General features: G+C 37.9%; 2 protein-coding genes and 1 pseudogene across 4 annotated transcripts; all 3 read right to left on the reverse strand.

The window, feature by feature from the left end:
• Positions 1-1,726: 1,726 nt before the first annotated feature.
• Positions 1,727-100,670, reverse strand: LOC306887870 (transcription initiation factor TFIID subunit 2-like). The gene is made up of 26 exons (XM_079445873.1): positions 100,409-100,670; positions 100,261-100,305; positions 99,769-99,929; positions 99,211-99,329; positions 97,324-97,465; positions 95,209-95,440; positions 77,877-78,061; positions 73,227-73,340; positions 70,208-70,307; positions 69,993-70,078; positions 69,756-69,891; positions 63,848-64,002; positions 62,914-63,028; positions 62,640-62,749; positions 59,812-59,877; positions 56,494-56,746; positions 54,238-54,378; positions 42,741-42,851; positions 42,354-42,547; positions 35,780-35,919; positions 27,659-27,728; positions 14,697-14,806; positions 11,437-11,633; positions 4,325-4,483; positions 3,793-3,895; positions 1,727-3,636 (listed from the first exon to the last, which is right to left on the reverse strand). The coding sequence occupies exons 1-26, from the start codon at positions 100,421-100,423 to the stop codon at positions 3,359-3,361; spliced, it is 3,537 nt and encodes a 1,178-aa protein (XP_079301999.1). The 5' UTR covers positions 100,424-100,670; the 3' UTR covers positions 1,727-3,358.
• Positions 83,190-95,138, reverse strand: LOC306887874 (E3 SUMO-protein ligase ZBED1-like). Of its 2 annotated transcripts, XR_013785701.1 has the most exons (4): positions 93,633-95,138; positions 92,738-93,357; positions 92,147-92,595; positions 83,190-83,293 (listed from the first exon to the last, which is right to left on the reverse strand). XR_013785701.1 is itself a non-coding variant. In XM_079445878.1 (3 exons), exons 1-3 carry the CDS (start codon positions 94,102-94,104, stop codon positions 92,284-92,286), a joined length of 1,404 nt encoding a protein of 467 aa, XP_079302004.1. In that variant the 5' UTR covers positions 94,105-95,138; the 3' UTR covers positions 91,595-92,283. The 2 variants fall into 2 exon arrangements, 1 of the variants encoding a protein (XP_079302004.1); XM_079445878.1 differs by lacking the exon at positions 83,190-83,293 and having other exon boundaries at positions 91,595-92,595.
• A 20,946-nt stretch (positions 100,671-121,616) lies between the features above and the next one.
• On the reverse strand, positions 121,617-122,566 carry LOC306887784 (C-C chemokine receptor type 5-like; annotated as a pseudogene). Its single transcript has one exon. The product of its transcript is annotated as a C-C chemokine receptor type 5-like (transcript).
• Between the last annotated feature and the right edge of the window lie 9,411 nt (positions 122,567-131,977).

A 131,977-nucleotide genomic window follows, 5' to 3' on the forward strand; every position in this document is an offset into this window, starting at 1 on the left:
TAAGGTGTTTACTGAATTTCACCTTTTAATATCTGCGTTTTACTACATTGTTACTTGATGCAATTTGCGTAAAAATAACTGACGGTAAAAGATAGCTTTACTGATTATAATTCAGTTTTTTTGAGATTGCGTAAACTCGCGCTAGACCAAAGTCAGTCATAATGTTCTTTGACAGTGTAAATGTGCTTTGTACGGAAGTTCTAAGCGGCCATGCATTATTATAATTTTTCTGTCTTGTTTTCTCGTGATCACGGCTTAATATACGAAATTTAACGAAAGTTGTTTTGTGGTTATCTGGACATAACGAAAGTTATTTGATCTCAACCTAAAAACCGTTTTCTCACAACGTAATTGTAGCTATCGTGAGAAAATCAGGGTCGCTATATTGTCTTCGACGATAAAGTTGCAGACCCGACAGCCTCTTTCTCAAGTGTCCAACACTTATGTGTAAGTCGTCAATCACTGACAGACACTAGCTAAAATGACCGAGTATGAATATGCATGACAAGTATTCTATCATGGATCAATGTAGTCGGTCACACACACAACACCTTCAATATTTGGGATGGCACTTATACCATGTTTTTATTTTTATTATTTCAGTTTGAGCGAGTCCCTGATCAAAGTAAAAGCGAATACGATCATGAGCATTTTCTCATGCCGAATACACTGAGAAAATTAAGTCGTGATAATGACAAAACAACTTTCGTTATGTCGAGATCACGAGAAAATTAAGTCGTGATAACGACAAAACAACTTTCGTTATGTCGCGTATTAACGTTTCGTTAAGTCGCGATCACGAGAAAACAAGACAGAAAAATTATAATAATGCATGGCCACTTAGAACTTCCGTAGCTTTGCTTGCATTGCTTTTTTTTCTCTTTTTATTGAGTACAAGATCTGAGTACAACAATATCCTTAATTAGTATACAAAAAAGAATCTGGTATGGAAGGCTCAACACAATAATAATAAAATAAAATCATAATAAAATCTAAAAACATGAAACAAAAACAAGAACGAAAAGAAAATAATAATAAAAATATAAATAAAATATAATACAAACAAATTAAACAGTTTTACTGCCTTTGGATTTTTCATTTTACTAAGAGCATCTGAAAAGTATTTTAGATCATTTTAAAACACAATAAACAAGGGAAAAGATTTAAAATACCTAATCCGTGAACATCCTCCTTCATAGCGTCATCAAACTTCGCCTTTGTTATTGTTTTGAAAATGTGACCTCTAGCGGCGAAAAACTTACATATTATCCTTTAATTCACCTTTAAATCCACCGAAATTAATCTCAGTATTTTAATTTAAGCGCTGCAAGCCATGCATACAGGACATGCCAGGTTTTCTGGTATGCAAAAGGGATTCCTAGCTTATTGCCGTTACTATGGCAGCAAACAACAGCACAGCTTAACCCTCCGCACATTTTTATATTTAGTTATATTTAAAAAGTTTCAATTCAGTCGATCTTTTTTTTTACCCCGTTTTAACATGAATCTCTATGGAGACCTGTCGGGCAAGATGGCGGATAGCAGCATAATATCCGCGTTCTAATTGGTCAGAACGCCTGTCAATCAAAATCTTTGCGAAAAGGGAAGGGGGGGGGGGGGGGGGGGGGTTGCGGTGGGCGAAGGAGCCGTTTTTTTAATTTCTCTACTTTCACTTAAAAAAAACAAAAAATAAAAAAAACGGATGATACATGGATTGTTTAACAGTAAGATTTCTTTATTGGTTTTCAGACTAGCAGTGCCAGTTGTCTGTTTGGATTTGGATTTGGCAATGTTTTTTTTGGGACCAAAATTGGTAAAACCTTCAGTTATATGCCTGCTGTGTTGCAGTTAGGTCAGAAAAAAATGTAAACATTTGAAATGGAAAATAGTAGTTAATAATAGTAGTAAAACTAAGTCATAATTGTGTCTAGGACCCCAAACAATCATACAGATGGAAGTCAAGATATAGTGTGTACATCTGAGTTATCCATACTAATGTGTTTTCACAAACATTACGAAACTCCACAAAGAACCAAAAAGTGGTAACTGATTTTTGTACAGAGACCACTAATACACAAAACTTAATCACAATGAAAAGGCAGAAATAACATTTTGGCTATCTAGGAAAATAGGTCCGTATTATATTTTGGCTTTTGTTCTTAAAGTAATTGTACACCTAAAATGAAAATTGTAACACCCTCAAGTCTGCATGAGTTTCTTTCTTCTGTTGAACACAAAAGAAAATATTTTGAAGGATGTCGGTAACCAAACTGGACCTCCCATTGACTTCTATAGATTGGTATTTTTTTCAATACTATGGAAATCAGTGGGGACCCATAACTGTTTGGTGATGAATATTTTCTCAAATATCTTGTGTTCAACAGAAGAAACTGATACAGGTTTAGCACAACTTGAGGGCAAGTAAATGACAACAGAATATCCATTTTTGGATTAACTATCCCTTTAATAACAGGGTACTCAATGTGCTTGGCAAACACTCATTACAATAAGCTTACAGCAAACAATACCATGTCCATTCGATCATCTATATTTGTTTTCTGGTATTCACTAGGCAGATTGCCCCATACCACAAACATACATGTGTGCAAGCATGATCATCTGAGAAATAATGAACAATGACATTTTTGCCTATTCATCTCAATTGAGTTCTAGTTTGGAAACTGAAGATCAAACTCATAAACATACACTGGGAAAAAAGTTTCATTGTAAAAAAAACAATGATAAAAAGATTAATTTCTTTATGGATTTATGCAAACAAAGCATCAGTGAAAAGAACTTCCTAGCAAAATTTCTACAATGGAGACAACTAACGCAAAAAGTGAAGTAGGTAAAAATGATTTATTGCTCAAATTAGTATATTTTCAAAGGAACAGTAATGTTACGTTTTTGAAAAAGTACCATATACTATACTATAGTTGTTCAACTGACCCTTCACAATTTAAAAGTTGCAAATGAAGCACCTATTTAAAAGATTGCTCAAGCCAAGTTGGCCATAGAGCCCACAGTGTGAAATGTTCCCTCATTAAAGTACTTACAGAATGTTGGAAATTATCTTGAGATTCAGTGGCAGAAAGCAACCCCAGTGGTCGAGGATGGTGAAAGTATGTTAATCTGTGTGTGTTTGCTGTTAAGAGGCCACAAAACAGGCAGCTTTACGTGTGGTCAGATGATATTGCAGAACAATCCTCTTCTTCTTGTGAACTGTACAAACACTTTCCTGCCTTTACAGCACTGAATAATTTGCACAACCATAAACAGAACAAAAACATCAGAAATGCTTAAAACAATGTGTATTTTAAATGTTAGTTCAGACTACTTTTGCTGGCTGATACCATTATCAGTCAGACAGAGATGGAGAACGAATGGAGAGGCCACTGGCAGGGCTGTTACTAAAGGCGTGAGAGTCTCTATCTTTATCTTTACTCTCGTGCTTGTGTTTGTGTTTATGTTTGTGTTTGTGCTTCTTCTTCTTCTTCTTGTGCTCATGATGATGATGGTGGTGGTGGTGGTGGTGGTGATCTCCATGTTTAGAGGATGTGCTCTCTTTGCTCAGTGTGGGCATGGGTGTTCCTGGCATGGACAATATGGCTTGCTCCACTGAAGATGGTTCTTTACCTGTACAAATTAGAGAGAAAATTGAAGCAATGCCCTGATGTCTATCAACAGAGATAAGACTTTTATCCAGATGTATGTGGATTTTTTTTTCTGTTTCTGCTATGTGATTGATAGTGTGTGTAGAAATTTGTGAATTTTGCAGTATTTGTGTTATGCCTGGAGTTGAGGGTCTCTCCAACATGTTCAGGTGGTGGTAGATGAACGCCTGGCTGTCATGAACTGTGTCCATATCAATATCTTCCTCCTCCTGGGTGGGAAACTGACAGAAGTTAAAAAACATTACAGTACAACACAACATTATAAGATGAAGTCATTTTCTCCAATCGGTGGAGATTATATAACTACACAGTGAATTGTGGTCTTTAGAAAATTTGGCACATAATACACATTTCAAATTTTTAGGGCTTTTTTTTTTTTTACAGAACCGTAACATCTAATTATAACCACGTTATAGAATATTTATATCTATTGATGAATTTAAAACACCGTAAAGAATGTGGAGGAGTATGCGATTGGTTTTTGTAAAAGACCTCTATATTTAATATGCGTTCTAAGTTGTATCTTAATTATGAGATTTGTAAGGCAGCTACTGCTACTGTAAAACCAGGTCTCTCTCTTGTAAAAGAGATCACTGATCTCAATGGGACTATCTAGTAGAAAGGTAAAATACATAAAGCCAATTGCTCACTTTGCTTTTAACAGATGCTTTAGCACTAGGCTCCTCTTGCATAACTTGTCCGGGTTCAGGGGATGAACCTAATGGAGTCTCTGCCTTCCTCTTTAAACCCTGTGGGGCCATGGCCACACCACTCAATGCTGGCTCCATAACAACATGGTCCTCCTCCAGCTGAGAATGATTAATGAGAAAAAAATCATTAAAATTATGTTTAACAAGCAGTTAACCTTTTTTTGTTTTTATTCCAGTGCTTGCAGGGAGTAGTACTGTATTAATCTTTAAGCATTATGGTATGAGTTTCTGTTAAACCAGATAACACCATGAATTAAATTCAATAATTTGAATTTAACATATTTGCATTTAATCAAAAATGGCCAAGCTTACGCAGCATAGTGTGTATAGCTGTGTCCAAAACCATTAGCAATAGCCTTGCGGCTATTTAGCCCAGTCAGTCAGTGACTGTCTGTGAGACAGCATTTTTTTATTTTTTATTTTTTTTTATTTAAAACACCTTCTTAAAGAAAGTGGTTACGTATTAAACAGCAAATAGCTAACTGGATTCAGACTTGTAGTATTTCAGTGACTGGGAAATTTACTAAGTTTGACTATTTATCACTTTTCACCTGTCATGAAATGCATAGAATTGAAACCACTTCAATTCATTTTAGCTGTTTTTTGTTGTTGTTTACCTTTAACTTGCACTAGCCTACTCCTTCATTTGTGGTCATATAAGATGAAGACATTATTCAAAATATTTATTTTATTTGTGTACATTCACAATAAAAAACAAAACATACTTTTGTGAAAAAGGAAAACTGCCACTTTCTCAAGAGTGCATCACAAAAATGAACCGAAATTCTGCATATAGGCTCCTAATTGTTGCAGTTGTTTTTCTTTCGTTTTGTTAATTCATTAATTATTTAGAAAAATATATTTTGCATATGGGCCTGTTTCTTTTATATATAATAGCTTATGTTTTTCTCCGTTCGCAGAAGCACTGCAGGTGCGTGAATCCTCACGGTCATGTTGTTTATGCTGTTTTTTGTGATTATAAAATGAATCCCTGGAAAACAAATTTAGGTATTTGTAATGGGTCAAGCCACCTATCAATTTAAATTAAATTTAATTGTAATTTAACAATCTTGTCGGTTAACGGTTAATATGGCTTAACGACAGCCGGTCGAAATAAAATAACTGGAATGAACTTTCCTATTTCCTATAAACGTTAATCAGAAAAATGATAATATACAACTGCGTAACTGTTTATGATCATTGCTTGATTATCAACAGTGGCCTATCTATCTAGTCTATAACAAAGTGCAAAAAACAAAAACAAAAAAAACTCATGATGCTTAATAAAAAGTATGTAGGCCTATACAATTTAATATAGGCTTTTTTATTTTTTTTTGGTTTCAAATGGATGAAGAACAGCTAGCCTAGCCTATAATTTACGCAATAGGATAAATTATGTATGGAAACAGCTCAAGGGCAGCATTTTTTTGTTGCGATACACCAAAACTTATGCGACAAATAATTTTTTTAGGGATGACGTCATGACGCACACCATTTTATTGGTAAAAGGCCAGTTGGATGGAAACAGGCTGTAGACAGCAAATTTTGCAAAGTTTTTTTTAACGCATTTCTCTTTGTCGATAACAAAACAAGCGCAAAATCTAGATGGAAACTTAGTTTATAACTGGTTTTGTTGTCTCGGGTCATATTTCACATTTAATGATCTACAAGAAATTGAACATCCGACATGCCGGACGAGAGCCAACGGGTGGAACACACCAAACAAACCAACCCGACAGACGCTCGTCGACACATGGAGAATTCTGATTGGATGTTCAGTTTAGAGAACGAGTCAGTGCTTGAGAATTAAAGGGAAAGTGATGAAAACAAGTAAATCAAGGCAGCACAGACAGAGGTATGTTCTAATAATAATAATAATAATAATAATTTTTATTTATATAGCGCCTTTCCAGTGCTCAAGGACACTTCACAATGTAAATTTAACAAAGAAGAGACAATACAAGTAAGCATAGATGGATAACAATAAGTATAGATACAGTAAAGAAGCATTATATGGACAGGGCAACATTCAGATAAAGAGTCAAGCATAACAAAAATACAAATACAAAGCAGAGCAGACTGAAGCGACAAAGCATGAAAAGAACAAGTTCATTAGACAAAGCATGGTGTCAGTAATCAAAGGTATAGCATTCAGAAAACAAATGAGTTTTGAGTAGTGATTTAAATTCTGAGATATTGTTAATACAGCAAAGTGAGCGAGGGAGAGAATTCCAGAGTTTGGGTGCAATAATACTGAATGATCTGCCCCCCATTGAAGAAAGGCGGTGCCGAGGGACAACGAGAAGGCCAGAGTCAGAGGAACGTAGTGAACGAGTCGGGGTATAGGGGACAAGCAAATTACACAGATAAGGGGGAGCTAAGCCATGCAAGGATTTAAAAGCGAGCAGGAGAATTTTTTATTTAATACGGTAGGCAACTGGGAGCCAGTGGAGATCATACAAAATTGCAGGTAAACCAATGAAGAGGGCATTACAGTAATCAAGGCGTGTTGAAACAAATGCATGGATAACCGATTCAGCATCTATGGTACTGAGGAAAGGACAGAGTTGGGCAATGCGGCGTAAATGAAAGAATGCAGATTTAGTGATGAAGTTAATATGAGACTGAAAGGAGAGTGTGGAGTCAAAGATTACACCAAAATATTTTACAATACTGGAAAATTTGATGGGAGAGCCTGCAATCTCACAGGTGAAATTGGTAGAAACGCTGCTGGTAAGTGTAGGAGTTCCAATAAAAATGATCTCAGTTTTGTTTGTGTTAAATTGCAAATCTTAATCTTTCACACAAGCAGAGATTTTATCAATTTGAGCAGGTAGAGCAGGTGTACAGATAGAGTAAAGTTGAATGTCATCAGCGTAAAAATGATAACTAAGACCATGACGTTGTAAAATCTGACCAAGTGGTATTATGTAAATTGTGAATAATAAAGGGCCAAGAACAGACCCCTGGGGAACACCTCGCTTCAGGGGGACAGCGGGCGATCGAAAATCCTTAACGGAAATGTAGAATTGTCTGTCAGAGAGATAGGAAAGAAACCAGGAAAGAGCAGTACCAGAGATACCCAGATCAGAGAGACGAGTAATAAGTAATTAATGGGAAACGGTATCGAAGGCAGAACTGAGGTCGAGTAACAGAAGTATAGACAGAGAACCAGAGTCACCAGAAAGCAGTAGATCATTCACTACCTTTACAAGTGCAGTTTCAGTACTATGGAGTGGGCGAAAACCAGATTGAAAAGGATCAAAGAGATTATTTTCAACTAGAAAAGACTGGAGTTGGGCAGCAACAGTGCTTTCCAGTAGTTTAGCTATGAAGGGTAAATTTGAATAGGACGGTAATTAGATAAAATCGAGGGGTCAAGGTTGGGCCTCTTAAGAACAGGGGTAACAACAGCAGTTTTGAGTGGTAGAGGAAATGAAGCAGAGGTAAGTGATGCATTGATAAGGTGAGAGATGGGTGCAGAGATGGCAGAATGGCAAAGTTTCAGGAGAGAAGTTGGAGCAGGATCAAGGTGACAGGATGAAGAGCTGGATTTCAAGATTAGCTTAGAGACAGAGTATGGGGACGTTAAAGAAAAACAAGACAGAGACTGACTAGATAGATTTAATGGATAGCTGAGCTCAGTATCAGTAGGGAAACATTGGTGAACAGCAACTGTCTTTTCAAGCAAATAATCCAGGAATGAACAGCAGAGCTCATTGGAAGCTAGGTCATCCTGAGATGGGGGGTTAGTAAGCTTATTTATTGTACTAAATAATGCTTTCGGCCTGTTACTTGATTTATTAATTGTGGCAGAGACATAACTAGAGCGAGCTAAAATGAGAGCAGATTTATATGATTTGAGATGATCAAGAAAAGCCAAATAATGAACAGTAAGACCGTTTTTTCTGTAAAGACGCTCAAGCCGTCTACCAGTAGCCTTAAGAATACGAAGCTCAGGGGTATACCAAGGAGAAGAGTGGGTGGAAGGGACATTTCTGGTCTTAGTAGGAGCATGCTTCTGTAAGATTTCGGAGATTATGGAGTGATAATTAGATAATATCACGGCTGGAGAAGAAATATCAATAACATCAGAAAGGTTTGAAGAAACAATAGAAGTACAGAATGATGCTGTATCAATAGCTTTCAGATTGCGGTATGAAATAACAGTCTTAGGGCATTTTGTATGCATAGGCAGATTTAAACTAAAATCAAGAAGTTTGTGGTCAGAGATACCAGTGTCAAAAGAAGAGATGGACGTGATATCCACCCTTGATGTACAAATCAGATCAAGGATATGACCATGAGTATGGGTAGGAAAATGAACATGCTGAGTCAGATTAAAACATTCAAAGACAGACAGTAATTGGTTAGTGTTAGAGCAAACAGTATGAACATGAATATTGAAGTCACCAAGCAGAAGAATGGGAAATGACACTGAGCATGCAAGGGTTAACAGTTCACTAAGTTCAGAAAAAAAGTTGGACAAGGCTTTAGGAGGACGGTAGAGCAGAATAATTATGAGACATTCAGCCTTCAAAACCATATATTCAAATGAATTGGTATTATGAAAGTCAAGATGTTTGAGTCGGAGATTGTCCCGATAGATGACAGCAAGACCACCCCCTTTGCCATGCAGTCGAGGTCGGGACAGATACTTATATCCATCAGGTGCGAGTAGATTTAACTGCAGAAAATCAACCGGAACTTGCCAAGTTTCAGTGAGAAGAAAAATGTCAAGCTTATTGTCAATAATAATTTCATTGAGATAAGGGACTTTGTCCGATAATGATCGACAGTTCAAAAGCGCAAAATGACGATGCAGGGAATTCAGATAAGCAGTACAATGCTGGGCGTCAGTGAGAAGAATTAGAGAGCGATGTATAGTAGAGCCTGCAGGCAATTTTTTGGACACGGATGACAGTCTATGATTAGTCCAGATGCACGGAAGTGGTAACTCACCCATCAGAAGAGCAGAACGTGGTGAATACGTTAACAAGGTAGAGGGCTCGCAGCAGCCCGGTGGCAAACTCACAGACAGCCAGAGTTTGATAGTGACAGTCCAGTTCAAAAATAATAAAAATAATAATCTAAATAAAGCTGGAGGAGAACATGTAACACAAACATGCAAACAGTCCAGGTACGAAGCGGCAGCACAGACGTGCACAGCGTTCTCGACCCGGAAACGGAAGTTCAAAAAAAAGTTCCTAATGTTACGTGATCTTACCCAAGCGTTCCTATAAGCGAATATTTTCATAACAACATGAGCTGCTTACAATTAAGAAAGTTAACAACATAACTGATAAAATGGTAAGCAAGCACTGCTTTATGTTTTTTTATGTATGTCTGTTTTATTTATGTATCTTTTTTATGTAACTGCATATATCCCATACATCCTTGTTTTGCTTTCTCCTTTTAAATGACGACTATTGAAAGTGAAAGTGACGTGGCCAAGTGAACTGCCTTCTTGATCATGGTGTCTCCCCTGCCAGATAAGTAATATATATACACTATATATACTATTGATAGCTGCTAATATAGACTGCTAAGTCCTCTCACGCAGGAGCAGAACAGATGTGTTAGTTTGCAGTCGGCTGTAGTCCGGTGTGTTCAAGTGCAGATTTTGGTCCAGACGCTGCCACCTGAGGTGACAAACACCGTCGACTTTTGTTGCCGCTAGTTCTTTGAAGTCGGCTTGGTGTGTCCTGGCCTTTACCTTACACATGTTTCACCTCAGTAGCAGCATAAGTGCTTTGCAATAGAGGGCTGCATTGGGTTTGGGACCCGACGCAAATCTCGCGGGAGCGGGCGGTTTTACCTTTGCTGCGGGCGGGAATGGGCGGTCAGAAAATTTTGCGGGAGACCCACGGGAATCGGTGGGATTTGGCGTGCAATAAAAATGGAGTCAACACATGAAGTTGAGAAGAAAATTAAAGCGGCTGTTTACATGACAAAAGCAAAGCAAGGCAAGTCAGACATCTGGAAACAATTTTCAATTGTCACGGAAAAAAATGGGAAAGAATTAAACTTTGTTAGTTGCGATAAATGTGCAAAAGTGTTCGTTTATAACGGACATAAATCTGGCACCTCTGCCCTGAGGCGACATACCTGCACAGTTCTCTCTGGTCAAAGCAAGCTCTCATTCCCCAATACAGCACTTCCTGCTCACGTTAAGCAAGAAACTACAGAAAAATGTGTTGCACTTTGCTGTAAAGATATCAGACCGTTTAGACTTTGTTGCCGGGAAAGGCTTTGTTGACATTGTTCAGCACTTTGTTAATGCAGCAGGTAAATATGGTACATTTGATGTGAGAGATGCTCTGCCACATACGTTTTAAAACGGAGGTGCCCATATTTTTGTTTTAAAAGTTAATATTTTATAACGGTAATAAAAAATACTCAATGTTTTTTGTCACGTGTGGTGCTTTGGTTTAGCATTACTCCATCTTATTTAAACGCAATCATGTTTAAAGCCTGTTATTCTGGATGTTAACTTATTTAGTTTGAGTATTTCTGAACATTTTTCACAAGCTCTGAGAGAAAGTTCGCGGGAGCGGGCGGGAGTGGACACAAACTTTGCGGGCGCGAGTGGAACTCGCAGGTTGCGGGACCGGGCGGTCCTGCTCAGAAATTCAGTGGGAGCGGGCGGGTGCGGGTTTAAGAAAACAGTCCCGCGCAGGGCTCTACTTTGCAATACAATAGTGGAAGACACATCTACACTGACACAGCCTGTGGTTTGATTCTGGTTTGTAGCCAAATGAAAACAAGACGTGTGCTGAGTGTCATGGTAAAGCATTTCACACAAAACCAGTCTGTGTAACTAAAATCTAAACTTACCTAAAAGTTTAACATTATCATTTTGATACCTTGCAAGCACTTTTATTATCTTCAGGAAATGTATGTTTGCATAAATCAATGTATAACTGAATGTGTTTGCACTCAACTTTATGCACTAATAAACTTTCATTCCATTTTACTTTTAATTTTAAGCAACAATAAAAATAAATAAATAAATTGTAATAGGACTTTAGGAATTTAAGTGGGAATTTTACAGTGCTGGTTGTGGTCACCTCTGGGCCTCCAGGGCCCTGCTCAGATTTGATGGTGGGGTTGAGAACGGCTTTCTTCTCCTTCAGGTTAAGCACAAGACCCAACTCAGGTAGTGGCAGACAGGAGGGTCGGGTCAGCCCAAACAGAGTGTAATACAGATTCACTGCATCGCATCGCAAACGCCAGTCATGACAGGTACCTAAGGCACATACAGAGATAGACGTAAATTGCAACATACTACATTTCTAAGTTAAAAATTTAAATAAAATCACCAGACTGGTAATTTAGTGAAAAATGTATGCACATCTAAGGCATGCATGATGCAAGCATGGCATGCATTCGATTTTAAATAATTCAATGGTTGATAAATAACTGCATATATTGGTTTCCCTGAAATGTGGTCAACAAACCTGGAACTACTATATACTATTGCAGCCATAGAAAATTAAAGACCTCTGCAATCCCATGAAAAAAAACAAATTTGCATATATCAACAAATTGCGGGGAAGTTCAGTGAAGTCGATCAACTAAGGAAATCCCTCTCTCTGTGGCAATGTGCTACTCCAAAAACATGCTATCAGCCACAAACATTACAAAGAGAAAATGCTTTTATTTCTGAGACCTAAAACATGTCTTGGTAATGGTATGAGATGGCGAATAAAAATTCACAACTGGATTTAAAGCAAATTATGCACAGAACCTAATGCAACAGCACCATTTTTCATGGGCAAACATGCAGCCATGAATTTTGGAGAAAATTGTTCTTGGATCGTTTGTGTGTGTATTAAACAAAATAGCAACTTCAAAAAGGACTGGAAAAACCACAGCATAAGAACTGAGAAAAAAGATAATGGGGTAAAAAAAAAACACCACCTACAACCACTTAAATCAAATATACGAGAACTGACTTTCATCACAGCTGGCAATAGCTCAGCATTTGTACTGCCAAGAGTGGTTGCAAACCCAGAATGAACAGAAGTGTTTAATCACAATAAATCTTTTCACAGTGAGAGCAGAACAAGACCTCCCTGTCAAAACACAAAGCAAGAAAATGCTCACTACAGCATCAGATTTTTTAAGAGTCTTTTTTAAAACACTGCCAGTGGTTGCAAAAAGTAGATTTATGCAAGTTCCTGTTCCTGAGAAAAAACAGCAATAATTAAAAACAGGTTACAAAGTAATGTGGGTTCAATGGTATTGATTTACTGTCTTTTGTGTTTCAGACCAATAGTTCCTTACCAGTAGAGAATCAGAATTTAAAGGGGACCCATTATGCCCCTTTTTACAAGATGTAAAATAAGTCTCTGATGTCCCCAGAGCGTATGTGAAGTTTTAGCTCAATATACCCAACAGATAAATGTTCACAGCTTGTTAAAATTGCCAGTTTTAGGGTGTGAGCCAAAACGTGCTGATTTGAGTGTGTTGCTTTAAATGCGAATGAACTGAGAAGAGGGCGGCGCTTCAAAAACTCCAGTTCACATTAGCAGTGCTAGCCTTTGCAAATAAACATTCCACTATTAATACAAGCCTGTTATCTTTACAGAAAACTACTGTTTCAAAGTCAGTCATCCGATTACACTGTGCTTAATACATTTGCGTTTATGAATTACACAGATGGGAGCACTGTGGGATAAAAATAACAACATAGCTGGTCTCATGCTATCACAAACTTTATAAGTCCCACTTCTACGGTGGCCGAGAAGTGCAAAACAAATCACGATTCTGAAAACAAAATAACATTACAAACGCAAATGCAAATCTGAAAAATAAAATAATTCAGAAAACACAACAACAATTCAGAAAACACAATGACAAATCCGAAAAACAAGTCAATTAAACCATCAGCTCCAGTGGTGCATAGAGCGCGTGTCATCGTGTTTTTGGACGCGATCAACCCAGGTTCGAGTCCGCCTTTTGAACTGTTCTCCATCTACTGTTCTTCCTGTACACCTTGATTGACAGATGTCTCGTCCAGTCAGTGATGAGTAATCTATTCCCAAACCAATGGCGCTGTCTCAAACTATACCTACCTCTTCCGGTTGGTCTGATTTCCCGTTGTGTTTTCTGATCTGTTATTTTGTTTTCGGATTTGTCGTTGTTTTTTCTGATTTGTTATTTTGTTTTTCGGATTTGTCATTGTGTTTTCTTATTGTTATAATGTTTTCGGAATTGAGGTTGTGTTTTCTGAATTGTTATTTTGTTTTTTAGATTTGCATTTGCGTTTGTAATTTGTTATTTTGCTTTCAGAATCGTGATTTGTTTTGCACTTCTCAGCCACCGTACACTTCTGATTATGAGCTCGATAACTTCAAGCGAGCGACTCGCATTGCTTTCATATGCAACTTTTAACTATCACATTCCTATTCACGATCATTCTGATAGCACTTGAAGGCAGCATAAGCTAAAACACACATTGACAATGATAGCTTTAGCAATTAGCCTTACAGAGTGCCAAGAAGCTCTTTCAGAAAGGCAATTTGGAAAACAAACGCGTGATACTTACTTTGTCTGGAGCTGACGTTCGCGCACGAATCATTGGTATTGATTCCTAAACATATAGGGGAGGTTACAGATTTTTTTCCGGGATATTTCCTTTGAAAATGAAATTTAACCACAGTGTCCTCGGCTCAGATGGGGGGAGATTATGGCGACTCCTATGTTCATTAGTGCATCCCAAAACACAACACAAAGCCTCTTTGGTGCTGACATTGTATATAACTCCAGTAATGGCAGACCGCAGCTTCTCACTCAGGGCTGTGTTTATGGTAATAGGGCAGAGAGTGTCACAAATGGGTGGGACTTTTCCCCCTCAGTGACGTGCACAGAGGGAGAGAATCTGAAACAGCTCGTTTGGAGAGACTGTTTATGATATATTGGTTTTATAAAAAAATGAGTTGGTGGATTTTTACCATTATAGGCTGGTACACTGCGGCCACACAACTGTTCAAACAGCTTATAAAAGTGATTTTTTTGCATAATAGGTCCCCTTTAATTGAATTATCTGCATGTAAAGGTGTCCTAGGTTTCTGAGGATGAATATGTAAGAATTCTGGGAGACATTTTTTAAAACAAACCACCTTGAGAGTTGCATAACATTAGTATTGGTATAATGTATATTGACTGGGGTATTCACAAAATGCTGTCTCTAAACATGGAGATTGTTTGGGTTTTTGGCCTAGTCAATTTTGGTAAATTGATGGATTAATTCCATATAAGCACCACGAGAATTTACGAGGAGAAAAATTCAATGTGTGCATTCTACCTGAGTTCATCAGCTTCCATAGTTGGTCCACTAAAGCTTCATTACACAACAAGGAATCCGCTGCTTTGGTGAAAGGTGGATTCTTGGCAAGCATGCTGAGAATCTCATGCCTAAAGAGGGCAGAATGATCAAAATCTAAAATAAATCTAACAAAACATACAGTAGTTAAATAGTAATGAATATATATATATATATATATATATATATATATATATATATATATATATATATATATATATATATATGAAGATCCATCTCAGGATCCTCCAATATAACATAGTTTAGTGGAACAATTTACACCACAGTTCCATTTACATATTTTGTATATTTATTTTTTTTGCTGCCAAAACAAACCAAATTGAAGTTTCAAGCAGACATACAGTTTGTATCAGCATGTAGCTGAAGATAAATTAAGCACACACAAAAGATTTGAAAATCATTTCAAAATGAATGTAATGCATATTTTTATGTTTGGAACAATGTGTTTAAACAAGTTTCCCCCAAAAATGTCTAATTTTGAAGTGAAATCTTAGCAAAGTAAACTGTAGAGTCTCTACAGTGCCTAACACATTATTTTGCATTATAATGGCTGGGTATTTAGTATCTTCATCATCTTCTTTTACTTTTAAATACAGAAGAATAATCACATAAATATACAAATAAATGCATTTAATACAGTAACTATTCACAAACTAGTTTTCAGCCATTTGTTCAATTTGACCTGTTATCTGTTTGTTTAAATGAAGGATTTACATGGTTGCACCACATGAAAACAATAATAATGACAGCAAATATGCTGAACACTGTTTATGTCGGCAGCCATATCACCCTGTAGCCCAAGACTGGTTGTCCACTGAAGCTAAGCAGGATTGAGCCTGGTCAGTACCTGGATGGGAGACCTCCTGAGAAAACTAGGTTGCTGCTGGAAGAGGTGTTAGTGAGACCAGCAGATGCTCACCCTGCGGTCTGTGTGGGTCCTAACGCCCCAGTGTAGTGACGGGGACACTATACTGTAAAAAGCACCTTCCTTAGGATGAGAAATTAAAACAAGGTCCTAACTCTCTAAAAATCCCAGGAAGTCTTTTGAAAAGAGTAGAGGTGTGACCTTGGCATCCTGGCCAAATTTGCCCATTGCCCTCTGTCCATCATGGTGTCCTAATCATTGAGTGTTGATTGGCTTCATCACTCTGTCTCCTCTCCACCAATAAGCTGGTATGTGTAGTTCTGGCGCAATATGGCTGCCGTCGCATCATCCAGGTGGATGCTGCACACTGGTGGTGGATGAGGAGATCCCCCTTACAATGTAAAGCGCGTTGAGTGTCCAACCATGACTTCCTGTTCCACAGGATTATAATTATGAGGAACACAAAGGCCAAATTTATTTTGAGTTAAGTGAGTTTGAGTGGCCAGAGACTCCCCAAGGATCACAGCTGGAGAATTTCCTGGATTTTTACAAATTCTTTTATTTATTAAATCAAATTTTTTTTACTTTGAACAATGATGGAGCTATACTTGACCCATCTTCTGGGGTGTCTTCTCAGCAGCATATAAAACAAAACAGCTCCAGTTTGAAGTATTCCAGCTGATGTAGCCTATTGTCATGTAGCAGATTAAACTTTTCTAATAAGTTTAAATAGAGTTTTACCTTTTATGGGCACTTTTTAACCTTCATAAAGCCAGTTTTTTCTAAAAGTGTGCATCACCTTTTGAGTTAAGTTTTTACATTTAATCAGTCAATAAGACATTTGGGCTGTTACCAAGCAAATGGACTTAACTTGCCTTCTACCACGCTACAATCCAACAATCCCTAAGGTCGCAAAACTCTGGACTCTTGGTAGTACCTAGGATAGCAAAGTCCACTAAAGGAGGTAGAGCTTTTTCACATTTGGCTCCCAAACTCTGGAATAGCCTTCCTGATAATGTTCGGGGTTCAGACACACTTTCTCTGTTTAACTCTAGATTAAAGACACATCTCTTTAGCCAAGCATTCACATAATGCATTTTATAATCTTGTACTGCAGTTATATCTGATCAAATGTACATTATTATTATTCTTTAGCTTGGGTTGAACAAATAATTTTTGCTTAGATGGAACAGCAGCTACTCTAATTATGTCTCTATTTGTTTCTGTCACGGGATTAACATCCCGTGGTAACTAGGAATGACAGAAGCTTCAGTCTGGATCCAACCCTTAAATGATCTGAGATGACCGAACACCTGAGAAAAGATAATGCCAACCCCTCAGAGGATGCCAACGTTCAGACAACATACAGAATTACCACATTTTGCCATAATTTAAATATATTAAGGTTCTACAATATCTAAATATATTGTGGAAACTTAATTTCCTGTAGAGCTGCTTTGCAACGATTTGTATCATAAAAAGCACTATACAAATAAACGAACTTGAGTATTGACCAAATTCATCTTTGCAATGCAGAGTTGCAAAGTTGCATCTGAATGGCATTTAGATGCTTTTACACACTGTTTAATGCAGCTCAGACGGACATAATGCTTTAACCTGTAGTTACAAATGCATAAATAATGTTTTGATATTGTAAACATAAAACGTTGGCAATTGATTTTTGAAAATAATAAAAAAAATTAACATACTTTAAATGTGAAATTAAAACCACCAGTAGGTGGCAGCAATTCACTGTTAACTGTAAGTGAGTCATTACGATTGAACTGAATCATTTAAACGGTTGATTCAATCAGGAACGAAAAGCCTCGTATCGAACGGTTCAATACAAATACGTTAAACCCCTAATATATACAGGTCCTTTTCAAAAAATTAGCATATTGTGATAAAGTTCATTATTTTCTGTAATGTACTGATAAACATTTGACTTTCATATATTTTAGATTCATTACAACACAACTGAAGTAGTTCAAGCCTTTTATTGTTTTAATATTGATGATTTTGGCATACAGCTCATGAAAACCCAAAATTCCTATCTCAAAAAATTAGCATATCATGAAAAGGTTCTCTAAACGAGCTATTAACCTAATCATCTGAATCAACTAATTAACTCTAAACACCTGCAAAAGATTCCTGAGGCTTTTAAAAACTCCCAGCCTGGTTCATTACTCAAAACCGCAATCATGGGTAAGACTGCCGACCTGACTGCTGTCCAGAAGGCCATCATTGACACCCTCAAGCAAGAGGGTAAGACACAGAAAGAAATCTCTGAACAAATAGGCTGTTCCCAGAGTGCTGTATCAAGGCACCTCAGTGGGAAGTCTGTGGGAAGGAAAAAGTGTGGCAGAAAACGCAGCACAACGAGAAGAGGTGACCGGACCCTGAGGAAGATTGTGGAGAAGGACCGATTCCAGACCTTGGGGGACCTGCGGAAGCAGTGGACTGAGTCTGGAGTAGAAACATCCAGAGCCACCGTGTACAGGCGTGTGCAGGAAATGGGCTACAGGTGCCGCATTCCCCAGGTCAAGCCACTTTTGAACCAGAAACAGCACTGGACTGTTGCTCAGTGGTCCAAAGTACTTTTTTCGGATGAAAGCAAATTTTGCATGTCATTCGGAAATCAAGGTGCCAGAGTCTGGAGGAAGACTGGGGAGAGGGAAATGCCAAAATGCCTGAAGTCCAGTGTCAAGTACCCACAGTCAGTGATGGTCTGGGGTGCCATGTCAGCTGCTGGTGTTGGTCCACTGTGTTTTATCAAGGGCAGGGTCAATGCAGCTAGCTATCAGGAGATTTTGGAGCACTTCATGCTTCCATCTGCTGAAAAGCTTTATGGAGATGAAGATTTCATTTCTCAGCACGACCTGGCACCTGCTCACAGTGCCAAAACCACTGGTAAATGGTTTACTGACCATGGTATTACTGTGCTCAATTGGCCTGCCAACTCTCCTGACCTGAACCCTATAGAGAATATGTGGGATATTGTGAAGAGAAAGTTGAGAGACGCAAGACCCAACACTCTGGATGAGCTTAAGGCCGCTATCGAAGCATCCTGGGCCTCCATAACACCTCAGCAGTGCCACAGGCTGATTGCCTCCATGCCACGCCGCATTGAAGCAGTCATTTCTGCAAAAGGATTCCCGACCAAGTATTGAGTGCATAACTGAACATAATTATTTGAAGGTTGACTTTTTTTGTATTAAAAACACTTTTCTTTTATTGGTCGGATGAAATATGCTAATTTTTTGAGATAGGAATTTTGGGTTTTCATGAGCTGTATGCCAAAATCATCAATATTAAAACAATAAAAGGCTTGAACTTCAGTTGTGTGTAATGAATCTAAAATATATGAAAGTCTAATGTTTATCAGTACATTACAGAAAATAATGAACTGCTAATTTTTTTAGAAGGACCTGTATAAACGCCTCAGTTCAAACTACAGCGTGGATTGTGAGTGAGCATGATCATCCCTTCCACTTACTATTAGTTTTAACTGAAATAAACACAAATTAACATCTCAAGCATCATTTAATCGCTCAATCTCACCGCAGAAAGACATCAAAACAAAATGGCACATAGCATTTCATTTACCTCAGGCAAGTCAGTGTCCACAGCTCGTTAGTTTGCAAGAAAAATTAAGTCTAGAGAACAGCATTTTGCAAAATATTAGATTTTATACTACATTTTACTCTACCTGTTAGTGATGTCTTATTTAATTCATTATTAACTATTAATTAATTCTATGTTTAAATAAAGAGAATATTTATAGGTTTTTGAGTCACAGATCGAATGATTTTTCAGATACGCAAGAAACAAGAGTTGTTTTTTAAAGCACCGTGAAGGGTTTGACAATTTTGTGTGTAGAGCATATGCATCTTAAATGAAAGAGGAATCAACTTGGTATTTTCGTGCTGTCTGAAACACATCTCTATGCTTGTGCATGCTTTGGCTGTGTGTGAGAACAGCGTTTGAGTAACAAATTGAGTTCTCTTTCATTTCTTCTTCTTGTGGTTTAAAATTGCTTGAACGTGTAAATTGGCAAAATAATCTCGAACTAACATGCATGCTGAACCGTGGGGTCTGGTCTGTACGAATCATGGATCAACTGCGCTCCGTTTAACCCCTAATATAGACTATGACAGATCAGAGCAATCTATCATATACTAATTTAACATGAAATCATCAAATTGCTACTCCATATCAATCACATACAACGAAAATACAGAATAATTAGAACAATCATTAACGCACAATAAACAACAGTGTGTCATGTTATCATATCAATATAGGCTACACATTTTCCCAGAACATTCTTGCGACCTGGTAGCTATTCTTCCATGACTCGGTAGTGGGTCGCGACCCGGTGGTTGGGGACCTCTGGTTTAGAGCATAAACTGAGGTAGATTTGAATCTCTAAGAAAATTCATAATAGAATTTATTAAAAGAAAGATTTGTTCAGAAAACGTTTAATAAAAAAAGCTATTTTGTGTTTAATATTTCTCTCTTGCTGTACCAAAACTATAATAAATTGCATGTAATCTACTAACAACACAGGCACAAATGGTTTAAGACATGCTTTTTGTTAGATGGCAAATAATGGTGCAAACACCAGTTAATTGACTAGCGCGCAAAGCTTAGTAAATAATATTACATGATTCATTTAAATACTCTCCTCCCATAAATTCTGGATCTGAAAGGAAAACTCCTACAAATGCATATGTAATAAGGTAAGCCACAAAAAAGACTGTCTACGGCTTTTCAGCGTTAATTATTCACTGTACATCTTTAGCAAATCCTGACACAAGTTTGTTTTGCACTGTTAGTAAATCTGGCCCCAAATGCATAGCAACTGGAATGTAACACTATATAATACTACTAAATAAAAATGGATGGGGATTAGGGGTGGGTGATACGGCAAAAATATCACATAACGATTTTTTTCAGGAATATCATGATTTTATCAACTCTTTGCCATGTCAGTTTTACAATTTTTCAAGTTGTCTGAACAGTAATGCCCAACTAATTTCCCTATTTTAAAAACAAAGCATTACAAGGTAACAAAATATAAAATAAAGAGTGGCAGATATTTAGGCCAAACTGGGCAAAGATAAAAATCTTTGTCATAGTTTTATTTTTGTTATTAAAAAATAAGAACAAAGATACACATTACAAATACACATAATATACAAATAAGTGCTTTATTTTTCAGGTACAGTAGGTTTATTTAGAAGTAGCATTTAAGAAATTGAATGAACAAACAAAAATAAAACACTAAATACATCAATTATACATTGATTCTTATTAAAGCAATTGTATTAAAGTTTTATTGTCTTATTAACATTAAAGGGATAGTTCACCCAAAAATGTATTCATTTACTCACTCTTAAGTTGATTTTTAAACCTGAATGAGTTTCTTTCCTCTGTTGACCATAAATGTTATTTTGAAGAATGTGGGCAAACAGTTGCTGGTCCCTTGTGATTTCAATAGCACTTTTTCCCCCCTACTATCAGAATCAATGTGGACCAGCAACTTTTTGGTTACTCACATTCTTTAAAATATCCTCTTTTGTGTTCAGCACAAGAAAGAAATTAATACAGGTTTGGGACAACATGCGAGTGAGTAAATAATAAATAAATACAAATTTTGGGTGAACTATCCCTTTAATAACAAGCAGCAGCATGTTTAGGCCCAATCCCCAATTCTATTTTACACCTCTCCCCCTCCCCCTTACCGTTGTCCCTTGAAACAGAGTGCCACCACTACTATACCATCACATGTGATCATACTTTGTCTAGCTCCTACGATACACACTATACTGGTGTGCATTAGAGACTTAATTACTGTTCTATACTAATGTGATGCTTACTGACACGCACGCACACGCACACACACCAGAGATCATGCAGGAGCAAAGAAACTTGTCAACGTTGCCCCACGACTTTTATTAATAACAGTTTAAATACGGAATCGCTACATTATATTTTCCAGCAACGAGAGGATAAAATCGCTGTTCTTGAAGTAACGTTAAACTCACTCATTGTAAAAAGAGATGCAGAGACGCACATACACTTCTCTCTCAATATTTGAAAAAAAGGTTTAGCGATTTCTAATTATTGAGGGAACTAGCCCCTCAATGTCTATGGTGGTTATCGCCCTGATCAGACATGAAAATATGTTGTGGCACTATCGTGCACTCAGTAATGATATGACGTTGGGAAACTTTAGCGTTTTTGTGTCAACATTTCTTTGAATAACATGACTGTAAATATGAACTCACCATTCAATGAAACAAAACAAATGATTACATTCCATTAAAATCTTTATTAATGCCAATAATGCTTACATTGATGTGTCTTTTTGTTCAGTTGGGCAGCCATGTTGCTGCAGCAGCCGGTTTACGTGGAGATGATTCATACCCCTTCGTTTGTAGTGTGGTCCCGAAAAATCTTCATTTGAAGGGCTATCTGGCCCTTCCCCTTACCCCTACCCTTCCAACCAAAAGAGAATCAAGACACCCCTACCCCTACCCCTTCACCTGAACGCGCAAAAGCGGAAAGGGGAAGGGCTAGGGGGTAGAAATGGGATTGGGCCTTAGTCTCCTGTCCCTTTAAGACCTGCAAGCATCTAATATACAGGCAAGTATCCGTTTTTCTCTCAACTGTTTATTTTCCAGACATAAACAAATGTGTTTATATGTAAACCTTGTGTGTTTTTGTCAGTATTAGCGTGAAACATAACTTAGTCCAGTAATCAGGCGTGCTTTAGGTATACGCGCTCAGAAAAAGCACACGTCAGGACAGCACATGAATGAAACGTTTAACCGGCAAGGATTTAAGACACATGCATATAATGTACTTTTGTGATTGTGAATAAGTGCAATGACCCACGAGTGTAACTCTACTGCAGAGTTAACATTTGATGTAAATGTATGTTGTGTCGTACAGTATATTGAGACGGAAGCGACAGATGTGAAACTGATAGAATTCGCCACTGTTCGGACGTTCCCTATTTATGTACTTTTCTCAGATTTATCTAAGATTTTAACTTCAGCAGATCAGCACAGTGCTCAAACAACACAGTTTTTGGAAAAAGAAGACTCTTTGCCTCCCACTACCAGCAGCTTACATTCCGGAGATGGGAAAACACAGCTGTCTACATTCAAACAGACGAGAGAAAATGCCTCTCGTGGAATCTACTTGCTGCATGAACTGCCACGGACTTCTACAAAGGATTGTGGTTCTTGAAACAAAGTTACTTGCTGGACTTCCAAAACAGGCGGAACACACAGCAGGCGGTCATCACGGACCCCCTCAGCATATAGCCGGTGAGTCCTGTGAATCTAGTGAATCTCAACAGTTTATACCAAGTGTAGAGGCACAAGTCGAAACTGATCGACAGACTAATCGATGGCACAAACAGGGAGCGAGACCCAAAGGCACTCGAGACATCAGATTGTCACGAGTATCTCGTATTGCTGCGGTAGCATCCTCTACCCCAGATACGGCTATGACAAGACTTGCAAACACTGGCATTCTACAATCCCCCATACATCTCGAGAACAGATTTGAAGCATTAATGAATGTGGGTGAGGAATCCCCAAATGTGGCAAAACATGGATCGAATCAGCCAGCAGCTAACATTGCTACTAACAGGCACTCGAGGTCAAGCAGACAGCGGCACTCAGCTTAGAGCGCAGCTGAGCCCAGGACTCTGATAGTGGGTGACTATTATCAGAAACATCAGTAGCAGGACTACATCTACTTGCTGCTTTCCTCAAGCAACCATCTCTGATGTGAACAAGGGACTTCGGAACATTCTGATGAAGCACAAGACTGCAAATCGAGTCATCATCCATGTGGGGAAGAATGATATTCGGAAAGAGCAGTCAGAACTCCTTAAGAAGGATTTCAGTGAACTCTTTGAAACACTTCAAAGACCTGAAGTTCAGTCATTCATCAGTGGACCACTCCGAGCAAGGGGATCTAACATGTTTTCACGGCTGCTTGGGCTGAATACATGGCTACAAAGAACCTGCAGTACAAAAGGAGGTGAGAGCTCTCCGACTGCTGCCACAACGCGAAGGCCCAAACCCTCATCCATCGGCTGTAGGTGAACCAAAAACAACTGATAACATCTCTCAGTGATGTGTGTCGGGTCCCCGCTATATTAGCAGCAACATTCACAACTGTTTACAGAACAAGCGGGAACCCAGTGTGCCTGTAGCCTTCTCTATTTCTGTTTTATCACGTGATAGAAAGTCTAAGGCCTTCTCAAGCCGTACGGATGACCCATCTAATCTGTGGCCTATTATGCATCAAACTGAGATTGCTGTAGAGACAAAATGTAATTCCATCAAGTTAGCATTTTTAAACTTTCACTAAAAAATAAATCATTTCTGATCAATGATTTAATAACCACAAACAACCTGGATTTTTATATTTGTAAATTAAACATGGCTTGAAGACAGCTGCAGTGCAACAGTCCTCAATGAAACAGCCCCTCCTAACTTTAATTTTATAAGTGTCTGCAGGACTGTTAGGAGGAGGTGTAGCTGCTCTATTTAAAGATGTTTATCAATGCAAGCAAGTGTCATTTGGTCACTATTTGTCTTTTGAATGCCTAGGTATTGTGCGGAAAGGTGCTCCACGCATTGTTTATCATTATTTACAGGCCTCCAAAATACTCTCCAGCCTTTGTTAAAGAGTTCACAGAACTGTTATCAATGATTTCCTCAGAGTTTGACTGTTTTACTATTGCAGGGGATTTTAATATTCACATAGATAATGCAGAAATCAAAACTGCAAAAGAAATGATAACTGTTTTAAACACTTTTGACCTAATTCAGCATGTGCATGGACCAACACACAATCGAGGACACACTCTAGATGTACTCATCAGTAGAGGTCTAAACATTTCATCCATTGTTATTAAGGATGTAGCACTATCTGATCACTTCTGTATTTTCTTTGATATGTTGATCACTTGTTACCACTGAATCTAGATCTGTCTCTGTCAGAAAGAGATGCATTAACGAGAACACTAGTGCGCTATTTATGAAGGCTATATCTTTAACACCAAGCATTTCTGCAGACTCTGTTGCTCTTCTCCTGGATTCGTTTAACTCAAAAGTTAAGAATTTTATTGATGATATTGCTGCGGCAAGGGTCAGACTGAAGACTGGCAGACAAAAATCATCTTGGCGAAAATCAACAGCAGTTCATAGTATGAAAAGACAATGCAGAAAAGCTGAGCGGATGTGGTGGAAGACGAAACTTGAAATTCACTATAGCATCTATAAAGACAGCCTTCATGCTTTCAATGTGGAACTAGCCACAGCTAGACAGACCTTCTTCTCAAACCTCATAAACAGTAACTTAAACAACACTCACACTCGTTTTGCTACTGTGGAGAGACTGACTCCCAAGTCACATTTCCAGTGAAATGCTCTCCGACAGCAAATGCAACGAGTTTACCGCCTGCTTTTCTGAGAAGATCAGTAATATCAGAAAGGAGATTGGCACATTTTCTAGTTATGAAGAGGTCACACAGATTCGACCGCAGTTTCAAAAAGAAGTGACTATGTCTGTTTTTGAAGCAATTGATAGCAAAATTTTGGAAGAAATAGTACAGCACCTTAAATTGTCAACCTGCTAGCTTGACTCACTTCCCACATCTTTTTTCAAAAGTGTGCTTAACTGTTTAGAAGCAGACCTCTTAGAAGTGGTGAATGCCTCACTTCTTTCTGGGACTTTTCCAAACTCCCTGAAAACTGCAGTTGTTAAGCCCCTTCTGAAAAAGCGCAATCTTGATAACACAATGTTGAGCAACTATAGACCAATATCAAATCTTCCTTTCATAGGTAAGAATATTGAAAAGGTAGTTTTTAATCAGCTGAACAACTAAAACTCAAATGGATACCTGGACAAATTTTCAATCTGGTTTCAGAGCGCACCACAGCACAGAGACCGTGCTTAGAGGGGAAGTCGTGGCCTAATGGTTAGACTTGGACTCGTAATTCAAAGGTTGCGAGTTCGAGACTTAGGTCCGGCAGGAATTGTAGGTGGGGGGAGTGAATGTACAGCGCTTTCTCCACCTTCAATACCACGACTAAGGTGCCCTTGAGCAAGGCACCAAACCCCCAACTGCTCCCCGGGCACCGCAGCATAAATGGCTGCCCACTGCTCCGGGTCTGTGTGTGTGTTCACTGCTGTGTGTGTACACTTTGGATGGGTTAAATGCAGAGCACAAATTCCGAGTATGGGTCACCATACTTGGCCGTATGTCACATCACTTTCACTTGATATTCGCTTCAATTCTGATTCTGGCAAAATATCAGTGCTGGTACTACTAGATCTTAGTGCTGCATTTGACACTGTCGATCATAACATACTTCTACAGAGACTGGAAAACTGGGTCGGGTTTTCTGGGATGGTTCTCAAATGGTTCAGGTCATACTTAGAAGGGAGAGGTTATTATGTGAGAATAGGAGAGCATTAGTCTAAGTGGACGTCCATGACATGAGGAGTCCCACAAGGCTCAATTCTTGTCTACTCTTGGAAACAAAGATGAAGTTCTCAAGGTGAATGCATACCTTGACTCTAGGGGTCAAACAACTAAAAATCAATTAAAAAATCTTGGGGTGATTCTGGAGACAGACCTTAGTTTTAGTAGTCATGTCAAAGCAGTAACTAAATCAGCATAATATCATCTCAAAAACATTGCAAGAATTAGATGTTTTGTTTCCAGTCAAGACTTGGAGAAACTTGTTCATACCATTATCACCAGCAGGGTGGATTATTGTAATGGTCTCCTCACCGGCCTTCCAAAGACCATTAGACAGCTGCAGCTCATACAGAATGCTGCTGCCAGGATTCTGACTAGAACCAGAAAATCTGAGCATATCACACCAGTCCTCACTGGCTTCCAGTTACATTTAGGATTGATTTTAAAGTACTTTTACTCGTTTATAAATCACTCAATGGCCTACGACCCAAATAAATTGCAGATATGCTCACTGAATATAAACCTAACAGACCACTCAAATCATTAGGATCGAGTCAGTTAGAAATACCAAGGGTTCACACAAAACAAGGGGAGTCCGCTTTTAGCTATTATGCCGCCCGCAGTTGGAACCAGCTTTCAGGAGAGATCAGATGTGCTAAAACATTAGCCACATTTAAATCCAGACTCAAAACTAATCTGTTTAGCTGTGCATTTGTTGAATGAGCACTGTGCTACGTCCGAACTGACTGCACTATGTATAATCAATTTTGTATTCTTAACTGTTCTAAATTCTTTTTAAATCAATTTGTCATTTTGTTTTTATTGTTGTGATCATTATTTTGACTATTTCACTTCCTTTTATGTAAAGCATTTTGAAATACCACTGTGTATGAAATGTGCCATATAAATAAACTTGTCTTGCCTTACGATATTTCTTCAAAAGCAGATTGTGGACATTTTTATCGACCGTGATAAAAAATCATCATATCACACACCCCTAATGGTGATTTAACAACAATGTAATGGTTGAGAAAATATTTTCCCTCCCTTTTCCTCCTCTGATAACTATAAAACATGAGAATATACTGCCATATTACTATTTAATAATTTGAAAGGTCTGACTACTGTGTAAAAGTAATAAAATAAAACGCTTACAATTTTTAATTATCTCAACAGCTTTAAAACTACTGGTATTTGTGAAATTTGTTTATAGGAAAGGTTTCAAAAATAAAATCATCCCACAGTATTTTATTTAGAATTTATCATAAGAAACAACTTTTAACAGTTTTCTTAGTTTGTTCATATGTGGGGGTGGTTGCATCACCTGACATTTTGGAGGTTTGAGATATCAAAACAAAATAACATTAATCCTTTCCATGTACTGAAAACACACTCAAACTAAACAGGTGTTATCAAATAAAGTGATGTGTCATGAAAGTATTCGATAATTTATTTTAAAAAATAGTTTACAGTTATACATACATAAAAACAAACAAATAATACACAGCTGAAGACACAATGTTTGATATCATTACTGACCTTATGTAATGGACTGGATCATTCTGTACCAGATCCAAAAGCCACTGCAGTTCACTGGAACTCCTATCAACTGCCAATTAACAGAACATAAAATGCACATTTTACAAGACGTCGACAGCCTACAAAGCTCTCTTTCACTGACCACCCATTCAGGCCATGAAAGCATGCTGGCAGAGCTCAAATAAAGTTTATGTTCACTTCATGTTCCACAGAAGTTTCACAGAATATACAAATATATTCAGCACTGCTTATTATTTTCTTTGTAACTGTAAAGACCTTTTCCCTTCACTGGAAAGCCTTGAACAGACGTGTCCAGTTCTGTTTAACCCTCAAGCATCCTTTGTATAGGAACCCTTAGTTGGTCCTTCGTGGACAAATTTGGACACAAAAGTCTCAGATGTGATCCCAATTTTTAATTTTTAATCACTATCTTATATATAGGAACACTCCACTTTTTTTGGAAATAGGCTCATTTTACAACTCCCCTAGAGTTAAACAGTTGAGTTTTGCCGTGTTTGAATCCATTCAGCCGATCTCCGGGTCTGGCGGTAGGACTTTTAGCTTAGCTTAGCATAGATCATTGAATCGGATTAGACCATTAGCATCTCGCTCAAAAATGACCAAAGAGTTTCGATAATTACCCACGGTATGGCAGCAAAGTTCCTTGATTATTACGCCGGAATGAGAGTATAGTTCCTAGCCATATCAGCCTAAAAAAATCTAAATTAACTTGCAAAATGAGCCTATTTACAAAAAAGTGGAGTGTTCCTTTAATGCAATTGTTATGGGGTTTTGTTTAACCTCTAAAAGTAAAGTTTATGTAAAATATGCTTTTTAATTATAATTACTTTTTTTTTTACTTAAGTGTGTGTGTATATATATATATATATATATATACACATATATACATACACACACACAGAATCAAGCATCAGACCAACTGCAGCAACGAGTAATTAAAGCCATTTTAAGATGATTTTAGTCAAAATGGCTGAAAAATCAAATACAACCACTAGTAATATGTTTTATTGGCTTATCACTTTTGACCAATAGGTGGCACTGTTATCAAATATATGTGGTGTGTTCTGTGTGAGGTGTCAATGGCACACACAAAGTTTGGTGTCAATATGTCAAAGTTTAGAAGAGATACAGCCTCAGATGCAATCTGGCATTATGCCTCAAATTTTTTGCGGCGCTATACGAAAGCAGTTAAAAAAAAATCCATAACTTTTTGTCACCGTGTGAAGATAATCTGATAATTATGATAATTGGACCAACGATCGAGGAGGAGTTTGAAAGAGTAGGTTTTCAACATAAATCAAAATGGCGCCAGGAAGATCGGCCGATAATGGCATAATTGGTATCCATGTTGTTGGCATGATCCATGGAATCCATCAACATCAGTTAGATCAACACCACGGTTGATAAATTCTCATTACAATAGGCTAATGTAAACCAAAGTTATTAGCAATTTTGTTTAAATTTTATTATAAATATTGACCACAAGGTGGCGCTGCCCCAAAACATTTTGAGTACTGTCAAGGCATGGTGCCGAAGACACATAGCAAGTTTCTTAATGATACACCAATGCGTTCGTAAAATATAGCATTTGATGACAAAATTCAAAATGGCCAATGCCCAAAATAGCTGACAGGGGAAAACGGGCATGGTTCCACTCGGTATTAGGGATGGGCATTTTCCCAAAATGTTGCATTCAAATATTTGGGCTCATAAAAAACGAATATTCAAATATTCATTTATTTAAATGAGGTTTAATGAAAAAGACGTTATTTTTAATTATCAAGTTTTTGTCACGATTTCTGAACAAGCTTATGATTAGCCTTTACACAACAATGTTCTACAACAATGTTACGTTATATCGCAAGGTTAACTCCTGGAATCTCTAAGGATCCAGAAAGTGAATGCATTCAAACAGTAAGTTCAAAACCGCTCTAATGCAGAGAAAACACAGATTTCATCAGAGATGACAGAGATAACAGTAGGCTACTCACGTACAGGTGTCAGTAAAAAATAAATAAATATTCAGCAAACTATTTGGCTTACAAGCACGAGTGGTTTATACTGGATGCTGGCTGAAGGTGTTTTAGAATATGCAGTAGTCAGTGGTTTAGTAATTCTGGAACAGCCAGGTCAAGGTAGCTCGTTTAGTGGTCTTTTGGCATCCCCCTGTGTTCCTGTTTGGTATCACAGATTGTCTTGTGCTGTAAACTACTAAATGTAATGTAGAAATCTTCTCTGTGAAACTGTGAAAATGTTTTCTGTGAAACTGCTTTGCAACAGTTTATTATAAAAAAAGCGCTATAAAAAATGTGAATTGCAAACAATTATTAATTAATTGATTCCTTTATTTATTGTGGCACTATAGGCTATACATTCATTGCAAATTATGAAAATTAAAAAGTACTTTTTTAGTACTTTAGTTTGTATTTATTTATTTTTGGGTGGGGTACTAGGGTTGAGAATGGCCCCTTTTTTCTACTTTAAGCATTGATTGCGTATCACACCAAAGTCAATTTCTGCGTATAAATCGCACGCCAAATAGAAACAGAAAATCGTGCTATTGATATGCATTTTCATGAGACCGGGCTCGTTTTTTTTTTTAAATGCCATATCTGTCACAGGTTTTTAACAGTGCACATTTGTTGTACCATAAATGTAACAAAAAAACTTAAAGGTAATGTAATGACTTGTTTGATGATATTTGTCTTTGTTATTTACTAGGGTTTTAAAATCCTTACATTTACATATCCTTACATAAGTAATTAAGTACTTTTTAAAATAATTACAAATGAAAAAATAATTAAAACAGTTGTATGTTAAGAATTTTAAACTAATAGCCTATAACTTCAAAACATACTAGCAAGTAGCAAATAATAAAGAGGAGCATAGAAACATAACAAAAAAACAAACAGAGTGCTTTGAGTATTTAAGATTATCTGAACGTTTTCCATTCAAGAACTGTTCTTCATCTTTCCCTGCTAAAAAAAAACAAAAAACAATAGAAGCCCAATAGAAACCATCACAGAAATTCTAATTTAACATCCCACCAATAGAATCCATCACATACCAGTAGACACCATTATAGTTTCCATTAAAACCAATACCAATTCCCATCATAACCATTAAATCCATTACATTTTCTATTGTGTTTTGGGCAGGGTTCTATTGTTTTGTTCAGCAGGGTTGTTTTTTACTATGACATCAGACAGCAGGAGATCTATTAAGCTGCATTCATGCACGGATCTCTTTTGAAATATAAGAAGCAATGTGGTTTGTTCTGTCCGTTTAATCCCTTAAGACATAACTGGCTGTTTACATTAATTTTGCGTCATAAAACCATTTTGAGACACAAATACATTAAACCACGGAGTCGCGCACAGCCGCATGTGCGAGCAGTCTACTAAACAAAGCGTGCGTCAGCATTCGAAACCACATAAATGATGTTTTCGTAGAGCATTTGTAAGGAAAATACTGACGGGCGAGACCGCACACTTCAAGTATAACATTAAACAAAGCGCGCGTCTCTATGCAATGAAGTGCCTGAATGTCGTTTTAATTTGCTTCAACCTTTCCGAACTTTATGAAAGCTTATTTTATGGAAGGTCCGAGTGGTGTATGTGTGTGAGGAATTGGAAGCAAGCAGAATACAGGTGTTTCTAAAGCAAACTCAGCGTCATCGCACATCTGGTTAAAAACTAAGCTCAGAATCGATTCTGAAATTCTCAGAATCGTTTGAGAGAGAATCGCGATGCATCGATGGATCGATTTTTTCTCCCACCCCTATTATTTACTTTGATTTATGGAGTAATGTGGATTTCTTAGCGTGATAAATTAAAAGGATTTATGCTAAAATAACAGAGCAATAATATTAAATTTTACATCTATGCAAATGCATATACATTATTTGTAACTTAAGTAGCTAATAGTAATATAAAGAGACAGTTAGGCTATTTAACAATGTGTTGAGGAGGGGTCAAATTTGTACAGTCTTACAGTTACAACCGGCCCTTTGATGGCAGACAATGTTGATAAGCAATATTGATGACGCCATTGTTTACAATACAACACTGAGCACATGCACTGAGGCGAGGGGCGTGACATTTCTGAACACGCATTAGGCGGTTTAGCGAGTCACAAAACACTGGGCCAGCTAACCAATCTGAGCTCACTGCGTATTTCTGAGGGAGGGGCTCCATAAAACCAGGAAATCAGAGTATTCATCAGAGAAGGGACAGAACAGTGTAGAATAATGGTAAATTATGTGAAAAATAATGTGTTTTTTTTTTAAACTAAGTATTAACATGTTAGACTGTACCCTATAAACACAATCAAGCCACACCTCTAAAAACATTTGTGTTGAGTGAGACCGTACAAAGATGTCAAAATATGCTTACAGACAAATCTGACCATGCTATAAGGAAAAGACAAAGAAGCAGACAGAGTAGTCATTGATTTAATAATAATAATATAAATAAATAAATCTCTCAGTGTAATGGTACCAAATGATTACAAACAGGTAAGAATAAACAATAAACCTAACAAGTAGCATGTTTGAGACATGTTTTGTTTGGAAGCATCAACAAATCTTGCAGTAGGACTTTGATCTTACTTTCAAGATTGGCACATTAAAAAAAAAAAGCAGTCACTGGCTCATTCAGTTCTTTATTTTGTATGTGTGAGTTTTCAACAAAATAAAAAAAAAAAGGCTCTGCATACCTGCAAATTCACAAGAGGTCAAAAAGGTGATATAGTTCGGAATTGAAACCTTGTAGGGGGATCTGGGGAATTTGTTTTTATGAATTAAACATGTAAATGAAGCGTTCTGGTGCACACTTCTAACAACAAAAGCACATTTTCTTTCTTTTGTTTTGTTAATCTGTCAATGATTTAAGTGAAATATATTTAGTGTATAGCCTAGTCATATATATTCCTTTTTATGTAAGCCTACATAAAAAGCGTTCACAGAAGCGCTGCAGGTGCGTGTGATCTGTTGAATCCATCTTACACTATATCCTCGGATAAACTCTAATGCACTGCCATTGCGACTAACTTATGATCTTGCATTAAATATTCAAGATGGCGCCGTGCATGTGGCAGTAGCTCTGAATGTTTTTAATTTCTTGTATTTGTTGTACTTTTTTTCAATGTTTGAGGACTGTGATGTGCAGCCTTAGGTTTGAGAGCATCAGAAAGCACTGGATTATGATTCTTTTTATATTGGCATTTTTAATTGGAACTTCGGGGGCAGTGTCAAGTGCAGAAAACTTTGATTCCGTGATTTACTCAAGAGAACAACTTTTGGCACTTCAGCATACTGCGATGTCATCTTTACCAAGAATGGATATTCCTGTGGATCTGAGGAGGAGAAGAAGGAAAAGACGATACAAGCCATCGTTACCTGTTATTATAATGGGAAACGTTCAATCGCTGGGGAACAAGATGGAGGAGTTAACGGCACTTGCAAGGACGCAATGAGAGTATCGTGAGTGCAGTTTTATGTGTTTTACTGAGACGTGGTTGAAGGAAAGAACGCTGGACTCAGTTGTTGCATTGGATCGCTTTCATCTAGTACGTGCGGACAGGTGCAATGGGGAGACGGGTAAGAGTAAAGGAGGTGGACTGGCACTGTTTGTTAATGAACGCTGGTGCTGCTCAGGACACATCACAGTGAAAGAAAAACTGTGTAACAAGGATATTGAATTACTGGCTGTGGGAATGAGGCCATATTATTTGCCTCGAGAATTTTCCTACGTGATATCCATAACGGTGTATATTCCTCCTGCGGCTAATGTGAGTAATGCATGTGAATGTAGTCAAAATATCCTCAATCACTTATTTCGGGTGATTTTAATCAAGCTTCTCTACATAATACTCTCCCCACGTTTACTCAGTATGTGGACTGTGATACGAGAGACTATAAAACTTTGGACTTGTTCTATGCAAATGTAAAAAACGCCTATGGTTGTTCACCGCTTCCTCCTTTGGGACGGTCGGACCATAATCTTGTTTATATTAGATCTATTTATGTTCCGCCTATGAGGAACAAAAGTTACAACAGAAGAATGTGAAGGAGGTATGGAGTGATTTAAACAGGATGTCTGGTAATGGAAATAAGAGTACAGGGATATACTGCCTTTGGTGGACAAACGAGGGTGGATGAAATTAATATATTTTTTAATAGATTTGATGGAGGATCTAGTGATTTACAATTTTCCTTTATAGATGGTATATGGCAGAGTTCCTATTTAGATCCTCCTTCAGTTTTAAGATCACCTTATTTTCCACTTGTGAGTCTGTTCCTAAGTTTGCTGTATCAATGGAACAAGAAAGAAGTGGGTTAAGGATTAAAAAGAAGAAATCTGCAGGCCCTGACGGTATTAGTGCTGGAGTTCTTAAAGCCTGTGCTGATCAAATATGCTGGGTAATTCACTATATTTTTAATTTGAGTTTGCGCTTAGAAAGGGTACCTGTTTTATGGAAGACATTGTGTGTAGTACCAGTCCCTAAGAAAACTAATCCTACTGAGTTCTCACAGTATAGACCAATAGCTTTAACGGCTCAGTTGATGAAGGTTTTTGAGAGGTTGGTTTTAAATTATATTAAGCAGTTATTGTGTGCTGCTGAGTATAAACTGCAGTTCGCTTACAAAACTATTTATTGTGGTGAGCTGCTGTGACATGTGAATTTCCCTTTGGGATTAATAAAGTTAATCAAATCAAAATGAAGAGTTCCCAGCTGAGCGCGGGCAATTCACTCGTTGGATGCGTCAGCGTCACATTTGCATAGGCTGTACTACTTGAATTCCTGATTGGTTGACATTCTGTTCGGAACTATAAAATTTTATTTTGTTTCTGTTCCAGTCAAAAATTTTGTTCGTTTCCAGTTTTCGTTCCTTGATTCAGACCAGTTCCTTGACCGGTTCAGAGCCCTGATGCGCAGTGCTTTAAAAATGTGTGCGTGTTTCTGGATCTGTGCCAGCCAGCGAACGCAGATTTGAATTTAGCAGCTGGTGATGTTTTTCTTATTTATTTATTTATATATAGTTTGCAGGACAAACTGCGTATTTCACCCAAAACTGTTTGGTGTGATATGATTCCAAATTTAGGGGGGCCAAGCTTGTTGATAATATTCCCCATTCATTTCCTATGGGTGCCCACTTTTATCCACGAAGAACAAATTAAGATGTTTGTTTTTAAACCAAGTCAAGTCACCTTTATTTATATAGCGCTTTTAACAATACAGATTGAGGCAAAGCACTTAACAGTATCAAATTGGAGGATAGAGCGTCAGTAACGTATAATGATAAGATTAAACACTCAATTTTCAGTTAAAGGTATTTCATTATTGAATTCAGAGATGTCATTGAACCACTTAACTTTGTTGAATCGAGTCCATTTTTTGTGTGTGTTCAGGTGGAAAACTGGAAAAGTAGCCAAATCTTGTACCACCCAGATTAAGGAAGCCATTGAGAAAAAAACAAAAAAACAAATTTGTCCCGAAGGATGCCTGAGGGTTAAACAATGATTGAGCTGTCTTTTCAACACTATATTCCTTGTATAGGCCTAAACTTTCATGAATACCCTATATTAGCTCCTTAAGGTCTGCGTTAATGCCCTGTCTAGGATATTTACCGCTGTATTGATGAACATAAGCGACATTTGTCTCTCAGTGTCAAGGCACAGAAAAGTATGAAAAGCATCGTCAGGATAGTCCATCTGCCATCAGTGGTTCAATCTGAATTTTATGATGCAACGAGAATACTGTTTGTATCCAAACAAAAAATAAAAATAACGATTTAAAAATAAAAATACTTTTCAACAATTAGTCTCCTCTCTGTCTCTCCGCATCAGCGGATAATATCTAAAATGGCACTACACTGACCCCCGCCCAATGTCGCCCATGAACATGAAGGTGGGTTAACCTTACTGACAATGAGACCTTTTGTGTAGGAAGAACAGTTGCCATACAGCCTCTATAAAAAGGCCCACTAGTTGAAAGATAAAAAAATAAATACCAGACCAACTAAATGGGCCAAGTTTTCCCTAACATGGAAAAAGACAGACAGAAAGAAAATTAGTGGTTAAAAGATAAAGTATGTACCTCTGGTATAGTCTACTACAGCCTCCAGTGCAGCAATCCTCACATCCACAAAGTGGCCATACTGAGCGTAGGACTTGAACAGGCTGGGGTCACTGGGGATGTGGCCATTCTTCTGTAGCATGCGGATGGCCCGTAAGCAACTACAGCACAGAATTGACAAAAAGAAAAAATACTTAGAATATAATATATTATATAATTATGCCTACATTTTTTATTTTTTTTTCCCAAAACTAAAATGATAATTTTACTCGATAATTTAATGGACAATTGGCCAGTCACTGAGATAAAGAATGCATCAATATTTTGGTTCAAAGAATACCAAGACAAAGCAGAAATTAAATCTAGGCAAAGATACGATATAACATTTTTGTTATATCAAATCCATCTTCCAAAATGTATTTTGCCTTATCTTGAATCACTACGGCATGCCTATAAGTGTTTATTATTCAGACAAACCACAGCAAGAGTAGTCCAGTTCCTGTGTCACTCATCATATACAGTAAACACAACGAAGCAGCTCAGGCTAGATTGCTCAAGATAGCATTCCAATTAAGATATACATTAAATTCAAAAGGTCTGGCTGTGCTTAATGGGTACATTTCTGTACCCTTTAAGCACACCCCTGTTCCCATTAAGCTCACATCAAGTTTTATTAAAAATTCTTGTTTATTTTAAGGAAAATTGTTAAAGAATAATTGTAAAAATATATACATTTTGAAGGTACAAAGTCAATCACAAAAAAAGCAGAACACTAAATATCAAGCAACAAGGCATTCAAGTTCAGTCTATTCATCGGTTCAGTTCAGCCTATTCATATTGAAGTGTCATTAAAGCACATTGCAATGTAAAAGTACAAGCCGGTAATGCCTGTTAAGTAATATGTTAGCATAACACAATCTTATACAGCCAGTCAGCTGTGTTCTGTAGCATCTGCGTTATGCTATCTTTTGGATCTAATGTAATTATTTCCTACATCCAAGTTCCAGTATATAATATGCAAAAGTCTGAACATTAATCTCTTAATTCTGAACATTAATCTCATTAATCTCTTAATAATAAGTAGTGAAACTTACCCAAAATAAAGAATTAAACATCTAAAAAAATGCACATTTAAGGGGCTCCTCTTTTGGTGAAAGTTTTTAAACAGCTTTCAAAATGGCCGCCAGACAGTGTGAACACATGGACAAACCGTCTGCGTAGCACATGCAAAGCATGCAATGACTGTGGCAACTTAAACATTTGAAAGGGTACTGTGTTCTAGGATACTATGGCTATACTATTTACCCCATGAATATATGGTTGACCTCAAGAAGGAAAGCTATATCATACACTTGGAAAGTTATTAGCTATATTACTGGTTATCGACACTAGGGGTGTGACAATACACTTAGCTCACGAGATGAACTTGGTTCACTAGAACAAGACAATATTTTAATATTATTTTAAAGAAATTTTCGATGACAAAATATTTGTCTTTTAATTACATAATGTAAAACAATGCAGTTGTATTTTGAAATATTTTAACTAATCTAGGGCTGTAACTAATGATTATTTTGGTAATCAAGTAATCTACTGATTATTTTGACAATTGAGTAATCTGATATTTTTTAGTAACACAAATAGACCTAAGTGAAAACCAGGCTTTAGTATGACTATTTGTATATAAACTAACCATGAGGCAATAATAATTGGCTCAAATAAAATATCAAAACCAAGTAACTGCATGGTTTTGTTGAACAACACTGTTAAAATACATAATGCAATTAGGGCTGCAACAAACGATTATTTTGATAATCGATTAATCTAACGATTATTGGAACGATTAATCGACTAATCATCGATTATTCCACTGATTAACCAGTAGACTTTGATAATTCAGCTTTTGTGATTAGTTAAAATATTAAATTATACATATTCTAACATAAATAAAGGTCACTTCAGCTTTAGAAAAGCATATTATGTAATTACAATTATTAAACAATTAATTGGCAACAATTTACAATAAGGTTCATTATTTAACATTAGTTAACATGGACTAAGAATGAACAATACTTCTACAGCATTTGTTAATCTAAAAGTTAGTTCATTTCAGCATTTACTAATGTTTTTATTAACCAACATTAACAAAGATTAATAGTTAAATGTAATAAATGCATTGTTCATTGATGTTAATTAATCCATTACAATAAGGTATCATTTATTAACATTAGTTAAAGTGTTACCAATTCATTATACAAATAGATGTATTTGGCACACAAAATGAAATGACAGACAGATACACTCTCACCATATAATTAGCTACATAAAAAAGAAACTGAATGACACATTTTGCACATTCTGCCTAACTTCTCCTTTTGTAAGTCATATAGATAAGAAACATAATAAAGGTAAGCGATACGACGCTTTGGATAAACTATTTTATTCACAACATAATATTTTAAAATACCTTATAGGGTTATATAATAATAATCAACATAATCAAAACAGTCCTTAGCTAGATCAAGCTTTGGTCTCTGTAAACCAAACTGTCAGTTTAATGAAACTATTTTTTTTCCCACTAATAAAAATATTTAATAATTAGCTAGCTCCACACTGGAGAGCTGCTTTATATCAAAAATCAAGTTGTAATTCTAACTGAAAGCGACACTGACTCTGGTTTTTCATGTTTAATACCGTAAAGATGCTTGAATTAAGACTATTGCATAAAGTGCTATATAAATAAACATGATGTGACCGGACATTACTGGAGTAACGTTACATTACTGAAAAGCAGAGCTCATGCAAACATCCACATCGTTGTAATCAGATGCATTTTTAAATGCTGTTAAATGCTAACTGCTGTCAGTTTTTGTTGTGTTTATTTAGTTACTGAGACGAAAGCGCGCAATATATATTAACATATTCATCCAAACGCCGCTCAAGTTCGGATGCATTTTCTCTGAAGCGCTGTGTGTCTTCTTCTCTTGAATGCATCCAGGAGGGCTGAACTACAGTCTTGCGCTACAGTGCCACACTGGTGAAACCTCAGTATTGCAGGCTCTAACATTAGGTCATGTGAGATCAAACGACTACTCAACAATTTTTCATTGTCGACGTTGTCGATAATGCAGACTAATTGTTGCAGCCCTAAATGCAATATGCCTATACATAATATGAACATAACCAACTTAAGTACATAATATATTATAACAAATACCTGCAGAGGGCGTCAACGGCGGCCTGGTGACGTTTCACTTTACAGCGTGATTAAACGATGTTTGAAGGCAGGGTAAGCGATTTCAGGTAGCCAATGTTGATATTTGAAATCACCAAAACAAACACGCCCCTATACCCCAAAAGGGTCTCGCCCCTATTTTGATAGATCCGCCCCAAATATACGTAGCCTACGCAACCCAGGCAACGAATAGTTCTGTGAAACATAAGCCACTTTTCCGCTGAAATTACCTGGAACAATATGCCCCAAGAACTTTTTTCCCCCCAGACCTGTTGCTGTCTGCATTTCCATCGCGGTCTAAAGTACCGAGAAGATTAGGCAAATAGTCTGGTGACGTAACATTAGGTCTACGCGCATTTCTCAATACCAAGAACGCAAATTTTGGACTTGCATCCTCGGTAGTTCGGACTTCACGAGTTAGACTCGGGAGTGTGAACTCCCGTGGATGGAACGACGCAAGTCCGGTAATTCTGCAAAGAGCAGCGTACTTGATAACGTCAGTCAGCTCGCCTTGGCTGCTGCAATCTTCCTCACTCGATTTACAGACGAAATATATCAAACACCACTGCCTCTTTTCGTTTTCATTTAAACATATTAATAGCTGCAGAAATGTAGTACAGGGAACGTACATACATTACAATGAAAATAAATATTATATCAAACATGGCCTGTTTTCATTTTCATTTTCAACATATTAATAGAACAATAGAATAAAGACCAAAGTTGACCAAAGTTTTGTTAGATTTACCCCTAACAAATTATCTCTCATGTTTAACCCCTACGGAGACATCAGAGCCAGCAGCAAATGTCAGAAGGACTAGTTGAGGTTATGCTCCTCTCTTCGGGATCCATGAGCACTGGGCGCCTGGTGATCGCGTGGAGCTCACGTCTCCATAATCGGTGAAGCACATTTTCAAATAAGCGCCGTTTTTAATAAATAAACCACAGATTTGAGTTTTAAACAACTACATTCTCGCCTGAAATACAAACGTCTAGTGTAGGCAGGCTTTAGCTGTTGCGGTGCGGCACGTCTGGTGTAAACACTGTGTTACTCTCCTATCGGGAAGAAACAAAGCAACCTCGGAATCCGATCGCAGGCCTTCCGCTCCTTGAGTTCACTCCAGCGCTGGATGGCTGATCCGATATTTACACGGGTCCTACTTTTTGCCTTATCGTTCCGCAGGTTTTCCTCTTTAGTTTTTTTGCTCGGCTCGGCTGTTCACTGAACGCTCTCTCCTCCATATCATGAGTAGACACGCCCCTTACTGCTGATTGGCTACAAGTTGGTTTTGGTACTCAGCACCGACTCAGTTTTCTAAAACGTTTTTGAAAAATTACATACCCCACCTTTAAATCCATTAAATTTTTATATTTGGCCACATGCAAACTAAGAAACTTTTATTTTCGTGATGTACAATAAATGGCATATTTAGAAATAGGTTGACGTATTCTCCTGTGTTGGCAAAGATTTATAAATGATTTACGTTACAAATCTAGTGAGATAATGCACACTGTTTTCCCAGATGAACGTTAAGCAACTCAAATTCACAGCATATAGAGGAAGAGTTTAGAGCCTTTCACACATACAGTCTTTACTGGTAAATTGCCGGTAACCATTAAGAGATATGAACAGGAACTTTCCAAAAAACCCTGTAAGTTTGTTCTGGCAATCATATCGTTCTTATGGAGATGACATGACTACTCTGAGCCGTTTACAAAGCTCCGCTGCTTTTTAATTAGTTTTTCCATGTAAATATGCGCTGGATGGACATCTTTGACCATTGCACCTCGCAGCTTTTTCAACTTGTAGCACATCTCCATTCATCGGGGCTGCGATTCTGCAATTTGATACTATGATGCGCGTCTTGTGTTTATAAGAGCAAAACATTCTGATTGGATAGTAATGTTAGTTTGGCTGAGAGTGAAAGCTGTGCTCCTCTCATACCATTGGTAGGCAAACTCATGGCAACACAAGTTTTTTTTTTTTTTTTTTTTTTTTAATGTACTGACAACAAGTCTCGGTCACACGAGCACTAAACAGCACTCTGAGATCCAGATTCAAACAGCAGAAACACTGTGCATAACGATACAAGCAGAAGGCTTAATCTACAGATCGCCAGCATTTACCATGGATTTACTGTAGTAACAATAACTGCACCATGGTATTGTGTCAGAAATGTGGGTATTCATATTGAATTTTATTATATTATTAATCAAATGTATTAATACATTTATTAACATATATTAAAGAAATGGGATATAATAACAGTATTTTCTGTGATTAAGCTATAGCGTTTGTGCATTTATACTAAATGTATCTAGACTACTGTTTTTCATACAAATACCTAGAAACCATATATTTTTAATATTTTTACTATTAGTATTAGTATACTATTTTTTACCATGGTATTGAGGTGCTATATATGTGGTTTTAACTGTAGTTATGATCTAAATGTATGCTACTATGGATGATTAATAATAATAATAAAAAGAAAAGTTAGAATAATTATATTTCTACATATAAAAATGAGGTTGTGTATTTTTACAGATGTTATGGTTTTTGATAATGAACATAAATTTACATCTGCACCCTAACTCAGGCTACTAGCCTACTATCATCAAATGTGCATTTCTAAGTGACAATATTATTATTAATATTATCAGGCAACACAAAACAATTTCTTGATTTAAAACAATATCACTCAGTAGAACATACAGAAACTAAGAAATACATTTTTCTATTAAGATTCTATTTTGTTGACAAAAAAAAAAAAAAAAAAGTGTAAAAAACTTAAAAAAGTGAAGTGTTTGTCATGTTCTGACCATAAAGAGTAGTTTAAAACCACAGCTAATGGTCTGGTTTCTACAACTTTCACTTAGGAGCAAAAACTAGTGAAACGGTCCAGATGTTCTAAGATGGCGGCGCAGATGGCAGCTACTGTGCTTTGCTCTTCAGTGTTTGTACTGTTTTTGTTTCTCAAATACGATCAGTTTTACCAGGAATGACCTGCTGAACATTCGGCAGAACACACCACAAAATCTTTTACCGGATTTTGACTATTCGACGTTTTGCTGGACATTGTAGTTGGTGGAGCCATAGCTCTGGTCAAACGCTTCAGGAAGACGCGCAGACAGGGGAAGCGAGCCGGCGCGCTCGTGAAGCTCAGACAGCGCAGATTTCGAATGCCGTTGCCTAGCATTCATCTGGCAAAAGTTTAATAGGAAGTTTCACAAACTTGGCAAATTCATTTTTCATAAGTTTGTAGGTATCAGACATCCGTTGTGGGCATTCTTGGCAAGCTTTTCATGAGACCCATCTAAATTTCCACAAATCACATGCATGTAAAAGAGATCACACACCTGACAGTTATGGTGTTACAGTAGCTCGGCAGCAGTTTTTCCATGTTAAGAAAGCGTGTGATTTCCTCCAAGATCAGGCGAACATCTGTGTTTAAGTTGTCCACTGTGCGCACCTCATTATTAATGCTGATGGCAGGAGTCAGTGAATTTGTCAGGGCATCAATCAGCCCAGCACGATAGTAATTATCAGAAAACTGCAGTAGAAAAAAAAATTACAACAGTTCTGTGATGTTACCTCTGACAAGCAATTTATGTAAATAAACACAGCAATGTATAGAAAAAACATGAGCTTTCAGGTTTAGATCAGTTGGGACACTTGTAGCATGTAGCCTTCTACCTTTCATCAACATTTCTTTTCAACAAACCAATTGTCTTTGCTCCATTTACCTTGTTCTTCCGGTTGTCATTGTATTTGATGAGGTCCAGTATAAAGTTGAGGACCTCTTTGGGACAAAGGTTCTGAACATCTCTGAGCAGAGCCATGGCCACAGGCATAGTCTACATGAAAAGAATAGTCAAGTCTACTTTAGTGTCATTCTAGCAACAGCTGTGGTGCAAAAGATTGACAATAGTGTTCAGCCCTCTTCCTTGAAATGGAAGTAGGTGTCAGGGTTTTGACAGCCTGATGTGTTGGCCTATAAGCTGCAATATATCCACTGAGATAGCAACAGAGTAAAACGTTTGGAAGATGGGAGTTGGATCTTTGGTGGTGATGCCGTGAGCCTTGTTCAAACAGTGTTAATGCCAAATAGCCGATATGGCAGGGAATGAGTTTCCAATAATTCTCTAGCACATATGAATTATAAGAATTCAAAGAAGCAGGGCTCGCAAAACTTCAAAGTCCCTGGTAGCCCTTCGGGCAGGTACTCTTCAGATTTTGGTAGCCCGAAAATTAATTTAATTAGCCCAAATAAAATAAAGACCATAAATGTCAATCAAAAACATTTTCAATACACAAATATCAACGAAAATCAAGGAAAGAGTTTTATTTGAATATTTACAAGGTATTTGCAGAATTCTTAAAAATCTATTTAAGGCAATTTGAAAAAATATTTCTTATACCATTTAACATATTTAAAAACCTTAAAAACTCTTCAGTTTAGTTGTATCAAATTTAAGGACCCGTGGGAGCAATGTTCCCTCTAATTTTTTTTCTTCCTCAGCAAAACTTTTCTCAATTGGGCGGACATTTCGGGCACCTGAGCAAAAACATTCTTTATACCAGACCTGTACAGCACGCACACAAAAAAGTGTGTAACTTTTAACTTTAATGTGCTATTTAGGGCCCAAGCCAGTAAGGCGCAGGGCCCTATTGTTCTTCTAAGGATTATTATTTTTTTTTTTTTTATTTTTTTTTTTATTTTTTATTTCAATCATCCGGGCACTTTTGGGGGCCTTAACGTGCCCGAAAACTCTCGAAAATTGGCACGCACATTGGAACCTGCGGCCATTAGGACGCCGCTGAGGCTGGGACCCGGGCGTGGCACAGGGGCTCTACGGCGCCCCCTGGAAAATTGTCAGAAAACTTGATGTATAGCTCACACATACTTGCACGTATTCATATGAAACTCGGTACACATATAGAACTCATTGAGCCGAACAACTTCCGCACAGCATGTCTTAGGCTCCGCCCAACAGGAAGTCGGCTATTCAGGGCTGTTTAAAAAGCGCATGCTCTGGAATTTGATATACTCCTCTGAGGATTTCCATACGATTGCCACCAAACTCGGTGAACATGATCTCAAGACATTGGGGACGCTAAATTGCGAAGATATTTTTGATATGTCGAACGGTTTGCCCGTGGCGAGGCGATGAAGTTATGGCGAAAAATGAGACCCAGGAAATGCCTAATAACGTCCACATACATTGTATGATGTAGATCAAACTTCAGTGATTTGTTCGTTGTATGATGCCGATCGGATAGATGTGACTATTATGACTGAAAGTTATAGCGCCACCAACTGGCTGCAGGAAGTGTGTCGTTTTCAAAATGCTTTGAATTCAGCATCTTCTTTTTACTCGATTTGCTTCAAACTTCACCAGAATAATGTCAAAACACGGCCGATGTAAAACTGTGAAGGGAATATTGATATCTAAAATTATGTTGCCATGGCAACGTGTCAAAGTTGAAAATTCGTTTCTGGTGATTTTGAGGCAGATAACATGTTTAGAATGTCATGAAACTCAACACACATATCAGTATTAATGATAGTTAGACACTGGAAAAAGCTCATAAACGGGCGTGGAAGAGACACTCTATAGCGCCACCTTTTGTCAAAAATGAGGGGGTTAGTTTTAGCTACAGACCCCAAACTCGGTACATAAATTGTTCTAATTAATCCGGACAACTTTCTAATTTACAGTCATTAGCTACGACCAACAGGAAGTCGGCTATATTTATTTTAATGTGGATTTTTTTTTAAAACGGGCTGTAAACAAATTAATACTCCTCCAAGCAGAAACACTGAAATCACACCAAACATTTTTTATCATGATGCCAAAATACTGAAGATGCTAAATTGCGGACGGATTTAGGATATCTTGAACGATGATTTAATGGCAATTTATTAAAGTTACAGTAAAAAAGAGAAAACTTTTTTTTTTTTATCTTTTAAGAGCAGCTTCCAAACACTTCATAAAAAATTACATACACAGAACAATACAGTCTGAGAATATGTGATTAATTTCATGAATTTACAATACACTATGCAGAGGAGAAAATTAAAAAACTATCAGAGCTGCTTCTGAGTGAGAGCTCCCTGTCACTGCAGCTGAGTGAGGGGGTGGGGTGGGGTGTGAGTGACTGTGTGAGTGACTGTGTGGATTGAGGAGCTGGGTGAGAGAGAGAAAGAGAGAGAGGGTCTGTTTTTTAAAATCTTTAAAAAATGCTTATAAATCATTAAAGATTTTGATAACACTTTATAATAAGGTCTCATTTCTTAACATTAGGAAATGCATTAATTAACGTGAACTAACAATGAAAAATATATTTTTACAGCATGTTAATTCTTCCATGATAGTATGAACTAACAAAGAACAATTTTTTTTAAAGCATTTATTAATCTTTTTAATGTTAGAAAAATAGTCATGTTCAAAAGATAAACTTTAAAATTTAATAATATATTAATACATTTTGGAATTAATATTGATCAACATTAAATGGTATATAATTATTAATGTTTATATAGATATATATATAATGATAGCTACAGACACCAAACTCGGTACATAAATTGTTCTTATTAATCCGGACAACTTTCTAATTCACAGACATTAGCTACGACCAACAGGAAGTCGGCTATATTTATTTTAATGTGGGTTTTTTTTTTAAACAGGCTGTAAACAAATTCATACTCCTTCAAGCAGAAACACAGAAATCACACCAAACATTTTTTCTCATGATGCCAAAATACTGAAGATGCTAAATTGTGGACGGATTTAGGATATCTTGAACGGTGTTTTAATGGCAATTTATTAAAGTTACAGAAAAAAGAGAAAACTTTTTTTTTTATCTTTTAAGAGCAGCTTCCAAACACTTCATAAAAAATTACATACACAGAACAATCACAGAATTTAAAGTTTTATATGTTGTTCTGTGTGTGTGTGTGTGTGTTTCACAGAGTTGATGGTTTGGATTAACCCTTTAATTGCCGTATCCCTTAAAACCAAACTGCCAGAGGGTTACTGTAATGCGTGTGCTCGCTGGGCACCGTTTTATCGATGCCACCAGGGTGGCGTATGCTGACGGCTTGGGCCCGTCATCGCTGCTTGCAGCTATATTTATTTTTTTTTTTTTTTTTTTTTTTTTTTTTTTTTTTTTATTTCAATCATCCGGGCACTTTTGGGGGCCTTAACGTGCCCGAAAACTCTCGAAAATTGGCACGCACATTGGAACCTGCGGCCATTAGGACGCCGCTGAGGCTGGGACCCGGGCGTGGCACAGGGGCTCTACGGCGCCCCCTGGAAAATTGTCAGAAAACTTGATGTATAGCTCACACATACTTGCACGTATTCATATGAAACTCGGTACACATATAGAACTCATTGAGCTGAACAACTTTCACGCAGCATGTCTTAGGCTCCGCCCAACAGGAAGTCGGCTATTCAGGGCTGTTTAAAAAGCGCATGCTCTGGAATTTGATATACTCCTCTGAGGATTTCCATACGATTGCCACCAAACTCGGTGAACATGATCTCAGGACATTGGGGACGCTAAATTGCGAAGATATTTTTGATATGTCGAACGGTTTGCCCGTGGCGAGGCGATGAAGTTATGGCGAAAAATGAGACACAGGAAATGCCTAATAACGTCCACATACATTGTATGATGTAGATCAAACTTCAGTGATTTGTTCTTTGTATGATGCCGATCGGATAGATGTGACTATTATGACTGAAAGTTATAGCGCCACCAACTGGCTGCAGGAAGTGTGTCGTTTTCAAAATGCTTTGAATTCAGCATCTTATTTTTACTCGATTTGCTTCAAACTTCACCAGAATAATGTCAAAACACGGCCGATGTAAAACTGTGAAGGGAAGATTGATATCTAAAATTATGTTGCCATGGCAACGTGTCAAAGTTGAAAATTCGTTTCTGGTGATTTTGAGGCAGATAACATGTTTAGAATGTCATGAAACTCAACACACATATGAGTATTAATGATAGTTAGACACTGGAAAAAGCTCATATACGGGCGTGGAAGAGGCACTCTATAGCGCCACCTTTTGTCAAAAATGAGGGGGTTAGTTTTAGCTACAGACCCCAAACTCGGTACATAAATTGTTCTAATTAATCCGGACAACTTTCTAATTTACAGTCATTAGCTACGACCAACAGGAAGTCGGCTATATTTATTTTAATGTGGGTTTTTTTTAAAAACGGGCTGTAAACAAATTAATACTCCTCCAAGCAGAAACACGGAAATCACACCAAACATTTTTTATCATGATGCCAAAATACTGAAGATGCTAAATTGCGGACGGATTTAGGATATCTTGAACGATGATTTAATGGCAATTTATTAAAGTTACAGTAAAAAAGATCATTTCTTTTTTTTTTTTATCTTTTAAGAGCAGCTTCCAAACACTTCATAAAAAATTACATACACAGAACAATACAGTCTGAGGATATGTGATTAATTTTATGAATTTACAATACACTATGCAGAGGAGAAAATTTGAAAACTATCAGAGAGTTAGACTTAGACTGCTTCTGAGTGAGAGATCCCTGTCAGCCTGCAGCTGAGTGAGGGGTGGGGGTGGGGTGGGGTGTGAGTGACTGTGTGAGTGACTGTGTGGATTGAGCCAGTGGGTGAGAGAGAGAAAGAGAGAGAGAGGGTCTGTTTTTTTAAATCTTTAAAAAATGCTTATAAATCATTAAAGATTTTGATAACACTTTATAATAAGGTCTCAATTCTTAACATTAGGAAATGCATTAATTAACGTGAACTAACAATGAAAAATATATTTTTACAGCATGTTAATTCTTCCATGATAGTATGAACTAACAAAGAACAATTTTTTTAAAGCATTTATTAATCTTTTTAATGTTAGAAAATTAGTCATGTTCAAAAGATAAACTTTAAAATGTAATAATATATAAACACATTTTGGAATTAATATTGATCAACATTAAATGGTATATAATTATTAATGATTATATATATATATATATATATATATATATATATATATAATGATAGCTACAGACACCAAACTCGGTACATAAATTGTTCTTATTAATCCGGACAACTTTCTAATTTACAGTCATTAGCTACGACCAACAGGAAATCGGCTATTTTTTTTTTTTATGTGTTTTTTTTTTTTTTAAACGGGCTGTAAACAAATTCATACTCCTTCAAGCAGAAACCAAAAATTCACACCAAACATTTTTTCACATGCTTCCAAGATACTGAAGATGCTACATTGCGGACTGATTTAGGATATCTTGAACGGTGATTTAATGGCAATTTATTAAAGTTACAGTAAAAAAGAACACTTTTTTTTTTTATCTTTAAAGAGCAGCTTCCAAACACTTCATAAAAAATTACATACACAGAACAAGACAGTCTGAGATATGTGATTAATTTCATGAATTTACAATACACTATGGAGAGCAGAAAATTAAAACTATCAGAGTTCTCCTGTCACTGCTTCTAATGTGTGCGGTGGGTGACTGGGTGGGTGACTGACTGTGTGAGTTCAGTGAGTGTGGAGGGGGAGAGAGAGAGAGAGAGAGAGAGAGGGTCTGTTTAAACTTCTCAATAAAATCCTTAAAAAATGCTTATAAAGCATTAAAGGTTTTGATAACACTTTATAATTAAGTCTCTTTGGTTAACAGTAGGGAATGCATTAATTAACATGAACTAACAATGAAAAATATATTTTTTACAGCATGTTAATTCTTCATTGATAGTATGAACTTACAATGAACAAAATATTTTTAATATTAGAAAAATAGTCATGTTCAAAAGATAAAACTTTAAAATGTAATAATATATTAACACATTTTGGAATTGATTTTGATAAACATTAAATGGTATATATTTATTAATGATGTAAATTAACAACAGTTAAATAATGTTGTTTTTAACATTGGTTAATTCACAAATAACATTAAATATTAACAATATATGTTTTACTTTATTCATTTGTGTTAGAATAAATTATTCATGTTAGTTAATGGAAAAATAAATCATTAAAAAATGCTTATAAATCATTAAAACCTTTGGTAACTATAATAATTTCTCATTTGTTAACATTAGTAAATGCATTAACTAACATCAACTACCAATGAAAAATATATTTTCACAGAATTTAAAGTTTTATATGTTGTTCTGTGTGTGTGTGTTTCACAGAGTTGATGGTTTGGAATAACCCTTTAATTGCCGTATCCCTTAAAACCAAACTGCCAGAGGGTTACTGTAATGTGTGTGCTCGCTGGGCACCGTTTTATCGATGCCACCGGGATGGCGTATGCTGACGGCTTGGGCCCGTCATCGCTGCTCGCAGCTATATTTATATTTGATTTGACCCTTGATGTAACTAAATGATGTACATTTTAGGTTACCTGAGAAAACATTTTTACTGAACAATACACTGCAGTTCAAAAGTTTGGATCAAAGTTTTTTAAAGAAGTTTCTTATGCTCATCAAGGCTGTATCTATTTGATAAAAAATACTGAATATTATTTCACAAAATAATATTGTGAAATATTATTGCAATTTAAAATAAACTTTCTATTTTAATATACTTTAAAATTTAATTAATTCCTGTGAAGCAAAGCAGTATTTTCAGTGTCACATGATCCTTTAGAAATTATTCTAATATGCTGATTTTTAATCAATGTTGGAAACAGTTGTTCTGCTTTTTTATTTATATACTGTATTTTTGGGGACCTGTGATATTTTTTAAAAATAAAAAGTTAAAAAGAACAGTGTTTAGTCAAAATAGCGATTTTGTTACAATATAAATTATTCAAAAGTTTGGGGTCAAATTTTTTTTTCTTTCTTTTTAAAGATACTTTAAAAAAGTTTAAAGAAAGTTAAATAAACTTTATTCAGCAAGGATGTGTTAAATGAATAAAATTGATAGAAATATTTTCTAACAATAGAAGTCTTTACTATTTTGAATAAATGCTGTTCTTTTGAACTTTTTATTAATCAAAGAATCAAAGAAAAAAGAAACACAGGTTCTAAATAAATATTAAGCAGCACAACAGTTTCAACACTGATAATAAATCAGCATATTAGGATGATTTCTGAAGGATCATGGGACACTGAAGACTGGAGTAATGATGTTGAAAATTCAGCTTTGATCACAGGAATAAATACTATTTTAAAGTATAGGTATTAAAATAAGAAACCAATATTAGAAATTGCAATATTTCACTATATCACAGTTTTTTTCTGTATTTGTTAAATGAATACAGCCTTGATGAGCAAGAGACTCAAAGTCAAAGACTCAAAAACAAGGTCAATTATTTACCAGGTTTATAATATAGGCCTAACATAATATATTATCAAAACAAACTATTTAAACTGATAGAATAGAATAGAATACAAACTGAAGCAAAACTTAAGCTGAAATCTGTAATTTAAATATAAAAAAACGTGAACATATGAATTCTTCTATAGCTGTCTAAACATCATTATGAAGTACAGTTTGTACAATACTCTTGTGTGTGACTGTACGTTTCAGAGTTTTGTTACCGTTCTTTGCCCATCCTGCGCTATTTCCAGCACTTAATCAAGCAACTCTTCTTTAATACATGAGCATGTTTTATTTCACATGTCATTGCGTTTGTGTTGTCTCTCGTGTTGAGCGCACCACAACCATTGAAATATTCAGTTTCTACGGCGACTCATTTGGTGCATATCGTTCTCTTTCTATGAAACCTGTAAACCGCATTCACCGGTTCTAACTCTGTCGTGACATCAGCTCTATAGCGGTTTGCCCGAGCATTGCTATTCTTTCCCTTTTACTGGCGGCATTCAATCAAATGGCTTCCCAACTCATTTTTGTGTGCGCAAGGCACATTATTTCTTCTGCGCAGCCGCGTGCACGCTCAGCTTAGAGGGAACATTGCGTGGGAACCCTGTATTTAAGGTAGCCCGTCGGGCAGGGCAGTGATACATTTTTGGTAGCCCGACAGGAAAACACAATAGCCCCGGGACGTCGGGCCAGCGGTTTTGCGAGCCCTGAGAAGTATACGAATAATTCTAGGGCCCGATGATTTTCGCGATCCAGAAAACGCGGACGGAATCGCGGAATCCAGTCATAAAAACGGAATTTACAGTTTAACGCGGAATGTCACGGAATTGGTCAAAGTTTGGACGAATTAATCAAAAGTAGGTCATTACACTTAAATCAAATCGCGATATGGACTAGTATCTGTAAATATTAATCCACAAAAGTCAATTTAAATATGAATTTAGCATGTTTTGTGCGTCTCTGGAGCAGATGCGTGGTTTTGTTTACTATATACACAGTGCGCGTGGCGCTCGCGGTTATTTCAGCGTCTGCCGTCTCAATGAGGACATAAGTACATGACCAACATCTCCAGAACTGATCTGAAAGTCACTTTACGAGCATTTTACCATTTCATTTGAGTAAAACCAGAGGTGGGTAGTAACGAGTTACATTTACTTCGTTACATTTACTTGAGTAAATTTTTTGAGTAACTAATACTTTTAGAGTATATTTAAAATTGGGTACTTTTACTCTTACTCAAGTAAATTTTTAGTGAAAAAACTGTACTTTTACTTAGTTACTGTGGGCGACGCTCCTCTCGTTACTTTATCTTATTGCAATACTATAATAAAGAAAAATAATAAAGACAAAAATGCTTCAATTTATTCCAAACGCGCCGTCTATTTTTCTCTGGGCAACAAGCGATGTCCGTTCGCGAATGATTCATTCTATTGAATCAATTCTGTTCGAAGGCTCGATCAAACCCGTTGGCAAACCAGTGAATCGGTTCGCGAATCAGTTTGAATGATTCGTTCAGTTCCCTGCCGCACACGCTGAGTCTCTGAAGCGGTTCTCACTCAGAGTTTATGAACATCAAGAGCGTTGAAGCCATGGCTTTTTTTGGATCTACAGTCAGTTGAAAGCAAATCTGCAAAGGCTATGGTTTGCTAGCTATGAAGATATTCATTAGATGAACACCGCGTGTGCTGTCGGTTCCACAGGAATAGATTCGTTTACAGTACACAAACCACTATGACATTACCAGTTTGTTGTAAATGTACCTTATACATTAAATACAATCTAGAATTAATTCATTAAATAAGCTGTCACAGAGTATGAAATGAACACTCGCCAAACCCGCGTTAGTTCCAGGAGGAATGCCTTTGCTTAGACACAATTAATATTGATATTTTCACAATATTTGCGCTTGCAGAAATAAAGGCTACTTTTGTTTACATTTTGCGGAACAGACGGAAGAAGATCCGTCATATGCATTTATTTCATTATGTTCAGATGTTCTGTAGCGGTCATGTGAGGAGATTTCTCTCTTCTCCGTGTCAGAGGTTATATACATATATAAATAATACATAATAATTAATTAATAACATAATATACTTTAAAGTATAATTTAATTCAGTGATGCAAATCTGTATTTTTATCAGCTGTTACTCCAGTTTTCAGAGTCATATGATCCTTCAGCAATCATTCTAATATATTGATTTATTATCAGTGTTGTTGAAAAAAACAGCATATGCTAGTTTGGTATGTTTTGAAGCTGTAATGCTGGTCTTTTGCTGGTCAGACCATTTTAGGACCAGCTTAAACCAGCCCAAACCAGCATCCCATGCTTCAAAACATACCTAAACCAGCATATGCTGGTTTTTTCAACAGGGTTTTGCTGTTTTTTTGGAACCTGTGACATTCACAGGTTCACATGTGTTCACAATTCTTTTATGAATAGAAAGCTGAAAAGAACAGCATTGATAATAAATCAAGATATTGGAATGATTTCTGAAGGATTATGTCACACTGAAGACTGGCTTAAAGGCTGATAAAAATTCATTTGCATCACTGAAATAAATTACATTAAAAAACATCTTTTGAACGTGTGTGTATATTATATATATATATATATATATATATATATAATATGTGTATGTGTGTATGTGTATATATATAAATTTTATCTAAATATCTATACATCTAAATAAAAATAGACTATATTCAGTATATGATCCAAAGTAACTAGTAACTAACTACTTGAGTAGTTTTTTTTATCCGATACTTTTTTATTCTTACTCCAGTAACTATTCAGACTATTACTTTTACTTTTACTTGAGTAAATATTTCTAGAAGTACTTTTACTTTTACTTGAGTACAGTTTTTGGGTACTCTACCCACCTCTGAGTAAAACTAGCATCATATCATGTACACACAGAACTTTAAAGTTATTCAAGGCAACCCGTCAAAATAAAAGTTTGGTCTTCTAAAGACATCAGAAATAGAAATAGGTTAGATAGAAATAGAAATAGGTGCCAGAAATAGGTTATATTACTATTATTTAGTAGAATACTACTTGTACGGTTTATAAATTTATAAAACTTTTTTTTTTTTTTTTAAATAATCACAAAATATTTTTATTTTAATAGTAAATCCCCTTTATTTGCCAAGAGTTTAAATGTTTAATTTTCATTAATTAAAATATAACTTAAATCAATGTTTTATGCATTCATCTGATAACCAGTAAAATTTAAATACACAACAGAATTTCTGAGGGGGGAAAAACATTTCATAAGGTTACTATAAGAATAAATAAAAATAGTTTTTATGCATTCAAATAATTAGACATGCTAAAACAGAATTTGGTAACAATAAAGTGAGAAAAAAATAAAACATTTCATACGGCCCTAAACATGTCATTTTTGTTACACTTTTAATAAATTAATGTTAAATTGTATAAGTTTCATTATTTTAATTAATTAGACATGCTTTTTGATTAATAACATTCAATTTGACCATAAAAAAAAAGAAGAGTCCAGAAAAATTAAAACAGAAAAAAAAGGAATCCAAAAAAATTAAAACAGAAAAAAACAGAATTTAGAAAAAAAATAAAACTGAATTTGGGAAAAAATGATGTGCTAATGACTAACAACAATTGTTATTTTAACATTCAGGCACCAGAGTAGCGCTCATTGAGGGACCTCTACGGCACCTTTACATGCCGGGCCGATATCTAGCATCTGTGGAGGAGCGTGTTTGTCTTACATATTTCATTTCTGACATGAATCACTGGGTTCTGTCTTATGATCCAAAGGTTGTCTGTGATACTTTCTGTTGAAGATAAAAGTGAACTTCTTATCTAACTAGGCTACAATTAAAATCTTAAATTATCCAACTATAAAAAAGGTATTACCTTTTGCAGAAAGTAGCTCTGAAAATTGATGAAGTTGTTGGTCTTGACAATATTCGGGCAGCTTTTGCAGCAGAACATGCGTGTAAAAAGAGACTTCATGGCTGGGGGGCCAGTCCAGGTGCTCATCATGGAATTAGCAATCTAACACAGGTCAACAGTTAATGCCTCCCAAAAAAGCAAGCAATATCATTTCAAACAGTATGGAAACTCAACAGCTAATTCAAATGCATGAATAAACAAGATAGTGTTAAAGATGACCTTAACCTTAAGATTAACTGACCTTAACAATAATGTCATTAGTCATAAGTGACCTTAATGTCAAATTACCACGTCTCCACTTTTGTTTTGCTTTAGAGTTTTAAAAACGCTACTTCAATTACGGTCATGCTAAAAATAATAACCAATACAACTTTTAAAGTATAGCGAGGATGAAGTTTTGTTTCACTTGAAGAAAATCTCAATACAAAATGTATGATGTACAACACTTTTTTACACTTCTTGTCACTTGTTTTTCTGTGATAATTTAGGCCTACATCACTTGCTAACTGTAGTCTGTGTTTTTGCAATATGATAACCTGTATTTGGGACAAAATGCTGTGTAACATTTTAAAAATTGAAAACATGGTCAACTGGCAAGCACAAGTCTGGAGAAAGAGGTGTTGTTTATCCTTTATCAGAGCTGAGGAAAATACACAACAATCCAAAAGTTTGGGATAAATAAAAAAAATATATATATTTGGGGTTGCAAATGGCAAAGCTGAAATTTGGCAGCAATTACATCATAGCATCATACGAGTCTTTAGAAATCATTATATGCTGATGAGGTGCTGAAGAGGCATTGCTTATTCTTATCACAGTTGAAAATGGTTATGAACGGTGGCCGAGAAGTGCAAAACAAATCACAATTCTGAAGACAAAATAAATTACAAACGCAAATCTAAAAAACAAAATAACAATAAAACAAACAGAAAACAACAATTCCGAAAATATTATAAGTCAAAAAACACAACGACAAATCTGAAAACAAAATACCAAGTCAGAAAACACAATGACAAATGCAAGTGTAGGTCTCTGCGGACCAAAATGGGGGCGTTTCTCAAACGTTCGATGTCATTTTCATCTCATCTAAATTATAATGCCTGAATACTGCCTGATAAAGTAGCATTTATGAGAGCCGCACAGCTTTGTGAACAGTTGTTACGAGGGAAACCGTTCCAAAAGTGCCTCCTACTGGCAGAGAATCAAATTGCATTTTCAATAAGGCAATAAATTTCAATACATTTTCTACTTTTGAACTGTATATAAACTCAATTCATTTAATTTTCCTAATAAAAAGACTGGTCAATTCTTAATATTTTGTATTTATACTCTCGCCTTTAAATTCTCTCTGCCCCACATAAAAAAAATCCTAATTTAAGGCACCTTTGCCTGTTTTCTTTTTTTTTGCATTCCTATTTGCTCAAATAGTAAAAGAAAAACCCACAATAGTGTTTTCACAACTTATAAAACTGAGAGAGAGAGAGAACTGAGTCAAATTTACCGTCACTCCCATAAACGCTGTAGAAACACCCTCGCATTAGCGTTGACTAGTTTTTTGTATTCTGATTCAAAGGTAATATAATACAGAGTACAGTGTTGTAAATGTACATGCATATTTTTTATTCCATTGTAAGGGCAATTCATACAATACATTTAAACTGAGCTACTTTAATACCATCTCCGAACTTTCTACCACAACTCTGATGTTCCTCCTGAATACCTTGATTGACAGATGTCTCGTCCAGTCAGCGGTAAGTAATCTATCCTCAAACCAATGGCGCTGTCTCAACGACAAATCAGAGCTAGGTATAGTTTGTGTTTTTTGACTTATTTTGTCTTCAGAATTGTTGTTGTGTTTTCTGAATTATTTTGTTTTTTAGATTTGCATTTGCATTTGTAATTTGTTATTTTGTTTCAGAACTGTGATTTGTTTTGCACTTCTCGGCCACTGTAGTTATAGTTATGTTTTTGTGGAAACCATGATACATTTTTCCCCCCAGGATTCTTTAATGAATATATCAAAATAACAATTTATTTAAAATTCTGAAAAACAGAAATGGTCACTTTATCAATTTATTGCATCTGATAAAAAAAATTAAATAAAAAAATCTCCCTTACCCTAAACTTTTGATAGGTAGTGTATGAGATACATTACCATCTTACTGCTAATTTAACTAATTATGCTACATATTTTGTATGTAAGGTAGCATGTTTTACCTTAGCCAGACAGAAGCAGGCCTGTATGCGAACTTTATAAAAGCACTGGTCTTGTTCTAAAATATCAGTGAGAGCAAGTCGCGAGGACGGTGTGGGAAATATTTCCAGTGCCGAGATAGCCTCCTCCTGGGCCACCACATCCCTCTCAAACCGCAACTGGTACTGCCACATGAAATCGGCCTGTTCAAACTCCACCTTCCGTAGGATGGACATGTCTGGATCAATTCGAATCCATAGCAGAGGAGAGTCAGCACTGTGACATTACAACAGAAGAAAAGGGGTCACTGTAGGCACAATGTTAAAATTAAACAAGCTCGCCATGATTTTGACTAACAAGACTCGGAAGGACCTAGAAAGACCATGGATTTTAAATTCTGACTATGGATATCATTTAAAAAAAAATGGAGACTGGTCTGAAAGCATAAAAGGTAGATTCCACATTAACCTGCTTAATCATTTGTAAATTGGAACTTGGCATCAGACTATTTCTTCCGTGTAACATTGCGATGGACGATGGGGGTGGGGTGGGGGGGGTAGAAGGGCAGGGTTAGGGTGTACCCGAAGCGTGAATTCGTATTAAGAAAAGCACGGAAAACAAACAACGCGTTCTACAGAGCCACTAAAGCAGGGGTGGGGAACGTTGATCCTGGAGGGCCACTCTCCTGCAGAGTTTAGCTCCAACCCTGAAAAACTAAACTAAACTCGGTTGGAGCTAAGCTCTGCAGGGACCCCAAGATCAACGTTCCCCAGCCCTGCACTAAAGGGACATGGTTAGCCACATGCTAGCAGTATTCCATTACATTACTGTACATAAAATTTCACTTACCACATAAAGAGAGTAAGTAGAGATGACTGAGGACAATGGCGAATGTGCGGTAAGTACTGCTGCTCCGTAGTATATAGAGTACATGTGATGACGAATCTCGAACGTGAAAGTAAAATGAAAGCACGCATTCAAAAGCGGTTTCAATGCCCCGCATATTAATAGCGGCCCCCTAATGCCCGCAATAATTATCCAACAATATAATTGCGAAAAAGAATTGAAATATATTTTTTCCTCCCATTTTGTATTTATTCCCTTTAGGGGTTCCGTAGTACATGTCATTTCCTTTCCAAACACGGTATTAGGTGTGTTCGACTTGAAGCGGCGCTGCGCAGACCGATCACTGTATGACATCAAAGTATGTCCTTATGTTTTCTGACACTGATCATTCTGCGCAGTGCCGAACACACCTATCGGGATGTGGCGGACTGTGGGAGAGGGGGTAGGGGAAAGGAATCATGATGCCAGCTCAACATTGTGCACAGACAAACATAAATTTTTCAATGTATCAAATTCATGCAAGTCTAAGATATATAAATTAAATCACAAACAAAATAAAAAAAATAAATGGTGGAGGTTTTACATATCTGTCCACTACAATAGAATTCACAGTCATGTTGTCGTTTAAAAAAAACACACACACAAAATAACATACAGAGGACATTCATAGTGTTTTATGAGAAAGGGTCAAAGGGAACCATGGTGGTTTGTTTTTAACCAGCTAGTGATTAGAGGAACACACCTGAATAAAGAAATACAACAGAAGACACTCGTCTTACCCACTCTTGATTTTGATATGTAGGGGTGTGCGATATATATCGTCTGCGATAATATCGTAATTGTTGTTTTAACGATGTGCAATTTGACATTATTTTGCAAAAACCAAACAACACTATACAGAGTGCACGCATACATTACGTGATGAAGTCTAGACTAGAGCGCATGCGCATTAGAGTGTGTTCTTTCACTACATGATTCAGTCTATTAAAGAAAGATCACAAAATTCAAGATATGAGGGCAGAAAATGTATATATTTATATCATTTCATATAGTTAAATTACACGAAGAGTGCCTTTTTTCTTCAAAAATCAGCATGATTACAAATGTGATATTGATTTTATACAACAGTTCAAAAAACAATAAGTTACTATTAAGAGACTTGCGTTTAATACACCATATTGCCTGTTTTTACTCTATTTCGCCAACAACAAAAAAAAAAAAATCCAAACAGCTACAAAACTGTTTTGCCTCTCTGAGCAAAATGGCGATGTTTAGTTCCTGAATAAATCAACCATTTAAATGATTCAGGTTCAATCACAATGACTCATTTGTTAAGAGTGACGTGCTGCCATCTGCTGGCGATTTAATTTCACATTTAAAATATCTTTTCATTTTTGATCAATGTTTAAAATGTCAAAACATTATGCATTTGTAACTGCACTCCATGTCCCTCTGAGCTGCATTAAACAGTGTGTAAATACATCTAAATACCACTTCAGAAGCAACTTCTCCAAAGATTCACTTTATTGATACTGGTCTCATTTGTTTGGTAACAGCCTAAATGTCTTATTTGACTCAAAAGATGCACACTTTTAGAAAAAAAAAGGATTAAAAAGGTAAAAATGTTAAAAATCTATTTAAACTTATGAAAAGATTCATTTCTAATCACTGTTGTGAACTGACCACACAGAATATGAAGAATATCAAAAACTGCAGCTGTCCACAGCAGTCAGATATCAGCACAATAACACACTCAACAAAATATTGTCTAATTATCATTATCGAAAAAATCCACAAAAACATTGAGATTTTTTTTTTCAATATCGCACACCCCTAACGTCAAGTCACTATTATTTGTATAGAGCTTTTAACAATGCATATTGTGTCAAAGCAGCTTTACATCAGCTTGATATAAAGCTGGGTGGCTTTACATCAGCTTTACAGTATTTGGAAGGGGAACTAGAGTGTCGAAAGTGTCATTCTCCTCTGGCCAGACAAAATACGTGCAGTTTAGCTGCACACTACAAATGTTGAGAGTATGAAAACACAATGAGCTCATACTGTTTACGCTCTACATAGCTTCAGTGCTTTCAATGTTTAAGCATCCAGTCTGAAATGGGCATTAAGAACAAAAAAGAATGTCCAAAAACTAAGAGCATGTGTACATGTATAAACTATAGCAATTGAGTGTACCACTCAATAAACAGGAAATAGTCTAAAGATGGTCAGATGAAATAAAAATTTGTATTAGTATAAGGGGACCAGTGAGAAATAACCTCTTTGTCTCTTGTTTGTGCAAAATATTAATATAGTGTGCATATTTAACAGGGAGATATACTGCTGAAACAATTACAACTATTAGACTAAATATGGTCAAAGGCATTAATCTTAAATGTTACTCAAATGTACCTGAATTCCTAAGTATTACACACTTAAAAGTTGGAAGATTCACTGATCTGTATGTGATAAATTCATAAAATATAAAAACAGCTTACTCCATGGCTGTCAAGTCCATGTCAACTTCCTCTCCATTCATCAGAGGGATTTTCTTCTTCTTGTTCCTGGCAGAGAAAGAATTGTTTGTTTGTGTTTAACGCCATGCCAGGTTCTGTGGCTATTTTCAAGGAAAGAAAAATTTATAACAAATTATATTAGGTTTAGGGTTGCAACTACTAATCAATAAAATCTATTATAATTGATAATGAAAATCATCGACAACAAATGTCATTATTGATTAGTCACGTCTGCCCACCGTGCATGCAGTCACGTCAAATTTTACCACTGAATAACGCATTTCTATGGACGAAATGAATATAAATGAATCTAATAGTGGAAGAAACAGAGAGAGCTTCTTCGGGGAAAGATGCATGATTCAAGCTGCCCAAAAGATGCGAATGCTTTAAACTTCAAGCTAATGCATAAGCATAATGTTTAACATGGCTCATCCTGTCAGGTGCTTTGACAGATGCATCTTTAATGTGTGATACGATTCCTCAGTACAAAACTTTCATTTTAGGTTGTGTAATCTGTAAATGTTCATATTCATGCAAGTGTTTTGCATGAAAGCTCGTCCTGACAATCTACGTTAAACTTAATTAATATGCAGCACAAAAAATATTCATTTTGCTGAAATACCTGTTATTGGATGTTAAATTTAGGTTTAAAAGCAAATTTTAAATTCAAGCATTTTATGATAACGGCATGTAATTGAATATAAAGATGTTCCTTACATTTACAGAATAAAGAAATGATAGTAACAGGTTAATGCATTCAGAGTGAATGTGTGTTCATGCAGAACATTCCTCTCATCTGTTAACACTAAATTAGTGTTTTTCTTTATGATCTTCATTATAATCTCCATTTTTAGGCCCTGTTTACACTTGGTATTAAGATGCGTTTTGGTCGACATACCCATTTGGTCGACATACCCATTTACACCTGGCATTATAATACATCTCTTCTGTCTACTTTCGACCACTTCTGGCCAGATTACCCCCGTGGTGCTGATTACGTCAAGAGGAGGGTAAATGGGCAGATCCCTCTTTAGCGTGAGGGCTAAAGTTATTGTGCACTAATATTACGTCTGCTTGCACTTACCTGCTGTTGTTTCTTTTTTGTGTTATCAGAAAATAATACTTCTGATTCGGCCCGTCAAAGTTTAAATCCTGTCTTATAAGCGCGTGTCCTTGTACGTCTCGCAATGATTACACATGTATTAGGTCAGTAGGTGGAGTGCAGGCGGTCTTTTGTGGCTGCTCGAATGCATTCGACCACATCACTACACCACGAAAGCAATCTGATCAAATGCGTTTTCGACTACCTCTGGAAGTGGTTGAAAGTGGACGAGCTCAAAACGTTTCACACCCCTACACCTGTATTTAGTGTTGTCCACTTGTGATGCGATCGACCAAAACACATCTTAATACCAAGTGTAAACAGGGCCTTAGTGTAGGGATTTAAACTGTACTTTGCCCATCTGTCTATTTATACTCTCCATTTGTGACCTGTGCAGGCAAAATGACTCACAATGAGCAAATTTTCAAAAATGAGTTATTTTTATTCTCTTCATTAAAACACCTTCAAAATTATACAGTATATTATTTGTTGGAATCGGACAAAAAATGACTGAGCTACACCCGTTTGAAGTCTACAAAGTCCGCAAAATCAGTTCTGAGAAAACTTAAGTTTTCTGAAGGTTCCAAAGCCAAATCACCTAGCAACGTTGCATTGTTTCCTTCATTTCTTAATATTAATTACTATATTTTTATTTTATCTTTGTTATTAAAAATAAGAACAGATGCAAAAACAGTAGAACAAATATAAGAAAGAAACAAATACTTTTCATTTTACATCTAAACAAAAGCATTCAAGTAACTCTGGAAAATAATAAATTAATTGAAAAACAATTAATCAAATATGAAAATATCACTTCAGCATGTTCATTAGAAATAAATAAAAAATACAAAAGCAGTTCAATCAAGAGCAGCGATCATTTCTTTTGTTTGATTAACATTAATAAGACAGACGGCCTATATAGTAAGTCCTACTGTACAGCATGGATCTAATATAATGTTACACTTCAGATGCTTTCCCAAACAGTTCCCAAAACAACAAGTTATGTTTGCATAAATAGCCTACTTAAATACTGTAATTCTGTGTATAAAGTCTGTGTGTATATTTATCGGGATCGCACGTTGGCGGAAGCGCCTTTATGTGCGTGATTCATTTGTCAGTCAGAAAATAAAGATAAAATAAAGATAATTTCAGATGTTTAATTACTATTTGGAGCAAGGGCTTAATGAACTCATTTTTGTGAAAACCTAAAATTCGTCCAAAATCGACATTTCACCTTTTTTGTCTGTAGCTCAAAATTAGCCCATGCACATTCCGACTCATTTTTCCAGCACGGGTCACATTTAAATTTTATAACCCTTTGGCACATAACGTATAGCATAGATATAGATATAATCAGCATCAGCATGTTTATAGCATACAGTTGGCTACTCTGTTTGAAGGACAGCATTGGGCAGCATGTGGAATTCGTGTATTTTGTCAATAAAAAAAGACTTTTTATCTGATTAATAAAAAAAAATAAAAAAAGCCAACTAATCGATTATCAAAATAATCGCTAGTTTTGGTTTTTAAATTTTTTTATCAAAACAGTTAGCAGAGAGAGAATAAATAAGGATACAAAAAAATAAATAAAATAATTAAAAACCTAAATCATGCCAAGTGCTGGACGACCATTTTAAATGGTATACTATAAACAGGAACTACTGATTGGATTCAGGCATGAATTTTGTTCTAAAAGCAGGTGTCCTACCTTCTGCTTTTGGAGTGGCAGGGAATGTCATGTTTGAGACTGTTCTCCTCTATCTGTAATGTGTGGTTAAATGATCCATCCAGTTCCTGCACTGTCACTTTAATAGGGCCCTAGCAAAAAACAAATGCATGTGTAAGTTTTCAATATGCATATAATCATTGTCGAACCACTTAGAAGACTAGTTTAGCACTTTCACTACCCCTATGCAACTCTGTTTTATCCATCCATACATTCTCACAATTTTACATCTGATTTTCGCACTGCGGTCACTCACCACATATTTCTGTGTGCCAGATGATGTGTAGTCCTGACGGATCTCAAGTTCCAAAACATTTCTTTTCCTGTTGAAGGCAAAACTTCCAAAAAATTTTACCACCCCACTCTGGTCTCTGAGGTTGAGTCAAAGGTAATAATATATTAAACTACAATATGCTTGAGCTCAAACTTCCTAAATTAAGCACAACATAATTTTGGTAACACTTTAGTTTAGGGACCAATTCTCATTATCAACTAGTTGCTTAATAGCATGCATATTACTAGCATATTGGCTGTTTATTAGTATTTATAAAGCAGGGTAATAAAGGGGTAGTTCACTGACAAACAAAAATTTGCTGTTAATTTTCTCACCCTCGGGCCATCCAAAATGTAGGTGTTTTTTTTCATGAGTAGAACAGTAAAGAAGATTTTAAGCTGAAACCGTGGTCCTTGGGGATTCATAAAACAAGTCAGTGGCTGCCCATCTTGGAGAATAAAACAAGAAAAGCAGCATATCAAGGAACACAAAATTAATACCTGTGGCACATGACAATATATTGAGATTGCTTCGCTTCGTAAGTGCTCAATATATTGTCAGGAGCCACAGGTACTAATTTTGTTTACCTTGATATGATTTTTTTTATTCTCAAATACGGGCAGCTGCTGGCATGAATTTTATTAATCACTAATGACCACGATTTCAGCTAAAATCTTCTTTACTGTTCTACAGAAGCTCAATGATAAAAAAAAAAAAAAGGCACGCCATGGCCCCTTTAACTGTAATATCAACGTACTACAGTAATTACCACAATAACTAATTAACCAACAGCTATTAAAAAAATAAATATTTGGTCGAAGAATGCAGCAACTGACCGACCAGAAACAAGTATACCACAAAAAGAAAGCAACAAAACAAATCAAGAAAAATTCCACATAGTGGATTGGAAGGATACACCCATTGCTTGATGAGGGGTCCGATGTCCTTCCCTGACACGTTGGAAATTGATTTGAGGAATCCAGAGGTGGACACCAGCATTTGGCTCCACATGTGAGACTGATATTTCTGGGATGATGCTGTGCTGGCCAGACTCAAGAGCTTGTTAAACACCTGATGAGAGATTTGATCAGGGTTTCTGCATGCATCATCAAATCTAATTCAATGCTTTTTGATTTCTTTTTTAAACTACACACACACTACCAAAGATTTTTTAATATTTTTGAAACAAGTATCTTCTGCTCACTAAGGATACAGTAATAGTAATATTGAGAAATATTATTTACATTTCAAATAAATGTTTTCTATGTGAATGTGTTCAAATGTCATTTGTTCCTGTGATCAAAGCTGAATTATCAGCATCATTACTCCAGTCTTCAGTGTCACGTGATCCTCCAGAAATCATTCTAATATGCTGATTTGCTGCTCTCTTATGATTATTGGCATTCAATCATTAATAACGGTTCTTATCAATATTGAACACATTTTTGTGTAAATCATGATACATTTGACTTTGTCAAATTTCAGCATAAATAATATTTCAAATAAATCAGTATTTGAAAAAATATTTTGTAACATTAAAAATGTCTTTACTGTCAATTTAATTTGTCCTTATTGAATAAAAGTATTTATTAATTTTTTTTTTGTTTTTATTGTATTTTTGAAATGTAAATATATTATGGTTTCCGCAAAAATAAAAGAAAAATAAGCACAACTTTTCTACATTGATAATCAGAAATGTCTCCTGAGCAGCAAATCAGGACATATAATCATATATATCATTTCACAATATTACTGTTTTTATTTGTATTTTTGATCAAATAAACGTAGCCTTAGTAAGCATAAGAGATTTCTTTCAAAAACATTAAAAAATCTTAATTATCCCAAACTTTGAGCAGTTATAGGCCTGTTTTAAATTAACCATTCAATCTGACAATAATGCAACGATGATAATCTTGGCTATGTGAAAAAATCTACATAATTTAAACTGTCACTTCTATATCAGTTCTTACTTACTGAAATCAGCATATTTGTGATATTAAATTGATTTCCAAGGTGATTTTTAACTAAAGAAAGTACAAATAAATACAACAATACAATAAATTACAATAAATCTTACATTTCATTAATTAATTTACATTTACATTGCAAAATTACAACTGCATGAATAATGTTATGAGCTTAGGGTTTTAAATCATTTTTAATATACGAATATGAAAAGTTGGAAAAAATGCAATGATACTTTAAAATATGAGAGTAACCTGCCTGTAGGTGGCATCAAGTGACTGTGTTAATTAGTGAACATTTGAATCATTAGTTAATGCGATTCATTCAGACAGCTGATTCATTCAAGCATCAAGCAAGTGCTGTCTTTACAAATGGATCACTGAATCATTGATTCAAATTATGTAATTCAGTAACGAAACACCACTGTATGCTGCTCGAAGATCAGTGAATATTACTCGTTTATAGAGTGAATAAAAGCGATGTCAAATCTGCAATCGCGCTGATATTCGTGAATCGACACTCTTGGTTGTCTCATGTTGCTTAACTATGTCAAGGTTGTGGGGAGAAGGGATGAGGCGAGGACTCAGTACTGCAGAGAATGGGCTTTATTAATAAAAAATAAACAAACCCAACCAAAACTACCCCGTAGGGGAAAAACAGGACAGCTGGCAGGCTTGGCAAGGCAGGACAGGGCACGACAAGGCAAGGCAGGATCAGCACACGGGAAATTACGACGACGAACTCGCGCCGGACTGCAAACACAAGGAGATTATAAAGGGAGCAAATGAGGAGGGTAATGAGGTAAACACAGGTGGGGAAATTTAACCAATAATTAGGAAACAAGGTGGGTGGGGTCAAGACAATTGACATGAGCACATGGCACATAGAACCAAACAAGACAAGCCATGTGCTCACACAAAACAAAAACACAAGCACATGGCCAGCAAAACAAATCACTAGCCATGTGCAAGACAGGACACGAACACGCAGCTAACGAGGAGACTCATAAGCTGCATGTTCACAAAACATGACAAACATGAAAGCACAGATCAAAACAAAACAAGAAAAAGCACGCGGCCGAAACCGAACCGCGTGCCGAACAAAACGCACACACACAGAGACAGAGGACAGAGGAGCGCACGACCCGAGCAAACTCGAAATCGCACGCTCCCCAGCAAGAACAAACCTGGAGCGTGAGTGTCCGAACCCCGACACGAAACCAGAACAGAGTCTGAACAAGACAGGAGTGCCGGGATCCGAACACCACGCCCCAACATGAAACAGCGCACGCAGACAAGAGAGCGCGCAGCTCGAGCACACTCGAAGCCACGCGCTCACCAAAAAACAAGACAAGAAGGGAGTGTCAGGGCTCCGTCACAAAACCATGAATAAACTAGACCGAAGTGACAGAACCCTGACACTACCCCTCCCCAAAGGGACGCCACCTGGCGTCCCTAAGGAGGACATCAAAAACAAGACAGAAACATGACAAAAGACAAGACTAGTACAAACCTGAGAACACAAGACAGACAGGGGTCAACACACAGAGACAAGGAAGGGTGGGAGGGGGGGAAGCCAAGCCAGTGCCAGAAACTAAGCCCAGGAAGTCTTTAGGATGGTCCAGGGTGGGACGGGAGGGTTGAGCCAGGGAGGCTCCAACAGTTCTGGAGTCCTGGCTGAGGGCCAGGGTGGAGCTGGAGGGACGGACCAGTGGGGCTCCAGCCTTTCAGGAGTCCTGGCTGCGGGCCAGGGTGGAGCAGGAGGGACGGACCAGGCGGGCTCCAGCAGTCCAGGAGTCCTGGCTGAGGGCCAGGGTGGAGCTGGAGGGACAGACCAGACGGGCTCCAGCAGTCCAGGAGTCCTGGCTGAGGGCCAGGGTGGAGCTGGAGGGACGGACCAGGCGGGCTCCAGCAGTCCAGGAGTCCTGGGTGAGGGCCAGGGAGGAGCTGGAGGGACGGACCAGACGGGCTCCAGCAGTCCAGGAGTCCTGGCTGGGGACCAGGGTGGAGCTGGAGGGACGGACCAGGCGGGCTCTTGCGCCTCTGGAACCCCGGCAGGAGGCCAGAGCAGGACCAGCAACTTGGCAGCCGACAAGGCCATCAGAGAAAGGAGCTTGGGCGGCGCTGGCAGGCCAAGGAGGTTGAGCGGAGCCGGCAGGGCAAGGAGCTTGAGTCTGGGCAGAGACTGCAGGGTAAAGAGCTTGGGCGGCACCGGCAGGGCAAGGGGCTTGAGTCTGGGCAGAGACTGCAGGGTAAGGAGCTTGGGCGGCGCCGGCAGGGCAAGGGGCTTGAGTCTGGGCAGAGACTGCAGGGCAAGGAGCTCGGGCGGCGCCGGCATCAGGGCAAGCCGCTCGGGTGGGGCCGGCAGGGCAAGAAGCTTGGGCGGAGCCGGCAGGGCAAGCAGCTCGGGTGGGGCCGGCAGGGCAAGGAGCCTGGGTTTGGGCGGTGCCGGCAGGGCAAGGAGCTTGTGTGGAGCCGGTAGGGCAAGGAGCTTAGGTGGAGCCGGCAGGGCAAGGAGCCTGGGTTTGGGCGGTGCCGGCAGGGCAAGGAGCTTGTGTGGAGCCGGTAGGGCAAGGAGCTTAGGTGGAGCCGGCAGGGCAAGCAGCTTGGGTGGAGCCGGCAGGGCAAGCAGCTTGGGTGGAGCCGGCGGGGCAAGCAGCTCGGGTGGCTCAGAGACGGCCTCCTGGCCAGCAGAGGGCTCTGGAACGGCCTCCAGGCCCTGAAGGGTGGAAGAAGCCTTCCTCCTGTTCCTCCTCCTCCTCCTCCGTCTCTGAGAGTGGGACACTGCTGCATCATCAGTTGACACTGGGGGCACTGTAGCTTCGTCAGCCGCCGCTGGGGGCGCAGCAGCTTCCTCGGCCACCTCTTGGGGTGCTGTAGCATCGGCCAGCACTGGGGAAGCTGTGGCCTCTTCGGCCACCACTGGAGGCACTACAGTCCTTTCAGCCACCTCTGGGGGTGCTGCGGCAGGTTCAACCTCTTTCGTAATAGAGGCGGACCTGTTCTTCCTCCTCCGTTGGTGGGTCATTGGAGGACTGGGGACTAGGTAGTTTGTGAGGGGAATGGGAGGAGGGCCAAGAGGAGGAAGGCCACCTTCCTCTCCACGGTGGTAGACATACCCCACAAACTGCCAGAAGGACAGTATCCCCAGCATTCCCATCTCCCAGGCATGGACGGGCTCATTAAGGTTGGTGTTAAAAATGTCCTTGAGCTCTGCATCACTGATGTTGAGTCCCTCCGCTACAAACAGGAACTGGTATGCAAAATCCTTCACACTGGCTCCCCCTTGCCGAAGAGAAAGGAGCCTGCTGCGTTGAGCAGCCATCTGATGAGCGGAGGGGCAGGGAGATGGGAACAGGAAGATGCCCATTGTTCTGCTGAGTCCTCTGTGGCCAGTTCGTACTGTCAAGGTTGTGGGGAGAAGGGATGAGGCGAGGACTCAGTACTGCAGAGAATGGGCTTTATTAATAAAAAATAAACAAACCCAACCAAAACTACCCCGTAGGGGAAAAACAGGACAGCTGGCAGGCTTGGCAAGGCAGGACAGGGCACGACAAGGCAAGGCAGGATCAGCACACGGGAAATTACGACGACGAACTCGCGCCGGACTGCAAACACAAGGAGATTATAAAGGGAGCAAATGAGGAGGGTAATGAGGTAAACACAGGTGGGGAAATTTAACCAATAATTAGGAAACAAGGTGGGTGGGGTCAAGACAATTGACATGAGCACATGGCACATAGAACCAAACAAGACAAGCCATGTGCTCACACAAAACAAAAACACAAGCACATGGCCAGCAAAACAAATCACTAGCCATGTGCAAGACAGGACACGAACACGCAGCTAACGAGGAGACTCATAAGCTGCATGTTCACAAAACATGACAAACATGAAAGCACAGATCAAAACAAAACAAGAAAAAGCACGCGGCCGAAACCGAACCGCGTGCCGAACAAAACGCACACACACAGAGACAGAGGACAGAGGAGCGCACGACCCGAGCAAACTCGAAATCGCACGCTCCCCAGCAAGAACAAACCTGGAGCGTGAGTGTCCGAACCCCGACACGAAACCAGAACAGAGTCTGAACAAGACAGGAGTGCCGGGATCCGAACACCACGCCCCAACATGAAACAGAGCACGCAGACAAGAGAGCGCGCAGCTCGAGCACACTCGAAGCCACGCGCTCACCAAAAAACAAGACAAGAAGGGAGTGTCAGGGCTCCGTCACAAAACCATGAATAAACTAGACCGAAGTGACAGAACCCTGACAAACTAGGCCACATCATATGGTATAAATATAAAAACTACATTTTTACCACAGTATGTTTTTTCTATGAGTTGTCTGTGCTGTTGCACTCATTTGTTTCGATTTCTCCACGAGATTCTCACACACACACCTGTTGCGCGAGCTTCAACATGTGCAACCTTCTTACTGTCAATACATTCATTACATTCATACATTCACATCAATCTTCATTCATGACAAATGTAATAAAATCTGAATTATTCTCGCTCAATTGCACTACACAATTTCTTTCTGACTTTCCAAAATTTACATTTTACTCCAGTCCGCCGCTGTCGAAACATCATCATCGCTGTCTGAACATTAATGTTCGAAAAATCCATTTAATGATTTTAATGCCCCGTGGAAACCCTGTTGATTGAACTCAGGCTGAGATTACAGTATCTGATCAGTTTATAATTAGCCATGAGGGTAATACAAATGTGTGTGTCAATGTGGGTGGTCCATAAATGAGGTTTTGAGAGGAACCTGCACCAGTACACAGATCACCTCAAAAACCAATGAAATATGCCACTTGCTTTCCTAAATGAGGGATGTTGAAGTTCATATACCTGCAACATGAACTCCATGCTTATTCTGTTTTCAATGAGCCTCATGACCAGGTGGGCTTTGCATTGGAACATCTTGTAATATCCCCAGGACAATGTGTGGGGGTGTCTGATGGAAAAGTGCAGGTGGGGTGTTGGACTGAAAGGAAAACAGACATTATCTTCCTCCAAAACATCATCTTTTGTACAAGTTTGGATAAGTGTGTATAAATTATAAGCAGTGATAGAGGTGAGGTTTACTTGTCTTTTTCTTTCCCTCCAGAGAAGGTGGGATGTAGCAGGACTCCACCCATCTTTAGCTCATACTCCACAATCTTGTCCAGTTCCTGTTGGTTAGAAGAATAAGAGACAAACAGTTCAACATTTAAAAAATTTATGTTTGAGCATATAAACATATGCAAGTGGCCGTTTGACAGAAGCATTGGCTCTTCTTTGTCGATCACTTTGCTTTATACCTCCTTAATCCAGTGACGATACTCATTGACTCCAAAAGTTTTCTTCAGGTAGAGCCCATAAATGTATCCAGAAATTCCCTTCAAAACCCACTCATCAGACCTGCAATTCAAAATACAAAATATACAGTTATAAAATATTATATAAGGGCTGGGCAAGTTAACGTGTTATCGGGATGGGTGTCATCACGCATCTCAACCAATGAGAGCATTAGGGGTGGGCCTAAGACTGCAGGAGCGCTCACATGGACCCTCCCGATAAAATTATTTAGGCTAAACATCAACATTCACAAACTACTGTTCACTGTTATTTTTAACAGAAAAGAATGCAACAAGCATTCAACAAGCATCATGACTTCATAAGTGGGAAATAGTTTTCGATAACACGTGAAGATAACATGTGAAGACAGCAGGGAAGCGCTCTCACTCAGCACAGTGGAGTGCATCGTTTTGTTAATTTTGTGGTTTATCACCACACTAGTCAAACATGCTCAGGCAATGTTAAGATTGCCTAGTGTGAGTACACCCTTATTCTCCCGCATCCCGCACACACCTGCACTCGCCCATCAAGTGTTGTCCCGCGTCGCACTCTGTTGCGTTGGGTCCCGCGATAGTGCAGCTCTCTACTCGGAAGGTGCCTGTTATAATGTTATGATCGAGGCTCTGGACTCTGAGCATAACTTGTTTTTCTATAACAAACTATAAAATATTTTCTATAAAAATGTTAATGCCCTGGCAGTGACAAATAGCTTTGGTTTTATATTTAATTTGATAACATTAATGTTTAAGTTGAGATTTACAAGAAATATTTTAACTGCTACTAGGCTATGTAAAAGGACTACTGCGTATTAAGTATTTGCAAACAAAATGTTATTGCAATTTTGTTCATATTGCAGTACTTTTAAATGAAAAAAAAGTGTGCAATACACTACTTAATCGTAGACAACCATATGATTAAAAGATGAATATGAGACAAAACTACAGAATGTCACATTTTATTATTAGCCGTTTCAACACATACATGTTTTACCAAATAAAAAGAACAGCACTTTTAGAGTTTCATCCCCTTATCTGATGTGAGCATAAGTATTGGAACAGTTGCCTCACAGGTCTTTCTAAGTGATCAGCTGTGTCCTGTTGCATTATGAATGTTTTGTATCAGTTATATCCATTACTTCTGTATTCTGAATCTTGCATTCGTTGATGACACACACAAACCAGGATGAAGACGAGGGAGCTGACTTTGAGAGAAAAGCAAGCAATTTGGATGCTAAAAGAAAAGAGGAAGTCAATTAGAGCTATAGCACAAACAAAGGGCATGGAGAAATCAAGAGTTTGGAAACCACCAGCAACCAACAACGACCTGATCGGCTGAGAAAACAACAGTAGTTGACGACAGACAAATCATAAAAGCTGTGAAAATGAACCCTAAATGACATTTCTGTAAAATCACCAACAACTTCCAGAAAGCTGGGGTGATGCTCTGACAATCTACTGTCCTCAGGAGACTTTGACACAGAATTACAGATACTACACAGCAAGATGCAAAACTCTGACCAGCACCAAAAACAGAAAGGCAAGATTAGAGTTTGCAAAAAAGCACAAAGGTGAGACAGAAGAGTTTTAGAACTGTGTTTATGGACCGATGAGATGATGAACCTTTATCTAAGTGATGGGAAAGCAAAAATGTGGAGAAAAAAAGGGAACTGCAAAAGATCCCAAGCATACAGCCTCATCTGTAAAGCATGGTGGAGGTGTTGTCATGGCATGGACATGCATGGCTGCCTCTGGAACAGGCCCTTTCAACTTTACTAATGACTTAATGTATGATGACGGTAGCAGAATGAATTTGGAAGGGTACAAAACCATCTTGCCTACCAATATTCAAGAAAATGACACCAGATTCATTGGGACGTGCTTCATATTGCATCAGGACAATGACCCAAAACACCCTGCCAGTTCAGTCAAGGAATTTATAAGGGCAAAAAAATGGAAAGTCTTAGATTGCCCAAGTCAATCTCCAGATTTAAAGTAAAAGTAAAAAGTCGTGACGTATTGTCAAGTATGGTGACCCATACTCGAAATTGGTGCTCTGCGTTTAACCCATCCAAGTGCACACACACAGCAGTGAGTAGTGAACAAATGCACACACACACACCGTGAACACACACCCGGAGCAGTGGGCAGCCATGCTGCGGCGCCCGGGGAGCAATTGGGGGTTCGGTGCCTTGCTCAAGGGCACCTCAGTCGTGGTATTGAGGGTGGAGAGAGCACTGTACATTCACTCCCCCCACCTACAATCCCTGCCGGCCGGGGACTCGAACCCGCAACCTTTCGATTACGAGTCCGACTCTCTAACCATTAGGCCACGACTTCCCGACTTCCCTCTGTTCAATCAGATTTAAATCTGATTGAACAGAGTAAAGGCAGAAACTCCCCAAAACAAGCAACAATTGGAATTGGCTGCATTAAAGGCTGGGAAAAGTATTTCAAAGGATGAGACCAAGAGTCTGGTGATGTCTATGTGTCACAGACTCACTGCTGTGATTGTGTGCAAGGGATCTGCAACTAAATAATAGCTTTTAATCTTTTATATCTGCCTTATGTTCAACTGTCCCAATACTTATGCTCACATCAATGAGTGGGATGAACTTTAAAAGTGCTGTTCTTTTTATTTGGTAAAAACATGTATGTGTTGAAACAGCCAATAATAAAATGTGACATTCTGTAGTTTTGTCTCATATTCATCTTTTAATCATATTTACAAATGTCTTGACTCCACAGCCAACAGAGCAATTTTGTCTTTACTGTTCCAATACTTATGGAGGGCACTGTATATACACGTGCTCTAGGCATTATTGGTTCAATAAAAAAATACTGGATTTCTTGCAAACCTAAAGTACCTGCCTGCAACCATTTATGTATGAAAAGTATTATATTGCATAAAACAAAAATGCTGCAATATGCAGTTTTGTGGATGGCAACAAACATTACACTATTAACCTTCGCCATTTCTACTTACCAGGACATCCTAGAGATGAAGCATCCAAAAAACTGCTGGGCCAGAGCTTGAGCCAGACAACGCCTGGTCACAGGAGTCTGATCTATGATCATGCCACTGTGCAGGAGGTTGGTACTGAGAAGAACACCACAAACAAAGTTCATGATAAAATTCTGTATATATACATTTATACAACTGTTCTTTCTGGTCGTCAAATCTGATTGGCTGATAAGAGTGTAATATTAGGCCCCGTCCACACGGAGACACGTTTAGCTGTATATGCAAGAATTTGTATCAGTTTCGTCCAGACGGATCCGGCATTTTGGGAGCGTGAAACTGCAATTTAAATAATTTTATTATAATAATTTTAAACCGGGTCACAGAGTGGATAAACCTGAAAATGACTCCCTTGCTTTTTCATGTGTACAGCCAATCTGTATATTTTGTGAAACGACGATGTCATCACCCAATGTCTCGACCCTAGTCTACATCACTTAACAGCAACAACAACATGAACAAACACTGAACGATTGTCTTTTTTATTAACTAGCATAACACAGATTAATAAATGTAGTGTTCCATGTTCATTTGTATACCGCGTGCAAGGTTTATGCGCATAGACCAAGTCTTCTTCTCCATTTTTGTGTATATCTGTGGCAGAATTGCGCCACATACTGGTCTATCATGCATACTCAGGGTTGGGGAGTAACCAAATACATGTAACGGCATTAAGTAATGAGGATACAAAAATCTAGTAACTGCAATCCGATGCGGTTACATCAATAAACAAAGTATTCCGATTATAGTTACATTTTTTTTAAAAAGCGGGAATACTATCAGGATTACATTTGTTTAATTTAAAATTAAATAAATTAGTATTTTGACAATGCTATTTTACAGCTGCTTCATCATACAGTAGTTCCTGGTTCTGTTGACACATGCTGACTCATGTGAGCCATCTGCTGGTGCGTGTGCAAATAACACCCGTTCCTGCAATACCAGAGGCTGCAGTTCTAGGACCCTATTTTTTTGGACAGCGCCATCTACTCCAACAGAGGAGACCTGATTCAAACATCAAACAAACAGATGCAAAGACTAGATCCATGGAAACGATTCATTTTTTATCTTTCCATCTTATTTTTAATGTAAGAGCTAGCGTGAACCATTTGAGGGGGAGTCAGCAATCTCCATTTAGCATTTTTAGCTGTGCAAAACATTGTAAATTATTATTTGTATTCAAATTATTTTACATTTATTAAAGTACTAATAATCACACCAATTTGTACCGCAAGTGTGCACTTTAAGTGGGTTACACATCAGATGTGAAGTGCTGTGGCTAATGAACTGAAGTCTTGCACAGACACAAGTCTTTCTTTCCAAGAAAACTAAATTTAAAACCAGAATATATAGAATATCTCGAAATAAATTAGGTTAAATATTTCAAGAGGGTTACCAACGGGTATGTTTAGGGTTAGAAGATGGTTAGGACAATAATTAAGTGTATACAATTAAACAACTACATAATTCCTTAAAAATAATAATATACAGAATTGAATAGCAACTGCTATAAAATAGTATGAGCCACTAATATTTGGTAATTTAGCAGATGGTTTTATTCAAAGTGACTTACAAATGAGGATAATCACAATCAACAAAAGAGCAACGATATGCAAGTGCTATAACAAGTCTCAGTTAGCTTAATGCAGTACATATGGCAAGTTTTTTTTTTATTATTATATAATAGATAAAAAGAAAACAGATAGAATACAAAAAGATTAGAAAAGCTAGTGTTAGTTTTTTTGTTTTTTTAAATGAATAGAATTAGAACAGAGAGTGCTAGAGTTAGAGGGTCAAGTAAAGATGGAAGAGATGTGTTTTTAGCCGATTCTTGAAGATGGCTAAGGACTCAGCTGCTGGGATTGAGTTGGGCAGGTCATTCCACCAGGAGAGAACAGTTAATGTAAAAGTCAGTGAAAGTGATTTTGTGCCTCTTTGGGATGAACAATAAAGCTCTGTTCAATTGCAGAACGCAAGCTTCTAAGAGAGCACATAAGTCTGAAGTAATGAATTTAGGTAAAGGGGTGCAGAGCCAGTGGTGGTTTTGTAGGCAAACATTAATGCCTTGAATTATATTGGTAGCCAGTGCAAATTGATAAACAGAGGTGAGACGTTCTTTATTCTTTCTTACATTCTTTTTGGCTCATTAAAAATTAATCTTGTAACGCGTTCTGGATTAATTGTAAAGGTTTGATAGAACTGGCTGGAAGACCTGACAATACATACATACAAAAAATAAATAAAATAATTAAAAAACAAACAAACAAACAAAAACTATAGGGTCCTAGAAATCCGGTTCTGAAACTACAGCCTCCGGTATTGCATGAATACCCTACTCACAACAACAGCCTTATTGAACATGCACATTCATTCTCTGCCAGCAGGAGGCGCTTTCGAACTGTTTCCCCCAAATATTCAAATGTGGCTTGATGCTGCTTCTGTTTGTATTTTAATACAAGATGGTTTCTTGTAAGCATTATAGATAGAACCAAACTTTATTTATCTTAATTTAATGCTGTATATTGACAGGGTTGGGAGGGTTACTTTTAAAATGTATTCCGTTACAGTTACAAATTACTTCATGAAAAAAGTATTCAATAACGTAATCCAAGTACCACAATATGAAAGTAATGTAATCTGATTACTTTTGGATTCCTTTTAGTTACATATGTAAATAAAGTCAAAAAAGCAACTTCTAAGTAGACTATTTTTTATTTAACTATGACTTTAAAATTAAAACTAATAAAAACTATAGTAAAAACTATCGTGTCTTGTTTCACCATCTAGATATTACAGTCCTTATATATTTTTATATAAAAGGCTATGCAGACATCTAGTGGCTATACAGTTTAGTTTTACAGTTTTATTTTTATTATTATTATTTATTTTACATGTAGCATACAAGTAAAAATAAATACAGTTTATACACAACATTAAAAAAAATTACAACATATACATATTAGTCTATTTTAAGCCTATGTCGAAATGTGAAATGCTATGATCTTTCTTTAAGTCATTGACTGATCCATGGTGTGGGGACTTTTCCGCTAGCAAACTTGCACACAACTGCAGTCATGCACACCACAGAATTTTAAATCACTAACAAACACAACATTTTTGCTAACATGATGACTTCCATGCTACTGAACCTGCAAAATGTTCAAGTTGGTTGAGTAGCCTTCGGTAAAGCAAGAGTCTTTATGCATAGCTTACGCTGTACAACTATGTTACTTCCTCTATCCTTTTTGAAGACAAAATAACTGTGAAATTTCCAGACATTAAAACGTTTTTCCCAGCAGGAAGCATCGTAATTAACCCCAGCAGTGTCTCATCCCGCGTTTGAGGAGAATAATTGTAGACAGGTGTTATTTGCGCATGCACCAGCAGGTGGCTCACGTGCGTGAACATGTGTCAACAGAACCAGCAACAATGATGAAGCTGTGCTAAATATAGAGTTATTATTTCAAAATCTAATTTATTTCATTTTAAATGAAAAATGTAATCCTGATAGTATTCCCACTTTTTACTAAATGTAACTGTAATCTGAATACTTTGTTTTATGCTGTAACTGCAACGGATTACAGTTACTAGATTTTTGTATCCTGATTACGTAACGCCGTTACATGTATTCCGTTACTCCAAGCCTGTATATTGAGCAGCGGACGATGTTAAATCCATACACAAGACTGAGGTTGCTACATTATTTTTTTTTACTGATTTTGATAATGAACAAAAATGTACCTCTGCATCCTAAATCAAGCCACTATCAAATGTACATTTCTAAGAGACAAGTGATATTATTAGACAAGTGACATTTATAAGTGATATTATTATTATTAATGCTATTAGGCAACCCAAACCGGTTTCTTGATTTGAAACAATATCACTCATTAGAACATGCAGAAACTAAGAAATTCATTTTTATCCTTACATATTTATTTTAAGGAAAATTAATTGTCTGGTTTCTACAACTTTCACTTTGGAGGAAAAATCTGGCTTTAAACTTGAAAGAAATAAAGATTTGAGATTTATCCTGATAATTATCGATATCTACTGATATGAAAAAAAATGATTGTGATAATTTTTTTGGCCATATCGCCCAGCCCTAATTATAATACTTTTGCACAATGAAAGATTATTAATAGTCTTTCTTGTTCTATCTATCATATGTTGCTGCCTTCATTACTGTGTTATACATTTAAAGGAAATGTCTTTTAATTTTATAGTATATATATTTAAATTGACTTGTATTTAATGAATGATTTGACAATACAAAGAGCAACGCGTGTCACTTTACCATAATTAGTCCTACACTTAACTTTTATTTGTTCCCCATTAAATTGTTTCACTAAATGTTTAGATTTTATAGTTATTGTGCACCCATGATTTTTCTAGTTTATAATAGTATTTTTGTCATAGATTGTTTTATTTTTCATTCAATTGAAGTTGTCTATATTTACCAGATTGCATTTAATACACAAAAGACTGATAAGGTCAACACGCAGATGTACAGAAATTCTACATTGATTTAAAAAAACCAAGACTTTTACATTGGAAAAATAAATGCTGTTGTAAACGAAAGTAATTTTTATTTTCAAAAAACAGCTTGTATACCTGAAAATGCTCATTGATGCATACGATGAAACCTGCACATAAGCCTCATCCACAAAGACAGTCTTGAAGCAAGAATAAGGGTAGCGACAGGTAAGGATTTCCTCATAGAACTCAAAAATCTCATGCAGGTAGGACATGGTGTGCTTCAGCAGTGGCAGAAGCTGAGGCAGGCAAAAATGAGTCACCTGTGAAAGCATGATATATTTGATTCATAACAGTGTATTATAAACAAATAAAGCTGCAATAACTTAAAATTGAGATCTGAAAAAATGAAGTATATATAATCTATAAGCATTTATTCCTCAATTCTTTCAGTCTAGTAAATCTGAATGATTTACTGTATCTAATGTGTGACCTACAGGACATTATACATTCTGGGCATTCTAAATCACATTTCACACAAAAAAAAACTAGTGGACAACTGTAAAAGGGAACATGTTAAAATTTATAATATCAAAAATGTCCATATTGAGTATGCAACTGGGTAAAAGATGAATACTTTCTAATACCCTTTTCAAGAACTACAACATTGTGTACATCAACTACAGAATGGATTGTGTTCATGTATACACATCAAATAACAACTTGATTCCACTGGCTTCTGTGCAAAAATACACTTTACTGATTTGAATCATCCCATCACTTCATTGTTATATAGGAATCGAGAAAATAACTGGAGAGGTGGTGATATGAACCAAATACTACTTAAACGGGAGGCTTTCTGGATTCATAAATTGAAAACGTTGACTCCGCGTGCTTAAATGTTGATTTTGATTTGAGTTGTTTTTTTGTAGTCTTGATTCTATTTGAGCTTTCTTTGTGAATGTAATAATTTGATTTAATTTTGCTAGATAGTAATTTTCCTTTATATTTTTATTTTTTGTCTGTACAGATTAATCTGTTTATATTATTTTCCATGTTAGAGTCTAATTGTCAATGAGCTAATTACTGAATGATTTGGATCTCACCACTCTCAGCTGTGTATAGTTATCTTTGTTATTTATACTATTCTCCATGTTTGTGAAACTATACCTTGAAAAAGGTTACAAGCCGAAACGTTGGTTAATAAATAGCCTATGCTTAAGTGAGTGTGCAGTTGTTCTCCTCTAATTGGTTCATATATAAATTTACCTCAGTACCTGTATTAGAAACACCCTCGCAGCAGTGCTCACTACTTTCTTAAATTTAATGCAAGGGTAATATAACACAAAGTGTTGTGTTAAACCATTATAATAAATGGCATAATAAACCATTTGTTTCATTTTTTTTTTTACTTCTCAACTATGCATTAATGCTGTGTTTTTGTGGATATGTGGCATTTGTTTACCTATTTACTGCACAATTACTCAACTAGGCCATAAATTTGCTCATGAAAAATAAATTTATGAAAAAAATCACTTAAAATGATGACCTAAATTAAATATAAAAGGTTTCTAGATATTAGCCTGTGTTAGGGATATAATACAGCCATCTGCAGGTTAGAGGAAAAACTTTAGGAATTACAGTTAAAGAAAGAAAGTGCAATGACCACATATATCCAGTAGAGGTCCATAGGGACGCATTCATTTTCAGTTCAGTTTCAAGAAAATTTTTCATGTTTCAACTTATTCTCGCAACTTTGATATTTTGTGAATATATATTTAAATATTATAAAATATATTAAAAATCTATATTTTGTCAAAGGTTAGAATTTGTTGTTGTTGTCTGATGTCTTTTGAATGGTCTGCTTTTGCAAATTATGTCACATAAATTTGCAGAAATGTGTGTCTCTCTCTTTCTTTGTGTGTTTCTTTGTGTTATGTCTACCCCTTCACATTGTTATGCATTTATTTTCTGTGCATTTTATTTGCCAAAATCTAAAAAATGCCCTGGACAACTATGTCACACCTGTGTGTGTGTGTGTATGTGCGTGTGCGAGTAAACATGCTTGTTCCATATTGCATTTGTGTTCCAGTACCAGTCCTTCATTTATGAGTGGAAATCTTCAGATTTATGCCAGATTTGTTGATTTTATATGCCAATTTCTATAAAAATGCACTCTATTGCAGTCTCTATTTGTTTGTTTTGCCTTGTTTAGTCTTTTCTGATGTTGTGTTTGTATTTATGGATGTTCTGTTATGATGTGGTCATCCTCTTTTTAATTGTGATATAGCCGCTCACATGATTTACCTTGATTACCAACAGGTGTAATCAATTGGAACTCTGCCTTAAATCTTAGTATCTATTGAGAGTCTTGCTTCTGTTTGTATGTTTGCTTGATGAAGGTCTTCTGACCGAAACGTCGCTTTTTAAACATTTAAAATAAAGGGATTAACAGTGTGCAGATATTTTTTCTACTTACTCTATTGCAATAGAACACACCATTAGAACAACCAAATCAAGCCCAGATTTTTTGTGCATGTTTAGATAGATTATTTAGTAAAGGTCACAGAGTCGCATGCCCCTGAGATGAAGGGAACACTTTTAAAAAATAAAGGAAAGTTCCATTGGGGTAAGACAAACCCCAAGGAGTGATTAAGGGTTAATTGGTTAAATCACACTTTTCTGATTCAGTAATCACAATTCCAGTTTTATTTTGATTAATTGTGTAACCCTATACCTATGGAAGGGAATGTCCAGACAAAAAAAAATTACCCACATTCAACAAAAAATTATTAATTTACAGCACCTTTTAATACTTTTTAACGATCCATGCTATGTACCCTGCTACTTTGGATGCACGATATCAGAAACGGTCGATAATAGCTTTAAATGTACATATCGGCATCAGCCCGATTTGAAAAATGATGCCGATATGTCTTGCCAATAAGAGAAATAGGTTAATTCACATGTGCTCAGGGTGTGTTAGCGATTAGATCACATCAGCAGTGTGAGTCATTTTTGAAGCAAAGTTTTGCCTGAATGGTGATTAGATTCACTGCTTTGGATCGCTGCATTTAAACTGAGAAGCACATACAGATTGACGCGTTTGGTGTATGATAGAGTAAACAGTAATAGCATGTGCAGTGGCAGCTTTCCCAGGTCTTAATGCCCATTCGGTAAGGAGTTTTAATTTGGTAGGGAGTGCTGTTGGCCTACTTTTAATAAAATGAAAGTAAAATAAACAAATAACATTTAGACTGTGTTTCTGATTAAAACTGCAGTCCATACATTTTTTTGTGTTCAAAATTTATATAATAAGCGAGTACACCATGAATCCAGTTTCCAAACAGTGTTTTTGGCTTGTCCTGAATCACTATGGTACACCTATAATAATTGTTTATATTAAGACTATTTTAGACTGGTTTGGGTAGGAATCGCTGCAGGGTAGCCCAGTACCTGCATGATTCGTCATAGACAAAAACAGAGAGAAGTAGCTCCGGCTACAGTGTTCTTCCACAAGACGCACGCTAGGGCTGCTCGATTATGGAAAAAATCATAATCACGATTATTTTGGTCATGATTGAAATCACGATTATTTTACACGATTACTCATTGACTTTGGAAATATGTTGCATTTATTGAACAGAACAGTGAATTCTCCTTAAAACAGATTAAGACAGATAAAACAGATAAAGGCAAACAAGATCAACAATGTAGTGCACTTCCACAATCTTTTGAAAACAAGTAATAAATAAAATATAAATAGTAAATAAAATAATAAATAAATTAGTCCAAAATAAATTTGCTCACGTATGTGCCTTAACAAACTGAAAAATGCAAAACAACATTTTACAACATTTTAAACATAATTAACAATAAAATTCCGGTCAGTAACTCAGTCCAAGAATATTTTAAGGCTGGCACACGCAAATATGTTTAACTTCAACTTTAGCCTATGTAAACATGTTTCAACATGGCCAAAATGCTTATAGGGTTACAGATCTAAACCTTAAAGGTTTTTAGCCAGAAACACCAGCCTATTCACATGATCTGGTTTCAGTGATGAACGCAAGCAGGAGACAATATTTCCGCTAGTGCTAAAGACTCGTGTAACCCGCACAAGGTTACTGGAGTGCAACCCTCTATTCCGCCAGAGGGTGGCGCGTACACCCCCAGCGAATCTTTTAATAAAAAACAATACACCTTTCCTCCGGTGAAGACGCTGCTAGAAAGTAACAAGGACTGGTTGAAAGTTATGAGAGAGAATTAAGCCGCATGTCTTTGCGAGCTCCTCGAGAAATCTCCGATTGGTTTTAGAGAGGGATTGACATCTGAATCTGACCCTGGTGGTCAGTGGCGAGCCAACCGCAGAAGTGAACAGACCAAGAGCCTGGTGTGGCCAGCCGTGGCATCTTTGGGAATCATCATCATCCTGTGCCTTCATTTAAAACCCAGATAAGAACACACGTAAACCTACCCGGGTAGTGAAAAGAGCATACACACTCCAAGAACACACACACACACACCAGGAACTTCCATGGACTCTTTTTGTTTTGTTTTTCCTCTCTTTATTTTAAATTATTTGTTTTGGGTTTATTGTGCACTGTGCACTCAGGAAGCCGGCTTAGGTAGGCAGGGAATGTGAATAACTGTCTTTAATTCTGTATAATACATTTCTCAAATTTACCTGTTTGTGTTGTCTGTTCTCTGCTGATCTTTTTACTATTTCAGGCTCCGTAGTCGTACCTGGACCTTCTGATATTAGCCATCTTTAAATTATAGTTACTCAAATTAGTTATCGGTTACACTCCCCTGGAGGAGTGGTTACAAGTGGCGAGCCAGCCCAGGAGTCTGGTTATGTGTTAGCAGTGAACCACATTACACGTGTGTGAAACTATTTTCAAGTGTGTGAGCTCTTTGTTATCTTTTTATAGATCTCTCTTTACTAAACATGGAGTTCATAACAAGCTCAGGTATCAAAGTCCCCAATGCAGTAATGGTGAGTGGGTTGCTTGAATCACCAGAAGATGAGGAGATTATAGACTTCCTCAAGAAGTATGGCTCCATGAGACTTGTCCCAGTTACTGACATTAACTCAGAGTTCTATAAAAACCTGATTATTGAGTATAAAGATGGTGTTGCCATTGAAGCCTTAGCCCCTCTTTTGCCCTACACACATGAACTTAAGGACCATCCAGATGTAAAATACTATGTTCAAGCTCTGGCAAGTGTGTACACCACTAAAATGGGCTGCAGTGTTACCAAAGCCTACCTTGATGAAATAAAGAAGTTAGCGAAACTGAGTGGACGAGACTTCGAAGAGGTGCTGAAAGACATGATGTCAGAGATCAGTGAGACAATCGAAACTGATGGCAGTGGTGATAATGAGTTTGGAGCCAGACAGCTCAACACGCCTCTTGACACATTTGAACCCCCACACCCCCAGCTGCTCTCAGATTCTTCTCGGGAAAGGTTCATTCATAGGGATGCTGAGCCATGCCCACCAGCTGATGTGAAGCGAAGTCTGTCCGTTGTGGAGAGCGATCTGAATCCACCTGAAATTCAAAAGGTCATTGTTGAGCACATTGTGAGGAGAGATGAATTAAACACACATTCACACTTTCCCATCAAGCTTCGTTCATTCTCAGGCAAGCTCCCCAGACCCAATAGTGAGACAGACTACGACACATGGCGTTCACATGTTGAGCTTCTCAGGAAAGACCCCACCCTGTCTAATCTTCAGAAATCACGGAAAATATTTGAAAGTTTGCTCTCACCTGCAGCAGACATTGTCAAAAGATTGAGCCCTGAAGCTACTCCTGAAACCTACCTTCAACTGCTGGACGCAGCCTTTGGAACCGTTGAGGACGGCGAGGAGCTTTACGCTCAATTTATGAATACTCTTCAGGATCCCGGTGAAAAGGCCTCTACTTACCTCTGCCGCCTTCAAGCTGCCCTGAACCTTGCTGTTAAGAGAGGAGGAGCTGCTGCTGGAGAAGCAGATAGACACATCCTCAAACAGTTTTGTCGCGGGTGTTGGGACAACCCTTTGCTCTCTGACCTTAACCTCGAAGATAAGAAAAGTCACCCACCAGCATTTTCAGAGCTCCTGTTATTAATCCGCACTGAGGAGGATAGGCAGGCAGCTAAAGCTACACGTATGAAGAAGCACCTTGGCTCACACCGGCAGCGGGCTATGGCAAGTTCTCAGAGTGCATGCGTCTGCAGTCAACAAGCAGCATTCCAGCCTGAGTCCGACCCATTGACAGAGCTTAAACAGCAGGTGGCGTCTCTGCAGAGCCAACTCACCACGCTGATGTCCAAGAAAGTTAAGAAAGCCCCGAAGATGAAGGGGAACACTGAGCAATCATTAGGTGGGCCAGCATCTAAACTTGACCCTAGAGCACCAAGTTGGAAACCTACCAACTTAAAGACAAGCACCCAGCCGAGACCTTGGTACTGCTTCAACTGCGGCGAGGACGGTCACATCTCCTCAGTTTGCAGTAACAATCCAAACCCCACTCTCGTCAGTGAAAAAAGAGATCAATTGAGAGAAAAGCGGCGCCTCTGGGAGGCTAAAGAACACTCACCAGATTGTAAGAATTTTTAGATGGAGTCTCAGTTGCAGGGCAAACTGAGGCTGAAGCAGTTCACCAATGCCCTGCTAAAGATAAAAGTGATGCCAAGCCCAAGTTCAGTGCTGCCTTGAACCGATCTAATGTTAGAAAACACCCCTTCAGAGTCCCGCAAAAACTTATAGGCACAAAAACTACAGGCCTAGTTACCATCCAGGGCAAACAGTTCAACTGTCTCCTTGACACGGGTTCACAAGTAACCACAGTCACCAAGTCCTTCTATGACGAATACCTACCTGAGCAACAGATCGAACCACTCTATAACCTTCTGGAAGTTGAAGGGGCTAATGGTCAATCTGTGCCCTATCTTGGATATGTCAAAGTCACAATCACCTTCCCAAAACAGTTCCTTGGAGCTGAATATGAAGTCCCAACATTGGCCTTGGTTGTTCCAGACAGCGGCACTTCAGGGTACAAGATACTGGTTGGTACAAACACACTCGATGTAGCGTATGGTATGTGCAGAGAGAAAAGTCCAACAAGCCACCATCCTGTCCCAAACGACTACAGGATGGTGCTGAAAGTACTTCAACTGCGACAGGAACAAAGCCATGACAGTAACATCGGACTGGTGAGGATGCAAGGCAGAGACAGAAAACTCATTCCGGCTGGGGAAACAGTTGTTCTGGAGGGAGTGGCATCAGTTAAAGAGTTCCATACTGAGAGGTCTGCTATCATGGAGTACCCTTCATCCTCTTCTCTGCCTGGGGGGCTGCTAGTAAAGCCCTGTCTCGTTGATCTACCAGGCAGACTACCAGTTGTGGTCTCAAATGAGTCGAAACACAACATTATTATCCCGGCTAAGTGTGTGATTGCTGAGCTCAGTGCAATCCAGGCCATTCAGTCTCACAAACAGAGCGTGACCAATCCATCTGAACCAGAACGCTCCAAGGCAGCTGACCTAGCCCTTGACTTTGGCGAGTCCCCGGTCCCACCAGAATGGAAAGACAGAATTACTCGAAAATTAAATAGCATGCCTGAGGTCTTCGCCCAGAACGACACTGACTATGGAAGGACAGACAAAGTCAAGCATCACATCAAACTGTCCGATGAAACACCATTCAAACTCAGAGCTCGGCCGATTCACCCACACGACGTAGAAGCTGTTCGTCAACATCTTCAAGAGCTTCTCGATGCTGGGGTGATCCGTGAAAGTGAGTCTCCATTCTCCTCTCCAATCGTTGTAGTCAGGAAGAAGAATGGCCAGGTACGCCTCTGTATTGACTACAGGAAACTGAACCTGCAGACGGTGAAAGACGCCTATGCACTTCCGAGGTTGGATGACAGCTTCACAGCACTCTCCGGTTCCAAGTGGTTCAGCGTCCTCGATCTAAAGTCTGGCTACTATCAGATCGAAGTTAACGAGGTTGACAAGCCAAAGACTGCCTTCGTATGCCCACTTGGTTTCTGGGAGTTTAATCGCATGCCTCAGGGAGTGACAAATGCCCCAAGTACCTTCCAGAGACTGATGGAAAAGTGCATGGGAGACATGAATTTGAAGGAAGTTGTCGTTTTCCTGGATGACTTGATAGTCTTCTCAAAAACTTTAGAAGATCATGAAGCCAGACTCACCAAGGTCCTCAACCGCCTGAAGGAGTATGGGCTCAAGCTGTCTCCGGAAAAATGCAGATTCTTTCAGTCCTCAGTCCGGTACTTGGGGCATGTGGTCTCAGAGCAGGGGGTGGAGACCGACCCGGAAAAGATTGCAGCGCTAAAGACCTGGCCAGTCCCTCAGCATCTAAAAGAATTGAAAGCCTTCCTCGGATTCTGTGGGTATTATAGGAAGTTCATTAAAGGCTATTCAAGTATTATGAAACCCCTGAACGACTTAACATCTGGTTACCCACCTCTAAGGAAGCACCCAAAGTCCAAGGGAAGGAGTGGCCAATACTACCACCCCAAAGAACCATTTCTGAATCGTTGGACTCCCGTCTGTCAACAGGCATTTGAGATGATCATCGGCAAGCTGACAACGTCCCCAGTTCTGGCCTTCGCAAATCCTGCACTCCCTTACATCCTTCACACCGATGCAAGTTCCACCGGCCTCGGAGCGGCCTTATATCAGGAGCAGGAGGGACAGCTGCGTGTCATCGCCTATGCAAGCAGAGGGTTATCACGTAGTGAGTCCCGTTATCCAGCTCACAAGCTTGAATTTTTAGCGCTGAAATGGTCTGTAACGGAGAAGTTCAGTGACTACCTCTATGGCAATCAGTTCACAGTAGTCACTGACAGCAATCCCCTTACCTACATACTTTCCTCAGCCAAACTCGATGCAACCAGCTACAGGTGGTTAGCTGCTCTCTCTACCTTCTCCTTTAAGCTCCAGTACCGCCCCGGAAAGCAGAATGGAGATGCTGACGCACTATCGCGACGTCCCCATGGCGACCTGCGTGACGACCCCTCATCTCAAAAAGAGTGGGACAGGATCCGCCAGTTCACACAACACCATCTATCGGATCCAGATAACATTGATGCTGTGGATCAGGAGGTTGTTCATGCCATCTGTGAGAGACAACTTATTTATTGTTCCAATGATGGAATGGGCGGAGATGGAAGTATTTCCCTCGTCGAGAGCCTTGCCATCTCTGGAGATGCTGTACCTGACAGCTTCGAGCAGGAAGATGAGCTTGGAGGGCTTCCCATCGTCCCACACTTATCAGAGGCAGATCTCAGGGACAAACAGAGAGCTGACCAGTGCATTAAACATGTCATCTCCCAGATTGAGCGTGGCGAGAAACCACCACCCACTGTGAGAGCTTTGCTTCCAGACCTACCTCTGTTGTTGAGAGAGTTGACCAGGCTTGAACTGCGGAATGGCATCCTCTATAGAACACGCCAAGAAGAAGACCAAACACAGTACCAGCTAGTCTTACCTGAAGAACTTCGTGAGACAGTCTTAACCCTCTGGGGCCCGCCGTATCGCCGGCGATACGAACTCGGTTTTTTTACGATAAGTGCAAAAGACACTAAAAGTACTCTGTTGATTTTGGTCACACAAATAAGTGTTATACATCAATCGAAACTGTTAAGTGTCTACTTTTTTTTGAGTACACTCACGATTACAACAAAACTTTGTGGTTTTGGAAAAAAAAAGAAAACCAACAGGATGCGCTCTCTGTCTTCTCCGTCTCCGCGATATGTTTATAGTAACGGGTCACTAAAATGAAGTGTAACTCAGCGAATACTCAACACAGAAACATGAGAGTTATCTCTATAGAAAGCCTAAAGTGTCTGCTTTCAAATGAAGTAAGTGTTATCGAAAACAAATGTTCTGTGATAAAGTAATCAGTATGAAACCGACACCATGTTCAGTCTGTCCAGTCTAACTCATTATTTCTAATGAGATCCCGCCCCCTCGTGTTCACATGTAAATAACCACGTGACGCGCGCGCGCTTGGAGACGCCCAACAACAAACAGTCACGAGACTCTGTTGCTGCTCGTTTCTGGAAGGAGACGCGCTGAGTAAAGGCTGTATTTACCTCAGAATAAGTGCCAGACTTCATACAGAAGATCGATCTGAGTAAGTAAATGCTTCTTTTTTGCATTAGTTAGCGTGTTATTGTGACAAACTTGAACGCGTTTAGTTGGGTTTTTCCCAACCGACAACATGATGAATGCTACGCATCTAAGAATGTTTAGGAGAATATTTAATGTTCACAAATAGATTTAATAGCGTGCTAAACAATAACAATTAGTTTCTCAGATATAAAATATCCTTTTTTAATGGTACAAAGTACATCCTTTTGTGGTTCACAGCATACGTGAGTCTATGGCTGCAGAATCATAACAGCTAACGTTACTATAAAATCATACATACTAGACTATATGACTACAAAATCATAGTTGTTTTTTCCCAAACTGTAATTCCAGACTACAGTGTTTGAATATGATGGACAATTCATTGTATTTCAATTTCTTATGGCAGGATGATGTTTTAATGCTCTAAATAAAACAATAAAAGTAATATGAGAGTACATTGTAACATGATGAATGCTATGAGTCTAAGTATGTTTACAACATGTTTATTATTAATAGCCTACTCTGTTCAAAAATAGATTATAATAGCATGCTAAACAATAATAGTTTCTCCGATATAAAATATAATTTTTTATAGTACAAAGTGCATCCTTTTGTGGTTCACATCACAGCATACTTGAGTCTAGTGCTGCAGAATCATAACAGCTGCTATAAAATCAGGCATACTAGGCTATATGACTACACAATCATAGTAGTTTTTTCCCCAAACTGTTGTTTTCATGCTCTATATAAAACAATAAAAGTAATATGAGAGTACATTGTAAAATGATGAATACTACGAGTCTGTTTAGAACATGTTTATTATTAATAGCCTACTCTGTTCAAAAATAGATTTTAATAACATACTAAACAATAATAATTAGTTTCTCAGATAGTAAATGTCTTTTTTTGTGTATGATAGTACAAAGCATGCATGAGTCTATGCTCACAAATGTTTTTTTTTTTGGTTGTTTGTATTTTTTTGGGCCAGGTACCTGAACCACAGATGAATCCTGATGACTTTCTTCAAGATGTTTTCCTCTGAGAGCGCTGTACCAACATCAGATGGTCAACTACACTGATATTCTATGGTAAAACAAGATCCTTGGCTACTGATTGTGTTTTTTTCTTCTTGAATCCATGGAAATAAGTAAATATCAGGTATTTGTTTCACTTGTTGAACAGAATCTGTTGCAGGAATAACTCAAAGTCTGTTCACATCTCTGTGGTTAGATCAGTGTGCACAATAATGTGTCTTTGACCTTCATTATGTATGTTTTGATTATACTGTGTTGTAAATAAAATACAAATCATTTAAAAACCCCATTTTTTCAGTCTCCTCACACTCTCTTACCTGCCTCAGTCACAGTCACACTGATGGCCCATTAGCAGCTTTAGGGGAGGGCCCTTTGTCTCTCAGGTGAGAACCACTTAATATTCAAGCCCATTTCCACTCCCTCGCATATTGGCTCTCGATCACAAAACATGTCTTTAAAAATTTAAATCAATATATTGTTTTCTGTGAATGAGTAAGCTGAATGATTTTCACATAATTGTGAAGTAAATATTCTAGCTTACAAGACTGATTACTCAAAAGTCTTATTCAGGACGATTTAGTGTGGCTTTTATGGCCTTATTTCAGCTACATTATTTTCCCTAAAACTTACTAACCACGCATAATGTTTTTTTTCTAAGAAATGCAGACATGTACATCCATCTTGGTCACATATTATTGTAGCACAGTTTGTGCTGAATACAAAAAAAATTACATGTTGGTCAATAGTATGATTTAAGAAGCTGAAATAAGCACAAATATCAGGGCATGTCAACACATCTCAAGGGCCCCAAAATGACCTCAGACCCCAGAGGGTTAATGAGCCTGCATGACAACATGGGTCATATGGGAAAAGACCGCACGCTGGACTTGGCCAGAGCCAGATTCTACTGGCCGAGGATGGCCTCTGACATTGAGAGGAAAGTCAAGATGTGTAATAGGTGTGTGCTCAGGAAAACCTTACCTGAGAGGGCAGCACCTTTAGTGAACATCATGACAACTAGACCGCTTGAACTGGTCTGCATGGACTTCTTGTCCATTGAACCGGACAGAAGTAACACGAAGGACATTCTCGTGATCACAGATCACTTCACAAAATACGCAGTGGCTATTCCAACACTAAACCAAAAGGCTCAAACGGTTGCAAAGTGTTTATGGGACAATTTCATCGTCCATTATGGTATTCCAGAGAAACTGCACAGCGACCAAGGCCCTGATTTTGAGTCGCGGCTAATCAAACAACTGTGTGAAGTTGCAGGCATACAGAAAATTCGAACAACTCCGTACCACCCAAGGGGCAACCCGGTGGAACGTTTTAACCGCACTCTGTTAGACATGCTTGGCACTCTGGAAAACCAGGATAAGTCACACTGGAAGGACTTTGTGAAGCCATTGGTCCACGCATACAATTGTACCAGAAGTGAAGTGACTGGGTTCACACCGTATGAGCTAATGTTCGGACGCCAGCCACGCCTGCCAGTCGACCTTGCATTCGGCTTACCTGTCAAAGAAGAACAACAGAAGTCACACTCCCAGTATGTAAAGCATCTCAAATCCCACCTTGAGGAGAGCTACAAAATAGCTACAAGGAGTGCTGCCAAGGTAGCTGAAAAGAACAAAACAAGGTTTGACAAGCGTGTGACTCCTTCTGCTCTGGACATTGGAGACAGAGTACTTGTCAGGAACGTACGCATTCGTGGAAAGCACAAGCTCGCCGATAAATGGGAGTCCACCGTCCATGTGGTAGTGAGGAAAGCTGGAGACCTCCCTGTCTATACAGTAAAACCAGAGAGCGGAGAAGGCCCCTGGCGCACGCTGCATCGAGACCTCTTGCTCCCATGTGGGTTCCTCCATGTAACACCAGAAGAACAACCCAAACCACTTGAGCGCCGCAAGACACGTCATACCATTCGAAGTGACCCAAGAGAAGTTGATCAGTCTTCAGATGAGGATGATATCATTCCTGTTACCTGGTCCCAAAAAGAACCGGTTCCAGAGGTAACCAGATATATTGTCTCGCGAGATGTTCCAAGACACCATGGTCCAAGTCATTCTAAAGAGAATCTGATGACAAACCTCAACAGGGTGACTGATGATGCTCCAGCTAATCCGAATAGCCTACCGGATGTTACTCCAGTCAACCAAGTAACACTGAACCAGAACTTACCTGGAAATGAACCTGTGGAAATAAAAGACCTACCTGGAAATGAACCTGTGGAAAGAGAGACAAACTCGCCTAGCAATGACGACCTTGTGAAAAGCTCAGATGAGGACTATCCTGAACAGCTTCCAGTTCTCTCCGACATGCCAGAATGTGATGAGACAAATGTCCTTGAAAATGAAGGAGAGGAGGAGATTAAGGAGACGGAGGAACAAGCAGATACTGATGACCTGATAAGGAGATCTGAGAGGAACCGTCAGCCACCTAGGCGGCTGGACTACACTGAACTGGGAACCCCCTTAGTCACGGTGGTGAAGTCACTCTTTCAAGGGCTGATTATGGTGTGGAACGACATCATGAGTGAGAGTGATGCGTCAGCTCATCCCCCTGTTCTGTCCCCTCCAGTGATAACCGTTTGAACGTTGCCATGCCCAGGGACGTGCATAAGTTTGTAGGGGAGAGTGTAACCCGCACAAGGTTACTGGAGTGCAACCCTCTATTCCGCCAGAGGGTGGCGCGTACACCCCCAGCGAATCTTTTAATAAAAAACAATACACCTTTCCTCCGGTGAAGACGCTGCTAGAAAGTAACAAGGACTGGTTGAAAGTTATGAGAGAGAATTAAGCCGCATGTCTTTGCGAGCTCCTCGAGAAATCTCCGATTGGTTTTAGAGAGGGATTGACATCTGAATCTGACCCTGGTGGTCAGTGGCGAGCCAACCGCAGAAGTGAACAGACCAAGAGCCTGGTGTGGCCAGCCGTGGCATCTTTGGGAATCATCATCATCCTGTGCCTTCATTTAAAACCCAGATAAGAACACACGTAAACCTACCCGGGTAGTGAAAAGAGCATACACACTCCAAGAACACACACACACACACCAGGAACTTCCATGGACTCTTTTTGTTTTGTTTTTCCTCTCTTTATTTTAAATTATTTGTTTTGGGTTTATTGTGCACTGTGCACTCAGGAAGCCGGCTTAGGTAGGCAGGGAATGTGAATAACTGTCTTTAATTCTGTATAATACATTTCTCAAATTTACCTGTTTGTGTTGTCTGTTCTCTGCTGATCTTTTTACTATTTCAGGCTCCGTAGTCGTACCTGGACCTTCTGATATTAGCCATCTTTAAATTATAGTTACTCAAATTAGTTATCGGTTACACTCCCCTGGAGGAGTGGTTACACTCGCTCTGATGAAGAACTTGTGGCTGGAATACAAAGATATTTCCTTGCCAGGTTGGAAAGACGTGGGAAGATTCTCTGAGATTCCTTCCACCACTTCAGTGGGTCTTCCTCAGCATCCAGCGTCTCTGTCTGCAGGTACGACTGTAGCTCAAAAGTTATGGCCTGGTCCTGTTGCAGAGGAGGTCCAGCAGCTTTGTCTGTGGTGACCCTGAAGAAGCTGCCCAGGCCCTTCTTCTTCTTTGGAGCAGCAGCAGCATCCTCTGTAACATCAGCAGACATTGCTGCTGTCACAAGAGGGGCATTCTCCTTGGAGGGAACATATTATAAGAAAAATAAGAATTAATGTCATGGTATTAAACTTTCTAATTATTTTGTCAACACATTAATCCAGTTAACTTTTCATTATCACCATCATTATCATTATTATTATTAATATTATTATTACTACCATGGCAGTCATCACACTCTTCATCTCTGCTGTCAGTCTGTCTTCAATAGACCCCCGGTTGTCTTTATTAACATATTTAAGCTTGAACCTTGGGTCCAGGGCAGAGGCCATGTCGAGTAACTCTTGTGTCTCTGGGTCACTGTATTTGTCATTGAGGTAGTCTACTATCTTCTGTTTGATGCTTTTGACAAGGTCTGTGTCATCCTCCTGCACTTCCAATATTGAATTTCTGAAGAGATGGAGGGTTGGTTTCAGAAAAGACACACTTATGTATTTCTCTCCAGAAAGTGCGTCAGTGAATTCAACAAGGGGGCTAAGAGACTTATTGATGGCCTCCAGTACGTCAATATCCTGCCAAGAGAGGATGAGATGTCTGAGTTTTCGGTCGCTAGAAAGGACCTGGGCAATGGCCTTATGCTGCTCAATAACCCTGTCTATCATGGCCTGCCTAGATCCCCATCTGGTTGGGCATTCTGTTTTAAGGGAGTGTTCAGGTAGCTTCAGCTGCTTCTGTGCCTCTGCAAGATCCCTCTTTTTTTTCCAACTATAGGAAAAGCTGCTGACAAGCTTCTTGCAGACCCTCATTGCACGATCGATCCTAGGATCCTTCATTGCATTCTCTAAAATTACAAAAAAAATACTATTTAGTATCAACTATATGACAGTTGCAACCCTTATCAAAGCAACATATATTAAGACAGATTAAGAAAGCATCAAAGAGTAGTTCAAGTGGTAATAATAATAATTATAATAATAATAGTAAAGTGTTAGTGAGAGATTTTTTTTTTTTTGCCATATTATTTCTAGTATTGTTGTTACTGTTGTTAAAATCACTTAATTACATACAATTAAATCACCACATTGCATATAATCTGTATGAAGGATTCCTACTCACCTATGGCCAAGTGGAGTCTGTGCCCGAAACACTGAAGCCTCATCCATCCATTTAGCTCAGCTGCCAGCTTTATGTTTGCAGCGTTGTCTGTTGTGATGCAGGTGAGCTTTTCCTCGTTTAAACCCCATGCAGCCATAGCTTCCCTGAGTCCATGGGCTATGTTTTGCCCGGTATGGTCTTCAGGAATGAACGCAGTTTGGAGACATTTCGTATTCAAATTGAAATCGGCATCGATGAAGTGTATTGTTAAGCTTATATATGGCTCCATTGTGCGGCTAGACCAAAGGTCTGTTGTGGTGGCGAAGTACTCTGCTTTTAATACTTCATTAGCCACTTCTGAACGGCATTTTTCAAATAAAGCAGGCAGAGCAACTCTCGTGAAATGGTGTCGAGATGGCAAAGCATAACGCTTGTCCAGAGTATTTATCATTTTCCTGAATCCTTCGTTCTCAACCGTGCTAATAGGGCACATGTCTTTGGCTAAAAAGTATGCAACGGCATCTGTTATTTTTTTGTGACTTTCTGAGTTGGATGGATACGGAGTTGCACTGAAGAGCGTGTCTTTAATGGATGACTGTGTTGCGGAGGATGTTGTGGGTGTTGTTCGTCGTTCTTTCTGTTTCTTTATTAGTTGGTCATATGTCGGTTTGTGGTGTTACCAACCGGTGCCGACACAACCGCGTAGCAAATCTTGCACCTAATATGTTTTTGATCCACGTCCGCTTCTTCGAATCCAAACTGTTCCCAAACAACAGAATTGCTTCTACCTCTTTTGTTGACCAACGACTTCTGTGGCTGCTCTTTTTCTGCCATCTTCACTCGCGCTGATTTTTAAATGCGATCAGATACCACATACGCAACTTCTTCGCTAACAGTATAGAGTGAGAGAGTTCGGGCTTCTGGAAGGGCGAAAGTGCGGATGGGCGCGCGCGTCAGAACGCAGGTCAAAATAACTTTTAAAAAAAGTGAATAATCGTTTTTTTTCGATTACACCATTTTTGTGATCGTTGAGACCCGAAATCGAAATTCGATTAATTGCACAGCCCTAACGCACGCAGTTGTTTATTAACCGCTAGAATTCCTAAAGTTACGGACTGCAGCTTTAAATAAAGCAGTAATTAATTAAACAAATTATGAGCTCTAAGAGATTTTCAGAATTTACAACTCTTTTGCTTTAGACCTTCCACAAATGTTAAATCTTAAAATGTTACGGTTACTACTGCATCTTTCTGAAAAAAAAAAAAAAATGCAGCGATTGATATATAGTTTATTTATAGTTATTTTCAAAGCTTCAATGTACTGTCATTACAAAAGAACTTCATTATTATTTATTTAAATCTAACAAATAAGTTCTTGTTAAAAACTAACCAAAATTAAAAATAATTTGCTCATCCACACAGGAGAGTCTTGGTGTTGTTTCCAAACAAAAGGAAATATATCGTATCGGCAATCGGCCAAAAACAGTTGAAAAATATCGGCACATTGGATATCGGCAAAACTCCAATATCGTGCATCTCCAAACTACTAAACTATAGATTTAAAACTAAAAGTTACAGTATATTACATTTCCTCTCACCTCATGCATGTAGGGGTCCACAAGAATCTCAAAGGGCCCCACAGCCAGGGAAATGTTAGGGGCCGCAGTGGGGATGGGCAGCATGTAGTGAAAGGTTTTCTTGCGCATGTCGTGGGTGTAGACTGTTTCCACTAGATCCCCACAGGACACTGCCACCATGGAGGCATCAACTGTGAACTCCAACTTCCATGTGCACAGCTCAGAGTATGAGTCTACACATGGAAACCAGAACCTAGTGGAGAAGATTTGGAAACAATAATTCAGTATTGGAAATAATAACAATCAATTGGTATTATACTCATACAGACAGATGTACACATATATTATAATTAGATTTATTATTATTAATAAATATTAATAATTATTATTAATAATAAATTCCTAATTTAAAAAAAAATAGTTAGTTGATAAATAATGCTGAAACAGGTAGGGCTGTAACGTCCCAGTCGATTAGTCGATTAATTGGTCGATATGGTCTGGTTCGACCAAAAATCTGATTGGTCGATTTTTTGCCGCGCTCATTTCATCAGTTTGGCCGCGCTCATTTCATCAGGTGGAAAGCACTAATTGCTAATGGGGGTGTTTTCAGAGCACCCCTGTTTCACAGGTAACAGTCTGTTTTCAGAACACCCCCATTGTTTTCACTTTTTTTGGATTAGCCCAACCCACTGGAGAAGAGAGACAGATAAGTAGGCTTTAGAAGGTTTGATGCTGAATATTATTTATTTAATAACAAGCTAGTGTAAAAACAAGAAGCTGTCTCCTTCCAAAGAACCAGTGTTAATTTCGTTAACGAAGAGGACGACGAAAAATATTCGTTAACGAACTTTTTTTCTGTGACTAAGATGAGAAGTTGACGAGATAAAATTAATATCTGATGATAAAAACTATGACGAAATGTATGCGCGTCTTCGTTAACGAGACGAGACGGGACTAAAATGTTATTTGAGGACTACCGGACATTCAAAATACATCCTATAGGCTAAGTTGACTGTCTTGTCTTTTAAAATGTGCGTCCCTGTCTCTGGATCGCAATCAGATGAGGGGCGTTTGTATATCTCACAGTATGGCAGCCGCAGTGGGCGGATACGCTACCAAAACGCAAACTAGCGATCTGAAACAATGGCCTCAGCAACTGAATGGTTATAGGGATAGGGTGACCAGACATCCCGTTTTTCCCAGGAGTCACAATTCGTTGTTGATTAACTTAAAGTTAGTGAAGGCGCGATAGGCGGAATCACTCTGATAGAAGTGCTCCACTTTCTCAGTTCTCACACAGTGCGCGATCAGTTCTCAGTTCTCACAATATTGCGCAATTGCGCTGTGCCCACTGTTTGTGTTAGTTTTGAGCCTAAGATGCTTTATTTTTCAGTTATGCACTTTATTTGGTTTCTGCTCTTTTGTTTAATAAATATTCTTTTTTTATTAAAGTGGACGCGCCTTTTGTGTTTATTAAGAGTAAAAGCTTTAAGTCTATTCGTGTCTCAGCCGCGAAGCTGAGCTCTTATGTTCAGCCTCGCTCTGTGCGAGCTGCGCAGAGCGGCTGAAATGATAGTGTCTGACAGTTATACTTATAACATGACAAAAATAATTTTCTAAATTATGTTGCACATTCCTCAAAAGTTCTTGTGATATCACTAGTTGACAACATAGTACTGTTTTCAGAAATCACAGGCTATGATATTGTGCAGGTACACGTGATGCACCGCTGTCAGAGACGACAGACTCGTGTGTCAGACTCATTTCAGTGCAAAATAATTAGGCCAAAAACGATTTAATATACTGCAAATAGCCTATTAGTTTTTTATGTTTATTTATAATTAATTTAGGCAGACAACAAGGCTACCAAGTACTGAGCACAGTGCGTATCTAATTAATGTAACGTACGTTTTTTTTTCTCCACAACGTCATTTTTAGTCGATTTTTAGTCGAAAGTTTCAGGACTTCAGTCGACCAAGATTTTCTTTGGTTGATTACAGCCCTAGAAACAGGACTGTAATCTGTAAAAACTTTCCTGAATCACCTTAATTCAATTGTGATGGCAGCCTAAATTAACCATAACCACTGTCATAGCCATAATCTTCCATTTTATGCATGTGAATGTATGCAGCTTACCGTGTGGAATTCTGGTTGCCAAAGGAGAAAACATGGGCTGCTCTTTCTGCCATACTTCCTTCCACATCAGGTACTACAAAATGCAACCCCCCCTTCGGCTGGTCCAAGGAAAATTCAATGTACACCTTCATAACTTTCATCTCTGCACACACACACCAGCACAGATTATTATAACTGAATAAAATTCTGTGTTTTAAAACCAACTAATCAAAATTCTTCAGATCAGACCTTTTTTGATGCATTTTTAAGAGGCATAGTGAGCACTTGTCAAAATTGCACTTGCTTATAATTTTATAGTAACAGTTTGGACAGGACCCTTTTCTATTCTAACATGGCAGTGCCTCTGTGTATAAGGCACGGTTCAAAAAGACATGATTGATTCAGTCAGTGTGGAAGAACTTGACTGGCCTGCAGAAAGCCAAGTCCTGATCCCAGCTGAACACCTCTGGTGTGACTTTAAATGCAGACCATGAGCCTAAAACTCATCACCAAACCACTGATAATGACCTGCAGAGAGCTGGGACCAAAGTAACAAAGGCTACCATCAGTAACACACTACGCCGCCAGGGACTCAAACCCTGCAGTGCCAGACGTGTCCCCCTGCTTAAGCCAGTACATGTCCGGGCCCGTCTGAAGTTTGCTAGAGAGCATTTGGATGATCCAGAAGAGGATTGGGAGAATGTCATATGTTCAGATGAAACCAAAATAGAACTTTTTGGTAAAAACTCAACTCGTCGTGTTTGGAGGAGAAAGAATGCTGAGTTGCATCCAAAGAACACCATAACTACTGTGAAGCATGGGGGTGGAAACATCATGCTTTGGGGCTGTTTTTCTGCAAAGGGACCAGGACGACTGATCCGTGTAAAGGAAAGAATGAATGGGGCCATGTATAGTGAGATTTTGAGTGAAAACCTCCTTCCATCAGCAAGGGCATTGAAGATGAAACGTGGCTGGGTCTTTCAGCATGACAATGATCCCAAAAACACCGCCCGGGCAACGAAGGAGTGGCTTCGTAAGAAGCATTTCAAGGTCCTGGAGTGGCCTAGCCAGTCTCCAGATCTCAACCCCATAATAAATCTTTGGTGGGAGTTGAAAGTCCGTGTTGCCCAGCGACAGCCCCAAAACATCACTGCTCTAGAGGAGATCTGCATGGAGGAATGGGCCAAAATACCAGCAACAGTGTGTGAAAACCTTGTGAAGACTTACAGAAAACGTTTGACCTCTGTCATTGCCAACAAATGGTATATAACAAAGTATTGAGATGAACTTTTGTTATTGACCAAATACTTATTTTCCACCATAATTTGCAAATAAATTCTTTAAAAATCCTACAATGTGATTTCCTGGATTCTTTCCCCCCATTCTGTCTCTCATAGTTGAAGTGTACCTATGATGAAAATTACAGGCCTCTCTCATCTTTTTAAGTGGGAGAACTTGCACAATTGGTGGCTGACTAAATACTTTTTTGCCCAACTGTACTTGAGCCAATAAAGCTCATTCTGATTCTGAAAGAAAGGATCTGTCGCTTCTTCCCTTCCATCTCAACCTTAAAGAGTGCTCGCAGTGAGGCTGTGTGTTACTTAGCATGAGTGGTCAAATTTATCACTTAGTCTTGGCAAGATGTCATGATGCAGTATAGTCTAATAAATTTGCTACTATTATGTCTATACTAATAAGCAATAAAGAGCATTCTCCATGTTCCTCCTGTTATTTGAGTATGTAATTGTTGCAAAAACAAATGTGAACTTTTCTGCAATAAAAAAGTAATAAAAACATCAAGAAAACCATTAGATTACAAAAGAATCGAGCCGTAACTATTTCAAACAGACATGGAAACTTTAGTTTACAAACTCCACATTAAAACTTCATATCGCTAGATCTACTCACCATCTCCTTGTTTCCAGAGCTCAGAAGGAACTTTAATGGAAAGTTCTCCATTTCCCGCATCTGGATCTACAGCACTAACAGCTGCTGTGTAAGCACTGGAGAAATAGTTCAGGTTCCTCCTGATAACCACACAGTGATACAGAGAAAATATGTAGCAAGATGAAGACAAGAGCAGACTTGATTACCAAAATATTAATACTAATGAGTAAGTAAATAATTTAAAGCAAAGTAAAAAAGTAAATACTGACAGATATACACTGGTTAATTTCAACAAGAAATGTGTGGGTCATATTTCACTCCACAATTATTAAAATAAGAAAAAATATAAATAAAGCAAAAATGGATGTGAAAACAAACATGAAAATAATCCATAAAGGACCTAAAATTCTTTTTCTTTTCTTTTTTTAATTTGCAATTAAATATCACCCAAACATTTGCTGCCAGTTTTTGTTTAAATTTTATTTTATAAACTTAGAAACAAAGATTCCTCTCATTTAATATTACTTTAAGTGTCCATTCTTTGCAAAATAGAAAGTTTATGAATATAACTGAACTTACTGCTTGGATTCATGATGGCAGACCTCAAGTGTGGGGTCGTTGTAAATGAATGGAGCCTCAAGATCATTCACTCTCACCCTGTAGATACGGCACTGCTTGCTATTCAATTTAATACGGTTCAGGTTCATCACTGTTGGAAAGATGGTCAGCTCCACATAACCCTATTCAGAGAAAATTAATGTGTTTTTTAATATACATTTTATATACATATATATATATATATATTTTTTTTTTTAAATATAATTCTGGCACAGTTATCAATGCCATAATCAAAATATATTTTAACATTTTATCAACATTCGTTAAGAGTTTAAAAAAATATATGCTTCAAAACATTTATAATTATCAGACTGTATTATGATCTGTTCAGTATTACATAATAATTTTAATAAAGTTTTTTAAAAGTCTTGTCTCAAACTTCATACTAAAAGTCTGCCCATTTCCCATTTTCTGCTTCATCTACATAGAATCAGAAAATAAATGACGACTCACAATGACAGACTTTCTCTGAAAATTGATGTTGTTGATGCAGACTACCTGATGGGTTGTAAAAAGATAAACAAACAGTAGTGATAAATTATTCAATCATTATTAAATTATGATTTTAATAATCTATCCTGATTTGGCAAGTAAACACAACTGCAATCTTATTCATGCATGCGGTGAGAATAGTGTATTTGATACTTATAGTTTATATGGTCGTGGGCTCTCAAAGCCCTTGTCTTTCTTGCGGTTCATGCTGCTCTTGCGTTTATTCACTCAAACCCTCTTTAACAGGTTCCGTTTCATTAAATCCTTAAGTTTGAAACATAGCTGTAGTCCATCTTGCTACGTTTTAATTTGTGAAATGACTGTAAAGCGTTAAAAAAAATCATGCAACAGAACTGTCCTTTTTCTGCATGTCTTCAGCCATGTTGTTTGTAACCTTCGCCCTCCCGCGCCTAAGGGTTCTTCTTCTTTGGTGTTTACTGGCGGTTGGCAACCTAACTGATTGGTGCATTACCGCCACCGACTGGACTGGAGTCCTGATGGATCAGGATTTTGCTTGCAGGACAACATAGATATATATACTGAGCAGTGTTGGGGAGTAGTTAACTACAAGTAGCGACGCTACTAACTTAACTACATTTTTCAGTAGCTTGGCAGTAGCTCAGTTGCTTTTTAAACAGTGTAGCTTTTCCAGTAGCTAACTACTTTTTGCAGCAAGTAGCGGTGTAGCGCGAGCAAAAGCTACATTGCGTTTTGTCGAGCCTGCGCGAATCAGCGCGATGCAAGGATATTCTTCTTGCTAGATTACAAACTCATTTCTTGCCATTACCGCCACCTGTTGTTTAATCACGCATCTTGCGGCTAACGGTTCACTGACGTACAGAAGTGGGTTGACACACCCATATTATCCATGATGGAGCAAGACGTGGCGGCAGATTTGGAGGATGGAGAAACAACTAACGTTAATTACCCATGGCCTTATTTGTCCAAGTTCATGTCTCTCAAAGAAACGACAAGTAAAGGTTACACTTTTGTATGCAATCTTTGCAAACCAAAGTTTAAAACGCTGTCTACGTTGAAGACCTCAAGCACAAATTTAAAGACGCACATACAGATGAGTAATGGCCATTTTAAATGTATTAATTATCCTGCTTTATTGCTCTCTATGTATTTTTGAGAAAATGTTCTACGTGCAATTTACGTTGGATGTATATTTTGTTCTTGCAATGTTGTATTTGTTGCAATTTTGCACTTTTGACAAACAGTCTGAGATATTTGAGTGTTGTGTGTAATAAAACAATACTCTTTGAAATCATAATTGTATTGCATTGTTTTAAACACTAAATATTTTACTTATAACATTCCTCAGACACTTATTCAGTTATTTATAATATACGTTGTTCAAGAAAATTAAAAGTAGTTTCAATGTAGCTAGCTACTTTTTGATAGTAACTTGTAGTGTAGCTAACTACTTTTCCAAAAGGGTAGCTTGACTGTAGTTTAACTACTTTAACTTACGAGTAGCTTGTAGCTTGTCAAACTACAGTTTCAGAGTAGCTTCCCCAACACTGATACTGAGTAGTCAGTATATATATCTATGGTAGGACAAAACAAAACTTAAAAACAGTACTACGGAGCCCCTTAGAGCTCATGGGGGTGGGAGGAAAAAATATTTTTCAAATCTTTTGCGTTCTCTCGCAAAGATGTTTGCGTTCCCTCGCTAAACTTTGCGTTCTCTCGCTACGAGAGAATGCAAAGTTTTGCGAGGGAACGCAAACATTTTTGCGAAAAATAGAAAATACTGTAGGAACTAGATCTTCTTTAAAATATGCTATTAAGGCTTCTGGAGTCTTTTTGTGAGAGAATTTTACTTCCGCATCTGAAACGCGCCAAAACCGGAAGTGACGCATCCAAAGGGAGAGCGGTCCATTTAAACCACAGGAAAACAGGCAGTCAAAACTCCTATTTGTGAGGGCGGGACCAAGATGGCAGCCTGAGCGGACGCAGTTTTGAATGCTTGCACCAACTTTCTTTATAGCTGTTGCTAAATAAGCTGTATGTAGTTATTTCGGTTTTTCATTTGGTTAATACGATTTGTTTTAATTATTGACGACTGCATTCTGCCTCACCATGGTTCGTAAGAGAAGACTTTCGGCTCACTCAGAAGCTACAAATGCTAACGCTAGCGCAAACTCACTCGTTAGCGTTTGTTGTGGGCATGACTATGTTGCCTCTATGAGCGAGGAGGATTCATTTAGCCTGGCCGAAGAGGAGTTTCCAGCTCTCCCTGTTAACGTTACTCCAAGCAAGTCACCAGCTGCTAAGAAAAAGGCCAGTGCCATTGCAAATATGAATGTTGATGTCTCGTCTCAGTTAGACAACATAATGCAGCTGATCAACTGCCGCTCGGACACAATAGAGCAAAAGATCTCCGATCTGAATGGAAAAGTGGATGCTGTGACATCCGAGTTGCAGTCCGTGGCAGCAAAGGTGATGTCCCTAGAGCGACGCGTGGATCAGGTTGAACAACCGATTAGTCAGATGCAAAGAAGAATGGATGATCTAGAAACCTACATGAGACGGCGCAACCTGAAGCTCATAGGTATCCCGGAGGTGGCTGATGAAAACATCCGTCTTGAAGTCGTCAGGATTTGTCAGGCTGTGCTTCCCAGCGAAAAAGAAAAACTTCCAGATGTTGTCGATGTTGTTCATCGTCTCGGAAAACCACAACAGGGCAGCGGTGGTGGTAGGCCTAGAGCTACCATAATCCAGTTTTCTACGCGTACCTTCAGAGATGCCATTTGGAATGAAGCCAGAAATTCTTCTTTTCTGCGTGACAAAGGTCTGCAGTTTAGGGAGGACTTTTCGAAAGGAGACCGCGAAAGAAGAATGAAGTTATGGCCGGAAGTTCAAAAGGCTCGAGCGGCTGGAAAGACGGCTTATTTTGTCGGAGCCAGAGCCTTTGTAAGGGGAAGGTGAAGTTACTCTCACCAGCTGAGATAAAATCAGACTCTACTGTTTGATTCGTTCTGAACTGACCTTTAATTGGTTGGAGTTATATGTTTATATAACATGACAATTTTTGGATATAACTTTACCTTGTTTTAATGGATGGAGCAGAAACTTTATTGGCGTTACCAAAAATTTATGTTTTTCTGTTTTGAATAAGAGAGGCTTATTTGCAGTTAAAAGTCTTTATATGGTGCTATGTCACATTTTTGACCTTTTTGCCAAACTTAGTTTCATATAACTACGTAGGTTTAATTAGGTTATACGTTTTTTTCTTTGTTCTTTCCTTTTTAGAGTTAGTTGTTTGTCATTTTCTATTATTTCTTTGAATGCCAGGGGTTTAAGAGAACATATCAAGCGTAAGGCCTTGTTTTTGTTTGCTAAAAGGTTTAATGTTGATTTTGTATTCTTCCAAGAATCTCATTCGGTTGCCTCTGATGTGAATTTTTGGCGTTCACAATGGGGCAACGATATTTGGTTGTCTCATGGATCAGTACACTCAGCTGGGGTCTCCTGTCTGAAAAATAATTTTGGTGGTGAAGTTTTGAATTCAGAATGTGATGAAAATGGGCACTTCATTTGTTTAATTTTGAGAAATGTCAGTGAAATTTTTATAGTGGTTAATATTTATGGATATAATAGTAAATCAGACAATGACCAGTTATTATTTTTGTTAGAGGAGAGACTTCTTCATTGGCTATATAAATTTCCTGATGCTTATTTAATTTTAGGAGGTGATTTCAATGTTGTTTTGAATGAATCGATTGATAGATGGCCACCTGGACGACCCTCAAATTTAAACTCTAATTTAAAGCAGTTTATGAACAGGTTTGATCTTATTGATATATGGAGAGAAAAAAGTTTAAATGATATTATGTATACTTGGAGTAATAAGGATGGCTCTAGATGTTCCAGGATAGATTTTTGGCTTGTTTCTAATAATTTTGATAAGAATAATATTCAAGTTAATGTAATGGCAACTCCATTAACTGACCATAAAGCTATTTCGATTAAAATTAATATTTCTCCAAATGCAAACTGCAACAGGCAGCACTCATACTGGAAAATGAATAGCTCTCTGCTAAAGTTAAGTGAAGTTAAACAGGAAACGGAAAGACTATTTAATTATTATTGGGTTAAAGCCAAAAGTGAAGGATTGTTTAAATGTAATTGGGAATTATTAAAATTTGAAATTGGAAAATATCTGAGAAAATGTAGTAGTACAATAGCTAAATCAAAGCGTCAGACGGAAGAGAAAACTGTTGAGGAGATTTTATCTTTATCCAGTATTCCTGCTGATAATTTATTGGATGAGCAGAGAGTGCACCTAATGGAACTACAAAATAAGCTTGATGATATGTACAGGACGCGAGCACAGGGAGCCTATATTCGAGACAAAAATGGTTAGAGCATGGAGAGCAGATGTCTGCTTATTTTTTTAAACTTGAAAAGTCTAGGGCTAAATCCAATTCTATTTCCAAAATGAATATTAATGGATCTATTACAGATAACTTTGAAACAATTTCTAGTTTTTGCTATAATTATTACTCTAATTTATACATATCTAAATTTAGTGAGCCTAGCATGTCAAATTTTTGTAAGCATTTAGGAAGAGTAAATGTAATTAGTCAAGAGGACCAAATATTCTGTGATTCCCCAATTACTATTTCTGAAATTAAGGATGCGATTGAAAGTCTGAAATGTAATAAATCACCAGGTAGTGATGGAATTACTGCTGAATTCTATAAGCAGTTTTCTGAGATTCTTGTCCTGTTCCTTTTTGAAGTGTTCTCTGAAAGTTTAAAGTGCTCTGAACTGCCTACAACCATGACTCAAGGTGTAATCTGTTTAATTCCTAAACCCAAGAAAGATTTACTGCTTATTGATAATTGGAGACCTATTAGTTTGTTGAATAATGATTACAAAATATTTGCTCTTGTTTTTGCTCAAAGATTCAAATTAGTATTAGATTCAATAATTGATGAAAATCAATCTGGGTTTATGAGGAAAAGACATATATTTAATAATATCAGGCTTATTTTTGATCTTATTGATTACTCTGATCTCATTAAAGATGATAGTTTTATATTGTTTTTAGATTTTTTTAAAGCCTTTGATACCGTCGAGCATCCTTTTATTTTTTATTGTTTAGAACGCTTTGGGTTTGGGCGCTATTTCAGCAATGCTATGAAAACTCTTTATGTGGGGGGCAATAGTTCAGTAAAATTAAGTCAAGGCACCACACAAAGATTTTATCTGAAAAGAGGTGTGAGGCAAGGTTGCCCAGTTTCAGTTTATCTTTTTCTTATTGTTGCTCAGGCGTTTAGTCATTTTATTAAATCAAGTGAGTTAGAAGGAATTCAACTTGAAGGGAGAAGTGTCCTGATAAGTCAGTTGGCTGATGACACGGCTCTTTTTTTAAAAAATGCTTGTCAAATTCAGTCGGCTATCAAAAATATAAAAATTTTCTCTAGTGCCTCGGGTCTTTGCTTGAATTTACAAAAATGTGAACTGTTTGCCTTGAAGAGTTGTCATGACACATCCATTTGTAACATTCCTGTAAAGGATGCTCCAGTCTATTTAGGTATGACTATCTCCAAAAATGAACAGGACAGAATCTCACTTAATTTCAATCCTGTGGTCAAAAAAGTAAAGAGTAGATTTAATATCTGGTTACAGAGAGATTTATCTCTTAAAGGTCGTGCTCTGCTGGCTAAAGCGGAAGGCATTTCTAGGCTTACCTATGTTGCTTCCTCAATTCATTCAGATAGTAAAATAAATAAGATAATTGATCAAACAATGTTGAATTTTCTGTGGAAAAACCGTGTGCATTATATAAAAAAATCTGTGATAGTTAATTCATATAAAAATGGTGGTCTTGATTATTTAGATTTTTCAATCTTAAATAACACTTTCAAAATTAACTGGTTAAAGTATTTCTTGAAAAACCCTTCTTCTATGTGGAATTCAGTATCTAGTACTGTTTTTGACAAACTTGGAGGTCTCCCATTTTTGTTAATGTGTGATTACAAAATTGAAAAATTGCCTGTTAAATTGTCAGCTTTTCACAAGCAAGTACTTTTGGGGTGGAAGTTAATTTACAAGCACAATTTTTCTCCACACCAATATTATATCTGGAATAATTGTAATATTCTGTATAAACACAAAAGTATATTTTTGAAAGCCTGGTTTGATAAAGGGATTCTTTTGGTAGGACAGTTGTTGAATTCTCAGGGGTATTTAATGACTTATGATGAATTTCTTTCATATTTTAATTTCCCTGTAACCCCAAAAGAATATGCCTCTGTATTTGGAGCTATTTCTTCTAGTATCGTCTCTTTATGTAGAGGTATTTCATACTCTAAACATGCTTCTTTACTTCACCCTACTGATACTTTCTGTGGCAGAATTTGTTTTTCATCTAGGAAAAAAAATAATAAGGCTATACGTTTATTGTTTCAAAAAGAAATTGTTAGTAAGCCAAGTGTTATTTTCTATTGGTCTAAGTTTATCAGAAATATTAATTGGAGGAAAGTTTGGGTATTACCTAATAAATATCTCATTACAAATAAAATTAAAGAAATTTCATTTAAGATATTGCATAAATATTACCCTGTTAAGCATTTTCTAACCAGATTTATTGAAGATATAGATGTAAATTGTTCATTCTGTTCACAACACCCTGAAACGGTACCTCATATTTTCTGGCATTGTCAATATACAAAGAGGTTATGGTGGGAATTTTCTAGATTTATAAATGACAAAATTTTGTGCAATTTTATTTTACTATATGAACATGTAATATTTGGTTTTTTGAGCTATGACAAGAAGTTTCAAAATGAGGCTTATATAATTAATCTCCTGATTATACTTGTTAAATTTCATATTCATCGCTGTAAATTTAGCAATCAGAAGCCTCTTTTTTCTGTGGTACTTAAGGAATTAGATATCTATATAAGCACCATTAAGGAGAGTACTGACAAAAAAGCTGTTAAAACTGTGAATCTATTTGGTATATTTAATTTATTGTGATTTAGTAAGGCCTTTCATGATTTTATTTTAATTTATCTGTTGGCTTTATACATGCATGTATACTTTTTATTTATTTTATTTGTATGTATACCCTTGGCGCTTTTGTTCTGTATTTGTTCAAGCATTAATAAAAAAAATAAAAAAATAAATAAAAAAAAACCACAGGAAAACAATGGATCGCAATGACAGTTCGGTCGGTGAGGAAATTTTAAATGTGTATTTACACTCGTATGACGGACCACAGATAAAATCACGAGCCTGCTATGCGGCCAAGAGAGCAGGACAGGCCAGGATTAGACAGAACAACGATCAGAGAAGACTAATTGAGTTGATGTGGGGAGAACAGGGCAGCTGTTTGGTGAGAGATCAGTGTTATCTTACAGATATACACACGTTAGCTAATGTAATCAAGCAATAGCAATGCTAGTATTGATACTATCAGTAATAGAAACTAATAAGCATTGATCAGGCTTGTCACACTCGTTAATATCCGACACTAACGTTACGTGATAGTGGTTTCTTATCACCGCAGGAGAGAGAGATAAACACATTTTTGATTCATAGGTGCTTCTGTGGGAAATGCGAGGAAAGCATAGACCTCTCCAGGCCAGCAGACACATGTTTTAGGGCAGAAGTCATTTATTACTCTAAGCTAAATACTTGTATATATGTATAAATACATTGTTAAAGATTTTAATATTAAAACAGTCTGGATAATTTTGATTCTCAATTACAAGTTAACTATTTAGGTCATGACTACCTATAAGTAACACTTTTTGATGCCATTGGTATACACAATCAATAATGATAGCATACAGACAAGTTGTCCGCTGGGCCTACGGTGCATGTGTTGTGTCAGCCATTAGAAGATAGTTTACAGAGGAAGGAGGACTTTATAAAGGTTTTGAATGGCCCCATTTTGTTGAACAATCAATAAAAAATAAAATCACAATCAAGCAGATCTGCATTTATGGTTAATTCAATTCAGTTTTATTTATACAGCATTAAATCATAAATATTATTTCATAGCACTGTTAATACCCAACTCAAAACACATTTCAACTGTATATATATATATGTGCATAGATATATATGTAATGTACCAAACATATACTACCAAAAGAAATACCATCTGACCCATTTAAAAACATTTAACAATCTTTCAGTCTGGGTATCACACTAATGTGTTGTTAAAGTGTGTTAAATGGTGAAGGCTGTGCTAGATATACACCAACAGCCTCATCATGTTGATCCTCTGACTGGAGGGATCTGGAGAGAGGAGCAGGTGTAGTGGACATGACAGTGCTGTGTTCTCCTGGAGCCTGTGGTGACCTGCAGTATTCCTCTCTCATACGGCATATGCTGGGAGAAGCAAACACAAGTTTAGATCACATTCACTGCTGACCATGCTTTTCCACTTGGCGTCCATCACATCTGTTAAGTTACACACCACCGCGGTGTTTGAAGCAGATGTATTAGTGAAGTCCAGTCTCTTCACCTGCACTAACGCACCGAGGCCCGGAAGATACCGTCCTATTTTTTGTTAGGAAACCTGTGGACTCGATGTCCTGACAGGCTGGAGTTTGTGCAACCTCCACAAACACAATAATTTACCATGACAATGATAAATTGAAATAAAAATAACTACTGAAAACACACTGACTCGCGCGTGCTCAAAGCAGAATACAGCGCACGACTCCCTTTTGTGACGTAATATGACGCGATGTTGAAAAAAAAAACGTTTTTTGAGAAAGGTCAAGGAAAGCCTCCCTTTTTTTTATCTAAATTTGTGCCCTCGCGTCTTGTAAAACATTTTCAAACCATGCATTAACGGTTCATGTGGTATTTTCATACAAGGTTATATATTCATTTGAAAAAATTGTTTAACCTGCAATATGCACTTTAAGTCTAGGGTTCATACCTAGGGAGGAATAGCAACACACAGGGGAGTAGTTTGTGTGTGGGGGGGGGGGGGGGGTTGTACTTGCAAACAAAACTAGCAAGTACAACCCCCCCTTGCTTCTGCCTGATCGATTGCTTCAGTCTGTTCCTGTCTGTTGTGCTGCTGAGAGGTTTGCGAAAGTAGTGCTGCTTTTTTATTGAATCTTTACCTTACTTTCACTCTCTGTTGTTTAAAGTGATAATATATAACTTAATTCCCAACAGATTTCTGGTATTATCTATCAAACTAATCTAACTAATCTGATCGTTCGCTTTTAAAACCGCAAGTGCAGCGCGTTAGCATTCGTTAGCCGGTTAGCTTGTTACTCACGGTTCCATTCGCCTTTCATGTTCTCGCCTAGTATTGTTTTCTTTTTTCTCGCTCTGTTTTCATTTCTCTCTCGCTTCGTTTTTCAGGAGTTCATCAAACAACAGTGGTAAGTGGTAAGTTAAGTTGGGATCATTCATCAGTCACGGTGAGTAATGGCTTCTTGTCCTGCTATTGTTGTTTGCACTGCTTGCCACATGTACAATTTATCTATCTCTGTCGGCAACAAGGGATTCACATGTGATAAATGCAGGGATATAGTTAGGCTGACAGAGCAGATTTTAGAACTAGAGACACGCATCCAAACTTTAGTTGAGGATAGTAAGAATGTGAGGGCTATAGATACGGTCTTGGATGCGACAAGTTCAGGGAGTCCTGTACATTGTTCGCAACTAGGTGACTGTAATGCGGCCTAGTCGCGGGTCAAAACACTGTGTTATTCACGTCGGCGCTAATGATGTTCGACTTCGCCTTATATTTTTTCCTCCCACCCCAAATTTTTTTCACCCACCCCCGAAATCTTTCCACCACCATGAGCTCTTAGGGGCTCCGTAGTTTTGCTTGGTTTTTAAGTTTTATTTTGTCCTACAAGCAAAATCCTGATCCATCAGGACTCCAGTCCAGTCGCTAATGATGTTCGACTTCTTGCAAGTACAATGTCAGACACTGTAATATGCTCTGGCCCGCTCCCTGCTTACCAGGGTGACGAGATTCATAGCAGACTGCTGTCACTCAATGGCTGGATGTCTAAGTGGTGCACACAGAATAACATAGACTTTATAGACAATTGAATGAGTTTTTGGGGCAGACCTGGGCTGCGTTTCCCGATAATGGTGTCTGTTTGCACGCTACGAAGACTCTAAAGGTACACCTTAACTAGGGGTATAGAGTTCCGGGGGATGACGTAGTTACGTGACAGGAAACCGTGCGCACCGCCATTTTGGCAGCATTCGGCAGATTGGCAGACTGTTGTGGTGAAGGCGGCTAAACATGCTCGATAACTGTTGTGCACCAGGTTGCACAAATAAACGAGGGAAAAAGAAAGGTACGTCGTTTTACCGCATTCCTAAAGATGCGGAGAGGCGAGCTAAGTGGATCAGCGCCATTAAAAGAGCTAGAAGCAAGCAAAACAAGACTGAAAGATGGGACCCCCCAGCCGTTGTGCACTTACAAATGTGTCTGAATCTGTGGTGCCCTTCCAGTGATGGGATGTACAGTAAATTGAACTGATGTGACTGGCTACAGATGTGCTCAACCAGGAAATAAACCTTTTTTACTCTCACTTCTTGCTTCCTTGTTGTGACATTACTTTTTATCATTTTGATCACTCGCTATTCTGATGCGATCACATTCTGTTTACAGATCAAGCTGCACATCCACCCATTCTAACTGAGTTCCACCCAAGCAGATATATGTTCTGGTGTGTTTGATATGAATGACCTACCCATGTTTCATATCCTTGATTGCTACAGATACTTAATACTAATGATGGGGAAGAGAACAACATTGGTTTAACAACTGTTTATTCATAAATAAGAGAGTACAGTATCAGCTACTACTATTAACTCATTTCACAGTCTCCTCACTAAGGTTTTTTATTTTTTGGGCATTGATTACTTTTCGGCAGCTGGGACATACCCACTGTTTTGGGACCCTTTTCATGTGAAGGCAGGTTTGGTGAAACTTTTTAACTGAACAAAAACCTGATGCACAGACCAACATGTTCTATTTATAATATTTATATAATATATTATATTTACGGTAATATTTAACCTATTTAATGTTTTTATATAAAGCTCAATGTCATGCGAATTAAAGTGAGATGAGTACTCCGATGGCTTGAAAGCTTCGGCGCTGGCACTGGCGCTTGTCATTTTACTGCCAAAATGGCGGCCCGAACACTGGTGGTCACGTGGGGTCCGGAGCTCTATACCTTTCCTAGGTGTGTTCCCCGAACTATACATTAGGACAGTGGTTCCCAACCTTTTTTAACTCACGGCCCACACAGCCAAACACATATGTTTCCGCGGCCCACTGCAAAAGAATTTAAACGATCCCGCTTTTTGTGTCAGGTTAACTAAGTACTCGGAAGCAAGGCTGTTAATTGTCTTTATTGAATAAACTGGTAATGTATTGAATAAACAGAAAATATACATAACGGATCAGCAAGCCCCCACAGGCTCGGGTTGACATTTCGAAAACGGGAAAACCAAATCCAGGCAGAGGTCGGCAGCGGGTAGAACGTCAGCGAGCCGAAGAGCCGTCAGAGGGAACAGGCAGAGCTGGGTTGAAACGAGCAGTCAAAACCGGCAGAGAAATGGAGCACTGGACAAAGCAAGACTAGAGTCAGACTCGAGTGACAAGCGCAAATCGAGAGCAGGCAAAAAAAAAAATTAATAAAAAAAATAATTAAAAAAAAGACACATTAAAGGGAAACGGAACTGCAATATGTAAATAAATTTTAAACAACAACCATGAAACAAATTTAGCTAAATGGATAACATGCACAAAAAAAAATCTCAACTTGTTTACAAGACAATTAGACATGAAACTATAAACAACAATCTTTGTCACTCACCTAATGCGAAGGTTGTGTTGTTTAGCATTTACTAAGCGCTGTATGTCGGGCTGAAGGGAAGAAAGTTGCAAGCGGAGATCAGGCTCGACGTTAAGCTTATTCCGGTATTTTGTCTTGAGTGCCACCAATGCAGAAAATCCTGCTTCACATAAGTATGTTGTTGGAAATGGCATCAAAAACTTAAGAGCTTTGTCAGAAAGATCAGGATACTCGGAGAATGTATGAATCCAGAAATCCGTCAATGTTTTTTGAGAAAAAGTCAATTTTAAAGCACTGTCACAAGACATGTCAATGAGGCTGTCGTGCTCTTTTGCACTTAAACTTGTGACGGCTCCCTCACACAAGTTTGCAAAAGGATTTTCCATCCAGGCAACCTGAGCATCTGGAGATGGAAAGTAGTCACACAACTGGCTCTTCAGTCCTTGGAGATGCTCCTCAATCAGCTTTTTAACCAAGGTGGGTAGGCTCATGGCTTCTTCTGTCAAAAGATGTGACAAATTTTCAAACGATTCAGAGTTTGATTTGCGAATTCGTCCGGCCCAAACGTCCAGTTTCTTTATTGTGGCTTCGATTTTATTTTGGACTTGAAACGCTGTCACTGATTTGCCCTGAAGACTCAAGTTCACACCATTTAGGTGATTGAAAATATCAGAAAGGTAGGACAATTTTGCAAGCCACTCGAAATCACTGAGGCGGTCTGAAAGGGGAAAATTTTAGTCAGATAAAAAAATCTGTGCTTCGTTGCGTAATTCAAATAGACGAGTAAGCACCCTGCCTCGTGAAAGCCATCGTACCTCAGTGTGTAACAGAAGCTGAACATGGTCACTTCCCATTTCTTCACAGAGTAGTCGAAACAGACGTGACTGAAGGGGCCTAGTCTTTATGAAATTGATGATTTTAACAGCCTCATCCAAGACGCATCTGAGATCTGTGGGCATCTTTTTGGTAGCTAGCGCCTCCCGATGTAAACTGCAGTGGACAGAGCTCATGAGCGGCGCAGCTGTTTTTACGCGCACAACGACTCCGTTGCGATGTCCCACCATGGCTCTTGCTCCATCTGTGCTCAGACCCACGCATTTAGACCAGTCTATTCCATTTGAAACAATGAACGCATTCAAAATATCAAATATGGCTTGGGCAGTTGATTGCGCCGGCAGCGGCTTACAGAAAAGGAAATCTTCTTGTAATTCTCCATTATGTACATACCGTACAAAGGCAAGGAGGTTGGAAAGGTTTGCTATATCGGTCGATTCATCCAACTGTAGGGCATAAAAGGGACTCTCTCGAATGTTTTTGACCAACTTCTGAGTTATATCATCTGCCATTTCATTGATTCTTCTCTCGACTGTATTATCTGAAAGTGAAATCAGATTTAACTGCTTGCGGGCCTTTTCTCCACACATCACGCCAACCATTTCTTTCCCAGCAGGTAAAATCAAAGTTTCACCAATTGTGTGCGGTTTTCCAGCCTTTGCAATGAGCTTTGCAACACCATAAGATGCCTCCACTGCTTTACTGTTGTCGTTGCCAGAGAATGCTGTTTCAAGAGTTTTTTTTCCTGCTTTGGTACTCTTTAAGTTTGTTCTCAAAAAATTCTATAGGCTTGGATGCATATTCACTATGCTTTGTTTCCAAGTGCCATCGTAGTTTGATTGGTTTTAAAGCTTCATTTGACAGTATTTCTGAGCACACAACACAGAGCGGTAGCTGCTCGTTCTCTGCTCCAACATATGTGAAACCCAGCGCTAGGTAGTCCCTACTATATTTTCTTCGTTTAGGTTTATTTTGAGGCTTTTCAGTGTCAGGCTTACTTGTTGCTGAAGAAACGTCTGTATTTTTTCTTTTCAGCGATCCTGTTGTCAACCATTTATCCATTTTTAAATCTGCTTCAGCATGTATGAATCAAAACTATTTTAGATAGTCTAAGTTGGCGGGTTGTTATTAAACCAATCAGCGAGCTCGAATAGTGAACGCATAGTAACAGTTTATTAAATAATTTCTCATTATTTAATTATATATCAAATTATGATTTATTTGATTTTGACTAGACATTTTTTATTATATTAACAATATTACAATTTCTATTAATAATAATTGGCGGCCCCCCTGCAATACCGTCGCGGCCCACAGGTTGAAAACCACTGCATTAGGATGTTGCTTAAGGTAAACCTTCTTACATGCGACGTTAGCAGGTGCTGTCCAGGGTGGTGGTGCTGAATAGGTTGATATCGATGTCTCGATAATTGATTGTTCACTATATACATGTAACATTAGGTGACTTTTCATTAAGTATATTAAGCCATTTGAAATAGCTTTAACAACTTTCTGAAACTCTTTAAATGGAATAAGGAAATTATTTTGCGAACATAAATTCTTCATAAGACAACATGTCACAAGACGCCACACTCGAAATGCCTCATTTGGATGTCATGCAAGAAACTCATGCAAGAACAATGCATAAAAATAAAATGAACAAACAGAGATTGGTAAGCTTAACCTATCAAATTTTTCACCGTTATTTCATGAAGTGACAACTTACAACAACAACATAGTTGCTTGAGAGGGCAAACCATATCAGTTCATTTCCGATTATCTGTCACTCAAAGAAAACAATTTATGTTTGTGCATGTTAACAGGATAGTAAACTACACCCTTTGCCAAAAATGTGCCATTTTATATTGAAAATAGGTCATTTTTGTGTGATTCATGTAGATCTGATGAGTTGCTAATTCATACATCAGTACAAAAAAAGTGCCAAAATTGTTAATGGTTTTAGTGGTTTTTAAAATTTAATAGTGATTTTATAATGCCATGCAAGAAACTCATTCATGTAAGGAGGACAAAAGAATTTGGCAAAATGGGGAAATAATATTTTAATTTGTCATGGGACTCATTTATTTTACTTTTATCACCGTGCATGAGGTGTTTTATTTGGTAAACATCTTACTGGATCAGTTATTGATTTCTTGTCTTTCAGATCAGATCAGAAGGAAGATGGATATTGATTGTGATACAAATAGATGGGTCTTATTTTAGTTAATGTATTTAATAATAATAATAATAATAATTCATTACATTTATATAGCGCTTTTCTGCTTTTTCTAAGCACTCAAAGCGCTCTACATTGTGAGGGGTGGTGTCTCCTCGTCCACCACCAGTGTGCAGCATCCACCTGGATGATGCGACGGCAGCCATAGTGCGCCAGAACGCCCACCACACACCAGCTTACTGGTGAAGAGGAGACAGAGTGATGAAGCCAATCAGTGTAAGGGGATGATTAGGAGGCCATGATGGTCAGAGACCAATGGGAAATTTGGCCAGGATGCCGAGGTCACACCTCTACACTTTTCGAAAGACATCCTGGGATTTTTAATGACCACAGAGAGTCAGGACCTCGGTTTAACGTCTCATCCGAAAGACGGTGCTTTTTGACAGTATAGTGTCCCCGTCACTATACTGGGGCATTAGGACCCACACAGACCGCAGGGTGAGCACCCCCTGCTGGCCTCACTAGCACCTCTTCCAACAGCAACCTAGTTTTCACCGGAGGTCTCCCATCCAGGTACTGACCAGGCTCAACCCTGCTTAGCTTCAGTGGGCAACCAGTCTTGGGCTACAGGGTGATATGGCTGTGGCTTTAGTTTTAATAGACCTGATAGAATGCTACTCTTATGCTATTGCTTGTTATTGATAAATAGCAATGGTTACCTTGTGCCTATGTGATTATTGGATGAGATTTTAATCAAGCCCCTATATCTTGATGACCAGTATTGCAACGGGGCGAACAAGATGCGAGACATGCGGATCCAAGTGCAAGCTTTTATTTACAGGCATGGTCAATAACAGGCAGAGTCGAACAAACAGCAAACAGGTATAGAGAGGGCAAGACAGAAGTAAGTAAACAGGCGTGATCGGCATACAACATCCAAAGGGCTTGACAGAAGGGGTAATCTAGGTACGAGAGCAATAATCCAATCGAGGTGCAAACAGAGTCCGAATGGCAAGGCAAAGGGTAAATCCAGAAAACATGGGCAGGAGTCAAAACACAAGAGAACACACAAGGTAAAGCAAGGCAAGACTATGACTTGGGCTCCATAGAGTAGCTATCGCTATGAAAGTGATGAACGCAATACAATACTCGGCCGAGAGGAAGAGGAAGTCCATGGTTTATGTAGGGTGTGTGATCAGTGCAATCAGCTGTGTGATCGGTGCAATCAGCTGTGTGTCGTCAGTGCAATGGATGATGGGAATTGTAGTCTGAGGTGGTGTGCAACAGTTGTGACAGTGTAACATGTAACAGTGGTGAGCGAGTGACCTCTGGTGGTGAGATAATGGAAGTTCATAGACCAGATTCATGACAAGTATCATCTGAGAAAATGACATCAATCCGATAACTTCAGGGAACCGAGGTTGCATTAAGTAACCTGAGCCGTTTTGTTTTGTGAACAGGTTTCTCCTAGCTAGGAACTCTCAGAGGACTCCTAGTGACAAGATAAAATACGATCATAGTTAATACGATCCCTTATGTTAAAACGATTTTTCACATGCAATTTATTACACTTTTTCACATCACGTTTGCAGGGGCACAAAAATGGCATATGCAGTTTATGCAGTGCATAGGGGCGCCGCACGAGGGGGGCCGCCATTTTGCTGAAATCATTCAGTGAAAATCTTCTTTAATTAAATGTTATAAATAATCAAAAGCTTATTTGTCAAAAATAATGAGGAAACATTTTTATTTACCTGTATTCAGCATTTTAAATGAGATCAATACATTTAGTCATTTGGCAGACGCTTTTATCCAAAGCGACTTACAATTAGGGAATACAAAAAGCGATTCATCTTGAAGAGGCAATCAGACAGAGGAAGTGCTCGTAACACCAAGTCTCAGTCATTGTTCAAATAAGTACAAGCTAGTAAGGGGAGAGAAAGATAGAGGGAAAGAGTGAGTTTTTTTTTTTTTTGGAGTTTAGGATGAAGTCAAGTACTGCCGAAAGAGATGAGTTTTCAGTTGTTGCTTGAAGATTGACAGGGATCCGGCATTCCAGATAGGGGTGGGAAGATTATTCCACCAGCCAGGAATGGTGAACGAGAATGTTCTGGAGAGTGATTTTGAGCCTCTCTGTGATGGTACCACAAGGCGTCGCTTACTAGCAGATCTCAGACTTCTGGAGGGGATGTAGGTTCGTAATAGTGAGTGGAAGTAGGAGGGTGCTGAGCCTGTGGTAGTTGCCACTGGTAGCCAGTGCAAGAAGATGAAGAGAGGTGTAACATGCACTCTTTTGGGCTCTTTGAAGATCAGTCATGCCGCTGCATTCTGAATCATTTGTAGAGGTTTGATTGTGTTTGATGGCAGACCAGCCAGAAGAGCATTGCAGTAGTCCAGTCTAGAAACGACAAGGGCCTGGACAAGAAGTTGTGCAGCATGCTTTGTCAGAAAGGGCCTGATCTTTCTGATGTTGTGTAGTGCAAACCTGCAGGATCGAGCAGTCTTTGCAATGTGCTCTTTGAAGGTCAGCTGGTCATCAAAGATTACACCAAGATTTCTGACCGAAGTTGATGGGGTAATCATTGATGAGCCTAACTGAATCGTGAAGTCATGCTGTAGAGTCGGAGTGGCAGGGAAGACAAGAAGTTCCGTCTTTGCCAGGTTGAGCTGTAGGTGATGTTCTTTCATCCATGCCGAGATGTCCGCCAGGCAGCCTGAGATCCGTGCAGCTACCGTTGGGTCATCTGGTTGAAAAGAGAGATAGAGCTGCGTGTCATCGGCGTAGCAGTGATAGGAGAAGCCATGTGCATGTATGATGGGACCCAGCGATGTAGTGTATGTGGAGAAGAGGAGGGGTCCAAGAACCGATCCCTGAGGAACTCCAGTGACCAGTTGATGTGGTTTGGATACCTTCCCTCCCCAGGCCACCCTGAAGGATCTACAGGTGAGATAGGATTCAAACCAGTGAAGTGGAATCCCAGTGATGAGAGGGTAGACAGGAGAATCTGATCAAATATTTCACTGTTATGTCATGAAGTCAAGCAACAACATAGTTGCTTGAGAGGGCAAACCATATCAGTTCATTTCCGATTATCTCTGTCACTCAAAGAAAAAGAAAACAATTTATGTTTGTGCATGTTAACAGGGAAGTAAACTACACCCTTTGCCAAAAATTTGCCATTTTATATTGAAAATGGGTCATTTTTGTGTGATTCATGTAGATCTGATGAGTTGCTAATTCATACATCAGTACAAAAAAGTGCCAAAATTGTGGTTTTTTAAATTTTATAATAGTGATTTTATAATGTCATAATAAAAATCCAATAGCAGAACACATTATAAGGACTATATTAGGGAGTGAAATGGCAAATGAGCCAATAAGTGATCATATGCTGCCATCTCCTGGTTATAATGGGAATAGCGTATGATTTTCATTTTTAAAGTCTCTTACAACCTGTGGCAGAAATCGTCCACTTAAGCATGGAACATTTTCCATGAATTATCTCTATGAATTAAAAAAAAAAAAAACAACGTATTTAAAGTGAATTTTACATATATTGTTATAATTAAATACACTGCCATTCAAAAGTTTGGGATCAATTAGATTTTTTATGTTTAGTTTTTTTTTTATGATGTTTCTTCTGCATATCAAAGATGCATTTATTTGATCGAAAATACAGAAAAAAACAGTAATATTATGAAACATTACGACAATTTACAATAATGATTTTCTATTTTAATACTGTAAAATATAATTTATTCATGTGATGCAAAGCTGAATTTTCATCATCCATTACACCAGTCTTCAGTGTCACATGATCCTTCAGAAATCATTCTTAATTATTAACAATATGCTGATGTATTAATGTTGAAAACAGTTTTTGCTGGTTAATATTTTTTATTTATTTATTTTTTCAGGATTCTTTGATAAATAAAAAGTTAAAAAGACGATAATTTATTCAAAATAGAAGTATTTTCTAACAATATAAGTCTTGACCATCATTTTATTTTTATTAATTTATAAATCCTTGCTGAAAAAAAATAAATAAATACTGACCCCAAACATTTGAACTGTTGTATATAATTATTACAAAATTATTATTTAAATAAATGCTGTTCTTTTACTGTTATGTTACAGCTATTAATTTTTATTCATCAAAGAACCCTGAAAAAAGTTTCCAACATTTATAATAAATCAGCATATTAGAATGATTTCTGAAGGATCTTGTGACACTGAAGACAGGAGTAATGATGCTGAAAATTCAGCTTTGCATCACAGGAATAAATTATATTTTAAAGTAAATTAAAATAGTAGACCATTATTTTAAATTGCAATATATTTCTGTATTTTTTATCAAATAAATGCAAATTTAAAAAAAAAATTTACATTTAAAATCTTTATAACCTTTCTAACCTCAAACGTTTGAGCAAAACATATTAATAATTTTGAAACAAATAAAAGAATACTATAAATAAAATCAAACAGGGGCGTCAACACTAGTAGCAGTTGCGGCCCAGACGTTTGGTGTGAAAGGTGAAAGGACCATGGGGTTGCAAGTGATAAACTACATGAATTAACATCTCCCCCAAATACAACAACCTGGATGCAGAGTTCCCCAACTTTTAAAATCTCTACATCAATACTGGTAGATTAAAAACATTAATATAAAAATTTGTATATACAGTGGGTACGGAAAGTATTCAGACCCCCTTAAATTTTTCACTCTTTGTTATATTGCAGCCATTTGCTAAAATCGTTTAAGTTCATTTTGTTTCCTCATTAATGTACACACAGCACCCCATATTGACAGAATAACACATAATTGTTGACATTTTTGCAGATTAAAAAAGAAAAACTGAAATATCACATGGTCCTAAGTATTCAGACCCTTTGCTCAGTATTTAGTGGAAGCACACTTTTGATCTAATACAGCCATGAGTCTTTTTGGGAAAGATGCAACAAGTTTTTCACACCTGGATTTGGGGATCCTCTGCCATTCTTCCTTGCAGATCCTCTCCAGTTCTGTCAGGTTGGATGGTAAACGTTGGTGGACAGCCATTTTTAGGTCTCTCCAGAGATGCTCAATTGGGTTTAAGTCAGGGCTCTGGCTGGGTCATTCAAGAACAGTCACGGAGTTGTTGTGAAGCCACTCCTTCGTTATTTTAGCTGTGTGCTTAGGGTCATTGTCTTGTTGGAAGGTAAACCTTCGGCCCAGTCTGAGGTCCTGAGCACTCTGGAGAAGGTTTTTGTCCAGGATATCCCTGTACTTGGCCGCATTCATCGTTCCTTCGATTGCAACCAGTCGTCCTGTCCCTGCAGCTGAAAAACACCCCCACAGCACGATGCTGCCACCACCATGCTTCACTGTTGGGACTGTATTGGACAGGTGATGAGCAGTGCCTGGTTTTCTCCACACATACCGCTTAGAATTAAGGCCAAAAAGTTCTATCTTGGTCTCATCAAACCAGAGAATATTCAGGAGTTTTTTTTAGCAAACTCCATGCGGGCTTTCATGTGTCTTGCACTGAGGAGAGGCTTCCATCGGGCCACTCTGCCATAAAGCCCCGACTGGTAGAGGGCTGCAGTGATGGTTGACTTTCTACAACTTTCTCCCATCTCCCGACTGCATCTCTGGAGGTCAGCCACAATGATCGTTGGGTTCTTCTTTACCTCTCTCATCAAGGCTCTTCTCCCCCGATAGCTCAGTTTGGCCGGACGGCCAGCTCTAAGAAGGGTTCTGGTCGTCCCAAACGTCATCCATTTAAGGATTATGGAGGCCACTGTGCTCTTAGGAACCTTAAGTGCAGCAGAATTTTTTTTGTAACCATGGCCAGATCTGTGCCTTGCCACAGTTCTGTCTCGGAGTTCTTCAGGCAGTTCCTTTGACCTCATGATTCTCATTTGCTCTGACATGCACTGTGAGCTGTAAGGTCTTATATAGACAGGTGTGTGGCTTTCCTAATTAAGTCCAGTCAGTATAATCAAACACAGCTGGACTCAAATGAAGGTGTAGAACCATCTCAAGGATGATCCAAAGAAATGGACAGCACCTGAGTTAAATATATGAGTGTCACAGCAAAGGGTCTGAATACTTAGGACCATGTGATATTTCATTTTTTCAAATGTCAACAATGTCAACAATTCTGTGTTTTTCTGTCAATATGGGGTGCTGTGTGTACATTGAGGAAAAAAAATTAACTTAAATGATTTTAGCAAATGGCTGCAATATAACAAAGAGTGAAAAATTTAAGGGGGTCTGAATACTTTCCGTACCCACTGTATATTTAAACAGGGCTGTCTCAAGTTGGCGCAGGGCCCAGTGCAAGGTATAAGGACATTCGTAACATTCGTGTTCCCGTTCTTGGGGGGTGGGGGTTCCCCCTCAGTCCGTTTGCCACGGGACCCGGTGCGGCTGCACCAGTTGTACTGCTCTAAGGACAGCCTTGCTTTTAAAAATTATTTTTGACTATCTTTTCCCAATTTAAATTGTTGTACTAGTTCTCTCATCATTGGTTCTGTGTGAGTAAACTGATACAGTGGGCGGTGTAATGTAGTTCTTTACGAATTGCAGTCTAGTGCAAGGTGTCCTGAGTTTGAAAAGATGACTTCTAAATTTCTCTCTCACAAACACATAGAAAATGGGGTTCAGGCAACTGTGTGAATGAGCCAAAGCATCTGTGATTTGCAGACTTACTGCTGTCACAAGATTGAGTTATGAGCTCATTCAGTTCTAAGGCTTTCACAAATGCTGTGACATTGTATGGAGCCCAACAGTAGAAGAAGACTACCATCACTATGATGACAAGGTACATGGACTGCCTCTTGGCAGAGCGAGCTGTCAGGAGTCTCTTTAAAATCATTGAGTAACAAAATCCAATCACAATAAGAGGGAGAATTAAACCCATAACATTCATTTTCAACATACTAAAAGTCCTTGAAGAAAGGTAAGAAATTTGATAATTTGTTGGGTAAGATATGCAATATTTTTGTTCTTTGTTTTCTGTGGTTTTTAGGTGTGTCAGCTCAGGAAAGGATGCAGAAACAGCAACAATCCATGTGACCACACTTGCTAAGATCCCATATGTCCTTGTTCTGATTCTCAGGGCAAACACAGCATGAACTACTGCTAAGTACCGATCAACACTCATCAGTACAATAAAGAATATCCCACTATAGAATCCAATGTGGTAGACACTGAGGACCATAGTGCACATAACATCTCCAAAGATCCACTGGTCTCTGGCATAGTGTGCCAGGAAGGGGAGTGAGCAGACCAAGAGCAGGTCAGCAATAGCCAGGTTCAGAAGACAGATGTCAGTCATACTTCTCAGCTTCACACCCATCAAAACTACCCATATCACCATTATGTTACGCAGAAAGCCCACAACAAAAAACGGAGTATAACACAGGAAGAATGCTAGCGCCATGATCTTCATAAACACAGGAAAATCCAGACGAATCAACATATCCATCATAGTAGTCATGATAGTCATATGGTGCATCAGTATCTGGCTCATCATCCAATGTCCCTTATTTACTATAATTGGAATCAAAAAAATAAACTGTAAGGAAAACATAACTCCGCTTTTGACAGTTACTCATAATCTTTATGTACTTAATTGTAATTTAATTGTAATATGTGTTATGACCTTACCTGGATAAAGTATGATGATAAAGAGGACCATTGGTTACCATCATTGTCCGTGGACAGAGTGCAGGGGTCCTGTTCATGATAAATGACTTCTATCAAAAACAAAGGCAAAGAAATGTATTACTTAGTGGAAAAATATCAGGACAGGATCTTGCAACAGTTTCACAAAGTCTATTAATTAGGTCTTACAACTACAGATGTTACCGTGTTCTGAGTTTGTACTTGTCTTTGATTAAAAGTGTAATATGTGAAAAATTATTACTAATTTTAAAAGAATATCTCTAATTTCTAATTTTATAAAATCTAGTAACTTTTAAGAGAGCGGTTAAGGAAAAGGGGAACAGATCTAGTTTCACAACTCAATTTCTTACATATCAGCGAAAAAGAAACTAACAAAATATTTTTGTAGGAAAAAATCCATGTTGCAATAATTATCAAATAAGGTACTTCAAAATATATAGTTCACCCAAAAATTAAATGCTTTACTCACCCTCGTGTTTTTCTGTCTGTCTGTTTGACTTTGTCTTCTGTGGAGCACAAAAGTTATTTTGAAGAATAAATCAAAAATTTGCAAATAAAAAAATAAATAAATGCTACTGGGGTATACAGTCCATAAATCGGTGCTCTTTGTGTGCGGTATTTCTTAATTCATCAAAAAAACTTTTAACTCTAAGGCACTCGAAAATATAGTGAAAAATAAAGCCTTTATTCTCTCATGGCTTTACATGAAAAACAACTCAAAAATACACCGACGCGTTGCGGCTAACAAGCCTTCATCAGGGTTTAAAACTACAAACACACTCAGAGTCCATTTTAAACAACCAGTTTGTCACATGACACAGTCACCTGGTTAAATGTAAAAACATCACAAAGAGAATATTTTCATAAATACATTTTACAAATTACCAAAAAAGGAAAAAAAACTTTTAGCAATCTCCAGATAATATCATGAAATACAACATAGGTCCAAGAAACACAGGTCACTTAAGGTGAAAAATGTAATTCACCATGTTGAAAAAAAAAAATTCTTCATTAGTTAGTCATAAAATATGGTCTGAGTCAACTGAAGTAAATCTCTGTGATGAATTTCTCTAAAAGCTAATTGAAATCATTTTTAGGAGATGAGATTGCAAATTTGGGTTACACAGGTGCCCTGCCTTTTAAATAAAGGCACACAAAAGCCTAGTTACTGACAAATCAGTTTTTTCTCAAGAAAGATTGGTTAGTGTAAACCATGCCTCAATCCCAAAAACTTTAACATTACTTTAAAAATGCATTACATGATGTGCAAAGCTTGGAAAAGGCTACAAAAGCATCGCTGAAGACCTGGGCGTTCATGAAGCTACAGTAGGCTATATGAATCTAGAGTACAGTTTTTTGCCTTTAGTCAACTGTTTTCAAAAGATTTTACTGTGAAAGTCTTTGTCCATGTTTCCACTATCAAAAAAACAGAATGGTATTCAAGAAAAAAATATTGAGGCATGTCTTGTGTTTGCTAAACTATAAAACATGGTGGATGGAGCATTGTGGTTTAATGCTATATTTTGCCTCCTCAGGGCCTGGGCACATGGCAATCATTGAATAAACAATGAATTCAAAAGCGTACTCAAGACATTTTACAGGATAATCTCAGGACAGCAGTTTCTCACGATGACCAAATGCATGCAAAATATGGCTGAAAATAAGAAAATGTGTCCTGGGGCAGTATGTATAAAGCCGCTCAGAGTAAACATTTTAGTCCTAAGTGTGTCAAAATTCTAAGAATGATGTAATTTTACTCTTACTCTTAAGAATAAGAGTGATTCATAAAGGTTCCTAAGTGTTAAGACTAGGTCTCAGCTCCTGAATTATTTAAGAGAGCTGAAGAGGTCTCCTAGATTTCCAGATATAGGTCAAGCGAGAGCTTTTGTGTTTTATGAGCCATTGAATAATTTCTCAAATGATTCATTATGAAGAGTATTATTAAACAGTATTACAATTCTATCTGTTTTCACATCTTGGGTTTCTTGCGAAGGATACGTGTTGTTTGTTCAGTTCACCTCCTTCAAAACGCTGTGAAGCGCTGTGTCACGCGCTGTGTCACGCGCTTCAAACCAGCGAACAAAACGACTCGTTCATTTAAAAGATTCACTTAAACACCGATTCATTCACGATCGAAAATTACTATTTTGCATTCCCAGTCCCAGTTCTAGATGGCAGCAAATACTTTATGAGGATTGTGGGATTTCCTGGAGTTGTTGGAGCCATTAATGGAACTCATGTTGGTTAAGCGTATGGGGCTGTCACGTGATGAACGAAAGACTCAAACCCGAAGACTCGGGAGATGAACTAATCAATTCTCTTTCTGGCTCAGGCTGCATTAGTTAAGCGTATGGGGCTGTCACGTGATGAACAAAAGACTCAAACCCGAAGACTCGGGAGGTGAACTAATTCCAGTACAGTACCCATAGAATTTTGTGCAATGCGTATGCGGCATGCGCGACTGAACGAATCACTCTCCAAGACGACTCGTTCTTCCCGAGTCACATTAAAGAGTCGTTCAAAATGAATGAATCGTTCAAGAACGACCCATCACTAAACAAGATGTAAGAGTGGAGCAGAAAGTATCAGTAGCACTGTTAGCATCAAGCGATCAAGAGAGTTAATATTAAGTGACCTACATTTTAGGAACACAGTTGTCTGATTATGCTCTATTTTGTCAACGAAAATAGTTCCAAACAAAGTCACAGCTGAGCCGCTGCGCATCTCCAAGCAAACAGCGGTGTTTCGTTTATCTAGTGTTTCGTTAAAATCTAGTGAATCAATGATTCAATGATTCATTCATAAAAAGATGCTGCGTCCCAATGTGCCTACTTATACTACACCCTTAAAGAATGTACTCTTTTGGTAAAGAAAAAGTACACACTTTTGAGTGTGTAGTATTTTTATTTTATTTATTTATTTAGTTGACAGGGACATTAATAAAACATTCCTGTAAATTACCAGAATTAGTCAAAGGCTATTTTTCATCCGTAGTCCCTGGACAAGATGTTAAAAGTCACCCTAAAGAAACTTTTATTAAAAATACATACTAGAAAATTTAATAATTACACAATACAAATCATACAGTAGTCTATTGAAAACAATAAGATCAATTAAAAACAATTCAAACTAAATACAAACAATAATAGGATAGCTAGCAGATATAAGATTCTAGTGTTGGCAAATATGAGTACTAATGAACCAATTCTTCAATTGAACCCTAAATAAGGCATATGTGTCTAGATCTCTTATAGTTGTCGGAGTGGTATTCCATTCTCGTGCAGCTTTGACAGAAAAAGCAGACTGACTAAAATAACTTTGCCTATGCGGTATGATACAGTCTCCTCTTAATGCGCCTCTTGTAGAGTGATAATCAGTTGTTCTAATACGAACTAACTAACCAAGAGGGGAAGAAGATAAACCATAAATAATTTTATACATCAAGCATACATTTGCATACTTAATCAATTTTTCCCAACTTAACACATTACATTTTGTATTGGACAATGATGATAATGTACCAATTTCTTATAGAAGAATTTAAGTGTACGTTTGTAAAAGGACTCCAATGGTTTTAGAGTCACTGAACTCGCCTGAGACTAGGTGGTTAAACAGTAAGGCATGTGAGAAATAACCATAGAATACATATACATCTTAGCTGCCTCTAATGACATGAAATCTCTAATAAACTTACAATTATAGAGATTAAACCTAAACTGCTTACAAACCTTTTTAACTTTAGCGTTAAATGTAAGTTTAGAATCAATCAGTATTCCCAGATATTTATACTGAGGCACTACCTGCAGCCTCACCCCTTACACGTAAACATCCAGCTCTTTAATAATACTGTTAGACTTAGAGAAAAACATACATACTGTTTTGGACACATTTAGTTGTAAGCAATTCTCTTTTAGCTATGCCAACACAATAACCATAGAATTCATAAGTTAATTTGCAACTTGTGTCAGACTACTACCGTGTATAGACCATTTCAATGGATATTCAGCAGTATAAGGAAGTGACGTCTTTGTTCCTCGGACATTTCCGATTAGCGTTTGAGCGAATTCAAAACAATGGCGGCAGGCGCTTGATGTACAGTGGGAATGCGATTAATTTATTTAATCCTGCTGTTTAAAATGTCAAAATTAAAATTAGATCCTTGTTGCAGGGTGGTTGGGTGCTCCGTCTGGGCTGGAACTAACGTTAATTTATAAATAATCGGAAATTAAAGGGTTTAGATGTCTGAAAAACACGCCTGGATTGCAGCAGTGAAGCGAGAAACAGAATAGCCACTAGCAATTCTAGGATATGGTTTAAAGCGCACATTTCGATTCAGGTAAGGAAAAGTTCTTGTTTTTCCATTTTATTCTTTGTATTTATTTACGTTAACTCTTCAAGTATGATGCAGAATTGTGTTTTCGTCATTGTTTACATATGCTTTTTTTTTTGTGAAAAATGCCAAGCTTTTATTTACTGTTTATTGCAAGCGTTAAGCGGGCTATAATTAAATGAGTTCTCATTAGTTGTCTAGCTATCTTGTCAGTGTCACGGTGCACACAGCAGGGAGGATCAAGGACACGCAGACGAGGACGTAAACTCAAACAACAGACTTTACTGAAGACAAGGCAAACTACCAGACATCAAACACTGGGGGTAACGAGTAGACCAGACGAAATTACACTGAACAGACAGGACTATAAATACACAAGATAATGAGACGAACACGGCTGGACAAGAATTAACTAATTCACACACCTGGAACAGAATAAACTACTAATTACATAAAACGAGGACAGGAAACAACCAAATATGGGCATGGAAACACAGGGAGCACGTGGAAACACAAGACACACACAACAGTGGTCTGACAGTCAGCAGATAAATGCAGTGATATGTATTCTGTAAACTTGAATGTTGAATAGTGAAACAGTTAACAGCAGTGGTTTACAAAAGCTAATGGTAAACATTTTTCATCACTTATGCTTGTCTAATGTTAATTCCAACATGTATGCTTGTCTAATGTTAATTCCAACATGTACTGATGTATTAAACAATAATAGTATTATCTGTAAATAATGTGCATTAAATAATTGTTTTTCTACTTTTGTCTTTAGGAAAGCCATCATCTGAATTGTAAGACAGTGAGTGCTACAGGGAGACAGGAGAGAGCCAAACCACATGTGACCATATGAACACCCAGATGTGTTTGAGAACTTGAGGATGAAATGCAATGTAGTACTGAAAGCTGCTCATGGTCAGCCTGCTGCTTTTGATATTGATCACATGTTAATAAATTAGCTGGAAACAGTCTCTGTCTTTTGTTTATATGCAGTACTGCTCAAATGTCTAGTCATATTACTATTTTTTTATGTTTTTGAAAGAAGTCTATTATGCTCATCAAGCCTCCATTTATTTTGATCAAAAATACAGACAAAATCAGTAATATTGTGAAATATTACAATTTAAAATAATATTTTTTTTGTTTTAATATTCTTTATATTTATTTCTATTTAAAAAATAGTAATAGTGCCCACACTTTTTACCTGCATGTGTGTTTACAGTAAATGTGCATAAAAAGATACCCACATATATACTGTATGTAGTGTGTGTGTGTGTGTGTATGCATTATTAATCTGCATATACTTTTATCTTTAAAAAAACAAAAAAACAAACAAACAAAGGTTTATGCAAAACACGGTAGCCAGCATTGATTTGCATTCATCTTGTTTATTTGTGACCACATGATGGCTCAGATAGAGTATTCTTTCTAGCACTGTTCCACAGCAACAACCTTGACCAAACTAAGCACACATTATAAAACGAATGAAAACTGTAATAATGGCATGAAGTGATTAGCTTACTAGCATTCATTTAGCGTTGTAATAAACATGCATGTTCTGTAAAGCTGCAGTGAAACTATATGTATAGTGAAAAGCGCTGTACAAATAAAAATTAATGCGTAGACATACAGACTGACCCAGCAATGCAACCTCCCCGGACATCTTAGCACAAGCCATGATGAGATCATAAGTAACACTGTTTGTCTTGCTTCAGTTTAACCGAACATAAGACTGATGTCATCCATTGTACAAACAAATGATCCCAACTTTTCCACCAAGCAGTTAATCATAAACATCCAGACTGCGATACGCGTTTACCGCCATCTCTCGTGTACACACACGCAGCATCAATCAGAGCCGCTTTGAGCCGTTCGGAAGACTACTTTTAATGTTCTTTGTGAGTTTGCACCTCAGTCATATTTAAAGGGTAATTCTATTTTTTTTTCTTTTTAAATACCTAACTTGTGTTTTCGCTAGACTTAAAAAGTATGTGCTGTATGGCAGTACCGGAAATGCTTCAGGACCAGACATGCGCAGTAGCGTTCCAACGCCTTTGTTATAGTTTACGTCCTTGAATTGGTCTATATAAATTGTTGTACTGTCCGCATACATTTGTATATTAATACCAGGACATGCAAGATGAAAATCATTTATATACATAGCAAAAAGCATTGGATCCAAAATAGATCCTTGCGGAACACCAGTTGATGTACCTAAATCATTGGATAAGTGATTTTGTAACACACTGAAATCTAACTGATAGATATGACTCTATCCAGTTAAGTGTATGTAATGAGAAATTAAAACAAGATAACTTAGACATAAGGATTCTATGATTAACGGTGTCAAAGGCTTTCTTTAAATCTAGGAACTAGGAACACTGCTCCAACTACACCACGTTAATCTAAGAAAGCTTTAATATTTTCTATAAAAAAAAAAAAAAATTGCGGTTTCCGTTAAGTATTTTGCTCTAAAACCAAACTGCATTGGATGCAATGAAAATGAACTACTACTCAAGTAGCTGCTAATCTGTTCTGCAACTAGTTTCTCCATAACCTTAGAAACAGTGGGTAAAATACCAATTGGCCTATAATTATCAATAGAAAGGGGATCTCCACTTTTGAATATTGGAACAACAATCAACTACTTCCAAACACTTGGGAATTTTCCCCGAGAAACTGAAAGATTAATAACTTTAGTAATAGGTTAAATTAGGGTCAGATCTATCACTACTCAATTTAGTTTTAAGTGAGGTTTTTAAAGCATGATCCATTTCTTTCATCAAATTCAGAATGTCATCAGCTTATGATTTTTCCTGATAGATTTATCTTCCCAATTAATGTTGAAATCACCCATGATAATTACCTCCTTGTTAAAATTACATTCTTTCAGTAAAGTCTCAAAATGTAAAAACATAAAAAATAGTTGTTGTTGTCCTGTTAATTTTTTTAACTGATTCCAAATGATTCTAGGATTGCCTCTTGCTTTTTCTATCACAGTGAGGAAAAAAATCTGCTTTAGCTTTTCGTAATTTCTTTAACACAGTTCCTTAACATAGTAAATCAATCTATCTATCTATCTATCTATCTATCTATCTATCTATCTATCTATCTATCTATCTATCTATCTATCTATCTATCTATCTATCTATCTATCTATCTATCTATCTATCTATCTATCTATCTATCTATCACTACTCAATTTAGTTTTAAGTGAGTTTTTTAAAGCATGATCCATTTCTTTCATCAAATTCAGAATGTCATCAGCTTATGATTTTTCCTGATAGATTTATCTTCCCAATTAATGTTGAAATCACCCATGATAATTACCTCCTTGTTAAAATTACATTCTTTCAGTAAAGTCTCAAAATTTAAAAACATTAAAACCAGGTACCTGAATTACTGCAGTAGAAACATTTTCATGAAGCCAAGTCTCTGATAAAGAAAGGAAATCTAAATTTATCTTGTACTAACTAATAGTAGAAGAGTAGGCAAGCTTTGGGACATATATCACGTCACACAACTGTGTCTTTAACGGACCGCTCTGTCTCATCTGTTACACGCACCCTGTCACTGCCAACTGGCCTCATCTTGTCACAGTTAACATCCTCCACATTTCATTTCATTTAACTTCCTACCATATTGGAGAGAAAAGAAGTAGCTCGTTGAACTGCCAGTGGCGGGTCTTTCATGCTGAGAACTCTACTCATATTTTCTGCATAATGATGCATTTAAAAGTTAATGACCAAATAGATATTTATACAACTTCACATTGCTGTTGCAGATGAAATATAACATGGATAACAATAAATAATTTTTTTTTTTACCAGGTTAAAATGTTGATTATTAGTAACTCAAACCCCTTTTTGTAAACCTCTCTACCTGACGGTCGATGGTGCGCATTTGACACGTTTGTAGTTTTTCTAACACGTTTTATTCGTGTTTGTAGTTCTGGACCTCGCCAAAGCACAATGTATTGTGGGAAATTTTAGCCATTAGAGTGTGCTCGGATCCACACTTCAAAAATTGACCTGAAATAGTAGACTGTTTTGAACATACTATGCTTTGGGACACACTTATTGTAAGCTCACATACTATTTAGGATGGATATGAACATTGGGACTCAGGGAGAGTTACTTCAGCCATTTGAACGAATCGATTGAATGAATGATTCAGTGACAAAGACAGTGACTTGCTGCCACCTACTGGCGGTTACAATTTCATTTTTAAAGTATAAATTGAGTCATTTAAATTGTTTAATATTTCTATATTCAAAACGTTATATTTAAAACATTAATTTCATAACATTGTTATTATGAAATGCATGAATGCCACCTCTGAGTCTAGTCAAAAAAAGTCTGTAAATATTCCTTAATGCCATATTTCCCCGCTCTTTCAGGGGAAGTCGTGGCCTAATGGTTAGAGAGTCGGACTTGTAATCCAAAGGTTGTGGGTTCGAGTCCCCGACTGGCAGGAATTGTAGGTGGGGGAAGTGAATGTCCAGCGCTCTCTCCACCCTCAATACCACGACTGAGGTGCCCTTGAGCAAGGCACCGAACCCCCAACTGCTCCCCGGGCGCTGCAGCATAAAATGGCTGCCCACTGCTCCGGGTGTATGTTCACGGTGTGTGTGTGTGTTCACTGCTGTGTGTGTGCACGTTGGATGGGTTAAATGCAGAGCACGAATTCCGAGTATGGGTCACCATACTTGGCTGAATGTCACTTCACTTCACTTCACTATTTGTGCTCTTCTGTGCCATGCAAAGATGAATTGTTGATGCTGATTTCATTTGACTAGTAACGTATTCTTCCTGATTGTATCTTATTTTTT

The sequence above is a fragment of the Barbus barbus genome (assembly GCF_936440315.1).
Source record: "Barbus barbus genome assembly, chromosome: 21".
In the NCBI taxonomy this organism is placed as follows: Eukaryota; Metazoa; Chordata; class Actinopteri; order Cypriniformes; family Cyprinidae; genus Barbus; species Barbus barbus.

Excerpts from the sequence above, each read along its gene's own strand:
- LOC306887870 (XM_079445873.1), bottom strand. Across the intron at positions 64,003-69,755 it reads GCATGGAGTTCATGTTGCAG|GTGTTTAACAAGCTCTTGAG; the intron begins GTATATGAACTT and ends ATCTCTCATCAG. Across the intron at positions 54,379-56,493 it reads CCTGCTTCTGTCTGGCTAAG|ATTGCTAATTCCATGATGAG; the intron begins GTAAAACATGCT and ends GACCTGTGTTAG.
- LOC306887874 (XM_079445878.1), bottom strand. The coding sequence starts at position 94,104 with ATGTGCCCTATTAGCACGGTTGAGAACGAAGGATTCAGGAAAATGATA. Across the intron at positions 93,358-93,632 it reads CAGACTCCACTTGGCCATAG|AGAATGCAATGAAGGATCCT; the intron begins GTGAGTAGGAAT and ends TTGTAATTTTAG. Across the intron at positions 92,596-92,737 it reads AGAGTGTGATGACTGCCATG|GAGAATGCCCCTCTTGTGAC; the intron begins GTAGTAATAATA and ends GTTCCCTCCAAG.